This window comes from Lethenteron reissneri, chromosome 28 (genome assembly GCF_015708825.2).
Source record: "Lethenteron reissneri isolate LAM-NWPU_2019-01 chromosome 28, ASM1570882v1, whole genome shotgun sequence".
Taxonomy (NCBI): domain Eukaryota; kingdom Metazoa; phylum Chordata; class Hyperoartia; order Petromyzontiformes; family Petromyzontidae; genus Lethenteron; species Lethenteron reissneri.
Window position 1 is genome coordinate 4,964,502 of NC_083806.1, and position 144,179 is coordinate 5,108,680.

The window sequence follows — 144,179 nt, forward strand, 5'->3', positions numbered from 1 at the left end:
TGGTGATGTTTGCGTGGGAAGTTCCATTCAGCAGTTGTAGACCACAGCTCGTGATGACGGTGGTGGTGCTGGTGGTGATGTTTGCGTGGGGAGAGTTCCATTCAGCAGTTGATAGAGCACGGCTCGTGATGACGATGGTGGTGCTGGTGGTGATGTTTGCGTGGAGAGAGTTTCATCCAGCAGTTGATAGACCACGACTCGTGATGACGATGGTGCTGGTGGTGATGTTTGCGTGGGGATAGTTCCATCCAGCAGTTGAAAGACCACGGCGAGTGATGATCATGGTGGTGCTGGTGGTGATGTTGGCGTGGGGAGAGTTTCATTCAGCAGTTGAAAGACCACGGCTCGTGATGACGGTGGTGGTGCTGGTGGTGATGTTTGCGTGGGGAGAGTTCCATCCAGCAGTTGATAGAACACGGCTCGTGATGACGATGGTGGTGCTGGTGGTGATGTTTGCGTGGGGAGTTCCATTCAGCAGTTGATAGACCACGGCGTGATGACGATGGTGCTGGTGGTGATGTTTGCGTGGGGAGAGTTCGATCCAGCAGTTGAAGACCACGGCGAGTGATGACGGGTGCTGGTGGTGATGTTTGCGTGGGGAGTTCCATCAGCAGTTGATAGAGCACGGCTCGTGATGACGATGGTGGTGCTGGTGGTGATGTTTGCGTGGGGAGAGTTCCATTCAGCAGTTGATAGAGCACGGCTCGTGATGACGATGGTGGTGCTGGTGGTGATGTTTGCGTGGGAGAGTTCATTCAGCAGTTGATAGACCACGGCGAGTGATGACGATGGTGCTGGTGGTGATGTTTGCGTGGGGAGAGTTCGATCCAGTTGAAAGACCACGGCGAGTGATGACGTGGTGCTGGTGGTGATGTTTGCGTGGGAGAGTTCCATCCAGCAGTTGATAGACACGGCGATGATGACGATGGTGGTGCTGGTGGTGATGTTTGCGTGGGGAGAGTTCCATCCAGCAGTTGATAGAACACGGCGAGTGATGACGATGGTGGTGCTGGTGGTGATGTTTGCGTGGGAAGTTCCATTCAGCAGTTGATAGACCACAGCTCGTGATGACGGTGGTGGTGCTGGTGGTGATGTTTTGCGTGGGGAGAGTTCCATTCAGCAGTTGATAGAGCACGGCTCGTGATGACGATGGTGGTGCTGGTGGTGATGTTTGCGTGGGGATAGTTCCATCCAGCAGTTGATAGACACGGCTCGTGATGACGATGGTGGTGCTGGTGGTGATGTTTACGTGGGGAGAGTTCCATCCAGCAGTTGATAGACCACGGCGAGTGATGACGATGGTGCTGGTGGTGATGTTTGCGTGGGGAAGTTTCATTCAGCAGTTGATAGAGCACGGCTCGTGATGACGATGGTGGTGCTGGTGGTGATGTTTGCGTGGGGAAAGTTCCATTCAGCAGTTGATAGACCACAGCTCGTGATGACGGTGGTGGTGCTGGTGGTGATGTTTGCGTGGGGAGAGTTCCATTCAGCAGTTGATAGAGCACGGCTCGTGATGACGATGGTGACGCTGGTGGTGATGTTTGCGTGGGGAGAGTTCCATCCAGCAGTTGATAGAGCACGGCTCGCGATGACGATGGTGATACTGGTGGTGATGTTTGCGTGGGGAGAGTTCCATCCAGCAGTTGATAGACCACGGCTCGTGATGACGATGGTGGTGCTGGTGATGTTTGCGTGGGGAGAGTTCCATCCAGCAGTTGAAAGACCACGGCTCGTGATGATCATGGTGGTGATGTTGGCATGGGGAGGTCTTCACCGCCTCAATGCGAAGGGAAGAAGCCACGCACATCCCCCCCCCCCCGCGCAGCCCCCCCCCAAACTCACCCCCCCCCAAACTCACCCCCCCCTCACCTCCCCCACCTCACCCCCCCCTCCCAAGCTCACCGATCGGCGCAGTTGTCATGACATCGGAAGAGGGTCATCTTCCGGTAGTCGTAGAGCACGAGTCCTTGCAGAGTCCTCTGCTTGGGATCATCAGCGAAGCAGCCCACGTAACGAGCTGGGGGCGGGGGGGACAGGGGGGGGGGGACAGGAGGGGGGGGGGCAGCTGTGAAAAGAGCTTCATAGCTCATCGGATTCCTCCAGTGTCCATAATTATTCTCATTCTGGACGAGATGAGACGGAATGCGAGGATAGGAGGAGAATTAGAGAATATGAATTAAATCTGTGGTCCGAGTAAATAAATCCCTCCCTTCCATCTTTTTCTCCACGTGAGAAATCGTCATTAAAGCCATTAAAGCATATATTTTCTAACTGTTAATAACATTTTTATTTTTATTTGACCAGGTAAGGCCCACTGACTTATGTAGCTTTTTGTCAGAAGGACACGGGCTGCCACAAATGACAGCTCAACGAAGCGGGCTCATCATCACGTGGAGAATTATAGCAGCAGCAGAAATACTCTAAACGCGCGTCCATATAAACCGTCAGGGACCCGGAGAAAATCCACCCGCGACCACGGGGAGAGAGACACACAACTCCAAACACATTCCTGCGGAGGCAGCTGTAGAACGTCGGGTTGCTCGGTCAATGGCCAGGGTCAACGGCGGCGTGGTGTATTCCGCAAAATATGCCCGACTGTGAGGGCGGGCACAAGCCGGCGTGAGTAGGTGAACGTTGAGTTTTATAGGCACCACGGGGTGACCAGCCCCTTCCCATACCAGCCCCACCAATCCAAATTGCAACCGTTTGTAACTTTGCGTGTGATGTAGCATGTTGCCATCCTTAAATATACTGCTTTGAAATTGTGCCCATAGTTTTAAAACAACCGTAGTTTGTTGTGATGACTTTTGTTGTCGTTCGCGTCTTTACGTTTTGTTTTGCGCAGCGCGCTAACCACTGCTCCCACACCCTTAATTCGATGCAGGCCCTTAACTAAATGTGTCGAGAACGCAACTACGGTATATGTATTAGCCGCCTCTGTAATTGGAGGTGTTTTTTTCTCCCTCTTTCGACCCTAATAGTGGTCATTGGCCGGCAAGGTTGTTTACACGAGGTGAGAAAAAATCATTAAAGGATCGATTACAACCTCGCAGCTTAATGTTGCTATACAACGGCAAGCGCGTGTGTTTTGGGTGTCTATGTATAACGTGTCTGTGTGTGTGTCTGTGTGCCTGTGTGTGTGTCTGTGTGTGGGGAGCGGTAGTGTAGCGGTTAGCGCGCTGCGCTATGAACCTGGCGACCTGGGTTTGATTCCCGCTCACGGCCAACACCAGTGACGATTATTTGAACCGGTCCTGGGCCTCTCTTAGGTCGACTCAGCCTCAAATGAGTACCATGGTGTCGTGTGTTAAACATTGCCACTGGGGAGAGAAGGGCGGGCGGTCGGGCGTGGTGCTGGCCACCCATCCTCTCGTGTACCGTTTCTGGCCTTCATAGGTGCTCGCTAATAGCACTTGCCCCTACAGTTTGTGAAGGCTATACGGGGTTCTTTGTCCTTTTTTGTCTGTTTGGATGTGGGGAGCGGGTAGTGTCACGGTTAGCGATACGACTGCGCTTACAAAGCCGGCAACCCGGGTTTCGATTCCCGCTCACGGCCACACCGGTGACTATTATCTGAACCGGTCCCTTGTGGCTCCTCTCGTCGACTCAGCCTCAAATGAGTACCTGGCCGCGGTATGTAAACATCGCCACTGGGGAGACAAAGGCGGTCGATATAACACTTCAACATTTCAAGGGGCGCATTGCGCTGTGGTGGTGACTACGAAACGTGGCGCTGCCGTTACATTGGCGCTCACGAAGCGCGGTCCTTGATGACCTGCAGGTTGCCGAGTCCTGAACACAGTAAACTGGACTGCCAATGGTCCCATGGTGAACTGTCTGTGTGTGTGTCTGTCTGTCTGTCTCTGTCTGTCTGTGTCTCTGTGTATGTGTGTCTGTCTGTTTCTGTGTGTCTGTCTGTTTCGGTGTGTCTCTGTGTATGTGTGTCTCTGTGTATGTGTGTGTCTGTTTCTGTGTGTCAGTCTGTCTCTGTGTGTCCTCTGTCTCTGTGTCTGTCTATGTGTGTGTCTGTCTCTGTGTGTGTCTGTCTTTGTGTGTCTCTGTCTCTGTGTCTCTGTGTATGTGTGTGTCTGTGTATGTGTGTGTCTGTCTCTGTGTGTCTCTGTGTATGTGTGTCTCTGTGTATGTGTGTGTCTGTCTCTGTGGTGTCTCTGTGTATGTGTGTCTCTGTGTATGTGTTGTCTCTGTGTATGTGTGTCTCTGTGTGTGTATCTGTGTATGTGTGTGTCTGTTTCTGTGTGTCTGTCTGTCTCTGTCTCTGTGTGTGTGTGTCTGGCTCTGTGTGTGTGTCGGTCTCTGTGTGTCTCTGTGTATGTGTGTCTCTCTGCGTGTGTGTGTGTCTCCCGCGTGCCCGTGTCTCTCTGCGTGTCCGTGTTCAATGTTCGCGTCTCCGCGCGCAGTAAGTCCACGGCCCGCACTCACCACCGTTGAGCCCCCCCCCCCCCCCCGGTATGCAAGAAGAAGAACCCTCGATGTTCGCGCATCAGCGCCCTTGAAGCTAAATCATTTAGACTCCGCAGTGGCAAACATCCCCAGAGGGAGGTGAGGCAGGGGCGGCGGCGGGGTTGGTAGTGAGTGCCGTGTGACTTCAGATAAATAAACAGAAAGAAAGAGGGATAAAAACGTGCTGACGAGACACCGGACGCCGAGTGGCGTAAGTAGGTGAGTGAGTGGGTGGGTGAGTGAGTGGGTGAGTGAGGTGGGAGGGTGATGGGTGAGTAGGTGAGTGAGTGGGTGAGTGAGGTGGGAGGTGGGTGAGTGGGTGAGTGAGTGGTGGTGGGTGGTGAGTGAGTGAGTGAGTGGGTGAGTGAGTCGGTGTGAGTGAGGGGGTGAATGAGTGGGTGAGTGAGTGGGTGGTGAGGTTGAAGTGTGGTGAGTGAATAGGGTGGGTGAGTGAGTAGGTGAGTGTGAGTGAGTGTGGTGAGTAGGTGGTGAGTGGAAATTGGGTGGGATGATGAGTAGTGACGGGGTTGGAGTGGGTGAATGGTGGGTGAGTGGAGTGAGTGAGTGGGTGAGTGAGTGGTGTGGATGATGGGTGGGTGGGCTGAGTGAAGGCATGGGTGAGTGAATGGGTGGGTGAGTGAGTAGGTGAGATGAGTGGGGTGGGTGAGCTGAATGGGTGGGGGAGTGAGTAATGATGAGTGGTAAGTCAGGGTGGGGTGAGTTAAGTGGAGTGGGTGGTTGAGTGCGGTGGGTGGGGTGAGTGCGTGGGTGAGCGAGTAAATGGGTGAGTGGTGAGGTAAGTGAGTGGGTGAATGTGAGCGTGTGGGTGAGTCCACCGTATGATCCGACTACCCGACGCACCGAGCCCATAACAGACGCGACCAGGCCGCAGGACCGACACGGCGCGTGTCCCCGCGGCCACTAATCCCTTTGTAATTAGCGCCCGGCGCTGCGAGCCTTGATGATTGACACGAGGACACATGCAGGGCGAATTTACAGGGCCGGAGGGGAGGGGGTGCTGGAGGGGAGTGTGTGGAGGGGTAGGGGAGACGGAGGATGGGGGTGGGAGGGAATGGGGAGTAGGAGAGAGAAGGGGGAGGGTGACCAGCCCAGTCCTTCGTTTGACATTTGAATTGTATCTCCATCTGTCACTCGAGCGGCCCTACGATGCTGTTGATAATCGCCGCCGTTCCTTCCTCGGCATCCCCAGGGTGCAGCGGCGGAGAGAGACTGACCCGCCTGACATTGCGAGCTACAAGAGACTGTCATGTAGAGATCCGACCTCTCCCCCTACACCCCCCCCCCCCCCAGTGCCCACACACAAACAATAACAATCACAGCAACAACAAACAGTCTGATGATGGACTGAGTGGGGTCGTGTTTGTTGCTGTTCATATTTTAATCGCGCAGAACCAACTGAGTCATTTTACATACAGTATATTTTCGGTGTTATATCTATATACTGTATATGCCTTTAATTAAATCAAGGAGATGGAACCATCCAATCCAAATTCCCCCAGGATAAAAAAATAGATATTCTGATTCTGGATTGTTAAGCCGCTGGCTCGCAGGGAGGGCCCTTGAGAAAGAGAGGCCTTCATCCAGCAGTGGAGAAACCGTGACTGCTGCTGCTGATGATGATGATTGCTGATGACGACGGTGGTGACAGACGATGAATTAACGGAACGAGGAGGAGGAGGAGAATGATTCTTCTTCCGAGGAGTCGTTCCTTCACCGGTGGGACTGCCCCCCCCCACCCCCCGTCTCAACCACGTGCGCATTTAATCATCTGCCGCCATTCTTCTTTGACGCGAGTTCTACCTTGGTGCTCGCCCGATTAGACTCGAGGTTTGGGAATGACGTAGTCGTATATGCAAGCCCCTCCCCTCCACCCCTCCCCTCCATCACCCCTCCCCTCCAACTCCTCCACCACCCCGCCTCTACCACCCCTCCCCTCCACCCCCTCCCCTCCAACCCCTCCCCTCCAACCCCTCCCCTCCACCCCCTCCCCTCCAACCCCTCCCCTCCACCCCCTCCCCTCCACACCCCCCCTCCACCACCCCTCCCCTCTACCCACTCTTCTCCTCACCCCTCCATTCCCTCTACCCCTCCCTCCAACCCCTCCCTCCACCCCCCCTCCACCCCTCCCCTCCACCCCTCCCCCCCCCCCCCTCCAGCCCTCCCTCCACCCCCTCCCTCCACCCCCCCCTCCACCCCCCCCTTCCACCTCTCCCCTCCACCCCCCCCTCCACCACCCCTCCCCTCCACCCCCTCCCCTCCAGCCCCTCCCTTCCACCCCCTCCTCTCCACCACTGCTCTCCTCCACCCCCTCCACCACCCCGCCCTTCCACCCCCTCCACCCTTCCCCTCCACCCCTTCCCCTCCACCCTCTCCCCTCCACCCCCTTGTCCTCCACCCTCTCCCCTCCACCCCTCCCCTCCACCCCTCCACACCCTCCTCTCCAGCCCCTCCCCTCCACCCCCACCACCCCTCCCCCCGGTCAGGCTGTGAGGATGGTTGCCACCTGCTCCGGGTTTTCCCAGGATCGTCTTCTCTCTCTCGATGTGTGTCCCGCATGATGTGTCCACGTCGCTTTTGTTTTTGGAACCTCAGAAGGTGGCAGCCGTGTGGGATGGCACACGTTTGACGATACTTTATCATCATCATCAACAGCATCATCATCATCAGCAGCAGCATCGGAGAGTAGTGTTCGATTCACTGCTGGATGAACGTGGTTCTGAAACGGGATTATTTTTACACTTCAACGGGCATTATTTTAACGCTCTGGCTAAATTCGTGTCGTCGATAGCCTCCGCCACCCGACGAGGCGGTTAACGATGAGCCAGTTTGTTTGGTTTGTCATCAATATTGTCCTTCAACAATCAACAATTTGAAGATAACATTTCTCAACAAACCCAGATGCATCGATTAGATTCACTAAAAAAAAATACATCAACGTTTCAGGCTCTAAATGGTGTAAAGTAAAAAGGTTGTGCCGCTACCACGTGTTGATTGGTTTCCAGGGCAACATCGACTGTGTCCGGTCCGCGAGGACTGACGTGGACCACCACCGAACAGCTGACATTTATATAAAGGATTAGTAACCATGGTAACCGCTTATAATATTGAGCTAAGGCTCTGTGACCCCGCCCCCCCCCAACCCCGTTTCCCCCCACCACTACCTCGCCCCTCCGTCCCCCACTTCGCCCCCTTGCCCCCCCTTTCCATGCCTCTCCAACCCACCTCCCTGGCCCTCCAACACCCCCACTACCCCGCCCCTCCACCCCCTACCCCACCCCGCCCCCCCCCTTCCCCGCCCCTCAACCCCCCCCACTACCCCGCCCCCCCACCCCCAGCCCCCCAATATTCTCCACCCCCCCCCAATACAATGTTTATGTGTCCAGATAAGCCCTGCACGGTATCCATGACCAATACCACGGTTGTTCAACCGTTGGCGCGTGAGTGGAAGAGTAGGCCAAGTATACCGTCCACTACATGGGGGCCGGGGGGAGGGGGAGTTGGAGGGGGGGCGTCTAGAGCCCCCTGCAGGGGAAGCCTCTTCCGCCAGCGGAGGCGTGAGCGAGCCATTGCAGGGGCTGCGCTTTTACCTTTAATGGAACATCAATTCGATTCGAATGATATGAGACAAATTATAATAATCGTTTGTTTTTGAGTCCTATGCCCATCCTGATGACGGAGACTTGTGTTGCCTCCGAAACGTCGTGATTTTTATTGTTTTATTTTTATTAATTTTATTTTCATTTTTTACCTACATGGTGACTTTACCGAAAGAACTAAGAGTATGAATCCTTGCAGTCACGAAAGCTTCAAATCTAGAATAAATACATGGCGATGTTATTTTAGATGCACCAGCAGCGAAAGCGTCAAAATCCACAACACATCGGTAAGCAGCAACACTGGGGCGTGACTTTAAAAAACGATCAAGAAATACATCAGAGGGAGACGTTTCGGGCAATGACCCTTCTGCTACAGCAGAATGCCAGCCGCACCCCCTCGTGTGCCGTCCCGGCCTTCACAGGTGCTCGCCAACAGCACTTGCCCCAACAGCCGGTTGAGGCTAGCCGGAGGAGCTTTGGCTATGCAAGGCTGTGAGTAATGCTGTGTGTGTGTGTGTAGCTGTTAGCAACGCTGTGTGTGTGTGTGAGGCTGTTAGCAAGGCTGTGTGTGTGTGTAGCTGTTAGCAACGCTGTGTGTGTGTGTCTGAGGCTGTTAGCAAGGCTGTGTGTGTGTGTGTGTAGCTGTTAGCAACGCTGTGTGTGTGTGTGAGGCTGTTAGCAAGGCTGTGTGTGTGTGTGTGTAGCTATTAGCAACGCTGTTTGTGTAGCTGTGTGTGTGTGAGGCTGTTAGCAACGCTGTGTGTGTAGCTGTTAGCAACGCTGTTTGTGTGTGTCTGAGGCTGTTAGCAACGCTGTGTGTGTGTAGCTGTTAGCAACGCTGTTGGTGTAGCTGTGTGTGTGAGGCTGTGTGTGTAGCTGTGTGTGAGGCTGTGTCTGTAGCTGTGTGTGAGGCTGTTAGCAGTACTGTGTGTGTAGATGTGTGTTTTAGGCTGTTACCAGTGCTGTGTGTAGCTGTGTGTGTAGCTGTGTGTGTAGCTGTGTGTGTGGCTGTGTGTGAGGCTGTTAGCAATGCTCTGTGTAGCTGTGTGTGTGTGTAGCTGTGTGTTTTAGGCTGTTAGCAGTGCTGTGTTTAGCTGTGTGTGTAGCTATGTGTAGCTGTGTGTGTAGCAGTGCTGTGTGTAGCTGTGTGTGTGGCTGTGTGTGTGGCTGTGTGTGTAGCTGTGTGTGTAGCTGTGTTTGTGTAGCTGTGTCTGTAGCTGTGTGTGTAGCTGTGTGTAGCTGTCTGTAGCTGTGTGTGAGGCTGTTAGCAATGCTCTGTGTGTAGCTGTGTGTGTGTAGCTGTGTGTTTTAGGCTGTTAGCAGTGCTGTGTGTAGCTGTGTGCGAGGCTGTTAGCGGTGCTGTGTATGGGCGGCCAGTGGCAGCTGGTCGCCTATCTTCGTACCGAGATAATTATAAACAAATTCTACCGTAAAACCCTCGCGTAGTACTTATCCCAGTCGTGTGTGGTGTGTGTGTCGTGAATTTAAATGCCCCGTGTAATTGACAGATTCTAAATTGGAGGTTGGGTAGTTGGGGGTGGAGGGGCGGGGTGCAGGAGGGGGGAGAGGGATGAGTGTTGAGCGTGGCTATCCGTATGCGGAGCGGTGGTGCAGCGGTTAGCGCTCCGCTGCGGTGACGATTATATGAACCGGTCCTGAGCCTCCCCTAGGTCGACTCAGCCTCAAATGAGTACCTGGTGTGGTGTGTGAGCATCGTCACTTGGGAGGCAAAGGCGGCCGGGCGTGGTGCTGGCCACCCAACCCCCTCGTGTGCCGTGCCGGCCTTCATAGGCGCCACTCGCTAACAGCACTTGCCCTAACCGTCTGTTCCGGCTATACGGGGGATCTGTATCTTTGTATGTATGCAAACATATCCTTAATCCACCTTGGGCCTTGACACCTTTACTCGCCGCCTCCTCCACCCATCGCCCCCCCCCCTTTCCCCCGCCTCCCCCCCCATCGCCCCCCCCTTTCCCCCGCCTCCCCCCACTCCCCCCCCCACCCCCTCTCCAATCAGAGATAACCGAGCACGTGTCACTAATTGCTGACGCACGCCAATCACATCACTGTCAATCACATCCCTGTGAATCACATCCCTGTCAATCACATCCCTGTCAATCACATCCCTGCCAATCACATCCCTGTCAATCACATCCCTGTCAATCACATCCCCGTCAATCACATCCCCGTCAATCACATCCCTGTCAATCACATCCCTGTCAATAACATCCATGTCAATCACACCCCTGGTGTTAGATGCAGTGCTGGGGATCAGCGGGGTGTACGCACTCTCCAATCCCGATGATGACGATGATGAGTGGAAATAACTGGCGCACTTTTTCGATTTAAAGCGTTCGTGACTGCAGGGATTCATCTTCTTGGTTCTTTCGGTACAGTCACGTAGAAGGGAAGTAATACAATAATAAAAATTAACCATGATAAAATAACTCGCGCACTCACAGCAAGATGCCCCGAGGTTCGATTCCCGACTCGTGCGTTCTGCCGAGTGTGAGTGAGGGTGTGAGTGAGTGTGAGTGGAGTTTGTATTAATGATGATAGTGGTGGTGATGATGGTAATGCTGGTGATGATGGTGGTGATGGTGATTATGATTGTGGTGAAAATGATGGTGGTGATGATGATGATGGTGAAGGTGACGGTGAAGATGATGGTGGTGGTGATGATGATGATTGTGGTGAAATTGATGATGATGGTGGTGATAGTGATGGTTATTGTGATGAAAATTATGATGATGATGGTGGTGATGAAGATGGTGAAGATGATGATGGTGAAAATGATGATGATGATGATTGTGATGAAAATGGTGATGGTGGTGATGGTAATGAAGGTGAAGATGATAGTGGTGAAGATGATGATGGTGGTGATGGTGATGATGATGGTGATAGTGCTGATGATGATGATGGTGATGATGGTGATGATGGTGGTGATGAGAAGGTGATGATGGTGATGATGGTGATGATGATGATGGTGATGAAGATGATGATGGTGATGATGATGGTGAACTCGTCTTCACCTTTCCCGGACTCGTCCTGCTCGCTTGCAGCTCTCGCACCGCCACCGCCACCGCTGCCCCCCATGACTCCGGGCAGGGGGGGCTGCACTGCCCCCCCGTATCCTCCCTGAGGACGCTCGCTGCCCTCGGCTCGCTGACGCATCCAGGGGGGCCGGTACTTGATGATGCGAGCCCCCCCAGAGAAGGGTTCGTCCGGACCAACTCCACCACCACCACCACCTCCACCACCAACACCTCCACCACCTCCACCACCGCGGGGTAGCCCTGGAAAGGCGGCGGGGGGCGAAGCTGCGGGTGGAGGGGGGAGTGCGGTTAAGAGGGGAAGGGGGGAGTTGACGGATGGAGATTCAGGGAGATGCGGCCGTAGTGATGGTGGTGGTGATTCTGGTAATTGTGGTCGTGATTGAGGTGGTGGTGATTGGCGTGGTGGTGATGGTGGTAATTGTGGTGGTAATTGCAGTGGTGGTGGTAATTGTGGTGGTGATTGTGTTGATGGTGGTGATGATGGCAATTGTGGTGGTGATAGTGGTGATTGTGGTGGTGGTGATTGGCGTGGTGGTGATGATGGTAATTGTGGTGGTGATTGTGTTGGTGGTGGTGGTGATGGACGTGGTGGTGATTATGGTAATTGTGGTAGTGATTGTGGTGGTGGTGATTAGCGTGGTGGTGATGATGGCAATTGTGGTGGTGATTGTGGTGGTGGTGATGATGACGGTAATTGTGGTGGTGATATTGATGGTGATGGTCTTCGTGGTTGTGGTGATGACAGTAGTTGTGGTGGTGGTGGTGATAGTGGTGGCGGTAACTGTGGTGGTGATGATGGTCCTGGTGATAGTGGTGGTGGTGGTGGCGGTAGCTGTGGTAGTGGTGGTGATGGTTGTGGTGCTGGTTATGACGGTAATTGTGGTGGTGATGGTCGTGGTGGTGATAACGGTGGTTGTGGTGGTATTACTGTTGTGGTTGGACGTCCTGAATGATTATTGTGACAATTAACTTCACTTGTCTCATAATTATCAATATTATCGTCAGCAGCATCGAGTTAAAAATTGTAAATCAAAGGTAATCATCATCAAATTTAACATATCGTAAACATCATCATCATTGTTATCATCATCTTAATCTTAAATAACAAACATCATCATCATCAACCTCACCAACTCTACACGCCATTGCTACCAGACTCACCAAAGACAAAGATCCCCCGTGTAGTCTTACCAGACTTTTGGGGCAAGTGCTGTTAGCGAGCAGCTATGAAGGCCGGCACGGCACATGAGGGGGGTGGGTGGCCAGCACCGCGCCCGGCCGCCTTTATCTCCCCATCGACGATATTTACACACCGCACCCGTAACCCATTTACGGCCGAGTCGATCTAGGGGGAGGCCCAGGAGCGGTTCAGATAATCGTCACCGGTGTTGGTCGTTATACGACCGCACAATTACCCACAACACCACCACCACCACACAACCACCCACAACACCACCTCCGCACAATCACCCACACCACCACCACCTTACAATCACCCACAACACCACCACCACCTTACAATCACCCACAACACCACTACCTTACAATCACCCACAACACCACCACCACCTTACAATCAACCACAACACCACTACCACACAATCACCCACAACACCACCACCACCTTACAATCAACCACAACACCACTACCACACAATCACCCACAACACCACCACTACCACACAATCACCCACAACACCACCACCACCTTACAATCACCCACAACACCACCACGACCACCACCACCTTACAATCACCCACAACACCACCAGCACCTCACCATCTCTGTGAGTCCCTTCCGACACGGACCCCCTTGAGGTCCACATGCCGACGCCCAACGCAGCCCCCTGCTGCTGCTGCAGCTGCTTCTGCTGCTGCAGCAGGGTCCCCTCCAAGGGAGCTCCTGAAGGCTCCTCCAAGACGGCTGTCGAGACCACCACGTGACCCCCACCACCACCAACACCACCAACACCACCACCACCAACACCACCACCACCACCACCACTCCCGGCAGCGACCCCAGCCCTGGCGGCGAGACGGGCGACGAGGGGTGCCGAGTGGGAGAGCAGAAGACTCCCGACGGACAGGTAGAGAGCCAAGAGGGCCAGGAATCTGAGAGGCCGGACGGGGCGAGGCCTCAGCAAGAGGAGGCATCGCCTCTGCGCGGCCGCGGTGGCGTGCATGGACCAGGGCGCCGAGGGGGCCGGCATCGCGCGCGAGTTGGAGTCAGTTCGCCGGCTCTTGGTGGGGCTGGCTAGCCGCCAGATTCGTTTGAATCCGCGCCGCGGCCGCAGTGGGCAGCGTACGTGCGGTTCATCCGAGCGCTGATGACTTGGAAGTGATTTTTTTGGGGGGGGGGATTGTTTGTGCGGTGGGTGGTGGCGGTGGTGGTGGTGGTGGTGTTGGAAGAGTTTGAGTCTTCACGGCAAAATATTGAAAAAATAGGTTTTCAACTCGGGTCCGATAATGAACACTTTCAGAGTTAAATTTCGATTTGAAGCTTCCCGACAGCCCTGTTCTTCACCTGAGGACGGCTGCTTGCGTTGTGGCCGAAACGTCGTGAGAATTGTATTTGATTATGTTTTATTATTATTATTTTATTAATTCCCTTCTACGTGACTTTACCGAAAGAACCAAGAATACTTTCAGAGTTGTTGATATTGTGTTGTTTGTTGCTGTTGTTGTTGAGTTGTTGTTCAGGTCACGGTTTTGATTAGAGCAGATGCCAACGGCGAAGTTGGTTTGCAAATATATCTCAATTCATAATCAGCACAAGCTTAACGAGGTCCATGCAATCAATCGTAATTGTTACCGTCGTTTATTTGATATTGTTTGTCGCTACTGTTGCCGTTCTTGTTGATGTGTGTCAGCACGCGGTTTGTTTTAATTAATCTCGGTGTTTCTTTCATTTGCAAAAACTTTGACAGAAATTCACGCGCTCGATCAAAACGAACGTTCTTAATCCTCTCTTTATCTTGTTACTATTGCTGCTGTTGTTGATATGGTTGTTGATGTTGTTGTTGATATTGTTGTTGATGTTGTTGTTGATATTGTTGTTGATCTGGTTGTTGATATTGTTGTTGATATAGTGGACGATGCTTATCTTGCTAAATCACCGCACGTAATCTTCTCGGCATCGCAATCAAAACAAAGAAACAAAATAATCCCACCACCGTCCTCATTAACACGGCCTTCGTAAAACAACAGCCGCTCCAAATGTCAATGAGGGCGACGTTTCGGGCTACGACCCTTTGTCTTCATGCAGCCCAATGGGGGGGGGGGGGTGGGGGAAAGACGTTTGATACACACTTAGTCGGTAAAGTCAGAGAGTCTCACGCAACTGTTTTTTTTCCAAAATTAACACAACGGGAGAAATTCGAACTAAATTTCGATTTAAAGCTTTCGTGACTGCAGGGATTCATCTTCTTGGTTCTTTCGGTAAAGTCACGTAGAAGGGAAGTAATAAAATAATAAAAATAAAACATGATAAAATAATTCTCACGACGTTTCGGCCACAACGCAAGCAGCCGTCCTCAGGTGAAGACCAGGTCTGTCGAGTAGACTCTGTCTGAGGACGGCTGCTTGCGTTGTGACCGAAACGTCGTGAGAATTATTTAATTATGTTTTATTTTTATTATTTTATTATTTCCATTCTACGTGACTTTACCGTAAGAACCAAGAAGAAAAATGCGAACTGTTCATCGAACAAACGAACATTTAGATTCGCTGTTGTTGTTGTTGTTTTAACGAAGCGGTACGTGTACACATGGCAATCCTCTATAAGCGCGCAGAGTAGGAAAATAATAAACATGATACGTTTATTTAAAGTAAATAAACCTTAACAAAGATAAACCTTCCCTTAGTTTATATTCCAGCCGCAACGCCAGTGATTGACAACGCACACACACACACATATAAGCAAACACTAACAATTCATCAAAATAAGTTGCGATTCAATTAACTTTAACCGCGTTATTCTATTATTATGTTTTACTACTACTACTACCGTTATCATCAAAATTAATATTTATATTCCGCTGGATATTCCACCCCAGCGAGGGATAATTCAAAGCCAGGCAAACCGTGTCACGGCCGGAGTGACTCACCGATGAATTGCCACCGTGGAATGTTCGAGGAGGTTCGTTCGCCAGCGCGAGCCGCGTGATCCCTCACTTTAGTCCCGAACAACTGGAACAAACAAACGAAAAAAAGCACAAAAAAGTGATTTTGAACAAGTCAAGATATGTTGTCATCCATCCACCCAACCACGCACCCACCCAACCAACCACCCAACCACCCACCCACCCACCCAACCACCCAACCACCCACCCACCCAACCACCCACCCAACCACCCAACCAACCAACCACCCACCCAACCACCCACCCACCCAACCACCCACCCAACCACCCAACCACCCAACCACCCACCCACCCAACCACCCAACCACCCACCCAACCACCCAACCAACCAACCACCCACCCACCCACCCAACCACCCAACCACCCGCCCACCCAACCACGCGCCCACCCAACCACCCAACCACCCACCCACCCAACCAACCACCCACCCACCCACCCAACCAACCACCCAACCAACCAACCAACCACCCACCCAACCACGCACCCACCCACCCCTACACAGAGCTAAGTATTTATCTATTCACTTAAGACATATACGTATTACATGTCGGATGTGCTCGGCCCCCGGCATGAGAACGAGCGTGTACACAAACCGACAAAGATCCCGCGTATAGCCTGAACAGACTGTTGGGGCAAGTGCTGTTTGCGAGCACCTATGAAGGCCGGCACGGCACACGAGGTGGTTGGTGGCCAACACCACGCCCGGCCGCTTTTGTCTCTCCAGTAGCGATGTTTACACACCGACTACCGCGTGTACACACAGACACACAGACACACACACAGACACACACACAGACACACACACAGACACACACACACTCACGCGCGCGTGCCAACCAGCCTCAGCGTGGAGGCTACGATGCAGGAAGTGAGATTTTCTTTTTTTTTAAGAAAGCAACATTTTGCATGTTAAGCAACGGGCAATTAACTGTCAGTTTAGGTAGTTAATTTTAATTTGCGTGGTAACTCGTAAGAGGAGGGGGATATATTTTCGTCGTCTCTCAAGCAAAAAAAAGTGCGTTTGCTAATTCTGCGATGAACCGTGGATCTTTTAAACTGTTTCCGAACGGAATCTCTCACAATTATCTCACCCATCAGCGATGTCTTTTGATCCAAATCCAGGATCCCAGATGGCACAGTGTGTCCATTAAATTATTAATAAGTATAATTATTATTCAATGTTATTTTTTTTTTTTACTTATATATGAGATCTCTAACATTGTAGGGAGGGCAGAATCACGGACTTCAACGCATTCGCATCTAACGGCCGTAACTAATGCGTAGCATTTGTAACATAGCACTAATTTAAAATGTTCTTAATCTCCTAAATTCACGTGGCGTTCAATTATACACAGACCCGTTCGGTTATTATGACTTTTATAATTACGTCTGTACGTGTGTGTGTATATATATATAAATGTGTGTGTGTGTGTGCTCTCGAATAGCACTTGTCCCAAAAGTATCTAATGCTATACGTGGGATCTTTGTCTCTGTTGTATCTCTGTGTGTGTGTGCGTATATGTTATAGGGTAGGGAGCGGTGGTGCAGTGGTTAGCGCGCTGCACTACGAACCTGGCGACCCGGGTTCGATTCTCGCTCACGGCAAACACTGCTAGTGACGATTATCTGAATCGGTCCTGGGCCTCCCCTAGGTCGACTCAGCGTCAAATGAGTACCTGGTGCGTGTGTAAACATCGCCGCTGGGGAGACAAAGGCGGCCGGGAGGGGTGTTGGCCACCCACCCCCTAGAGACGCAGTGACGTCATCATCAGTGACAGTCACGCAGTGATATCCGAAATGGTTTATCTACATAATGGGACCTCCTTTTGCCGGTACCAAAATATGATAATAGGTTTTCCCCTTTTTTTGGCAACAAAACAGGTGTTAAGATGTTAAAACACCTAACTGAAACCTTTTTACGAGGAATCGTGTCTGCATTAACCACAATACTTGTTGTCAGAATGCAAACAAGAAAAAAACGTACTCCGATAATCTACGCATTGCCTTTGAAACTGATTGGTCCGCACCAGAGACAGCTTTCTTTTGAGCCTCGTCTCAAAACGGCGCCACGCTCGCACAACATCGAGACGAGCCCCGTTGCGGCTAAAGCAGAGCGGTCTGGCACAGTGGTGGTGATGGTGGTGATGGTGGTGATGGTGGTGGTGGTGATGGTGATGATGGTGGTGGTGGTGATGGTGGTGGTGATGATGGTGATGGTGGTGATGGTGGTGATGGTGGTGGTGGTGATGGTGATGATGGTCGTGGTGGTGATGGTGGTGGTGATGGTGGTGATGGTGGTGGTGGTGGTGATGGTGGTGATGGTGATGGTGGTGATGGTGGTGATGGTGGTGGTGGTGATGATGGTGGTGGTGATGGTGGTGGTGGTGATGATGGTGGTGGTGATGGTGGTGGTGGTGATGGTGGTGATGGTGGTGGTGGTGATGGTGGTGGTGATAGTGGTGGTGGTGATGGTGGTGATGGTGATGATGGTGGTGGTGGTGATGGTGGTGGTGATGGTGGTGGTGGTGATGGTGGTGGTGATGATGGTGGTGATGGTGGTGGTGATGGTGGTGGAGGGGTGGATCGGAGCACACGAGGGTTGGCTGCATCTGCCGGTCATCTCAGTCAGGTCTCCACGTGCTCCTAGCCGTGGTACTTGAGGCGCTGCCTGCGGTGACTTCACCCTCACTGAGTGACGGTTGTTGTTGTTGCTGTTTTGTTGTTGCAAGTCATCTGTCGATCGACCTTCGAGGCGGGGGGAGGGGGGATGGGGGGGGGTTATGCGGGTGTCTGGGGCCCCCACGACCCACTCAGAGGGTGCTTCTAGCGAGTGGCTCCTCAATTAAGGAGCCCCGTCAATCAATCAGCAAGCTCCTTGAAGGCATCTCCAGCTCCTCCTTCTCCTACCCTCTCATCTCTCTCTCTCTCTGCGCCACAGCGCGTGGATTCAGAGCGAGTATTCGTTTGCTGGTGACTGTATTTCATGTTGAAATCGCCTCCAGTGCATTTGCTGCTGGCGGCAATAAAAGCTGTTTAAAAGTCAAAAGTCTCTTTATCATCTCTCTCGCTTTTTCTCTCCACGGACCTCTCCATCTTGTCTCTCTTCCACCAGCTCTGTCTCCTTTTCCACTGTCTCTCTCGCCGTCTCTCGCTCACGTCTCTCTGCCCACTGACCTCTCAATGTATCCCTCTATGCTACCCTCTCTCTCTGTCCTCTCACTCAACCGATCTATCAATATCTCTCACGTCCACTTACTCTCTCCCCACTCTCTCTCTCTCTCACGTCGCTCTTTCTTTCCACGGACATGTCGATATCTCGACTCTTAGCAGCGAGGATTAAACATCTGCCTCTTGAACCGCGTGCGTCTATCCGGCCCTGTCACCCGACCACCACCCACACATCTCACCACTCGCCCTCCCGCGCCTCCAAAAATATCTCAAATCAAATGATCTCTCTCTGTCTCTGTGTCTCTCTCTGTCTTTGCCTCGTGTCTCTGCGTCTCTGTCTGGGCTCCCGATGTGCGCGAGGAATGAGCGAGTGGGTGGGGGTGGACTCACTAAATCGCTCGCTCCTCTGCTCGATCCGTCAAGAGATGCGCTCTCGCCTGAGCGTCGCAATTCTCCCCTTACTCACCCCCCCTCAGCCCCCCCGAGCTCCTCCTCGCACCACCCCCACTACTGCACCCCCCCCCCAATAAAAAAAAAACAAAATAAATTCCTCCTCCCCCCTCGCTCCCCAAACTCCGCCACCGAGGTCACCGCGTTAGCCGTGAAACGGTTATGGAGCAATCGTTCACTCGTGATGTTGATGTCCTCTCTTCTCACTCCTCCTCCTCCTCCTCGCCCCCCCCTCTCGCCGGATGACCTCTCGCAAGGTTGTGGCAGGGAATGGGGGGGGGTAGAGGTTGTAGCGCGGGTCCGGGTGGAGAGGCGAGGCTGTTGGTGGGAGACGATCGTCACAACCTCGTCTCTCCCTCCTCCTCCTCCCTCAGTCCTCCACCGCTCGCCGTGTCCCCACCCTGAACCCCCCCCTCTCACTCCACCCCCTCACCGCCACTTCAGATGGACTCTTCCAATTCGCCCTAAGTGCCCCCTAAGCGCACGTACGCACGCACGCGGGCGGGCGGGCGGGCGAACACAAACCAACGTGATACTCCGTTAATTGAGATGTTGGGTGTCGCTCCGCGAGGTGAATTCAGAACGCGGCTCTCGCCGTCTGCATCCCGCTATTTCGTTACTGACAACAGAAATCTTCTTGGTTCTTTCGGTAAAGTCACGTAGAAGGGAAATAATAAAATAATAAAAATTAAACATAATAAAATAATTCTCACGACGTTTCGGCCACAACGCAAGCAGCCGTCCTCAGGTGAGACCTGTTCTTCACGTCACGCGATTTTGGACGATTTTTGACCCCCCCCCCCCCTCGTCACACGGCGTCACAAAAAGTCAGACCCCCCCCCCCCTCAAATATGATGTCACAAAGCTCTGCCCCCCTCCCAAAAAAAAAATATTTCCATTTTTAAAATATAACATGTTTGAAATCGCTTTAAACTATTGTCATTGTAGTGCGTATTTAATGTGGTGCTGCACTCTGATGTTGTAGGAGTGTTGTTATAACAATTAGTGTTGTTATAACAATTCTATATTTATTTAAAGTTGCGCATTTTTACGTGACGTCACATTTCTCAACCCCCCCCCCCTCGTCACACATCAAGGTGCGTGACGTCATTTATGGACGGGCCCCTAATATGTAATTATACACACAAACACGGAATGTAATTACGTATTTTAGAACAATTAGCACGTCTGCCAAGGAGAGCCGTGCGTGCTTGGGTCGCAGCTTGGTTCATCGTACGGCGCGATCGTGGAAGAGGTGGCCACGGGCCTTCGGGGAGGTCATTCATCCAGCAGTGGACCATAGCAAGATAACGATGTTGATGATGATCATGTTGTTTTTTTCTTCTTGGTTCTTTCGGTAAAGTCACGTAGAAGGGAAATAATAAAATAATAAAAATAAAACACAATAAAATAATTCTCACGACGTTTCGGCCACAACGCAAGCAGCCGTCTTCAGGTGAAGAACAGGTCTGTCAAGGTGACAGAGTCTGAATGGAACGCCCCAGGCTTGGAGCGACTTTTTATGTTGGGATGGAGGGGCGAAGAGCGTCTTGACAAAAAGATCATCTTGTTGTTGACGGTGCCGATGTCCTTCATTCATAGCAAGGCACGAGCCCGGTGGGGATCCCTAGTCCCTGGTGCTAAATGGGACCCGGGTTCGTCCCGCTGAGACGTGTGGACAGAGGTCATTAACTCGTTACGCCCAAAGTGCTCGCCGCAAATCAACCGCGACACCTTTCGCCGGTCTCGCCAAGGAGCACGAAGCGTCGTGACGCCAACTCCGCTCGTCATCCTCGCAGCAGCAGTAGCAGCAGCGGCAGCAGCGGCAGCGGCGGCAGCGGCAGCAGCGGCAGTAGCAGCAGTAGCAGTAGCGGCAGCGGCGGCAGCGGCAGCAGCAGCAGCAGTAGCAGCAGCAGCAGTGGCAGCAGCAGCGGCGGCAGCGGCGGCGGCGGCGGCAGCGGCAGCGGCAGTAGCAGCGGCAGTGGCAGCAGCGGCGGCAGTAGCAGCAGCAGCAGCGGCGGCAGTAGCAGCAGCAGCAGCGGCGGCAGTAGCAGCAGCAGCAGCGGCAGTAGCGGCAGCGGCGGCGGCGGCGGCGGCGGCGGCGGCGGCGGCGGCGGCGGCGGCGGCGGCGGCGGCGGCGGCGGCGGCGGCGGCGGCGGCGGCGGCGGCGGCGGCGGCGGCGGCGGCGGCGGCGGCGGCGGCGGCGGCGGCGGCGGCGGCGGCGGCGGCGGCGGCGGCGGCGGCGGCGGCGGCGGCGGCGGCGGCGGCGGCGGCGGCGGCGGCGGCGGCGGCGGCGGCGGCGGCAGTAGCAGCAGCAGTAGCGGCAGCGGCAGCAGCAGCAGCGGCAGCGGCAGTAGTAGCAGCAGCGGCAGTAGTAGCAGCAGCAGCAGCAGCAGCAGCGGCAGTAGCAGCAGCAGCAGTAGCAGCAGCAGCAGCGGCAGTAGCAGCAGCAGCAGCGGCAGTAGCAGCAGCAGCAGCAGCAGCGGCAGTAGTAGCAGCAGTGGCAGTAGCAGCAGTAGCAGCAGCGGCAGTAGCAGCAGCAGCAGCGGCAGTAGCAGCAGCAGCAGCAGCGGCGGTGGCTTTTGGCTGCTCGCCATCGGACAAAGGCCGCATCGGGCGCGTTCAGGTGCAGGGCCGTCTGGAACGCTCTTCCTCCCGACATTAAGGAGCTATGCACTTTTACATCATCCAGATTCAAGACGATTGTTTTAGAATTGCTTTTTGTGTTCAGTTGATTGTCCTTTCAACCCCCGCTCCCCCCCGGCACCTCCGATAAGCATGGTTGGCTACGTACGGTGCGAAATAAGTTCTACGCACGAACATACATACAACGAATTCCCCAAATAGATCCCCCACGATCGTGCAAGGAGGATCGGCTGGTTGAGAGAGAGAGAGAAAGGCTCGTAAGCTGAAGGAGTGCGAGTTCGACTCCTGGTCCGGCTGGCGGGACTGGGGGTTTGGGGGGCGAGGGGTTGACTCAGCATCATCTCTTCGGGGTGGGGTCTATAAAATAAGTATCACTTAGTGGTTTAAAGCTTTCGTGACTGCAGGGATTCATCTTGTTGGTTATTTCGGTAAAGTCACGTAGAATGGAAATAATAAAGTAATAAAAATAAATAATTTTATTATATTATATTAATTTATTATGTTTTATGTTTATTACTTTATTATTTCCATTCTACGTGACTTTACCGAAAGAACCAAGAATTCATCACTTAGTGGTACAGTTTACGGTGGTTGCGCTATGAATAGATTAGCCCCTCTCGACACAGCCCCGCCAAAGGAATGTGGAATGTCCACCACTGGCTCTGCAGGGCTGCACACAGGAGACGGTCACCTAACGCCTCGTGAAAGTGAATCGAAGGCTCGTTGATATTTGTCCTTGTCGCACAAAGACAAAGATCCCCGTATAGCCTCTAACAGACTGTTGGGGCAAAGACAATAGCCATCGCTTGTGCCAGGCTAGGTGCGCCGTGGCAGTGAGATGGTAACCACCTCGCATTGGTCTACAGGAGGTCGTGGTTTCGATCGCGAGCTTTTTTTAAAATCCTTTATATTAAGTTCGCTTGCTTGCGTGCTTGCGTGCTTGCTTGCTTGGTTACGACCGTGCAAACCTCTCGGTCGTTTTTTAACCCACTTCCCGTGATCCAATCGAGCTAACATTTGGCACACAGACTCGTTGTGCGAGACACTGTTTAGGGAAAACAAATTAAATATTTAATTACCAATTGTTTAATACTGCGGACAATCATCTGACCCATAGGTGGCAGCCATCTCAAGCCAGAGAACGAGAGGACTCTAGCCGCCACGCATATTAAGGATTTAGAGTGAAAAACTTTGTTTTTACGGGTTATACTTATTTCTCCTGGTCCTCCGGTTTTTCCCTGCACGTTTAAAATTGTGAACGACAGGCGCTTGAGAGTATTTGGATGCTGTTATCAAATGTCCACGTGACTATCCTCTTCGTTGAGCTATCTGAAAAAGAGCAATATAGCCCAGTAGGCCTTACCTGGTTAAATAAAAAAACAAGTTTAGTTTTTAGTTAGGTTCACCTTGAGGCTACGTGAAAGTGAATCAAAGGCTCGTTGATATTTGTCTTTGTCGCACAAAGACAAAGATCCCCGTATAGCCTTTAATAGACTGTTGGGGCAAGTGCCGTTTGCTAGCACGGCAGACGTGGGGGTTGTGTGGCCAGTAGCACCCCCAGCCGCCTAATTTAAGGCTGAGTCGACCTAGGGAAAGGCCCAGGACCGGTAACGGTTATTAGTCGCTGATATTGGGCTGTGAGCCGCAGGGAGTCACTTTGACTCTGTTGGCTAGAGATGCTCACCTACTGCAGATCACACCGATTCACACCACTTCATTGTGCGTCTTGCACTGTATATATATCTAAAACACGTGTAGCCTTAATGCAATGTATAATAAGCGACGTTTCGGGGAATGACCCTTCTTCACAGTACACAGAGAGGCCAGAGAGATAGAAAGCCACACGCACCATCTCGATATGTTCTACGAAGAAGGCCCAGTGCCCGAAACGTTACCGATTGAACTTTAGCAATCGAGGAACCGGGGAACAAATGATCGATTTGACAATCGATTTCAAATTGGGAATCGCGGAGCGAGCGAGTCGCGATGTTGATTCATCGCGCGCATCCGCGTGGCAACCCGGCCGGGCCCTGGGCGGCCCACGTGACACGAGGGGAGGGGAGGAGGGAGGGAGGGGTAGGAGCAGGGGGAGGGGTGGAGAGGAGAAGGAGGGAGGGGTGGAGGGAGGGTGGGTGAGAGAGGGAGGGGTAAAGGAGGGGGAGGGGTGGGGAGAAGGAGGGGTGGGGGGGAGAAGGAGGGAGGGGTGGAGGGAGGGTGGGTGAGAGAGGGAGGGGTAAAGGAGGGGGAGGGGTGGGGAGAAGGAGGGGTGGGGGGGAGAAGGAGGGAGGGGTGGAGGGAGGGTGGGTGAGAGAGGGAGGGGTAAAGGAGGGGGAGGGGTGGGGAGAAGGAGGGGGTGGGTGGAGGAGGGAGGGTGGAGGAGGAAGGGGGGGGGGAGAGGGATACGCAGAGAGGGTTGGAGGGAAGGTGGGAGCAAGTGGAGGCAGCAGGGAGAGATGCAGGAGGGAAAGACGAGGACGAGGAGGAGGAGGAGCAGGGAGGAGAGAGAGGAGAATATCCGTGGAGGGGGGTTCGGGGTGGTGGACTGTGGGGGCTCAGGACCTCTGCCAGGAGTCAAACTCTAACGTCTGACACTGCGGGGCCCAGACAGACCGGGAGGATGCGGAACACGGAACCATGTCATGTCTGGATTCTCCCGCGAGACTTTCCTTCCCCTTGTGGAGGTAACCACGAGGGTGTTGGGGGGGGGTGGTGGTTGTGTGTTCCTGCAACAAGAACTCCTGCGGTCCCAATGTCTCGACCTCATTCACACTGTGTTCAATCACCACACTCATCGACACATTCACCTACTAACCCACTCACTCACTCACCCACTCACCCACTCACCTCGGCATTCACCTACTAACCCACCCACTCACCTCGGCATTCACCTACTAACACACCCACTCACTCACCCACTCACCTCGGCATTCACCTACTAACTCACCCACTCACCTAGGCATTCACTTACTAACACACCCACTCACTCACCCACTCACCTCGGCATTCACCTACTAACCCACCCGCTCACTCACCCATTCACCTAGGCGTTCACCTACGAACACACCCACTCACCCACTCACCTTGGCATTCACCTACAAACCCACCCACCCACTCACTCACCCACTCAATTAGGTATTCACCTACTAACCCACTCACCCACTCACCTAGGCATTCACCTACTAACTCACTCACTTACCCACCCACCTCGGCATTCACCTACTAACCCACCCACTCACTCACCCACTCACCTCGGCATTCACCTACTAACCCACCCGCTCACTCGCCCATTCACCTAGGCATTCACCTACTAACACACCCACTCACCCACTCACCTTGGCATTCACCTACAAACCCACCAACCCACTCACTCACCCACTCAACTAGGTATTCACCTACTAACCCACTCACCCACTCACCTAGGCATTCACCTACTAACCCACTCACTTACCCACCCACCTCGGCATTCACCTACTAACCCACCCACTCACTCACCCACTCACCTAGGCATTCACCTACTAACACACCCACTCACTCACTCACTCGCCTAGGCATTCATCTACTAACCCACTCACTCACCCACCCACCCACCTCGGCATTCACCTACTAACCCACCCACTCACTCACCCACTCACCTAGGCATTCACCTACTAACCCACTCACTCACCCACTTACCTAGGCATTCACCTACTAACCCACTCACTCACCCACTCACCTAGGCATTCACTTACTAACCCACCCACTCACTCACCCACTCACCTAGGCATTCACCTACTAAACCACTCACTCACTCACCCACTCAACTAGGTATTCACCTACTAACCCACTCACTCACCCACTCACCTAGGCATTCACCTACTAACCCACCCACTCACTCACCCACTCACCTAGGCATTCACCTACTAACTCACCCACTCACTCAGCCACTCACCTCGGCATTCACCTACTAACCCACCCACTCACTCACCCACTCACCTAGGCATTCACCTACTAACCCACCCACTCACTCACCCACCCACCTCGGCATTCACCTACTAACCCACTCACTCACCCACTCACCTCGGCATTCACCCATTAACTCACCCACCCATTCAATAGTTTACACTGTTCAGCCATCACACTGCAGGTCACAACAGTGTTTGTGCGACAATGAGTGGGTGAGTGCGTGGGCGAGTTGGCGAGTGTTGGCGTAGCGGTTTGCGCGCTGCTCAGGGCCAACACCAGTGACGAATATCTGAACCGATCCTGGGCCTTCCCTAGGTAGACTTAGCCTCAAATTAGTACCTGGTGCGGTGTGCAAACATCGCCACTGACTGCGGCGACAAAGGCGGCCGGGCGTGGTGCTGGCCACCCACCTCATCGTGTGCCGTGCCGGCCTTCATAGGTGCTCGCTAACAGCCCTTGTCAAAACAAGGGCTGTTAGTGGCTATAGCGGATATCTGTGTCTTCGTGAATGCCGGGTTGTGCAAGGTGTGTTTGTGTTTGAGATTGTCAATGTAATCTTGTGTTTTCGTGTGTGTTTAGTCGGGAGCGGTGGTGCAGTGGTTAGCGCCCTGCGCTACGAACCATCCGCCAACCCGAGTTCGATTCGCGCTCACAGCCCAATATCAGCGACTAATAACCGTTACCGTTCATAATTTTAAATGTGGAGGGAAAAACCGGAGGACCCGGAGAAAAAGGCTCGCGATCGAACCCACGACCTCCTGTATACTAAGGCGAGGTGGTTAACATCTCACCACCACGGCGCACCTAGCCTGGCACAAGCGCTGTGGTGACATCACGGCCACGCAGCGAGGATTGGCTAGTGTCTTTTGCCGCGTGTTAGTGTGTGTGTGTGTGATTTGATCATTGGCTTGTCCCTTACGCTGTGCATTATGTAATTACAAAACGTCCATCTCTCACGTCCGATCTGGGAAGCGAAGCAGATTTTTTTACGTGCCTGGCTTGCCTCGCGAGATGTACGCGGGGAATCACTGCAGCGATGCAAACGCCAAATTTCGCGACCGTTGTGGGAGAATCCAATTAACTTGGACGAAAAAAAAAACGTCGCCATTCGCTTTCCACTACAACCGAGAGCAGCCGTTCGTGTGTGTAGGTTATGCGGATGAAATATCGGCAATGAGAAAATTTAAAAACGTCAAATTAAAAAAGAACGAAGGCTCAGCCCCACTGATTTCCTGCCCGAGCCGCCTGCTAGCAGAAGGAAGTTTCCTGTACTTCTCTAGAGGTTTTTGTAAAATATCTTTTTGAGAATCAGAAAATGTATTTTTAGTGGAGGAATCTGATGAGCTCTGAAGTTAGGAGGCGGCTGTAGACGGGAGTGGTGCAGCATTTAAGAAAAGTGCCCATGGGTGCAGCTGCCGCGCCAGGAGATCGAGTTGCAACCGAAGGGAACGGGGGGTGGTGAGAGGGTGGTGCTGGTGGTGGTGGTGAGTATATCAGGAACTTGCCCAATGTTTAAAAACAGAAATGGCAGGAAATATGTAAACCACACGGGGAGACGGATGCATACTGTTTAGGAACGAAACACGTACACAGATCGCCCGTACAGTCTTCAACAGATTGCTGGGGGAAGCCGCTGTTAGCGAGCGCCTATTAAGACCGGCGCGACGCACTCGTGATTAGTGTCGTTAGCACCAAGCGCGACCACCTTTGTCTCCCTAATGCACCAGGTGCTCATTTAAAATTCAACACATATACGTGTATATATTTTTATTTTTAACTCCACATTTGTCATTGCCCATATCAGGCACCGGAATGAAACCCCACTCGGACACACTTTGACCTGCCACTCAGCACCCCACGGATGACCTTTGACCTCCAACCAAATGAATTTATCCAGAGACGCCGCGGTAGCGAGATGTTATCTCTCTCGCCTGGCATTGCAGGAGCACGTGGGTTGGATTCCGACCCTGATGTCTGTTGTGTATATGGTCTCTCCCCTTGCCGTGGTCGCGTGGATTTTTCTCCAGGTCCTCTGATGTTTTCCCTCCACATTCAGAATCAACAAAACGCGTTCATAGTATGTGGCTGCTGGGAACATTTGCATATTTGTCAAACGTAGACTCGAGCCCGCGGTTCATGACGCAATTTCTCAGCTGGTGTCAAAACAAAAAAAAACGTCTACTTTTATTTTTATGATCATGACTTTCGTTTACCCAACAAAGACTTCTGTGCGTCTCAAGACTCTTTTCCAGGAGGGTCGAGATGTTATACTCCCTTGCCCGGTACGCAGGAGGTCGTGGCTTTCGACCCTGACACCTGCTGTACATTTGGAGTTTGCGTCTCTCTCTCTCTCTCACTCTCCCCGTAGTCACGTGGACTTTTCTCCGGCTTCTCCGGGTTTTCCCTCCACAATTATAATTAACATCACGCGTTTAGAGGATTTCGCTGCTGTTGCTGTATATTTACACACGATGATAAGCCACTTTGTTGAGCTGTCATTTGTGGGCAGGTCGCTTCTGAAATAAGAGCTCTGTAGCTAAGCGGTGCCTTACCTGCTTAAAATAAAAATTGTTTATTTTAGTTCAGTTTCAAATGTGACCATTGTGGTGGTTCAGCCGTGAAAATGGCCTGCGTCACAGTAAAAGTTTGACGATGTCATTCAAAGAGCCGTTTGCTCAACGGATTTACAGATTTTTTTTTGTTTAAACTTGTTGTTAATACAATAAAATAACAGTCAATGTGAACGGGACTTAGAGGTTGTGTAAACTCATAAATAAAATATTAAACTTTGGCGTCGTTTGCCATTGTGATGAGCCCGTGACCTCGGGTCACGGGGTGATCAAACGAGTATTGATTTCAATGAAAGGTGTTTGCCGCTGAAGGTTATACCTCCAAATATAAAACGAGCACAGGGGATTATAAATAATCTGAATAAAATATATAATCATACGTGGAGTGTGTGACAGTAAGTAAAACACAATATTTATACTTTCTAAACACTGTGTGTTGTGTGCGCATAGTCTTTAAAGTAAAAATAAGCTATACAATAGAAGACTTTCCAGGCAATAACCCTTTTTCATAACACGGTGTTATTGACGAAAGTGTTTTATCTGTAATCATTATCAAACTAGATTTAGATTTTATGGAAACATATTTGCCGTCTTATGTTTCTATATATGTATGTGTACGTCGCAACATCCAAGAAGCCAAAGCGACGTGTTAGTAACTGTCTAAACAAACAGAAAGTAAAATAATAATAAAGCGGATTGTTCTTTATTCATATTTATTTATATTGTTATTAGGCTTAGAGACGGACAGAGGTCTCGAATCGAGCCAGGTTATTTATAGAAAGATCTTGTGGGTGTAGGAAAAAAGACACCCGAGACTATGGGGGAGGAGGGATGGATGGAGGGAGGGGAGGGATGGAAGAGAGAGGTCGGGAGGGAGGGGAGGGATGAGATGGATGGAGGGAGTAGAGGGACGGAAGGGAGGGGAGGAATGGATGGAGGGAAGGGATGGGAGGGAATGGAGGGATGAGATGGATGGAGGGAGTGGAGGGAGGGAGGGAGCGGAGAGAGAACGCACGGCTCCTCCGCCACGTAGCCTCGCGATCTCATTTGGGAGGTCTCCTGGTAAAATAGAAAATAGAATGTAGAGTCGTCTACTCTCCCCTAACCCTGACCACTCAACAACAAACAAACACATTGTGACTTTCTCTGCCGATCTTCCCGTGCGAGCTTAGAGCGCGTGGTCCGGAGGGCCCAGGGGGTAGGGGATAGGCGGGCGAGCGGGCGGGGGGGGAGGTGGTGAACACGTGGAGTCGCGTCCCCTTGGCGCGACCCCAATCTGCCTCCCCAAATCGTTCATTTCGCCTCTCGCGGCGGGCGGCCGAACCCCTCGGTCGCGTTTCTCGTTCTTCGGAGACCGCCGCTTCCCTGCGTTGCGTGGCCGAGTGGCTCTCCTCCGTCGCCTCCTCCCATAGCCCGCAGAGTCAACGGGGGAGGAAGGCGCGAGGGGTTGGGGGGGGGGGTGCTACATGAGTGGGTGAGTGAGTGAGCGGGTGATGGGATTGAGCGTGTATGAGGCCTGGAGGTGCACATAGCCTGGCACAGGCGCCGTGGTGACTTCACCGACACTTAGTGTGCGAATGGCGGTTGTTGTTTTGTATGTGGGCGAAATGGTCCCGGGCGTCCCCTAGGTCGACTCAGCCTCAAATGAGTACCTGGTGTGGTGTAGTAACGTCACCATTGGGAAGACAAAGGGGGCCGCGCGTGGTGTTGACCACCCACCTCCTCGTCGCCTTCATAGGTGCTCGCTAACAGCACTTGCCCAAACACTCTATTCAGACTATACGGGAGATCTTTGTATTTGTCTTCGTGTATGCGAGCGAATGGGTAGCTAAATGAGTGGTTGACTGTGTGAGTGGGTGAGTGAGTGTGCTGTTGTGATGACCTGCAGTGCGCTGCTAGTTGACCACAGTGTGGATGAGTGGGTGTTTGGGTGGGTGAGTGAGTGGGTCACTTGGGTGAGTGAGCAGGGAAAGTGGGCGAATGAGCGACTAAGTAAATGAGTGGGCGAGCGAGTCAGGTGAGCGAGCGATCGAGTTCGCAGTGAGTGTCGCTATGAGCTGCAGTGCGGTGATTGGAGCACAGTGTGCGGATGAGTGGGTGGGGTGAGCGAGTGGGTGAGTGATGGACCCAGGTGAGTGAGCGAGTGATTGGACTCAGTGAGTGGGTGAGTAGGTGAGCGACTCGCCACTCGCTCACCACAACCATCCCTCTCCTCCCTAGAACCCTGGACCCGAGCATCGGCCACTCGAGTTCACAGCCCAGACTCCCCTCCCCTCCCCCCGCCCTGGCCTCTTTACGCTCGCTCTCGGTGTTGACGGCACCTCGACTCGGAGAGCGATTGTCACCCTAGGTGGCAAATTGGACGGGCCCTGCAGGAGGGAGGCAAGGTTGGGGGGTGGCGTTGGTGGTGGGGGGGTCGATTGTGGGAGGGGGGGTACGAGGGTAGGGGCGGGGGGGGCAGGGAGGGGGTGCGTGGGGAGACCCCCGTGTTGGTGGTTGGGGCGGTGGAGAATGAGAGAGATTCTGCGCTCAAAGCGATCGTTCAAAATAACAGGGAGAAGAGTTAAAGGCGCAGCCCTGCAAGGGATAGGTCCCGCCACTGCTGGCGAAAGGGGGACTCAACGAGAGGAAGCAGAGAGCTGTCTAGAGAGAGAGAGATGATTCCTCTGGATGAGGGCTGTTTTGGGCCTACTCTTCCAAGCTTTTCGCAGGACTTGTGTTGATGCACCCACATTTTACCCCACCGACACGCCACGCCAGCTGCCGATCAAATACAACAATGATAATGTTGTTTTGATTATTTATTTACCCGGTAAAGGATTTCTGAGAACTCGAGACTGTGTGCCAGGCGGGTCCCGCTACATTGGGGGAGCCTGGACAATTGTTTTGTAAGGAGGCTGCGCAAAGGAACTCGATACAATTGAAGGAACTCTAATGTCCAATTTGCCTAACGATTGATTTTTTTTTACCACTTAGAGGTTCTCTTACACTGCCACGCATCGTGGGCAGATGTGTGATACACGTGTCTGTGTGTGTGTGTCTGGGGAGCGGTGGCGTAGCGGTTACCTGCGCTGCGAACCCAGCCACCCGAGTTCGATTCCCGCTCACGGCCAACACCAGTGACGATTATTTGAACCGGTCCTGGGTCTCCCCTAGGTCGACTCGGCCTCAAATGAGCATACCTGTCAACCCCTTATCAGTGCCTACCTTATTACAGGCCAATTCAGACCTTATTGGTCACCCCCGTGCCCTAATACATCTGAACGTTCATTCTATGAAGTCACATCACAAGGGAGAATCACAAACAAATAGACGATTTTATTTTTGCCCGTATTGAAACGCCTGTACGTACGCCTTGTGGACCTGAAAACTCAATTTCCTTGTACAAGAATATGGGTAAACCCTATGGGTTGACAGGTATGAATGAGTGCCCGGTGCTGTGTGTAAACATCGCCACGAGGGAGACAAAGGCGGCCGGGCGTGGTGCTGGTCACTCACCCCCTCGTGCACCGTGCTGGCCTTCATAGGTGCTTGCTAACAGCACTTGCCCCAACAGTCTGTTACAAGGCTATACGGGGGATCTTTGTCCTTGTGTATGTACGCGTGGCCTCGCCTAGGTCGACTCAGCCTCAAATGAGCACCTAGTGCGGTGTGCAAACATCGTCACTCGGAAGACAAAGGCGGTCGGGCGTGATGCTGGCCACCCACTCCCTCGTTCGCAGCGCCGGCCTTCATAGGTGCTCCCTAGCAGCACTTGCCCCGACAGTCTGTTCAGGCTACACGGGGTCTTTGTCTTTGTGCATGTTTGTGGTCAAGGGGAGCGGTAGTGCAGCGGTGAGTGCGCTTCGCTCCGGACTCGGAGACCTGAGTTCGATTCCCGCTCACGACCAACAGCGGTGGCGAATATTTGAACCGGTCCTGAACCTCCGCGCGGTATACTCTAGCTCGAATAAGTCCCGGGTGCGATGTTTAAATATCACCACGAGGGAGACAAAGGCGGCCGGGCGTGGGGCTGGCCACCACCCACCTCCACGTGTGCCGTACCGGCCTTCATTAGTGCTGCTCGCGAACATCACTTGCCCCTTACGTGTCTGTTGTTTATGTTTGTGTGGTCAAGGCCTATGATACCATCAATAGGCCAGGGCTCTTGGTTATACTTTTTTTTCCTTTCGGGGTCTCTGACCCTCTGTTCACGATCATTACAGACCTTCATGACGCAGGGCAAGCCACGTGGAAAGGTGCATGGCCGGGAGTCAGAGCCATTTCCTGTTAACCTTGAGGTGCGACGGGGATGTCCTCTGGCCCCGACGCTATTTAACAGTTTCTTTGACATCGCAGTACGAGACGCTCTTCTGCGACTGACTGCACTGGAGCAATTTCCATCTGGCGCGGGTACAATGAGAGGCTGATCGGCGCGGTCAGTGGATGGCCCCCCATTGGTCGATCTGGTCATCGTTGCTCGCTCTGAGAAGGAGTTTGAGACTCTGCTGCTGAACCTGGAGCGAGCCACTAAGGGGCCGTCCATAAATGACGTCACGCGATTTTGTACGATTTTTGACCCCCCCCATCCCCTCGTCACACGGCGTCACAAAAAGTCAGAACCCCCCTCAAATATGACGTCACAAAGCTCTGCCCCCCCCCCCCAAAAAAAAATAAAACATGCTTAAAATCGTTTTAAACTATTGTCATTGTAGTGCGTATTTATGTGGCGTTGCACTCTGATGTTGTAGGAGAAAACATTTATTAAACGTCTATTTAATTAAGTAGAACGTGTTGTCTATATTTATTTAAAGTTGCGCATTTTGATGTGACCTCACATTTCTCAAACCCCCCCCCCGCTCGTCACACATCGTCACAAATGTCTGACTCCCCCCCCCCCCCACTAGGTGCGTGACGTCATTTATGGACGGCCCCTAAGAGGCGCTTGCCTTCCCATCAGCCCCAGTATTTAACGTCATTAAATACTCCACCTCCTCTAACTTGCCACGAGTGATTGGGGGGGGGGGGGGTGGAGAGGGAGGAAGACGTTTCTGCACATGGGCAGTGCCCTTTTGACCAGCTCCGGTTTGGCAACGGAGGTCTGACTCTGAATCAGTGTCAAGTGCGCGGTGCTACACACCCCGGCAACCAGCGTTCCATTCCCGCTCACGGCCAACATCAGTGACGATGATCTGAACCGGTCGTGGGGCTTCTCTCATGTCGACTCAGCATCAAATGAGTTCCTGGTGCGGTGTGTGAATATCGCCACTGGGGAGACAAAGGCGGTCGGGCGTGGTTGCCGGTCACCCACCCCCTCGTGTACCGCACTGGCCTTCATAGGCGCTCGCTACCAGCTCTTGCCCCAACAGTCTGTTACAGGCTATACGGGGGATCTTTGTCTTTGAGTGTGTGTATGTGTGCTCTCTATCGACCCGGGCGGCGAGTGGTTCACAATAAATGGCTTTTAAAAGTCGTTTTGATGTCCCAGCCAAGGAGAGAGAGACGAAGAGACGTGCAGAGTGGTTTGTGCCGTGAGGAGTGTTGTACGACTGCTGCTGCTGCTGCTCTAGACGGCAAATGGCTGCATCGACGATGAGTAGGCAGCTCGTGCGGAGACACTGACACGGAGTGACAGACTCACTCACAGACAGACAGACGCACGCTACAGACGACAAACACACCGCTCCTGCAGTGAGTGCCAATAATTTGACATTTAACGATGTGTTAGTGTTAGGGGTGTGGTGCTAGTGGCTGGTTGGTGAGTGGGTTAGTGTTGGGGGTATGGCTAGTAGATGGTTGGTGAGTGGGATAGTGTTGGGGGTATGGGTAGAAGCTGGTTGGTGAGTGGGTTAGTGTTGGGGGTATGAGTAGTATCTGGTTTGGTGAGTGGGTTAGTGTTGGGGGTATGAGTAGTATCTGGTTGGTGAGTGGGTTAGTGTTGGGGGTATGAGTAGTATCTGGTTGGTGAGTGGGTTAGTGTTGGGGGTATGAGTAGTAGCTGGTTGGTGAGTGGGTTAGTGTTGGGGGTATGAGTAGTATCTGGTTGGTGAGTGGGTTAGTGTTGGGGGTATGAGTAGTAGCTGGTTGGTGAGTGGGTTAGTGTTGGGGGTATGAGTAGTATCTGGTTGGTGAGTGGGTTAGTGTTGGGGGTATGAGTAGTATCTGGTTGGTGAGTGGGTTAGTGTTGGGGGTATGAGTAGTAGCTGGTTGGTGAGTGGGTTAGTGTTGGGGGTATGAGTAGTATCTGGTTGGTGAGTGGGTTAGTGTTGGGGGTATGAGTAGTAGCTGGTTGGTGAGTGGGTTAGTGTTGGGGGTATGAGTAGTATCTGGTTGGTGAGTGGGTTAGTGTTGGGGGTATGAGTAGTATCTGGTTGGTGAGTGGGTTAGTGTTGGGGGTATGTGTAGTATCTGGTTGGTGAGTGGGTTAGTGTTGGGGGTATGTGCAGTATCTGGTTGGTGAGTGGGTTAGTGTTGGGGGTATGTGTAGTATCTGGTTGGTGAGTGGGTTAGTGTTGGGGGTATGCGCAGTATCTGGTTGGTGAGTGGGTTAGTGTTGGGGGTATGAGTAGTATCTGGTTGGTGAGTGGGTTAGTGTTAGGGGTATGGGTAGTGTCTGGTTGGTGCTCGTGGCTGTTTTAAATCGGCGAGGCTTTCCTACGGAACGGCGTAAGACATCGCTCCCACCACGACCCACCAACCCCGCCGCTACGAGCCTGCTCGCTGACGTACGGCCCCCGTCATCCAGCAGTGGAGTGGGCAATACGAGGCCGCCAAAGAGACGTTTCGTTTGTTCGTGTGTCTGTCTTTGTTGCCCACTTATCGGCGGTGCAGCGGTGAGCACGTGTCGCTACGAACCGCGGTGACCCGAGTTCGATTCCCGCTCACGAACCAACACCTGTGACGGTTAAATCTGAACCTGTCTTGAGCCTCCTCTGGGGGGGGGGGAGGGAGGGGGGGGAGGGGGGGGGAGGGGGGGGGGCGTCCATAAATTACGTCACGCGATTTTTGACGATTTTTTACCCCCCCCCCCTCGTCACACGGTGTCACAAAAAGTCAGATCCCCCCTAAAATATGACGTCACAAAGCTCTGCCCCCCCCCCCAAAAAAAAAACATATTTCCATTTTGAAAATAAAACATGCTTAACATCGCTTTAAACTATTGTCAGTGTAGTGCGTATTTAATGTGGGGCTGCGCTCTGATGTTGTAGGAGAAAACATTTATTAAAAATGATATTTAATTAAGTAGAACGTGCTGTCTATATTTATTTAAAGTTGCGCATTTGATGTGATTTCACATTTCTCAACCCCCCTCCCCCTCGTCACACATCGTCACAGATATCTGACCGCCCCCCCCCCCCCCAGGTGCGTGAAGTCATTTATGGACGGCCTCTAGGTCGACTCAGCCTCAAATGGACACCTGATGGGACGTGCAGCAAACATCGCCACGAGGGAGACAAAGGCGGCCGGGCGTGGTGCTGGCCACCCACCCCCTCGTGTGCCACAGCGCGGGCCTTTCATAGGTGCTACTCGCCAACAGCCCTTGCCCCAACAGTCTGTTGAAGCTACACGGGAGGGGTCGGGGGTCTTTATCTTTGTTTTCCCCGGCGCTTGAAGCGGAGCAGAGGTTCTGGCGAGGAGAGGAGGGAGCGAGAGGGAGAGAAATTGGCGAGATTTTTTTTCGTCGCAGCGAGAGCGATGTTGCTCTCGCATCCACGACCTCTAACAGCGCGCAGGAGGGAGGGGGGGGGGGCCCAGGGGAGGGTGAGAGGGGAGGGGCCCTGGGAGGAGGGGGAGGGGAGGGGCGCTGGGAGGAGGCGGTGGAGGAAGAGGAGAGAGGAGGATGGGAGAGCAGAGCAAGTGAATGGCGAGTGCTGTGGGAGAGACAGATGGGAAGGGAGGAGAGGATGGAGGAATAGATGGATACGGGGGAAGGGGAGAGGGTGGGAGAGACGAAGGGGGAGACGAGAAAGGATAGAGGAGGTGGTGACGGCGGCGATGGTGACAGCAGTGGAGGTGATGGGACTGCAGGGGAGGAGGGAAGGAGGTGAGAGTGGATGCAGGTTGGACGAGGTGTGGAGGAGGAGTATTTGTGGCGAGAGAAGAGGGTGGAGGGGTGGGTGAGATGAGGGGCGGGGTTGCGGGGGGGGGGTGATTGCGGGGGTGGGGGAAGGTGTAGAGTGGAGCAGTCGTGGTGAGAGTAGAGGAGGAGAGGGTGGGGGGTGAGTGAGTTGGTGGGAAGGTGGGGGGGCAAACCCAATCGTAAATGGGTCTTTGTACAGATTGGGGGGGGGGGGGGGTGAGAGGGGAATTCCAAACAGAAACAAAGAGAGACTCGGTGAGAGAGACACGGAGACACACAGAGACACGAAGACACGCATAGAGACACTGAGGCACACACAGAGACACACATAGACACAGATACACGCATAGAGACACTGAGACACACACACAGACGCGGAAACATACACATAGACACGCACAGAGACACGGAGACACACACATAGACACGGAGACACACACAGAGACAGAGACGCGAAGACACACAGAGAGACACACAGAGAGACACAGATACACACAGAGACACGGAGACACAGACAGAGATACGGAGACACACAGAAACACACAAGACACGGAGACACAAAGACACGGAGACGCACAGAGACACGGAGACACACACAGAGACACGGGGACACACAAATACACGGAGACACAGATTCGCGAAGACACACAGAGAGACACAGATACACGCAGAGACACGGAGGGACACAGAGACACACGGAGACACAACGAGACCGAGCTACAGAGAGAGACACACACACACACAGACAGAGCTACACAGAGAGACAAACACAAAGACGGACTACGCGCCGAGTTCAAGGGTAAGGAAGAGAGACTCTGTGTGTGAGCGGGCGACAATTGACAGAAGACGTGGTTAGAGAGGCAGAGAAAGGAACCACGGGGGAGGAGTGGGGGGCGGGGGTGTTCAGGAGGGTGCAGGGGTGGTTGTGGGGGGGAGGGGTCCAGGGGGGGTGGGGGGCAGGGGTGGTGGTGGGGGGGAGGGTTTCAGGGGGGGGGGTGCAAGTTGGCACGCAACTGGCAGTCAGCGGGAGACTTACAATTGTGACTTTTTGTCGTTTCGCTTAAGAAGCTCTTCTTGGCTTTCCCCTACGGCGCATTGACGAGCATGGTGAAGTATGGTCGAATGATCCAGCGGTGGATTGCCAGTGGGGAGAGGAGGAGGAGGAGGGGGGGGGGAGCTGTCACGTGTCGGGGCTCACGGCTGTCGTTCCACCTCGCTAAGGAGCGTCCGAGACAAAGACACCGCGCGAGGGACAAACTGGACCATCGATCTTGCATTTGTTTGTGCGTGTGTTTTTTAACACATCCCATCAGCCGCACAGTCAGGCTGGTCCTGCTAGCCTTGCGATGGATGTCTCGGATTCAATTACATTAGAGAGAGCGAGAGAGAGAGAGGAGGGGGGGAGGAGGAGTAGGGAGAGTTCATCTTGAGCGTGGGAGAAAAATCTCAGCACGCTGTATACAAGGGGCGGGGTGGGGGGGTGGAGATTACGTACGAGCCCCGTACTGATGGATGCAATCATCCATTGCCGTGTCGCCATCTCCTCCCTGAAATCACCCACGTCTGCCCGACGCAGTCTGCCATCTAAGTACTGACCAGGCTCAAACCTGCTGAGCTTCGGGGGATCTCGGGCTCGTCCAGCATGAGTTGGACTTAAGCTCCAGCAAGCAAGGGGCGTGATCAGAGATACACACTGCCAAAGGCAAATGTCACCCGTATAGGCTTCAACAGAAATTGTGGGGCAAGTGCTGTTAGCGAGCACCTATGAAAAGGCTGGGTGGCCAGCACCACGCCCGGCCGCCTTTGTCTCCCCAACGCTCATGCGTACGCACCGCGCACACCAGGTAATCGTTTTGAAGGCTGAGTCGACTTAGGGGAGGCCCAGGACCGGCTTTCAGCATCCGTCACCTTTGTCGGTCGTGAGTGGGAATGAATCGAACTCGCGTAGCCGGGGGGGGGGCTTGGCGCGACTGCGCTAACCACAGCGCCACCGCTCCCCCACGCTGCGCGTACTCGCCCGCCTGCATCGAGAACTCTACGCCTGTTGGGGGGGTGGGGGGGGGGTGACCAAGATAACAGGAAGAGCAAATTTTGTGGTTTGTTCGAATTTTGTTGGTAAGTAAGTATAAATATATTTTAAAAAACCCTCAATATAAATCTTGAATTAAAGCTTTCGCGACTGCAGGAATTCATTTAATTGGGTCTTTCGGGAAGTCACGGAGAGAGCTTCAAATGAATCAAAATAAAATGAACAAAAAACGACGACGTTTCGATCACAACACGGGCTATCGTCATCAAGAGAATGACATCAGGAGGATGACATCAGGAGGATGACGATCGCTTGTGATCGAAACGTCGTCGTTTTTTGTTGATTTTATTTGTATTAATTAGAAGTTCTCTCCGTGACTGAACCCTCAATATGTCAAGAGTCACGTGGTGATTCGCGTGGCTGGCGACCCCCCCCCTTTCCCCCCCCTTCCCCCCCCCCCCCCCTTCACCAATACCCTTCACCCCCTTCACCCCCTTCACCCCGCCCTTCACCCCCCTCCTTCACCCCCCCTTCACTCCCCCCCCTTCACCCCCCCTTCACCCCCCCCCTTCACCACCCCCCTTCACTCCCCCCCCTTCACCCCCCCCCCCCTTCACCACCCCCCCCCGTCTGCTCTCCCCCTCCCCCGTTCTTCTCCCAGGCACCTAACCCAGGGGGCGAGGTTTGAATACCACAGATAACGAATGTACCTGTCAAGACGGCTTGCACGCGCGCGTGTGTGTGTGTGTGTGCGTGTTTGTGTGTTTGTGTGTGCGTCTGTGTGTGTGCGTGTTTGTGTGTTTGTGTGTGCGTGTTTGTGTGTGCGTGTGTGTGTGTTTGTGTGTGTGTGTTTGTGTGTGTGCGTGTTTGTGTGTGTGTGCGTGTTTGTGTGTGTGTGTGTTTGTGTGTGTGCGTGTTTGTGTGTGTGCGTGTTTGTGTGTGTTTATGTGTGTGCGTGTTTGTGTGTTTGTGTGTGTGTGTTTGTGTGCGTGTTTGTGTGTGCGTGTGTGTGCGTGTTTGTGTGTGTGCGTGTTTGTGTGTGTGTGTGTGTGTTTGTGTGTGTGTCCGTGTTTGTGTGTGTGTGCGTGTTTGTGTCTGTTTATGTGTGTGCGTGTTTGTGTGTTTGTGTGTGTGTGTTTGTGTGCGTGTTTGTGTGTGCGTGTGTGTGCGTGTTTGTGTGTGTGCGTGTTTGTGTGTGTGTGTGTGTTTGTGTGTGTGTCCGTGTTTGTGTGTGTGTGCGTGTTTGTGTGTGTGTGCGTGTTTGTGTGTGTGCGTGTTTGTGTGTGTGTGTGCGTGTTTGTGTGTGTGCGTGCGTGTGTGTGTTTGTGCGTGTGTGTGTGCGTGTGTGTGCGTGTTTGTGTGTGTGCGTGTTTGTGTGTGTGCGTGTTTGTGTGTGTGCGTGTTTGTGTGTGTGCGTGTTTGTGTGTGTGTGTGTGCGTGTGCGTGTTTGCGTGTGTGCGTGTTTGTGTGTGTGTGTGCGTGTTTGTGTGTGGGGAGCGGTGGTGCAGCGGTTAGCGTTACGCTGCGCTACGGAACCCGGCGACCCGAGGTCGATTCCCGCTCACGGCCAACACCGATGACGATTATCTGAACCGGTCCTGGGCTTCCCCTAGGTTGACTCAGCCTCAAATGAGTACCTGGTGTTGTGTGTAGTAAACATCGCCACCAGGGAGACAAAGACGTCCGGGCGTGGTGCTGGCCACCCACCCCTCGTGTGCATTGCCGGCCTTCATAGATGCTCGCTAATAGCACTTGCCCCAACAGCCTGTTTAGGCTATACGGGAGGGAGGGATCTTTGTATTTGGATGCAGTGTTTAATTTGAACCCTACCACAGAGACACATCCATCTTGTCCTATGTTATCCTCAGAGGATTGTAGAGAGTAATGACTCGTACGACAATATGGGAGTATTATTTACAAGGAGTACCCGTGTAGTCTAGTGGTAGTGCCTTACGCCAAAGGTTGAGAACAAACAAAACCGACCATCGAAATTCATATTTGCCAAACAATCCCACTGCTGAAGAAAAATCATCACCTGCAAAATTACTCATTTGGTATCACACACGAACTAACTCGCCAACTATTACCAACTATATTTTGATTTAAAGCTTTCGTGACTGCAGGGAATCATATTATTGGTTCTTTCGGTAAAGTCATGTAGAAGGGAAATGATAAAATAATAAAAATTAAACAATACAATTCTCACGACGTTTCGATTGCAACACAAGCAATCATCATCAGGTGTGGTTTTCACACCTGATGATGAGAATTTTATTATGTTTTATTTTTATGATTTTATTATTTCTCTTCTACGTGACTTTACAGAAAGAACCAGGAATATTAACAACTATATTTATTTTTTACCAAGTAACGTCCACTGAGCTATCTAACTCGTTTTCAGAAGCGACCTGGCCACAAATGGTCCCTCAACAAAGTGGCTTATCATTTATAGCCACCAAAATACTCTAAGCGGGTGATGTTGATTCTAAATGTGGAGGGTAAAAACCGGAGAAAAATCCACGAGATCACGGGGACACAAATATTTATGGCTTCACACAACGTGTGAGTCACGTTCACATTGAATATAATTTCATTGTATTTGTATTGTATTAACGGGAAATAAATCTGCAGATCCGTTCAGCAAACGGCTCCTTGAATGACATCGTCAAACTTTGACGCGGGCCATTTTCACGGCTGGAGCATCATCAAAGGGTTCACATTCCCAACTAAACTATTAAATAAATACAAATAATTACCGGGCAAGAAGGGACTCGGCCACAGAGTGGGCTTATCGTAGTCGTGTGGAGATGTACAGCAGCAGCCGAATACTCGAAACGCGCGATCTTGATTCTAAACTTGGAGACGAGAAAAAAATCCCGTGTGGCTCGTGGCCAAGACTAAAGACGGAGCGGCAGACCAAGGAGTGAAGGAGAGATGGACACAGCTGCCGTGCGCATGAGCCATGCCTCGGATACGCTTTCTATTTAACACTATTTAAACTATAAACTGTTTTTAATTTTACCAGGTAAGGCCTACTGAGCTATAGAGCTCGTCGTTTTTTTAAAGCCACGTGACCATACATGATCGCCCAACGAAGTGAATTTTTCTATCAGCAAAATCATCTAAACGCGTGCTTCTAAACGCGAAGGAGAAACACCGGAGGACCCGGATTAAAATCCACGAGACCACGGGGAGAGAGAGAGAGAACGTACATAACAGTCGTCAGGATCGGGATCGAACCCACGACCTCCTGTACACCAGGCGAGGTAGTGAACGTCTCGCCACCGCGTCGCCTTAAGGCCCGAGTCCACGCGTTGTTATAAGAACACCACTCGCCCTCGCTCATACGCCGAGGCTACAGAAGGTATCCATGGAGCAGTGGTTCAGTCGTGAGCGCACCGCGCTGTGGCTCGCATCGATTGAAATTGCTGCCTGCGGGTTGTGCCGGGCCCGCGCGCTAGGTCGACTCAGCCTTGAACGAGACCCTAACCCGACCGCCTTGTTCTCCCCGGTTCTGACTGAGTGAACGTGGCACAGGAGTAACGGCGCTCGTTTCAAGCTGAGTACGACCGAGGCGATGATCTTCGGTGATTTTTGTTTAGATTAAGTGACCACTAATTGTTAGCCATGGACAGCAAGCGAACATCTCACGGTTGCGGGGTCCGTAACGCAGCGCGATCACCAAATACAAAGATCCCCCGTATAGCTCGTCAACAGACTGTTGGAGCAAGTGCCGTTTGCGAGCACCGACTAAGGCACACGAGGGGGTGGGGTGGCCAACACCACGCCCAACCGCCTTTGTCTCCCGAGCGGCGATGTTTACGCTCCTGCACGAGGTAGTCATTTTTAGGCTGAGTCGACCTAGGGGAGGCACAGGACCGGTTCATATAATCATCACTGGTGTTGGCCGTGGGCTGGAATCGAACTTGGCTCGCCGGGTTCGTAGCACAACGCGCGAACCGCTGCATCACTTGCTGACCATACATACAGACAAAGACAAAGATCCCCCGTATAGCCCTAACAAACTTTTGAGGACAGTGCTGTTAGCGAGCACCTGTGAAGGCCGGTACGGCACACGAGGGGGTGGGTGACTAACACCACGCCCGGCCGCCTTCGTCTCCCCAGTGACAATGTTTACACATCGCACCAGGTACTCAATTGAGGCTGAGTCGACCTAGGGGAGGCCCAGAACCGGTTAAAATAATCGTCACTGATGTTGGCCGTGACACACACACACAGACACACACGGACTCACACACAGCCACACACACAGACACACACACAGCCACACACACGGACTCACACACAGACACACACACGGACTCACACACAGCACACACACACGGAGACACACACAGACACACACACGGACTCACACACAGACACACACACGGACTCACACACAGCCACACACACGGACTCACACACAGACACACACACGGACTCACACACAGACACACACACGGACTCTCACACAGCCACACACACGGACTCACACACAGCCACACACACGGACTCACACACAGACACACACACGGACTCACACACAGACACACACACGGACCCACACGGATCGACCCGTGTTGCGTGGCGTGTGATGTGTTCCCCTGTGACGGATAAAAGCGAGGGCTGAGAGTGAGGGGTGGTGAGCTGGATGAGAAACGGGTGAGGAGGGGAGGTGTGGGGGATAATGGGGGGAGTGAGGGGGGTGCAAGGGGGAGGGGGAACATCCCCCCAACACCCACTAGCACCCTCTACCGAAACGTCGAGAAGGGGTTGAACATTTCACCACCGACGATTCGATTACACTGGTCAAAAAAACCCCATTTTTTCCTGGCCTGGACTTTTGCAGCTGTTTTAGACTAATTTCAGGGTGCTGATTCCAAATGTGATCTCAGATTTGCTCTATCACATCTCATTTTTATACCCCATTTTCATTGATTTTACCAGAAATTAACTCCGTCACTTATGATTGCAAATTGTTGCGAGTCAGTGACTGCTTTAGTGTTAAAATATGGTGCTGTATTTTAAGGATAGTGTGTTTATAATATAATTGTATGTAGATATCCACATTTATTTAATATTTTTCTTCTGCAGTTTTTATTGAAAATGCAATATTTGATATCTCAAAAACCTGCAGCCGTTGGAATACCTTATGCCAGAAAAAGTGTGTTGACCAGTGTTATTTATCGCGATAGATGGCGACAATTAGGGGAAACAACAGTTTCGTTCTTGTTGTAGTCTCGTTTTTCCACCCCTTGTTCGTTTAAAAAAACTAACCAGCTAAGCAGTCACTTCGCCTAACACGAACCACACTTGCGAACCCAGACACTAACCCCGGATCTGTAACGTGCCACTTTGCCTTCAACTCACCCCGCGGCGATTAACCGGGGCGGCCACTGGGGACCCGAACCGCGAACCTTTTTGAGTGGTGGCAGCATTTGTTTTGCTCGGACGCACGGCGATGCCCGGCGCGAGCTCAGCCGTCAAAATAAATCTCCAGCCAACGATCATCGACGATCAATGAGCGATCGATTCCACCACAAACCCCTCTCCCCCCCCCACCCCCTGTCAGGGCATCAATGCCGCGAGGAGTTTGGGGGTTTCGGGTCATTGGCTCCGGGGTTCAAATTCCGAAATGCACGCGACACAGAATCCCAATACTCACCCCACCTCCCACGCACTCTCACTTCCCGATAGCAACGCCGTATCTCACGTGGCGACGTTAGAACGCTTCAAATCAAATCCGAGATGACCCGTCTAATGACCGTTCCTCGTCATACATCTGCTCCCACCCGAGTTCTCCATTCGTGCGTAATTGCGACGCAGAGTTAAACGGCTTCGAGACAATCCTTGCTGGCGTTTTGCCACCCTCCCAGGTACTGTTGAGGACCTACTTGGGCCAATCACTGAAGGAGTACTCAACTAACCTCCGTCCATGCTGCCACCCTCGGTGTGCTGAGTGATGCTCTCGCAGGAACCGCTTTAATCTGCTCGGCTTTCCGGCTGATTTGTGAACAGCATAGCTCTTAAGAATGTATCCCTATCGGCATACTTAATATATATTTTCATTTAATTTCATCTCAACGCTTGCTTGGTGTGTGTGAGTCGATACACTCACGCGAGTGGGGTGTGCTCGCGCGCGCTCCGTTTGGGAAGCGAAATTCTGAGATCGCCGCTTCGGGTCGATCGCCGGGGTCGAGGCAAGTTTGCTGGAACGTCGGAAATATTTTCGAGTTGAACCGCGGCACCCAATCCCCCCCCCACCCCCCATTTCGTCCGGGGAGGGTTTTGGGCTTCCCCCTTGCCGTGACATCGCGCGGCTCGGCCGGCATCGCTGCCTGCAAGGGCGAGTCCGACTCGGCTGCCAGGCGAGACGCCGCGCGTCGAAAACGGCCCAGAGGGTTGCCTGTGGTTGCGTGTGCGCGCGTGGTTTTTAGTCGTTGGTGCTTGCGCGCGCTGAATCAATGCTGCTGAAAGTGGGCGCTCACGGAAGGTCAATGCCCGGTGTCTGATGGGATGTGTCAAAAAAACAACAACTTACTGATGGAGAGTGACGCACGTGTGTGAAGACGGGGATTGTGTCTGATCGTTAGTTGTCTCGTCTAAATCATCGGCACACGACGCGACTGATTATTTTGAGTTGAATCATTTGGGGGGTGGAGGGGGCAACTTTCTTAAATAATTCCACGTCCAGCCCCACGACTCCCCCCACGACTCCCCCCACGACCGCCCCCACCCCACCCACGACTCCCTCGCCTCTCACAACCCACCGCCTGTCGATCCGCAGACGGTTCGATTCGATTACCCGGCGCGGCAGTCGAATCAACTGGAGGCAACTTTTATGAAACAACCCTCACACTCGCCCGACGCCTCTGCCCAGCCACGCAGCAACAACACGGGGTGGGGGGGGGGGCTCACGGGGGAACTTCGACCAGCAGGCCACGTGGAGTGGTGGGGTAAAGTGTGGGCACTCTCACTTCGATACACCACGACGCCTGGCACAGCGCGGAAGCGTAGACCAAGTACCCATTGAGAGAGTTTCACTCTCTCCCCCCCCCCCCTACTCTCCACTTGGATCTCTGGAGTTGCCTCGAGCGGAGGCCGCTTCTGACGGCAGCGGAGAAAACGAGAGAAGTTGCAGGGCTTGCGCCTTTACCCCCCCCCCCTCCCGCCGCCGCGCTATCTCGAGGGGGCTGCACACGCGAATGGCGGTCGTAATTGTGAGGCTACGATTGCTCGGATATTGAATATCGGGGAGAGAAATCAGTGTGGTGGGGAGGGGGGGGGGTGATGGGCGAGCGAGGGAGGGGGGGCTGGTGATGAGTTATTTTTTTCAAAAACGGAATTGATTATTTTCTTAATTGTTTTGTTCTCCCCCCCCCTTCCCCCCACCCCTTCCAATGCAGAATGTATCCATGTGTGCAAGATGAGGAATCCATTCTGGGTCTCTCTGCGAGTCTGTGGGTCTCTATGTGAGTGTCTGGGCTTCTCTCTGAGTATTTGTGTCTCTACGTGAATCAATGGGTCTCTGTGAGTCCATGGGTCCCTGTGAGTCTATGGGTCTCTGCGAGTCTAGGGGTCTCTCTGTGAGTCTTTGGGTGTCTCTGTTAGTCTCTGGGTCTCTCTGTGAGTCTCTGGGTCTAGATGCGAGTGTCTGGGTTTCTCTGTGAGTATTTGTGTCTCTACGTGAATCAATGGGTCTCTGTGAGTCCATGGGTATCTGTGAGTCTATGGGTCTCTGCGAGTCTATGGGTCTCTCTGTGAGTCTCTGGGTGTCTCTGTTAGTCTCTGGGTCTCTCTGTGAGTCTCTGGGTCTAGATGCGAGTGTCTGGGTTTCTCTGTGAGTATTTGTGTCTCTACGCGAATCAATAGGTCTCTGTGAGTCCATGGGTATCTGTGAGTCTATGGGTTCTCACTGCACTTGAGAACCTGGTTCAATCACGGGACCGGCTCAGCAACGCTTTGACCTCCGATCCACGCGACCGCTTCTTCGAGGTTCTGAGTGAAGGTTTCTTTTCTCAGATCGCACTGCGAGGGAGTCACGCCTCCAATGACAATCGCCTTTCAACCAACACCTCCCTCGTCTCGTCCTCTCACATGAACACCCCCACACAGACTCATCCGACAAATACAAATGTCACACCGTATAGCCTTAACAGGCAGCTGGGGCAAGTGCTGTTAGCGAGCACTTTTCAAGGCCGGTGAGGCGCACGAGGGGGTGGGTGGCCAGCATCTCGTCCGGCCGCCTTTGTCTCCCCAGTGGCGATGTTTACACACTGCACCAGGTGCTCATTTGAAGCTGAGTCGACCTAGGGGAGGCCCAGAACTGGTTCAGATAATCGTCACCGGTGTTGGTGGCCGTGAGCGGGAATGGAACTCGGGTTGGCCGGGTTCATAGCAGAGCGCGTTAACTGCTGCACCACCGCTCCCCCCCCCCACACACACGTGCACGCACGTGCACACATAAAGACAAAGATCCCCTCCGCATAGCCCTAACAGACTGTCGGGGCAAGTGCTGTCAGCGAGCAGCACCTATGAAGGCCGACACGGCACACGAGGTGGCCAGCGAACACGCCCGGCCGCCTTTGTCTCCCCCGTGACACACGTACACACACGCACACTACACACACTACACACACACTGCACACACACACACTGCACACACTACACACACTACACACACACACTACACACACACACTGCACACACACTACACACACTACACACACTGCACACACACACTACACACACACTACACACACTACACACACTACACACACACACTACACACACACACTACACAGACACACTACACACACACCCGTCGTCTCGCGATGGAGAAGAGGACGAGAAGGAAGAGAAGGATCTAGTGGACGGCTTCGGCCCAAAGGAGAGAATCCTAAATCTTCCGCGGACTAATTCCCGCTCGGGATGAGAATGGGCGCAGTGAATTGCCAATCAATAACCACAATGCATCGCGCTGCGCTTAACGGATGCGCTGACTTCCAATAGCGCTTCCAATAATTACAACAACAACAACACAACAACAACAACAACAACAACCCCGAGTGGGTGGGTAGGTGGGGTGGGTGGTCAGATATCATCCAACTTGATATATGTAGAGATGGGGTCCGGTGGTTCGGTGCAGTGAGACACCATCATCATCATCGTCGTCGTCGTCATCGTCGTTGTCGTCGTAGTCATCAACTGAACTTTCGCTTGATCTCGGGAGCGTCGTTAGCCCAACTTGGGTCGTGCCGTGTCCGTGTCGCGTCCCCTGTGGTGTTCTCTCGTCTCTCTGCGGCGTCGTCGCCTCGAATGGGTACCCGGTGCGGGTGTGGATACGTCGCTACTGGGAAAGACAAAGGCGGCCGGGCGGGCGTGGTGCCGGCCAACCCATGCCCTCGCTAACAGCACTTGCCCCAACAGTCTGTTAAGGCTATAGGGGCATCTTTGTCTTTGTGCGTTGCGTTAGGAACCCGGCGACCCGAGTTCGATACCCGCTCGCGACGGCCAACCCTGGGCCTCCCCTAGGTTGACTCGGCATCAAATGCGTACCTGCTGAGATGTGTAAACATAGCCACTTAGGGAGACAAAGGCGGCCGGGTGTGGTGCTGGCCACCACCCCCCCTCCCCCCTCGTGTGGTGTGCCGGCCGTCGTAGGTGCGACTCGCTGACAGCACTTGACCCCCAACAGTCTAAGGCTACACGGGGTATCTTTGTCTTTGTGTGTGACAGCGGATTTGTAAAATTTTATTTAAAAAATTTATTTTACAAATGGGGGGAGGGCGGCGGTGGGGGGTGGCGGAGGTGCGTCTTACTTTCCGGAACATCTCCCTGTCATGTAACCCGGAGGATATACGAACACACACGGCAGCCGACTGCTGCTACAGCTGGTGCGAGTGGTGAGAGCGTGAATCGGTGACGACGACGACGACGAACGAACGGTGGCGGTGGTGGCGATTGATGATGATCATTTTATTCAGCGAGTTGTTATGATGCCGATAATGACGGTGCCTCGTGATTCCGTGGGTTCTCCGACTCGTCGTGTGTGCTGCACCCCCACCCCACCACCCCACCCCCCGTTACCCCCACCGACCTACCCACGCCGAATGAAATAAATCGGCAGAGGCGATCGACAGCCATTCATCAGCACGAGTCGACTCGCTCCGTGAGTAACGCCGCGCCGCATGGCGACCTATCGAAGCCGCGTTACTCACGCGCCGGGCGAGCGGGGGGGGCATCAATCTCCCCCCTCCCTCCCTCTTCTCCCTCCCTCCCTCCCTCTCCTCCCTCCCTCCCTCCCTCTCCTCCCCCTCCCTCCCTCTCCTCCCCCTCCCTCCCTCTCCCTCCCCTCCCTCCCTCCTCTCCCTCCCCTTCCCCTCCCTCCCCTGCATCTCCACCCTCCGAATCTCTCGACCGCCATGCGCACGTGTGTGTGTGTGTGTCTGTTTGGTCTGTGTGTGTGTGTACGTGTGGGGGAGCGGTGGTGTAGCGGTTGGCGCGCTTCTCTCAGACGATTTATCTGAACCGGTCCTGGGCCTCCTCTAGGTGGACTCAGCCTCAAATGAGTACCTGGTGCGGTGTGCAAACATCGCCACTGGGGAGACAAAGGCGGTCGAGCGTGGTGCTGACTACCCACCCCCTCGTGTGCCGTGCCGGCCTTCATAGGTGCTCGCTAACAGCACTTGCCCCGGCAGTCTGTTGAAGGCCATACGAGGAGATCGTTGTCTTTGTGCGACAAAGGCAAATACCACGTGACCTCAAGATGCACCTAGCCTGGCACATCGCTTCGGTGTTTGTATGTGTGTAGAAGTATGTGGGGAGCGGGCTGCGCTGCATAATCCATCGATCCGAGTTCGATTCCCGCTCATGGCCACCAACATCGGGGACGAATATCGGGAACCGGTTCTGGGCCTCCCGTAGGTCGGCTCAGCCTTTAATGAGTGCTCGGTGCGGTGTGTCAACATCGCCACTAGGGAGACAAAGGCGGCTGGGCATGGCGTTGGCCATCATCACGCTCTGTTTGCTGTTAGATGAGTACCTCCGAATGCCACAACCATCGCCACAATTTAACCATCATCACCATAATTTTTAGCCGGGTCTAGCAACTGGTAGACGGAAGCTTCCGCGACACCAAAGACAAAGATCCCCCGTATAGCCTTCACAGACGGGTGTGGCAAGTGCTGTTAGCGAGCACCTACAAAGGCTTGACTCAATGTATCACTCGGCTTTAAGATTTGCATTGAACTGCTCACATAGGACTCACCACTGTGATCTCTACATTGGGTCAAACTTAACATCTCTGAATGTTCGACGGCTTGTGCACCAGATTTTATTTATTCATGATGTACTTACAAAAAAATCCGCAGATTACCTGCTGGATCTCCTCTCTGTTTCAAAGAACAAATTTGACCTAAGGTCTACACTCATTTACCAGCTTCATATTCCCTATCGCCGTACAAATACTGGAAGAAGGGCCTTTGCTATTGATGCCCCCAGGGTCTGGAATGCTGTTGCCAATAAATTGCAGCTTGAGTCACTACCTATGAGATCTTCACTCAAAACTGCTCTAGAGGAGTTGTACACCCCTAGCTGCCAGTGCTATTCAGTGGCCTAAAATAAAATGTTTCGCTCCGAAAGATCGCTGCAAAGTATGACCTGTGTTTTGATTCAGTGTGCTGATCTTAAAGGTGCATTGAAAAATTATAATACTCCGATTGATGCTCCGGCTGTTGTGGAGTGACTCATGCAGCCAGCTCGGGCTGCAGGGTTTTGGTAATACATGTTGTTTATGTCATTTATTGTGAAAATTCCGTAACAGTTCCTATGATCACTGTTTCATTGCTTTCATGGCTTTATTTTGGTGATTTAGAAAAGTTTACTCATTTGGCCATGTGTGTTTGTTGTAGTACGGAGTAAGACTGATGGCCTTAATCTAAGTTGTCCTGTGGTTGTTGTTGTTGTTTGACTTGCATCCCACTGGGATTTTTGCACACAGTGTTGGTGTACGGTGTTTTTTTCTGCAATATTTAGCTGTCTCTTCTTGGATTTTCTGTTTGCACTCAGTCACATATTCACTTTTAAGATGTTTTCTTGTTCATGTTTTTGTTTTTTTGTTGCGGTTGCACCCGATTGAAGAGCCGAATGGCTCACAGGGCTACACCTAATACATGAACTTGAACTTTAAGGCCAGCACGGCACGCGAGGGGGTGGGTGGCCAGCACAACGCCCGGTCGCCTTTGTCTCCCCACCACCGAAACCATCGTCGTAATTTTAAGAGCTATGAGCTATACACTGCTGGATTAAAGCCTCCCCTTAGAACACAGCCATTCTTGACTTTCCCCACAAAGTGGTACCAATTTGATCGACCCCGGACGTGAGAGCGGGATGATGGGCTGAGTCAACTCCCCGTCATCCCCTCGCCACCCCCCCCCCCCCAACGGGGAATCGAACTCGCGACCTTCATTCCGATCCCTGCGAGAGGCTCGCTTTCTCCCGCCGAGTCTAAACACTCGGGCGCGTCACCCCCCCACCCTGACCTAACGAGAGATAAAGGCGCAGCCTTGCAATGGCCTACTCACGCCACTGCCCTGGGAAGTGACCTCCACTCGAGGCAAGCTCTAAGCAGAGCCCCCTCCATGAAGGGGTACTTGGTCTGTCCTTCCACGTTCTGTCAAGAGAGGTGGCTGTACCCACATTTTGTTTTAGCCCACGACGCCGTGGGGTTAAAGGTGGGGCGATTAGGGGAAGGACTTTAGGATAAAAATAATAATAAATAAATAAATAAATCTCATTGTTTCGACAACAGCTTTCAGAACCCCCAAACTTGCCACCACGCACACGGATAGTATCGACTCCACGCCGGGCATAAAATATTTTTTTTAAAACCTGGGTGGATAAAAAAAAATAACTAAAACAAAATAAGAGCGGAGACGGAGGGAGGGGTAGCGGTGGAGGGTGGGGTGGGATGTGGAGGGGTGGGGGGGCTGGGTTGAGATCCAACACTTCAAATTAAGAGCGCTGATATTCGCAAATCATCCGGAAAGCTGAGCAGATAGAACGGTCCCAGCGAGAGCATCGCTCAGCAGCGTAATGCGCGACGGGCCCCGCCTCTCGCCCGCCACCCCTCCCCCCGTCCCCTACTCGGGGTGAGTGCGATGCCGGATTAAGCTTCGTGCGTGTGTTATAAAGGGGCCCTAAGGGGCCGTTCATAAATGACGTTACGCACCTATTGGTGGGGGGGGGGGGGGGTCAGACATTTGTGACGATGTGTGACGAGGGGGGGGTTGAGAAATGTGACGTCACATCAAAATGCGCAACTTTAAATCAATATAGACAACACGTTCTACTTAATTAAATATACTTTTGAATGAATGTTTTCTCCTACAACATCAGAGTGGGGGGTGGACACACACACGCACAAGTCACGTGGCTTACGGGAGGCTTGAGCTAGTTTAGAGAGAGATGTAAGGGGCCGTCCATAAATGACGTCACGCGATTTTGGACGATTTTTGACCCCCCCCCTTCGTCACACGAGGTCACAAAAAGTCAGACCCCCCCTCAAATATAACGTCACAAAGCTCTGCCCCCCCCAAATAAAACATGCTTCAAATCGCTTTAAACTATTGTCATTGTAGTGCGTATTTAATGTGGCGCAGCACTCTGATGTTGTAGGAAAAAACATTTATACTGGTAGGAACCCACTGGTTCCACCAGCCCAAAGGGGATTATTGTGTCCGTCCGTCGTGCATCCAAAAATGGGAGGGGTGGGGCTGGGTGGAGAGGGGAGAGTGGGGATGGGCTGGGTGGGGAGGGTGGGGCGTGGGTGGGGGGTGGGAGGGGTGGGGCTGGGTGGGGAGGGGCTGGTCACCCCGTGGTGCCCTTATAAAACTCAACGTTTAACCTACTCACGCCGGCTTGTGCCAGCCCTCACAGTCGGGCATATTTGCGGAATACACCACGCCGCCGTTGACCATGGCCATTGACCGAGCAACCCAACGTTTCTACCAGCTCCCTCCGCAAGAATGTGTTTAAAAAGTATATTTAATTAAGTAGAACGTGTTGTCTATATTTATTTAAAGTCGCGCATTTTGATGTGACGTCACATTTCTCAAACACCCCCCTCCCCTCGTCACACATCGTCACAAATGTCTGACCCCCCCCCCCCCCCAGGTGCGTGACTTCATATATGGACGGCCCCTTAGGAAGGGGGGGGGGGTGATAGGGGGGGGATGGAGGGGGGGGATGAATTGACCGTGTCGCTTCAGTAATGAGCGAAACGCGCGGACGTTGATGATGGAGGAGGAGTAGGAGGAGGAGCAGGGGAGGAGGAAGCGACTGGCGCTCATGAAGCTTCGAGGCCGTGAAACGCCGTCAGGTTACAGGCCCCCCGCGTGCTCAAGTGTATGCGCAGCGTGTGCAGGTGTAGGGGTGTCAGGGGAAGGATTCCCACCGATAGGAGGGTTAGTGGGTTAGTGGGAGGGGTGATCGAGGGGATACAAGGGGAGAATGGGCGGCAAAGAAGGGGCCTTTGGCGGTAACGAGATTGGGACGGCTGGGGACAGGTGTGGATGGGAGGAAAGGATTAAAAGACGAAACCCCTGCAACCTTGTGTCGGCTCTCCTTTACACGGGGTGTTGGTAGTACATGTTGTTTGTCGTTAATTGTGAACATTCCGTCACAGTTCCTATGATCATTGTGTCATTGCTTTCATGGCTTTATTTTGGTGATTTCGAAAAGTTTACTGGTTTGGCCACGTTTGTTTGTTGTAGTACGGAGTAAGACTGATGGCCTTAATTTAAGTTGTCTTGTGGTTGTTGTTGTTGTTTGACTTGCATCCCACTGGGATTTTTGCACACAGCGTTGGTGCACGGTGATTTTTCTGCAATATTTAGCTCTCTTTTCTGTTTGCACTTAGTCACATAGTCACTTTAAGATGTTTTCTTGTTCATGTTTTTATTTGTTTGTTTGTTGCGGTTGCGCTCGATTCAAGAGCCGAATGGCTCACATGGCTATACCTAATACATGAACTTGAACTTGACCAACGGCACGAACGCGTGGCATCACAGTTAGACGCGACGCAGTCGTCGGCGGAGTGCGAGGGGAGAGGAAACTGTTGAGTTGCGACCACGTGCTCCCCTCCCACCCTCCCCTCCACGTACACACACAAAAGACAAAGATCCGCCCCCCCCCCGTATAGCCTGTGGCAGACTGTTGGGGCAAGTGCTGCTCGCGAGTTTGCACACCTCCGAAAGGTCGGAACGGTGCACACGGAGGCGGCGTGGGTTGGCCAGCGCCACGCCCGGCCGCCTTTGTCTCCCCAGTGGCTAAGTGTAACACACCGCAGCAGGTACTCATTCTAGGCTGAGTTGACCTAGGGGAGGGCCTAGACCGGTTAAGATAATGGTCACTGGTGTTGGCCGTTAGCGGGAATCGAACTCTGGCCACCGGGTTCTTAGCGCAGCGCTAACCGCTGCCCCACCGCTCCTCACACCAACGTGTGTTGAACTTTTTTCGCACGGTACGCAAGCCAACAAACAACACACGCACGGAGCAGAGGTCGCAAACGGGTTTTGATTCCTTACCCGTACCCGTACCCGGCCGCACCAGGGTCGCAATCGGGTACCCGTACCCGGCCAGGTACGGGTACCCATTCCCTACCCGTACCCTACCCGAATTGAGTGACAAACGGTGACTCACCAGTGACTCACGGCCTACCCGTACCCGTACCCGGCCGCACCAGCGTCGCAAACGGGTACCCATACCTGTACCTTGCCGGGTACAGGTAGCCGGGTATCGGGTAGGGTACGGGTATCGGGTAACCAGTTGCGACCTCTGGCACTGAGGTGCGCTCACGCAACAGCGCTCACGCCCTCGCCAGCAACAAAAAATTTAATAACGACGTCAACATAAACAACACCACGTGACGTAAACATAAACAACACCACGTGACGCGAGCATAAACAACACCACGTGACGTCGCTGACGACTCAACGGCGAGCCGACTTCCCAGTGAACGAGAGAGATCGCGGCCTTCAGCAACGCCACCGATAATTGTCATCGTTATCCCGAGTAATATTATCGCTGTGGTTGTCACTTCTGCCAACAAACAACAACAAAACAACAGCTTCTCACGAGTTTTTAGCAGCGTCCCTGCGACGTTGCAGCAACAGCAGCAAACGGTCAAGAGGTGGAAGTCGTTCCGTTCGATTTGGAATTTGGGAGTAATTCACAGCGCGATTTTGTTAACGATCGCGATGTGTGGCCACCAACATCATTTACATTGAGCGGCTAATACGTACGTCAATCCCCCACCCCCACACCCCACCACCACGCCTCCGTAGCAGCTTGATTCAAGCGTCGCGTTAACTGCTATCGAGACGTTAAGGACCTCGTCTGGTATGAAGGATGCTGTGGTTTAACACGTGAGCTTTCGCGACCGATATCATGCATAATAGAGGGGGTTTTTTTTCGGGTTAGATTGTGTAAATCTATAAATGTGTCGTTAACGTAAATCTATACATGTGTCGTTAACGACATTTATAGATTTACGCGATCTAACCCCCCCCCAAAATAACATTTTTAAGGATACTGTGGGTTCGATCCCGACCTTAACGCCGGTTGCATATTTGCAAATTTTGCGCGTCCCTCTCTCTCCTCGTGGTCGCGTAGATTAATTTTTTTTACGTCCGCGCCCCTCCGGGTGTGTCATTTTCCTCCTCCGCCACATTTAGAATCAACCATTGCGCGCGCTTAAGAGTATTTCTGTCTGCCGCTCTACGTTTCCACGCGATGACCATCTGCTTGGTCGAGCCACCATGGGCTATGACCAGGTGGTTTCTGAAATAAAGAGGCACCAATAGCTGAGTGGGGCCCTTCACCTGATAAATGAAGATGGAAGTTAATAGTTTCCTCTTCTTGGTTCTTTCGGTAAAGTCACGTAGAAGGGAAATAATAAAATAATAAAAATAAAACATAATAAAATAATTCTCACGACGTTTCGGCCACAACGCAAGCAGCCGTCCTCAGGTGAAGACGGCTGCTTGCGTTGTGGCCGAAACGTCGTGAGAATTATTTTATTATGTTTTATTTTATTATTATTTTATTATTTCCCTTCTACGTGACTTTACCGAAAGAACCAAGAAGATGAATCCCTGCAGTTACGAAAGCTTTAAATCGAAAGTTAATAGTTTCCGTTACGAGTCCCGTTTGTTGCGGGCCGCTCGGCGTTTTGTGGGCCAGGGTGATTTAAAAATTCAAGGCCCCATCAGGACTCCCCCTCTCCACCACCACCACCACCACCACCCCCAACCCCCTTTATTCGCCCTCCGCTCAATGGCGGAGCCAGGATTTTCAGGTAGAGGGGCAATCCCTTGAGCAATGAAAAATGATAGAGGAGTTGTTAGTAGGTGAGGACTTGTCCCTTGCTTTTTATTAGACGCGTGGGCGGCGATGGCGCAGCCATCGATCGAGGGGTTGAATTCGAACCGCGTTGTGTGATCGGCATCGCGCTCGTTGAAGATAAATGCCTTCAGGGAAGTCGTGTGCTGTATACGCAACTGCACACAATTCTGAGTCACTTATAATTGCTTTGCCGTTACTTATTGCCAATTATGGACTGAGACTATTGTCCTATCATCTCATAGAGTCCCTGGCACGTAACAATATGCTACACAGTGGCAGTGGGGGTCGCAAAATGCCGATTTATTACAAATAAACCCCAATGATCCGATATAAATTATGGATTTAGATTGGATCAATGGGGGGCACGTGCCACCCACCCCCCACTGGCTCCGCCAGTGCCTCCGCTCACCCCCTCATTCACCCCCAAACCTATCCCCCTCCTTCGCCCCCCCCCCCAAGGATCCCCTAGCCCCTCCCCCCACCCCCATGCTAAACAGAAGCCGGGGGGCAATTACGCAAATTGTTGGTCTCAAATGAGTCAATAGCCGCGAGCATTTGATTCTTATTCTTATTTTCTTCTTCAAATGTGACCAACTTGGAGCGTGACTGAATCTTTAACGTCAACTGTGGATATGGCGGCGGGCGTGGCACCGAAGGGATGGGAGTGGGGAGGGCATTGGGGAGAGGGGAAGGGAGTGGAGAAATGAACGTGAGCTATTAAAAACAAATTTACGCGGTGGAATTGTTTTTTTCTTCCATTTGACACGAAAGATTCGTGGGGAGGGCCTGGGGCTGGTGGGGCACGTGGGCAGCCTCGTGCGCGGGGTCACGACCCGCGGGGTCACTGGCGATCCCTGGTGGCTTTAAGCGCGACACCCCTGACAAGACACAACATGTTAACCCTCCCACCCCCACGCCCACACACGCCGCCAATCATCGTGCTGCTGTCAAACCCCAATTGTTTCAAGTGCGTGACGGGCCTCGCACTGATGAAGACAACAATACCGACTGCATGTGTATCGTTTTTGTTGGGCTCAAAGTGACCCCCCCCTCCTCCTATCCCACATTGCCCCTACCCCCCACCAGCCCCTACCCCCCACCACCCCCTCTCCCAAAACTCCCCCACCTTACAGCACGTCTCCCTCCATCCTTCTGTGATTCCTTCCAAACGCACCCATCCCCTCCTTTTATTCATTCATTCCCACGGCCCTCCTTTCCCTCTCTTTTTTTTACGATCAGTGGAAACAAGAAGATGTTCGGTGTAGTCGGCACTTTGCTTCGTTCATCATTTCGTAATTTTTTTTTATAACTTTGCTTTATGTAAACCCCCCACCTCTCTCGCTCACTCTCTCGGCCACTCTCTCGCTCACTCTCTCGGCCACTCTCTCGCTCACTCTCTCGGTCACTCTCTCTCGCTCACTCTCTCGGTCACTCTCTCTCGTTCACTCTCTCGGTCACTCTCTCTCGCTCACTCTCTCGGTCACTCTCTCTCGCTCACTCTCTCGGTCACTCTCTCGGTCACTCTCCTCGCTCACTCTCTCGGTCACTCTCTCGGTCACTCTCTCTCGCTCACTCTCTCGGTCACTCTCTCGGTCACTCTCTCGGTCACTCTCTCGCTCACTCTCGCGGTCACTCTCTCGCTCACTCTCACTCTCTTCCCTCCCCTCTCCATCCACCCCACCCCCACACCCCCCCCTACCCTCACAAACCTCCATTCAATTCCCCAAGCCCTGGGCCTCCCCCCCCCACCCACTTCTTATCTGCCAAAGCGAAAGTGGCCCTCCCTCCCTCCCTCCTGTGAAGATGAGTGAAGAACAAACCCTGCCCGACGATCTGCGACAAACGCGGGCGACTGTCGCGGCCTCACCAAGATGTTCCGTCGAGTCGTGGACAGAGAGTGAGAGAGTGAGAGCTCGCTCGCTCGCGCGTCGTGAAATAATGGAACGAAGCGAGAGGCGGAGAGTGGGGGGCAGAGGGGCTTCCTCGAGACGCAGAAGGGTTGGAGGAGAGAGCTCGGCGGGGAGAGATAAGGCGAGGGAGAGAGACAGAAAGAGAGATGGATGCGCGCCTCTCCTCTGCTCTCCCGGGCGATTAGAGCGCTCTTTGGGCTCGCCACGCGCTCCGCGTCTCCCCCCCCCCCCCCACGTGTCCCCACCCCTCGTCTCCCGCCCCCCCCCTCGTCTCCCGCCCCCCCCTCGTCTCCCCCTCCCCCACGTCTCCCCCTCCCCCACGTCTCCCCCCCCACGTCTCCCGCCACCCCCCCCTCGTCTCCCGCTCCCCCCCTCGTCTCCCCCTCTCCCACGTCTCCCCGCCCCCCCCCTCGTCTCCCCCCCCCACGTCTCCCCCCCCACGTCTCCCCTCCCCCACGTCTCCCGCCCCCCCCCCTCGTCTCCCGCCCCCCCCCCTCGTCTCCCGCCCCCACGTCTCCCCCCTCCCCCTCGTCTCCCGCCCCCCCCCTCGTCTCCAGGCCCCCCCCTTCGTCTCCCCCCCCCCACGTCTCCCGGCCCCCCCCCTCGTCTCCCGCCCTCCTATCGTCCTCCACCGCGATCTATCGCTTTGACGAGTCATCGGCTCGAGCGACTGCCCCCCCCCCCCCCCCCCCATTCACGCGACCATCATCAGAGCTGCCGCTGCCGCCTTTCGCTTTCACCTTGACTGGGACAAGCATCACGTTCATCTCTTCACTGTCGTCATCGTCGTGATTGTAATCATCATCATCATGACGGGCATCGTGATCATCATCATCATCATTATAATCATCGTAATGATGAGAATTTGATCTACGTCATTATCATGATCATCACCATCACTACAATGATCATCATCATTGTCGCGCATGGCGTGAGAGTCGAGGTCGTTTTCGTCTGTCCGTGAAATTCTGTGCTCATTACAAATTGCTAAATGATCATTATCGTCATCATCATCATCTTCATCACTAACACCATCACCATCATCCCACGCCGCGCTACAATCCATCGCCCGTTCTTGTCGCTCCGCACATCAAAGTCAACTTGCTCGCCCTCTCATCGCTCCTCTCTTCGCGTTGGCTCTCTCAACTCCTCTCCTCCCCCTCCCTCCTCCCCCTCTCTCTCTCGCATCATCTCTCTCCTCTCCCGTTCCTTCCACCCTCTCTCTCTTTTTTTTACGATCAGTGGAAACAAGAAGATGCTCGGTGTATTCGGCACTTTGTTTCGTTCATCATTTCGTAATTTTTTTTTTTAAACGGGGCTTTATGTCTCAGCCTCTTCCCTCCCTCTCTCGCACACTGTCCCCCCATCCTCCCTCCCATCACACTTTCTCTCTTTTCTCTCTCCTCCCTCTCTCGAACTCTCTTTCCTCTCCCCTTACTCCCACCCTCTCACCCTCCTCCCTCCCTCTCTCTCACACTCTCTCTCCCCTCTCCCCCTCCTCCCTCTCTCACACTCTCCCCTCTCCCCCTCCTCCCTCTCTCACACTCTCTCCTCTCCCCCTCCTCCCTCTCTCGCACTCTCTCTCATCTCCCCCTCCTCCCTCTCTCGCACTCTCTCCCCTCTCCCCCTCCTCCCTCCCTCTCTCTCACACTCTCTCATCTCTCTTTTTTTTACGATCAGTGGAAACAAGAAGATGCTCGGTGTATTCGGCACTTTGTTTCGTTCATCATTTCGTAATTTTTTTTTATTAAACGGGGCTTTATGTAGCCCTCGCTCGCTCTCTCGCTCACTCTCTCGCTCTCTCTTTCACTCGCTCTCTCGCTCTCTCGCTCGTTCTGTCGCTCATTCTCTCGCTCACTCTCTCGCTCTCTCTTTCACTCGCTCTCTCGCTTCCTCGCTCGTTCTGTCGCTCATTCTCTCGCTCACTCTCTCGTTATGTACGCCGCCCCCCTCGCAGTCCGACGGCCTCCGACGGGTAGCTCATAACAGCATGCAGAGCTCCCCGTCATCTGCCATCTCTCCCCCTCCTCCCTCTCTCACACTCTCTCTCCCCTCTCCCCCTCCTCCCTCTCTCACACTCTCTCTCCCCTCTCCCCCTCCTCCCTCTCTCACACTCTCCCCCCCTCCCTCTCTCTCGCACTCTCTCCCCTCTCCCCCTCCTCCCTCCCTCTCTCTCGCACCATCTCTCTCACCCTCTCCCCCTCCCCTCTCTCCCGCACACGCTTATCGGAGCAAATAAAGAATTCATTAAATAATCAACGCGCAAGGGGCGAAGCCGCTTTTTTGTATAAATAAAACATTTACAGGGGCGCCCAGGGCCTGGGGAATTGAATGGACGATTGTGGGGGGGGGGGGGGGGGGTCGTGGTGGGGGGGGGGGGGGACGATGGAGAGGGGAGGGAGAGAGAGGGAAAGAAGGGGGCGTGGGAATGAATGAATAAGAGGAGGGGATGGGGGAGGGGTGCGTTTGGAAGGAATCACGGAGGGATGGAGGGACATGCTGTAAAGTGGGGGAGTTATGGGGGAGTGGGTGGTGGGGGGTAGGGGGAGGAGCTGGTGGGGGGTAGGGGGGATGTGGGGTCGGAGGGGGGGGGCTGACTTTGAGCCCAACTTAAACGATAAACTTGCACTCTGTAGTGTTTGTCATTGTATAATGTAGGGAAACATTCAAACAATGGGCACATAATGTCAATTGTAATTAAGACAAAGCCACGGGTATGTTTTGTAAAATTACGTGTTTTTATAAAAATAATATTATCGCGAAAATACCAATGCCCATTTTATTTTACCAGATAAGGCCCACTGACCAATGTACGCTCATTTATCAGAAACGAAATGGCCACAAACGAAATCTCAACGAAGTGGCCTCTCATCACGTGGAGATGTGACAGCAGCCACATACTGCGAAGTCGATTCAGTTTCAGTTTCCATTATTTGGAATAGCCCTGTGAGCCATTCGGCTCTTGAATCGGGGGCAACCGCAACAAACAAAAACATGAACAAGAACACATCTTAAAGTGACTATGCGCAAACAGAAAAATCCAGGAAAAAACTGCAAAGTCTTCCAGAAAAAAAGCACCGTACACCAACGCTGTGCAAAAATTCCAGTGGGATGCGAGTCAAACAACACCAAGAACAACAACCACAAGACAACTTAGATGAAAGCCATCATTCTAACTCCGTACTACAACAAAGAAACATGGCCAAACCATTCGAAAGGTGGTGGGCAAACCCGTAGGACCCGGAGAAAATTTCACGCGACCACTGGGAAAGAGAGAGAGGCACGCAAACTCCAAACATACAGCACCCCGAGCATTCAATACTCTCATAGTGCGTTGTTTTTGAGTTGTACGCCTTTTGGCGTCATCTGGTCCAACACCAATGGAGACTAGGCTCTAAGAAAAGTTGTCTCGGGTGTGGATCAATCAACTTCAAGGACAGTGCATATCATTATCATCATCAAAGTTGTTTCTTTGTGTTTGCATTTTTACTGCTTGTGTTGTGGTTATTGCAAACATGATGCCTTGTATAAAGGTGTCAGTTTTTGTACCAGTTGAAAGGGTAAAAACCTATTACTATATTTTGCCACTGGTAAAGGAGGTCTCATAGTGTAAATGCTTACCCCGAGCTCTCAATACTCTGATAGTGCGCTGTTTTTGAGTTGTACGCCTTTTGGCGTCATCTGGTCCAACACCAATGGAGACTAGGCTCTAAGAAAAGCTGTCTCGGGTGTGGACCGATCAACTTCAAGGGCAGTGCATATCATTATCATCATCAGAGTTGTTTCTCTTTGTTTGCATTTTGACTGCACTCTGTTGTGGTTATTGCAAACATGATGCCTTGTATAAAGGTGTCAGTTTTTGTACCAGTTGAAAGGGTAAAGACCTACTACTATACAGCAGGCGTCAGGGGTCGGGATCGAACCCTCCTGCATACAAGGCGAGGGAGTTAACATCTCCGTCACCCAGGAAAAATAACCTCACGTTTGAGCCTCGTGACTTCCTCTTCAGGAGGGGTGCTGCGATATTGCGAATGTTCGCCTCCGTGTCGGAGGCAACCGGAGTTCTCGGAGAAAACTCAGGCACGGGATGCATACGAGGGGGGGGGGGGGGTTGTCAGGCAAAACTCCGCACAGATGGATTTAAGAGTTGTTGTACTGGCCATCTTCGGGTCACCTCGCAGCCCTGTAGGAGTCTTTAACGTACCAAAATATATCTCTTACGTGGTGCAGCAAACCCTTACCGCTAAAGTGCTGGTTTCATAGACGTATCCCATGATGCTCGGCTCACATCAGCGGCGAATTGATATCTGAACAGGTCGTGTGATTCCCACAGGTCGACTGGGCCTTCAGTGATTACCTGGTGCTCTGTGTACACATCTCGACTCTCCTTCACACACTCTCCTGCCTCTCCTCTCTCATCTCACTCTACTCCCCTCCACGCACTCTCCTACCTCCCCCCTCTCATCTCACTCCACTCCCCTCCACGCACTCTCCTGCCTCTCCCCTCTCATCTCACTCTACTCCCCTCACGCACTCTCCTACCTCCCCCCTCTCATCTCACTCCACTCCCCTCCAGGCACTCTCCTACCTCTCCCCACTCATCTCACTCCAATCCCCCTCCACGCACTCTCCTACCTCCCCCCTCTCATCTCACTCTACTCCCCTCCACGCACTCTCCTACCTCTCCCTTCTCATCTTACTCCAATCCCCCTCCACGCACTCTCCTACCTCTCCCCACTCATCTCACTCCAATCCCCCTCCACGCACTCTCCTGCCTCTCCCCTCTCATCTCGATCTATTCCCCTCCACGCACTCTCCTACCTCTCCCTTCTCATCTTACTCCAATCCCCCTCCACGCACTCTCCTACCTCTCCCCACTCATCTCACTCCAATCCCCCTCCACGCACTCTCCTGCCTCTCCCCTCTCATCTCACTTTACTCCCCTCCACGCACTCTCCTGCCTCTCCCCTCTCATCTCGATCTACTCCCCTCCACGCATTCTCCTACCTCTCCCCTCTCATCTCACTCTACCCCCCTCCACGCACTCTCCTACCTCTCCCCTCTGATCTCACTCTACTCGCCTCCACGCACTCTCCTGCCTCTCCCCTCTCATCTCACTCTACTCGCCTCCACGCACTCTCCTGCCTCTCCCCTCTCATCTCACTCTACTCGCCTCCACGCACTCTCCTGCCTCTCCACTCTCATCTCAATCTCCTCCCCCCCCTCATCTGACAACCTTCACTGAGTGTGAGGTCGCTCATTCTCCTTTGCTGCCCCCCGCGGTCGACAGCTCCCTTCTCCCTGCAATCCGTGCTGTCGACTCCATTCCCATGTTCCAGTCCAGACCTTCCTCTCACCCCCTCCTGCCTCTCGCTCTATAAAATAAACGTGCCCAGCGTTTCTGTGCAGCATTTTGAGTCGTGGTCTCGTGTACACGATGCATACATTCACATTGTATTGTACAGACTCGCGCAAAAAAATCACATAGTAACTTAGAGATCCATAGCCTCAGACAGACCCATAGCCTCACACAGAGACCCATAGCCTCACACAGAGACCCAAAGCCTCACACAGAGAGACCCATAGACTCACACAGAGAGCCATAGCCTCACACAGAGATATCCAGTTTCACACAGAGACCCATAGCCTCACACAGAGACCCATAGACTCACACAGAGACCCATAAACTCACACAGAGACCCATAGACTCACACAGAGACCCATAGACTCACACAGAGAGCCATAGCCTCACACAGAGATATCCAGTTTCACACAGAGACCCATAGCCTCACACAGAGACCCATAGACTCACACAGAGACCCATAAACTCACACAGAGACCCATAGACTCACACAGAGACCCATAGACTCACACAGAGAGCCATAGCCTCACACAGAGATATCCAGTTTCACACAGAGACCCATAGCCTCACACAGAGACCCATAGACTCACACAGAGACCCATAAACTCACACAGAGACCCATAGACTCACACAGAGACCCATAGACTCACACAGAGAGCCATAGCCTCACACAGAGATATCCAGTTTCACACAGAGACCCATAGCCTCACACAGAGACCCATAAACTCACACAGAGACCCATAGACTCACACAGAGACCCTTAGCCTCACACAGAGAGACCCATAGCCTCACACAGAGACCCATAGCCTCACACAGAGACCCATAGCCTCACACAGAGACCCATAGCCTCACACAGAGACCCATAGCCTCACACAGAGACCCATAGCCTCACACAGAGACCCATAGACTCACACAGAGAGACCCATAGCCTCACACGCAGACCCATAGCCTCACACCGACAAACTCATAGCATCTAACACGTAGAACTATAACTGCCCTCCTCAATCATAATAAATGACAACGACAAAAGTTTTGCTGGCTTGCTGGCTGGAGGGAGGGGGCCCGTTGTGCGGACAGGCCCTTGAGATGCGGTCACACTCAGAGCGGGCTCCGTGGAGCCGCGTTGTACATCACTCTGCACCGCAGTGTTGTCACAGCGCGACGCGTGCGTTATGTAAGCAACTGGGAAGGTTGCTTTGTGGGCTACGTGGAGCGTACAGGGTCCGTCGGTCCAGATGTCCTGTGGCCCCGACAATTAATTTACCCCTACAATTAATTGGCCCCGAACATGGTTTTCTTTTTGGTCCATTTGCATATTCATTTATGTTTTCAAGAGACGTCATACAAAAATGAAACGATTAAGTTTAACTAAATTCAAGGAGGGTCAAAAGACATCTGGATATCTGTTAAAATATAATGAGCTTCATAGCTCATCGGATTCCTCCTGTCTGAATAAATATTCCGATATCGGATCTGGGCCACCCTCGGAGGGTACCTGTCTATCTGGTACCGATTTAAGCGGCGAGTGCTGCTTGAAATGTTCAACCTTAATTTGTCTTAATAAAGACACCATAAAAGTAGAATGATTCATATAGAATGATTCATGTCGTCGTGGTCGTTCGTGCAAACTGCACAATCTCACAATCGCCGAGGAGGAGCGACAGACGAAGCGGGAGGCGATGAGAGACGGCGCTACCCAACAGGCGCTCTGCGGTTCTCTACATGTGGAGATGCTTTCTGCCAACTCATGACTCCTTCAGTGTGGGGCACACGCGTTGCGAGGGAGACGGCGCTCTACCCCATGCAACAATGGGCAGACCATATCAGCCCCCGCTATGTTTATATTCTTAGGTTTTATCGGTAAAGTCACGTAGGTAAAAAATTAAAATTAATAAAAGTAAAATAAAATAAAAATCACGACGTTTTATTTTACTTTTATTAATTTGAATTTTTTTACCTACGTGACTTTACCGAAAAAACCTAAGAATATGAATCATTGCAGTCACGAAAGCTTCAAATCTAGAATCCCCGCTATGTTTGTTTAAGGGTGGTGGTCCAGATGTCTTGTGCCCTCCAATAAAATAAAATAAAACAATTTATATATTTTTTATTTTATTCGGTAAGGCTCACTGAGCTACGTAGCATTTTTTTTAATTGACCGCTAACATTTGTTTCCGTTGCTTTATTAATGCATGTTTGAAGTGAACCTTACTTAAACACGCATCAAGTTTGAGAAAATTAAATGGTTTGGGCACGAGACACCCACTGGACATCTGTAAAAACTACTGGACATGTGTGAAAAAAATGAGCTTCATAGCTCATCGGATTTCACCAGTGAAAAAAATAGATTATGATTCTGATCTGCACCACCCTGTACTGCATTCTGCTAACGAGCCAGGGGTAAGGCAACTCCCCCCCCCCTCCCACAACGCGAAGGGGAGTCTTGCAACATGTTGCCTCCACAGGGCATCTCTTTTTCAGCTCTCTCGTGTCACCACACCGCATTCTCCTGAGCGCAGCTGTGCGATGAAGAAGGGGTGTGTTGCCCGAAACGTCGCCTGCTATGAATACGTATTCACTGTGGTGTAGCCACCACAGAGGTCGCCGGGTTCGATGCCGATCTCCGGGCGTGGCAGTTGAAATGAGATGTGGGGGGGGGGGGGTGTCTGTACACGGTGACTCCACTGCAGGTAATGGATCGACTGACTCCCTGTTGTATATTTCCAATGTGCGTGTCTCTCTCTCTCTCTCTCTGCGTGGTCGCGTGGATTTTTTTTTCTCAGAGTCCTCTAGTTTTCCCCCTCCACATGTAGAATCAACGTCGCGGCGTTGAGAGTTTCAGTTTCATGTATTAGGTGTAGCCCTGTGAGCCATTCGGCTCTTGAATCGGGCGCAACCGCAACAAACAAAAACATGAACAAGAAAACATCTTAAAGTGACTACGCGCAAACAGAAAAATCCAGGAAAAAAACACAACAAAGTCTTCCAGAAAAAAAGTTAACCGTGTATAAATGAGAGTATTTTGATACCGCGATGAATTGCCACGTGGTGATGATAATTCATCCACTTCGTTCAGCGATCATTTGTGATCGCCAGTTCGCTCCTGCGAAAGAGCTACTATATAGTTCAGTGGGCCTTACCTGGTTAAAATAAAAACAATTAAATTTCGATTAAAAGCTTTCGTGACTGCAGGGATTCATCTTCTTGGTTCTTTCGGTAAAGTAACGCAGAGTGGAAATAATACAATAATAAAAATAAAACATAATAAAATAATTATCACGACGTTTCGGCCACAACGCAAGCAGCCGTCCTCAGGTGGAGAACAGGTCTGTCGAGAAGACAGACTCTGTCTTCTCGACAGACGTCATGCGACAGAGTCTGTCTCCCCGACAGACCTGTTCTCCACCTGAGGACGGCTGCTTGCGTTGTGGCCGAAACGTCGTGATAATTATTTTATTATGTTTTATTTTTATTATTGTATTATTTCCACTCTGCGTTACTTTACCGAAAGAACCAAACAGATAAAAACAATTGTTTAGCTTGAGTTGCTTTGGGATCTGGCTGATTGTGTGGTGGGTTAAAGAGGTGTCTGGTAACCCCCACCTCGTTTTTCTAAGACGTCTGTCCGACCAGCGTGAAAGAGGAGGGCAAATGACCCGATGGACGAGATGGGCTCTCCGCCAGAGTTACCACCTGTCCTGGTTTCCCCCGGGATCGTCGTCTTATTGAGAATGCGTCGCTGGCTTCTGAGACATTTGAATCCTTCCAGGACATTAAATTACCCGGAGGGCGGGGGGGGGAGGTGGGGGGCGGGGGGGAGGGGGAGGGGCGAGGTGGGGGGCGGGGGGAGACTGTGGGGGGGGGGGAACGGGGAAGAGGGGAGGGGGATAGATATCCCGAAATGTCAAGCTTTTTTAAAATAGGGCACCTACATTCACAAAAACACAATTACATTAAAATTCTCTGTTAAATATCTGATGAGAAATATTCTAATTTTCTGCGTTCCAAGACGGGAGGGGGAAAGACATCGCCCCCCCTCCAACTATTCCCCCCCTCTGCCCCCCCCCCCCCTGCCCCTACCCCTTTGCGCCTCCCCCTCTGCGCCCCCCCCCCCTCTGCCCCCCTCTGCCCCCCTCTGCCCCCCTCTGCCCCCCCCCTCTGCCCCTACCCCTTTGCGCCTCCCCCTCTGCGCCCCCCCCCCCTCTGCCCCCCTCTGCCCCCCTCTGCCCCCCCCCTCTGCCCCCCCCCTCTGCCCCCCCCTCTGCCCCCCCCCTCTGCCCCCCCCCTCTGCCCCCCCCCTCTGCCCCCCCCCTCTGCCCCCCCCCTCTGCCCCCCCCCTCTGCCCCCCCCCTCTGCCCCCCCCCTCTGCCCCCCCCCTCTGCCCCCCCCCTCTGCCCCCCCCCTCTGCCCCCCCCCTCTGCCCCCCCCCTCTGCCCCCCCCCTCTGCCCCCCCCCCTCTGCCCCCCCCCTCTGCCCCCCCCTCTGCCTCCCCCTCTGCCTCCCCCTCTCTGCCTCCCCCTCTCTGCCCCCCTCTGCCCCCCTCTGCCCCCCTCTGCCCCTCCCCCTCTGCCCCCCCCCCTCGCTTGTCCAATCCAGGTGTGTAGCAACTCCTCCCTGGGATTTGTTAATTGCAGGTCACGTGAGCAGGTGATTAATCAATTAGAGAACAATGGGGGAAGCCGAGGCGAGGTTTTAATCAGTCAGTGGGAGATGATGATGATGCTGCTGCTGTTGCTGCTGCTGGGCTGAGTCCAGACGCAAGCACCTGGAGTGATTTCACAGAATTGATGGATTGGAGCCGCGGCGCGCCTCTGATGAGCCAGACTCAACACTTGAAATAAGTAAATACGTATTCATAGCAGGCGACGTTTCGGGCAACAGACCCCCTTCTTCATCGCACAGCTGCGCTCAGGAGGCAAGAGATCGCGATGTGGTGACACGAGAGAGCTGAATACGAGATGCATTTATCGACAGAGTCAGACGATTTATACTGGTAGGAACCACCTGGTTCCACCAGCCCACAGGCGATTATTGTGTCCGTCCGTCCGTCGTGAATTCAAAAATGGGAGGGGTGGGGCTGGGTGGAGAGGGGAGGGTGGGGAGGGGCTGGGTGGGGAGGGTGGGGCTGGGTGGGGTGGGGAGGGTGGGGCTGGGTGGGGAGGGGAGGGTGGGGAGGGGTTGGGTGGGGAGGGTGGGGCTGGGTGGGGAGGGGAGGGTGGGGAAGGCTGGGCGGGGATTGTGGGGCTGGGTGGGGATGGTGGGTAGGGGCTGGGTGGCGAGGGAGGGGAGGGGCTGGGTGGGGAGGGTGGGGAGGGGCTGGGTGGGGAGGGTGGAGCTGGGTGGGGGGTGGGAGGGGCTGGGTGGGGAGGGTGGGGCTGGGTGGGAGGTGGGAGGGGTGGGGCTGGGTGGAGAGGGGCTGGTCACCCCGTGGTGCCCTTATTTTACTCAACGTTCAACCTACTCACGCCGGCTTGTGCCCCGCCCTCACAGTCGGGCATTTTTGCGGAATACACCACGCCACCGTTGACCCTGGCCATTGACCGAGCAACCCAACGTTCCTATCAGCCCCCTCCGCAGGAATGTGTTTCATACTCGAGGAATTCCATGAGCCGCAAAGCTATTTTTAAATCCTTTATATTAAGTTCACTTGCTTGCGCGCTTACGACCGTGCAAATCTTTCGGTCGTGTTTTAACCCACTTCCCGTGATCCAATCGAGCTGACATTTTGCACACAGACTCGTTGTGCGTAACAATTTATTTTCGTGAATTTTTTTTCCCATAACTTTACACTTTTTAGGAATTTTTTTTATTATATTTAATTACCAATTACTTAATGGTGGCAGGCAATCATCTGACCCAGAGGTGGCAGCCATCTCAAGCCAGAGGACGAGAGGACTCTAGCCGCCACGCATATAAAGGATTTATAGTGAAAAACTTTGTTTTTACGGGTTAATTTTTTCACAGATGATGTCCAGCCGTTTTCACAGATGTCCCGAGACGGAGACGTCGTGGGATGAGAGCGACGCCGCCAACAGACGCGGAGATGCGAGAGAGATGAATTGGCTTTGTTCACGTTAGTTTGACGTTCAAATAATTACATGAATTTATATCAGAGCCGGTTTTGTGAATGGCCATTTTTTTTTTGCTTTATTAAGGAATCAAGAATCCCCGTTGAGCTATTTGGGCGGCTAAGCGTTTGCTTGCTTTGCTCATGGTCAGGGGTTTTCCCACACTCCAGTCCACGATTTACGAATTCAGTCCGCGATCAAGTAGACATTTTTAACTCGCCCCACGATGCACACGCCCCGATTATTGTTACGAACTTCCCACGTGACGCGCTAAGAAATTCAACGCTGTCTTCGTGCACGGGGAACTCGTGTGTACACACGTGCGGACAGACGTGGACAGACGTGTACACACGGACATGCGTGTACACAAGGACACGTAGCACGTGTACACAGGGACACGTAGCACGTGTTTACACGTGTACACACGTACACGTGTACACACACACACCACTAACGTCTCAACGTTAATCTGAATCTCAGCTCTATTAACTCAAACGGCGTAGATTGCTGAGCGCGTCACGCAGGACGTGTTTAACAATCATCGGGCGCACGCAGCAGCGTGGAACGAGTTAATAATTTGTATTGCAATGGGGGGGGAGGTGAAGAGTAAATTGGTGAACGCGGAAAGACGGAGCGTGGTTGGTGGTGGTGGTGAGCGGTGGCACAGCGGTTAGCGCGCTGCGCTACGAACCCGGCCACCCGAGTTCGATTCCCGCTCACGGCCAACAGTGTTGACGATCACCGACTCGGACTCAAATGAGTCGCTGGTGCGGTGTGCAAACGTCGCCACCGGGGAGACAAAGGCGGCCGCGTGTGGTGTTGGCCAGTGCCGGCCCTCATAGGCGCTACTCGCTAACAGCACTTGCCCCAGCAGTCTGTGCGGGCTATACGGGGGATCTTTGTCTTTTGTGTGGGTCGGCGAGGAGTGGGATGCGAGAAGAACTCTCGCCCTGAGGCGCGATCATTGCCTCCCACATCACAGGGGTGAGAATTCAGTTCTTGGAGTCGGAGGGGTTTCACGGGGTGGGGGTGGGTGGGTGGGTGGGGGGGTGGTGGGGGTGGGTGGATGGGTGGGTGGGGTGGGGGTAGATTGGGGGGGGTGGGTTGTGGGGGGTGGGGGGGTGGGTTGTGGGGGGTGGGGGGGTGGGTTGTGGGGGGTGGGGGGGGGTGGGTTGTGGGGGGTGGGGGGGTAGGGTTGGGGGGGGTGGGGGGGTAGGGTTGGGGGGGGTGGGGGGGTGGGTTGGGGTGGGGGTGGGGGGGGTTGGGGTGGGGGTGGGGGGGGTTGGGGTGGGGGTGGGGGGGGTTGGGGTGGGGGTGGGGGGGTTGGGGTGGGGGTGGGGGGGTTGGGGTGGGGGGGGTGACTCGACTCTGCGTGTGCAGTGAACGCGAATCGTCGTTTCACGGGATACGTGGCGTTGACGCTAACGACAACACGGAACGGAAGAAATTATATAAATAACTATGTATTACGAGCATAAATAGATAAATAATCATTGTTATTATTATTAATTGCACGTGAGATTTAAACTCGTTCGAATCCAGCGGCCGCCCTGGCTAACACCGAGCACTACGTGACGTCTGCTGGACGTTCACGAGTAGGCCATCGCGTGCCGTTGTTCAAATGCGTAAGGTATAAAACAGAGAAATACACCGCAAATTATAAAAATAAATATTGTTGAACTTCTTTTATGAATTTTTCGATTTAAAGCTTTCGTGACTGCAGGGATTCATATTATTGGTTCTTTCTGTAAAGTCACGTAGAAGGGAAATAATAAAATAATACAAATAAAACATCCTAAAATTCTCACGACGTTTCGGCCACAACGCAAACAGCCGTCTTCAGGTGAAGAACCGAGCTGTCGGAAAGACGGCGTCCTAATGGACACTGCTAAGCTTGGCAGCGTATTTTAAGCTGGGTGGGAGGAGGAGAGCGCCTTGACAAAATGAGTTTACATATATTACTCTTTGGTTCTTTCGGTAAAGTCACGTAGTTATAAAAATAGTGAAATAAAATAAATCAAAAAATCATATATCATAGACGTTTCGATCGCAACACAAGCGGTCATCCTCGGGCGGAAAAAAATTATCATCCAGCAGTGGAACGGCAAGCTGGCTGGTGGTTGGGTAACTGGCTGCACGGTATTTTCCGTGTAGCGAATACACAATTGAGTTGAGTTGAAACGGCGGAAGAGTAAGTTCAAAATACATTTAATAATTATTATAATATTAATCATAATAAATTATTATAGTATAATAAAACTCGATGGAGATGCTAAAAAGATGGGAGCAGCGAGTACAGAAGATTGACCACGGCTCATTTAAAATTGCTCCAGATTTTCAATTTGTGCGCTGCTTTCAAACCAATTCTTTCGGCAGAACATCCTTTAAATCGTACATCATCATATATAATACAGAATATATGCATATAAAAAAAAGCTCGCAAAACATTATTAGCTTTGCTCTTTGTTATTTCATAGAAGAGCTAATTACTTTTTGTGCTTCGAGTACAGGAGGATCGTGAGAACGGGAAACATAATTTGACATCTGTCTCTTATTTTCCACCGCAGAGTTCTCAACTCGTTAAAATAATAATTATTAATAATAGTATAACGACAAAGATCCTCCGTATAGCCTTAACAGACTGTTGGGGAAAGTGCTGTTAGCGAGCACCTATGAAGGCCGGCACGGCACACGAGGGGGTGGGTGACCAACACCACGCCGCCTTTGTCTCCCTAGTGCCGATGCTCACACATCACACCAGGTACTAATTTGAGGCTGAGTCGACCTAGGGGAGGCCCAGGACCTCGTTCAGATAATCATCACTGCAGGAAGACGAGGAGGAGGAAGCGGAGGACTTGGTAAAATGCTGGGCCCCAGGGGAAAATCCTAAATATTCCGCGGACGCAATGACCCGTGATCAGGCAATCGAACTCGGGTATCACGGGTTCGTAGCGCAGCGTGCTAACCACTCCACCATCGCCGAGAAGACACTATCAGCGTGTGAGGGCCGCCACGCATTTCAAACTATTGGGGGTTTGGCAGCGGCAGCACGATGATGATGGTGCGGTGGCGTTGTGCATTGTCGGGACCAATCTAAAGGCCACCTTGGGTCGCCAGTAGCCCAGGGGTCTTGCAATGAATGACACAGAACTTGCACGATCGCTCCTCCGCCCACCCCATATAAACACACACACAGACAAAGACCCCCCGTATAGCCTTAACGGACTGTAGGGGCAAGTGCTGTTAGCGAGCACCTATGAAGGCCGGAACGGTACACGAGGGGGTGGGTGGCCAGTACCACGCCCGACCGCCTTTGTCTCCCTAGCGGCGATGTTTACACACCGCACCAGGTACTCATTTGAGGCTGAGTCGACCTAGGGGATGCCCAGGACCGGTTCAGATAATCGTCACTGGTGTTTTGCCGTGAGCGGGAATCGAACCCGGGTCGCCAGGTTCGTAGTGCAGCGCGCTAACCACTACACTACCGCTCCCCTACCGCTCCCCACACACAGACACACACACACACAACAACAACAACCGCCGTTCGTCACTAAGTGGCGGTGACGTCACCACGACGCTTGTGCCAGGCCAAGTGCACCTTGAGGCCACATGAAGTGTCGAACGCACGCTGGCAGGAGGTCACGAGGCAAACCCAGCAGACACACACACAGACACACACACACAGACACACCCACAGACACACACACAAACACACACACAGACAGACACACACACAGACACACACACACACAGACACACACACACAGACACACCCACAGACACACACACAAACACACACACACACAGACACACACACAGACACACACACACAGACACACACACATAGACACACACACACACAGACACACACACACAGACACACACACACAGACACACCCACAGACACACACACACAGACACACACACAGACACACACACAGACACACACACAGACACACACAAACACACACACAGACACACACAGACACACACACAGACACACACACAGACACACACACACAGACACACACTTGTACCGCTCCCGCGACCACCCAACAGCTGGTGTGCTCGCGGGTTATCGCTGGAAACATCTCTCTCAGAGACGGATTAATCCACGGACTAAATGGGCACGAGTGTAGAGGGCATACATGGGTACAAGGAGGTAGGGGGTTAGGGTCAAAGTCACAGCACCCACCCACCTCACCCCCTCTCCCAATTGCTTTCCAACCCCTTCTGAACTCCTCCAGCTGGACAAAGGAAAAACAAAAATGCCCCTAGGACAAAATCGAATCACAGCCAAGTCGGAGGCGAATTTGCAGACAAAATTTGCAGACAAAATCGTCGGCTCGCGATCGATGGATGAGTTTTTTTGCGACGGGCAGGCTCGGTGGGAGGTCGACTCAGCCAATCATCCCCTCTGGGGTCGTCAAAATTGGTACCGCTTCGTCCTAGTGGATGTGGACGATGGCAGTGGTGGTGGTGCTGTGAGCGTGATCGTCTCGCACAGACGGTGGAACCACAGCCAGCGCGCTACAGCGTCTACAGTGGGGTCTCTGTGTGAGTCCATGGGTCTCTGTGTGAGTCTATGGGTCTCTGTGTAAGTCTATGGGTCTCTGTGTGAGTCTATGGGTCTCTGTGTGAGGCTATGGGTCTCTGTGTGAGTCTATGGGTCTCTGTGTGAGTCTATGGGTATCTTTGTGAGTCTATGGGTCTCTGTGTGAGTTGATGGGTGTCTGTGTGAGTCTATGGGTCTCTTTGTGAGGCTATGGGTCTCTATGTTTGACTATGGATCTCTGTGTGAGTCTATGGGTCTCTGTGTGAGTATATGGGTCTCTGTTTGAGTCTATGGGTCTCTGTGTGAGTCTATGGATCTCCATCTGAGGCTATGGGTCTCTATGTTTGTCTATGGATCTCTGTGTGAGTATATGGGTCTCTGTATGAGACTATGGGTCTCTGTGTGAGTCTATGGGTCTCTGTGTGAGTCTATGGATCTCCGTGTGAGTCTCTGGGTCTCTGCGCGAGTCTGTACAACACAATGCGAATGTATATATCGAGTGTGGTGAACGAGAGCGCAGCTCAAGGCGTCGACAGCACGGATGTCTACAGGACAACGAGCTCCCAGATATTGGGAGTCAGCGGTTTCACCCACCGCGCCGCGTACTCATTTAAGGCTGAGTCGATCCAGAAGAGGCCCAAGGCCGATTGAGATGTCCGCTGGCACCGTTATCGAGTCTGAGCGGGAATCTGACACGGGTCGCCGCAGTGCGCGCTAACCGCTGCGCCACCGCTCCCCCACGAACACACGCCACTCGCAGGTTGAGTGCGCATTGCGAACGTACAAAAGCATCTCTCAGCTTTGTCCAGACCACCACCTCCACAGGCTGCGAGAGCCGCTGCGTGTGCGCGTGAGATGCCCGCGTTGTTAATATCGGGTCCGTGATCATGGCGTGTTCTTCGTCAATGAGAGACGCGAACCCACGTGGAATCTGTAACAAGTGGCATCACGCGCCGCGGGCTACGTGAGTGTTACACGGGAGGAGCGGTGGCGCAGTGGTTAGCGTTGCACGGCGCGAGAGAAAACCCGTCTGTCTTCGTTCGATTCCCGGCCTACGGCGAAAACTGCCATCGGTGGCGAGTGATTATTGGCTTCGGTCTTGGGGATTCTCTCCCCCGTTGGGTAGACTCGGGCTTAAATAAATTATGAAACAACGCTGGGGGAGACAAAGGCGGCCGGCCGGCCGGGCGTGGTGCTTGCACAAACAATCTGTACAGGTCACACGGAGGGAGGGGGGGGGGGGCTCTTCATGATTATCTTTGGCACAAGTGCAGAGTCGCGGCGGGCGCTTGACTCAGCCCATCATCCCTCGGCGTCGATGCCACGGGGAGCAGAGGGCAGCAGCAGCAGCAGCGGTCGATGAGAGTCGCCCTCGCCGCAGGAATGTGGAATTGGCACCACTGGCTTCATCGCTCTTTTGAGCGGGAAATCATCACCTTGACGTTGCCTAACGTTGGTGCGACGTCAACCAACGTCGGCGCTACGTTGGTCCAACACCGACCAACGTTAGCCTCCAACGTTCGTCCAATGTCAACCAACGTTGGTTCAACTGGGTATGTATGCCAGGCACTAGCATTTGAGGGTGAAGACGTGAGCGTGTGAGTTAGCGCCCGGAATGTAAATTGTTTCTATCCCACGTACAGAGGTTTATCACCATCATCAGCCGCGCTCCCATCATCATCATCAGCAGCAGCAGTATCAGTCCTCATTGGTTAAATGTAGAGAATTGAAAACGACTGAGAATCATCATCATCATCATCATCGAAACTCATCAGCAAGACTCTCGTCATGATAATAACAACCATCATCATCAGCAGCAGCAGGACTTCCGTAATAAAAACAACCACCATCATCAGTGGCACGTTCAACATCATCAGCATCGACATCAATATCACCATCAATTACGATACGAAATAATCTTAATCATCATGAACATGAATTGGCCATTATGATCCCTCGATATGAAGGCGCCGCGCTCGTGGCTGGCTCTGTGTGAGCGCGCTCTCTCTCTCTTCTGTAACACTCTCCAATTAACACTCTCCAAATGAACACTCTCCAATGAACACTCTCCAATGAACACTCTCCCCGAGTGACGTACTCCGCCGCTCTCCCTACCCCTCACACTCTCCCATAATAATCTCCGATTAACACGCTCTCTCTCTCCCTCTCTCTCTCCTCTTGTCTCTACCTGCACTCTCTCCCCTCACTCTCCCATCACTCTCTCCCCTCACTCCCTCTCCACACTCTCCCCTCACTCTCCCCCAGTCACGTCCTCCCCTCACTCTCTCTGCACACTCTCCCCTCACTCTCTCTCCACTCTCTCCCCTCACTCTCTCCCCTCACTCTCTCTCCACACTATCGCCTCACTCTCCCCCAGTCACACTCTCCCCCTCACTCTCTCTCCACACTCTCCCCTCACTCTCTCCCCTCACTCTCTCTCCACACTATCGCCTCACTCTCCCCCAGTCACACTCTCCCCCAGTCACGTACCCCCCTCACACTCTCCCCCCACTCTCCCCCAGTCACTCTCTCCCCTCACTCTCTCTCCACACTCTCCCCTCACTCTCTCTCCACACTCTCCCGCAGTCACTCTCTCCCAGTCACACTCTCCCCCACTCACTCGGGGGGGGGGGGGGTCGCGCTGCTCATCAGCAGCAGCATCATCATCAGCAGCAACAGCAGCAGCATCATCATCAGCATCAGCAGCAACATCATCAGCAGCATCAGCAATAGCAGCGTTGGCGCAATGACAGAGTATCTCGAGCAAACAGCATCATCAGCATCATCATCAGCAGCAGAATCATCAGCAGCAACAGCATCAGCAGCATCATCATCAGCATCAGCAGCAGCATCATCAGCAGCATCAGCAATAGCAGCGTTGGCGCAATGACAGAGTATCTCGAGCAAACAGCATCATCAGCAGCAGCATCATCAGCATCATCATCAGCAGCAGCAGCATCATCATCAACAGCAGCCTCATCAGCAGCATCAGCAATAGCAGCGTTGGCACAATGACAGAGTATCTCGAGCAAACAGCATCATCAGCAGCAGCATCAGCAGCATCAGCAGCAGCATCATCAGCAGCAGCACCAGCATCATCATCAGCAGCATCAGCAATAGCGGCATTGGCGCAATGACAGAGTATCTCAAACAAACAGCAGCAGAAGCAGCCAGCCTTTCTCCCTCATACCTCTGTGCCGTTCACTCGACCACTCACCCACACTCATCCACACTCACCCGCTCGCTCACCCCTTCCGTCTTCCCGCGAACTCGCTGGGTCGCCCACCCACTCATTGACTCTCCCGCTCACTCACTCGCTCACTCACTCTGCCGCTTGATTGCCCGCGAACTCACTCACCTCCTCATTCGCTCACCTACTCGCTCACCGTCTCGACAGTACAGACGGTCAGCCGCTCACCCGCCCACTCAATCGCTCACCATCTCGCACACTCACTCACTTACTCGCACACTCACTCACTCACTCACCCACTCCCTCCATCCATACCTCACCCACTCACTCACTAACCCACTCACTCTATCCATTCCTCACCCACTCACTCACTCACCCACTCACTCACTCACTCACCCACATACTCACTCCATCCCTCACCCACTCACTCACTCACTCACCCACTCCCTCTATCCATTCCTCACCCACTCACTCACTCACCCACACACTCACTCCATCCCTCACCCACTCACTCACTCACTCACCCATTCCCTCTATCCATTCCTCACTCACTCACTCACCCACACACTCACTCCATCCCTCACCCACTCACTCACCTACTCACTCACCCACTTACTTACTCACCCACTCACTCATCCACTCACTTACTCGCCCACTTACTCACTTACTCACCCACCCAACTACCTACCGTCTCATTCATCCTCTCGTTGTCGCTCACCAGCTCGCCCCGTTCACTCACCTGTCTGCCCGTTCGCTCACCAGCTCACCCACCCACTCACTCACCTACTCACCAATTCTCACACTCACCGCTCACTCACCCTCTTACTTAACTCACTCTCTCGCAAGCTATGCGGTCTCCTGCTCACTCACTCCCTCAGTCTACTCACTCACCAACTCATCCGTTTACTCACTCATCCACTCCTTCCCCCTTTCCCTCACGCACCTGCTCAACCACATACTCACCCCCCCCCCCCACCTCCCGCCCACCTATCCACTCCCTCGTCTAATCCTCCACCCACACGTTGACTCACCTACTCACCCACCATGTCTTCCACCTCCCTCACCCACCAGCTCACCCTCTCCCTCACTCCCTTACTCATTTTACTCACTCCACACCTACCCACTCCCCCCTCCATCCCTCACCCACTCACTCACTCACTCACCCACTCACGCACTCACTCACCCACTAACTCACTGACTCACCCACCCACTCCCTCCCTCCATCCATCCCTCACCCACTCACTCACCCGCCCACTCACTCGCCCGCTCACTCACCTCGCACGCCGCCGAGTCTCCGCTCCACTCAGCGCATTGCGAGCGCGGAGACGGCGGTCAAGGAACAGTCGCCGAGCGAGGCAGTTGAAGGATTCGAGCCGAGCCTTGGACGCTGAGGGATGCTCTCTCCTCACTCTCTCCTCTCTCTCTCCTCACTCTCTCCTCTCTCTCCGTACGCCTCCTCGAGAGCGAGCGAGCGAGCGAGAGAGCCCGGCTCCGAATATTCCCGGGGATGAAGGCGGCTAGGTCAGAGCCGCCGTACAGACGAACAGATTCGAGGCGGCAAGCGCTTCCTCGCGTGCGCGTGTGTCTGCGCGTGCCGTCTGTGTGTGTGTGTCGTCTGCGTGTGTGTCTGCGTGTGCGTTCGTGACCTACGTGCGCGTGTGGCTTACGAGCGCGCGCGCGCACGTGTGTGTGTGCGCGCGCGTGGTCCGACGCAGAAGCAGACGGTCAGACGAGAGCGACAGCGCGGACGGACGCACACGCTCGCTCGGACGAATAAATAAAAAAAAGACACAGAGGGGAGGGGGGCGAGTTGCGAGATGATGAGGCGAGAGGGAATGAAAATCGTTGGAAAGAAGCGAGAGAGAATAAATTAAAAAATATATAACACACCTCCCTCCCTCTCTCTGTCAGCCGTCGTAGAGAGCTGAGATGATGGCGATGTTGAGGAGGAGGACGACGACGACGATGATGATGTAGGTGATGGCGCTGATAATGATGTGAGTGAGCGCGCTCGTGTGTGATGTTGCCAGAGGATGGTGCGCCGATGAATTCGCGGCGCCGTTGAACGCTCACGCTCTCTGTGTGTGTGTGTGCAGCCGGGAGAGAGAGAGAGGGAGAGAGAGACACACACGAGAGAGAGAGACTGAAAGAAAGAAGGAGGGAGGGGGTGTCTGGGAGTGGGGGGTGTGGATAGCGAGGGGGATGAAAGAGAGAGGGAGGGGGAGCGAAGGAGCAAGAATGGGATAGGAGAGAGAGCGAGAGAGAGCGAGAGCGAGCGAGGGAGAGATGCTAAGGGAGTGATGGAGATGGCGGAGTGAGAGCGCGCGCCAGAACGGAGATGTAGGTGCGAGATTCGGCGTGATAAGAGAGGCATGCGCTGCTTCGCGCGAGCGCCGATTAAGGTCAGCGCGGACTTCATCAGGGGGTGCAGCAGGGAGAACCGCTCAGCGCCAGGTACTCATTGAAGGCTGAGTCGACCTGGGGAAAAGCCAAGGGACCGCTCTTGAATATTTGTAACACAGTGCGCTAACCACTGCGCCACCGCTCCACACACACACACGTTGATACAGATACAGCACAACCATTAACAGACTGCTGGGGAAAGTGCTGTTAGCTAGGAGCACCGATGAAAGGCCGGCACGGCACACGAGGGGGTGGGTGGCCAGCATCACGTCCGGCCGCCTTTGTCTCCCCAGTGGCGATATTTTCACGCACCGCACCAGGTCTTCATTTGAGGCTGAGTCGACCTAGGGGAGGGCTCAGGAACGGCTCAGATAATTGTCACCGGTGTTGGTGGCCGTGAGCGGGAATCGATGTCGCATCGCTTGGTTCGTAACGCAGCGCGCTAACCCCTACACTACCGCTCCCCACACATAAACACACGCACATGCAGAGACAAAGATTCCCGTATAGCCTTCACAGACTCTTGGGGAAAGTGCTATTAGCGAGTAGCACCTATGCAGGTTGGAACGGTACACCAGGGGGTGGGGTGGCCAACACTACATCCGACCGCCTTTGTCTCCCCACTGGCGATGTTTACACACCACACCAGGTACTCATTTGAGGCTGAGTCTACCTAGCACCGGTTCAAATAATCGTCACCGAGGGAATCGAACTCGGGCCACTGGGTTCGTAGCGCAGCGCGCTAACCGCTACACTACCGCTCACCCAACACACACAGACACACGCATACATACACACAGACACACACGTACATATACACACATATATACACAAACACAAAGATCTCCCGTATAGACTTAACAGACTGTAGGGGCAAGTGCTATTAGCGAGCACCTATGAAGGCCGGAACGGTACACGAGGGGGTGGGTGGCCAGCACCACGCCCGACCGCCTTTGTCTCCCTAGCGGCGATGTTTACACACCGCACCAGGTACTCATTTGAGGCTGAGTCGACCTAGGGGAGGCCCAGGACCGGTTCAAATAATCGTCACTGGTGTTTGCCGTGAGCGGGAATTGAACCCGGGTCGCCAGGTTCATAGTGCAGCGCGCTAACCACTACACTACCGCTCCCCACCAATATACACAGACACACACACACAGACACACACATACACACACAGACACACACGTACATACACACACATACACACAAATACATACACACAGACACACAAATACATACACACACAAACACACACACACACAGACACACACATATATACACAAACACACACACACATACATAGACACACACACACAGACACACACATACACACACAGACACACACGTACATACACACACATACACACAAATACATACACACACACATACACACACAGACACACACGTACATACACACACATACATACACACAGACACACACGTACATACACAAAATTACATACACGCACACAGACACACAAATACATACACACAGACACACACATACATACACACAGACACACACGTACATACACACACGCAAATGCAGCCACACTCACGTGAGCGCATTGACTGCAACTTACACTTGGCCGGCAGAGGGCGGAAGTCTACAGCGCATGCGTAATAGAGGGTTTGCAAGTGGGGTGGGTCACCCCTAGGTCGACTCAGCCTTCAATAAGGTACCTGGTGCGATGTTGTGTAGTTAACATCGCCACGAGAGAGACAAACGCGGCCGGGCGTGGTGCTGGCCGTTACGGCTTCCATGGGTGCTACTCGCTTACAGCACTTGCCCCAAAAGTCTGTTAAGGCTACACGGGTGTTTTGTTGTTGTGTTTGCGGTGTTGGTGGTGGGATATTTAATAAAAGGAGCCCAACAACAATTCAAACGAGACGGATGAGACAAAAAAAACATCGATACGCGTACGCAAAAAAAGAATAATCGAATTTTAATCGATTCGCCTGCCCAGAATAATCACAATTCAAGTTATAGAGTTATATAAGTCTGTATAAATGCACGGTCAGCATGGGTCTCTCTGCATGCTGTTGGCGTCGTTGTGGACAATATTCCATGTTCTATATATATTTAATTATATCGAGAGACATATCAGAATGTAGCCGAATCGATTTTGTACAATAGTTGTATATAAATCCGCGGGGATGGAAAGCGCTTCAACCTTTTTTGTAGATCAAACCCGGACATGCATACCCAGTTCACATGCCAACGCTGGAATGCGGTTGTTCCCAATGTTGGCCCAACGTTGCCTAACGTTGCCTAACGTTACCACAACGTTGGCCCAGCATTTCACGTGGGCACCGCGGTGGCGAGATGGTTTAACCATATTTGTTTGTTGTAGAACAGAGTTAGACTGATGGCCTTAATCTAGGTTGTCTTGTGGTTGTTGTTGGTTGGTTGACTTGCATCCCACTGGGATTTTTGCACACAGCGTTGGTGTACGGTGATTTTTTTCTGCAATATTTTGCTGTCTTTTCTTGGATTTTCTGTTTGCACTTAGTCACATATTCACTTTAAGATGTTTTTTGTTCATGTTTTTGTTTTTTGTTTGTTGCGGTTGCACCCGATTCAAGAGCCGAATGGCTCACAGGGCTATACCTAATAAATGAACTTGAACTTGAACCTCACCTGGTTTGGAGGAGGATGTGGGTCCGATCCCGACCCAGACGCCGGCTGTATATTTTGGAGTTTGCATGTTCTCCCCGTGGTCGCGTGGATTTTCCGGGTCTTCTGGGTTTTCCCCCTCCACATTTAGAATCAACAACACAGCGTTTAAAAAACTTTCCTGCGGAGGGAGCTGGTAGGAACGTTGTTGGGTTGCTCGGTCAATTTCCAGGGTCAACGGCGGCGTGGTGTATTCCGAAAATATGCCCGACTGTGAGGGCGGGCACAAGCCGGCGTGAGTAGGTTAAACGTTGAGTTTCATAAGGGCACCACGGGGTGACCAGCCCCTCCCCACCCAGCCCCACCAATCCCACCCCCACCCTCCCCACTCAGCCCCTCCCCACCCTCCCCACCCAGCCCCTCCCCACCTTCCCCACTCCACCCTCCCCACCCAGCCCCACCCTCCCCACCCAGCCCCTCCCCATCCTCCCCTCCCCACCCAGCCCCTCCCTTCACGACGGACGGACAGACACAATAATCCCCTGTGTGCTGGTGGAACCAGTGGGTTCCTACCAGTAATAATTCGTTGCCATCAAGTTCCACGCGTTGAGCCATCATTTGTGGCCAAATCGCTTCTGAAAAAGCGATATATAGTTCAGTGGTCCTTAACTGGTAAAATAACAAAAAAAATATTCACAGTTTTTTCTGGGTATCACTCGGTCAGCACTACGAGAACGGTGCAGTGCGCTTCTAAAACGAAGCTCAACGCAACGCCACGGACACGATCACGGACACAACATCAACGCTTGCCACCCGAGCACAGAATCCGCGAACGGGGATGTCAAACCCGGACGCTTATGCAACCCCGAGCTCTGTGGCTCAGTAGGTCTGCGAGTCTCTGCTGACCAAAGTATTCGGCGATGCCCGCTGCTGCTGCTGCTGTTGCCGCTGCTGCTGTTGCTGCTGCTGCTGTTGCTGCTGCTGCTGCCGCTGCTGCTGTTGCTGCTGCTGTTGCTGCTGCTGCTGCTGTTGCTGCTGTTGCTGCTGCTGCTGTTGCTGCTGCTGTTGCTGCTGCTGCTGTTGCTGCTGTTGCTGCTGCCGCTGCTGCTGCTGCTGTTGCTGCTGCTGTTGCTGCTGCTGCTGCTGCTGCTGCATTAATAACAACGACGACGACGACGAACAACCCAATGCATTTGTCAATTGATTAGATTTTATGCAGATTGTGACATATTTTGAACCACTTCTTTTTCCTTATTGTCGTGGCTTCCCAGGGTCCCACCGATAATGCTCCTCGCTGTAGTTTTGGTTTTATTGCTATTCTGATGGGGGTTTTATTTTTGAACTGGTTGTTGTCATCGTTACATTTCATTTGGTTGTTTCTTTTGTAAGCCTGCGATGTACAGCCCTTTGAGATTAATAATTTGAAAGCCGCTAAATGCATCGTGGGTAATTATCAATGTTATCTTCAAAATGAAAAACAAAACGTCGAATTCGCAATGTTTCGGAGTAATAGCCTCCGTTTGTGTGCTACGAAGAAGGTCCATTGTCCGAAACGTCGCCTAGCATACATTTGTTCTAATTTGAAGGCCACACTTTTATTGACGAAAGCGTTGCGTTGTTTACGAGGATGCGTATAGGTTTCTGAGTCTCTGTGGAAATGTACGGCGTCTACATTGATAGCTCTTGTGTTTGTCAATCCACTGCTGGATGATGAAGGCATCCTCCCCAGCCGTCCCGCCCATGCATGGAGTGGGTTGTGGGGGGGTGGGGGGTGTTTGACCATACTTCCCCACTCTGGTCAGTGAGGGTCCTTAAAGGCGGTGCAACAGGACCTATTGATTCGCACGCACGCACGTACACATCCATGCAGTATGTCAACCCGCGTACTGATGTTATCCGTGGCCTGGACGTGAACCTAGGTATCCAGGTCTGTGTATTGCACTGCGCAAAACCGCCCTCGTCACTGCTCCCCACAGGCCCCTTAACAGAGCGGTCACCGCACACACACACGCACACGGTGCTTCACAAATCACTCCGTGAAATCGTGCAGCTAAGGGGACCCAAGGGGACTTGTGACCCCATACAAAAGCCCCCTCCCCCTTCTCTAGGCCAGCCCCACAAAGCCCCCCACCACCACCACCCTTTGCGCCCCCGGCTATCAGAACCCTTCTCGATTTAAAAGGCCCCGGACGAATTTCTCGTCTCCTCTGCCAACCGTTGCCTTCCCCCCACCCCCCTCCGGCTCCTGTTCTTTCCTCTCCCCCACCCCCGCCGCTCCCCATCTCATCTTCCATCTTCTGTCATCTCCTCTCTTCTCCTCGCTCTCAGGTCTTCTTTCCTCTCTCCACGTCTCCACTGTTTTCGCCTCCGACACCACGTCTCCATTCTCACCCTACCCCCCCACCACCCACCCCGCATCTCCTCCAGTTACATCTCCATGCCCGCCTCCTTCGCCTTCAATTGTTGGTGCTCTCTCTCTCTCTCCACCTCTCTCTCTCTCATCTCTCCACGTCGTCGCACACTATCCACCATCCCCTCCCTACCTCCGTGCAAGTCCAAGTCATTCTCACCCCCTCCCATCTACCACCTCCCTCTCCCCGCCTCCCCCCAAAGTTACCCCCTCCCCTCACCGCTCCATCTTCCCCGTGGTTCTACCTGATGGAAATCTATAAACAGCAATGCCAACCACACGCTTTCCTTCCACCATCCCTGCTCAGACCTCTCTCCATCTCCCTCCCTCCCCTCCCTATCTCCCTCCTTTTTTTACGATCAGTGGAAACAAGAAGATGCTCGGTGTAGTCGGCACTTTGCTTCGTTCATCATTTCGTATTTTTTTTAAAATAATTTTGCTTTATGTAAACCCCACCTCTCGCTCACTCTCTCGCTCACTCTCTCGCTCACTCTCTCGCTCACTCTCTCGCTCACTCCTCATGCAGCTCCGATAAGCACGGTTGGCGACGTACGGTGCGAAAGAAGTTCAACAGACATACGTAACGCACTGTGCTAACCACTACAACACCACTGCCCATTGTAAATAAACACACACACACGCATGCACCACATGTAATATTAATGCGAAATATGCTCGAATCCCATTAGGAATATCTTCCAGCTGATGAAAATCTGAAACAGCCAACCATCCTTAAATCTAGAACAGTCGTGACGTCTCTCCCCATCCGTCTTCCACCCTTGTCATCCTCTCATCACACTTTTATTTTTTTTACCAAGTAAGACCCCACTGAACCGTGTAGCTCTTTTTTAGAAGCGACCTGGCCACAAATGATAGGTCGACGAAGTGGGCTTATCACGTGGACATTTATTTCAGCCAAATACTCTGAACGCGTGATGTTGATTTTAAATGTGGAGGGGAAAAACCGAAGTCCACAGCAGGCGTCAGGGGTCGGGCTCGAACTCACGACCTCCTGCATGCCAGGCGAGGTAGTTAACATCTCCTAGCCACCGTAATGACGATGAGAGAGAGACACCCAACCTCCAAATATACAGCAGGCGTCAATGGTCGGGATCGAACCACGACCTCCCGCATTCCAGGCGAGGTAGTTAACATTTCCTCACCGTGGCGCCCGGCCCCAATCTTCCTCTCCCCCCTTGCCCCTCCCCCTACAGACCCCGTCCTCCCTCTCCCCCCTCTTTTTTACGATCAGAGGAAACATGAAGATGCTCGGTGTAGTCTGAACTTTGCTTCGTTGATCATTTCGGTTTTTTTTTCATTGCTTTGCTTTATGTGCCCCCCCCCCCCCGTTTTTAAATGAAAGATTTAACAAAATATTTCACGCTGTGCTCTCCTCCTTCTTACCCCTTCCCCTCTCTCTCTACCCCCTCTCTCTACCCCCCCCCCCTCTCTCCCTACCCCATCTCTATGTCCCCCCTGTTTTCTATATAATATTTGTAATTTTTGTTTTTTACGACGACAAGTGCTGCATCTGCACCCAGCCCATCTCGCAGTCCTACGGCCTCCGACGGGCAGCTCATATCTGCATGCAAAGCTCCCCGTCTCCCCCCCCGCCGCCACCGTGATGGGGATCTATGGGCTATAGGCCGTGGTCACGAAGCGTGAGAAGGGCTCGGCTATTTGGAGAAGGCGACGCCATCGAACGCGACGATTCACGCGGCGGCGGAGCGCGTGAATCGTGGGGCCCGGGGAGAGAGAGCGAGGGGAGAGGGCGAGAGGAAGGGGAGGGAGGGGGTGAGAGAGCGAGAGAGTGAGCGAGAGAATGAGCGAGAGAGTGAGCGAGAGAGTGATTGAGTGAGTGAGCGAGAGAGTGACCGAGAGAGTGAGCGAGAGAGTGAGCGAGAGAGTGATTGAGTGAGTGAGCGAGAGAGTGACCGAGAGAGTGAGCGAGAGAGTGAGCGAGAGGTGAGCGAGAAAGTGAGCGAGAGAGTGAGCGAGAGAGTGGGCGAGAGAGTGAGCGAGAGAGTGAGCGAGAGAGTGGGCGAGAGAGTGAGCGAGAGAGTGAGCGAGAGAGTGACCGAGAGAGTGACCGAGAGAGTGACCGAGAGAGTGGGCGAGAGAGTGAGCGAGAGAGTGAGCGAGAAAGTGAGCGAGAGAGTGACCGAGAGTGGGCGAGAGAGTGAGCGAGAGAGTGAGCGAGAAAGTGAGCGAGAGAGTGAGCGAGAGAGTGACCGAGAGAGTGAGCGAGAGAGTGAGCGAGAGAGTGACCGAGAGAGTGGGCGAGAGAGTGAGCGAGAGAGTGAGCGAGAGAGTGAGCGAGAGAGTGAGCGAGAGAGTGAGCGAGAGAGTGACCGAGAGAGTGAGCGAGAGAGTGAGCGAGAGAGTGAGCGAGAGAGTGAGCGAGAGTGAGCGAGAGAGTGACCGAGAGAGTGGGCGAGAGAGTGAGCGAAAGAGTGAGCGAGAGAGTGAGCGAGAGAGTGAGCGAGAGAGTGAGCGAGAGAGTGAGCGAGAGAGTGAGCGAGAGAGTGAGCGAGAGAGTGACCGAGAGAGTGACCGAGAGAGTGGGCGAGAGAGTGAGCGAGAAAGTGAGCGAGAGAGTGACCGAGAGTGGGCGAGAGAGTGACCGAGAGAGTGGGCGAGAGAGTGAGCGAGAGAGTGACCGAGAGAGTGGGCGAGAGAGGGAGCGAAAGAGTGAGCGAGAGAGTGAGCGAGAGAGTGAGCGAGAGAGTGAGCGAGAGAGTGAGCGAGAGAGTGACCGAGAGAGTGACCGAGAGAGTGGGCGAGAGAGTGAGCGAGAAAGTGACCGAGAGAGTGACCGAGAGTGGGCGAGAGAGTGACCGAGAGAGTGGGCGAGAGAGTGAGCGAGAGAGTGACCGAGAGAGTAGTGACCGAGAGAGTGGCGAGAGAGTGAGCGAGAAAGTGACCGAGAGAGTGGCCGAGAGTGGGCGAGAAAGTGACCGAGAGTGGGCGAGAAAGTGACCGAGAGAGTGACCGAGAGAGTGGGCGAGAGAGTGAGCGAGAAAGTGACCGAGAGAGTGACCGAGAGTGGGCGAGAGAGTGACCGAGAGAGTGGGCGAGAGAGGGAGCGAAAGAGTGAGCGAGAGAGTGACCGAGAGAGTGGGCGAGAGAGTGAGCGAGAGAGTGAGCGAGAGAGTGAGCGAGAGAGTGAGCGAGAGAGTGAGCGAGAGAGTGGGCGAGAAAGAGAGCGAGAGAGTGAGCGAGATGTGGGGGTTTACATAAAGCTAAGTTTAAAAATAAAAAAAATACGAAATGATGAACGAAGCAAAGCGCCGACTACACCGAGCATCTTCTTGTTTCCACTGATCGTAAAAAAAAAAGAGAGGGCGAGAGGGAGGGGAGGAAAGGGAGGGGAGCGGGTGAGAGAGAGAGAGAGGGAGCAAGGGGAGGGAGTGAGGGGGCGAGAGAAGCAGGGTGCGAGAGCGCCTCTGCCACTCTCGCGCTCCAGCGCCTTCACTTCTCTGGGTCTGAATGTTCACTTCTTGCGCGCGAGTCTGTGCGTCTGTGCGTCTGTCTAAGTGTGGATATTGTCCGCCTGTCCGCCTATCTGCGCCGTGTTTGTTCGTCGGACCGTCCGTTTTGTATGTCCGTCTGTCCGGCTCGTCCGACTGTTTGTGCGTCCGGTCGTGTGTGTGTGTGTCCACTTGTCTCTGTGTCCGTGCCTTGAGATCTCTCGGTCCTGTCGGGGAAAAAACTCGCTGTGACCGAGGAACGGGACTGCTACTCGCGTAGCGCCTACCGATAAATCGCTTGACGCTCGGAACCGATTTTTTTTCTGAATTAATTTGCTATAGGAATCGATGATCTGAGCGAATTGATCTGGCTCATGCTGCATTCAGGCACGGTGCGAAAGAAGTTCAACATACACACATCAACATAGAGACGTGACGTCGCAGACGACGAACATTACACACAGTCGACACGGAGACAGCGACACAGACAATAGCGAGCAGGAAGGCAAATACAAACGAGACGGACTTTGGGGGCGAGTGCTGTTAGCGAGGAGCAACTAATGAAGGCCGACACGGCACACGAGGGGGTGGGTGTCCAGCAACCACGCCCGGCCGTCTTTGTCTCCCCAGTGGCGATGTTTGCTACACACCGCCAGATTTGACTCGACAAATGCATACAACGACGAAGATCCCCCGGATAGCCTTAAGCGACTGTAGGGGCAAGTGCTGTTAGCGGGCACCTATGAAAGCCGGCACGGCACGAGAGGTTGGTGGCCAGCACGACGTCCGGCCGCCTTTGTCTCTCCAGTCAAAATGTTTACACACCGCACCAGGTACTCATTTGAGGCGGAGTCGACCTAGGGGAGGCCCGGGACCGGTTCAGATAATAATCGTCACCGGTGTTGGCCTTGATCGGGAATCGAACCCGGATGGCCGGGTTCGTAGCGCAGCGCGCTAACCGGCACACTACCGCACCCCCAACATTTGCACACACGCGCGCACTGAGAGAGAACCCTAATAAAAGAAACAAAAAATTAACCCGTAAAAACTAAGTTTTTCACTATAAATCCTTTATATGCGTGTCATCGGTTTTATTTTATTATTCATTTCTGTTTTTCTTGAGTAAGAGTTTCATTTTTATCACATTGGTATTTTAAATTAAATATGAAAAAAAAATTCCTAAAAAGTGGAAAATTTTGGAAAAAAATTTTCACGAAAATAAATTGTCACGCACAACGAGTCTGTGTGCAAAATGTCAGCTCGATTGGATCACGGGAAGTGGGTTAAAAAACGACCGAAAGATTTGCACGGTCGTAAGCAAGCAAGCAAGCGAACTTAATATAAAGGATTTAAAAACGACCCCATCCACTGCAACAGCCCTCCCTGCAATAACACAACAACACTCTCTGCTCTCGTACCAACTCCCTCCCCCCTTCCCAAAGCCGCCCCCACCCCCTCATCCTTCCCTCCGCCCGCCCCCCGTGGTGAGGCTTCTATACCCCTGGAATCCCAATGAGTGAATCGAGAGTAGCGTGGATTTCCTTGCACCATTGTGATTTACGCAAACTGGCCACCTGGCGTGCGCGTGTGACTGGGCGCCGATTGCGTGTGTTTGTGTGTACACGTGCTGGGGGTGCGTGGGTGGAGGAGTTGGGGGGTGGGGGTTAGCGCGCTCTGCTACGAACCCGGCACATTCAGGGTCGATTTCGGGCTCGCGGCCACCAACCAACGCCAGTGACGAGTATTTGACTCGGTCCTGAGCCTCCCCTAGGGCGACTCAGCCTCAAATTAGTGCAGCGTGTTAAGGGGTCGTCCATAAATGACGTCTCGGCACCTAGGGGGGGAGGGGGGGATTTGTGACGATGTGTGACGAAGGAGGGGGGTTTGAGAAATGTGACGTCACATCAAAATGCGCAACTTTAAATAAATGTAGAATTGTTATAACAACACTAATTGTTATAGCAACACTCCTACAACATCAGAGTGCAGCGCCACATTAAATACGCACTACAATGACAATAGTTTAAAGCGATTTGAAGCATGTTTTATTATTTTAAGAAAATATGGTTTGGGGGGGGGGGGCAGAGCTTTGTGACGTCATATTCGAGGGGGGGGGGTCTGACTTTTTGTGACGCCGTGTGACGAGGGGGGGGGGGTCTAACATCGTCCAAAATCGCGTGACGTCATTTATGGACGGCCCCTAAGGCTTCACGGGGGAACTTTATCTTTGTCTTGTGTCGGGGTCGGGGGAGGGGGGCGGTAGCCGGCTAGGGTAGTGGTTAGCGCCCTGCCGCTACGAACTCGGCGCACCTGGGTTCGATTCTGCGCTCACGGCCACAGACACTGCCACAGACACGGCCACAGACACGGCCACAGACACGGCCACTGACACGGCCACAGACACGGCCACAGACACGGCCACCGACACGGTCACCGACACGGCCACAGACACGGCCACCGACACGGCCACAGACACGGCCACAGACACTGCCACAGACACGGCCACAGACACTGCCACAGACACGGCCACAGACACGGCCACAGACACGGCCACAGACACGGCCACCGACACGGTCACCGACACGGCCACAGACACGGTCACCGACACTGCCACAGACACGGCCACAGACACGGCCACAGACACGGCCACCGACACGGCCACAGACACGGCCACAGACACGGCCACAGACACTGCCACAGACACGGCCACAGACACTGCCACCGACACGGCCACAGACACGGCCACATACACTGCCACAGACACTGCCACAGACACGGCCACAGACACTGCCACCGACACGGCCACAGACACGGCCACAGACACGGCCACCGACACGGCCACAGACACGGCCACAGACACTGCCACAGACACGGCCACAGACACTGCCACAGACACGGCCACAGACATTGCCACAGACACGGCCACAGACACGGCCACAGACACGGCCACAGATACGGCCACCGCCCTTGAACGATGTGTTTGGCCGCATAAATGGGGCTAAACGGGTGCAGTACGTGCTCGAGAAGAGATGCGCTGATGTGGTACAGAAGGGTTTCGAGCTCAGTGGACCGATAGCAGAGCGGTGTCAAAATCCCCCTCTGTGGAGGAGGCTCGTGAAGGACGTTCCTGGGCAGTTGTGGAGGCAGTCGCCCTTTGGCAGCGCTCACAACATCGAGCGGAGCGCCGGGGCGGATAAAACGCAGCGAGTTGGCACAGTTCGGGGCGGGGGGGCACAGGTGGTACATCTGCCGCTCATCTCAGTCGGTCAACCCACGGCAGCTGACGGCTTTCAGAACCAACATCATGCAGCAGCATAAGCAGCAGCAGCATCATCATCATCAGCAGCAGCAGCCTATGGTTGTGCATGGTGGTCGTCCAACCTCCCCCCCCCAAACCCCGCCCCCCAAACCCCCCCCCCCCCCACCAAGCTCCCGACTACCCCCCCTTCCCCCACCTCGTGTTTCGCGTAAATATTTGATGCGAGCGCACAGAGTGACACGGGGAATGCTTAAAGACACACAGCAAGCGTCGGTGTCGCCTCTCGCGTCTCTGGCTCGCTCGTAAATCTCCGCCGTCGTGTAAACTCACAGAGAGAGAGAGAGAACGCTGCGGATACACGCGAGGTTGATCACGGTACACGCGTGGTAGCGATCATGATAATGATACTTCTTGTTGATATACTTACAAGGAGACTTTCACAGGCATGGCCAAACCCTCATTGCTCACCGAATATAAACATGTGTGTATCCCGCCCCCCTCCTCGCCCCCCCCTCCCCACTGCCACGCCGAGAGGTATACTGGATGCGGTGGGCCGGGTGGGGAGCGATGTCTCCAAGTCGCAAGGTGTCTGCGCGTGCAGAGGGGACGCGTGGCGTGCAGGGTGCGTGAAGTGTCATGCTTCTTTGTGTGTTTTGTCAGTGCGGTCTATGAGCAGCGTATGGCTACGCGGGAGGGGGGGGGCGGAGACGCGGGGGAGGAGACACACGGGGCAGTGAGACGCGGCGAAGAGACAAGGCGAGGGAGAGGTGAGAAAAACGGAGACGAATCACGGGGCAGGAGACGCGGGGGAGGAGATACGGGGAAGGAGACACGGGGAGGGAGACGCTGGGAGGGACACACGGGGGGGGGAGGGACACACGGGGGGGAGGGGTGGAGACACGGCGTTGAGATACGGGGAGGGAAACACAAGGAGGAGACACGGGGAGGAAGAGGCGGGTAGGAGACACGGGGAGGGAGACGCAGGGAGGGAGACACTGAGGAGGGAGACACGGGGGAGGGAGACACGGGGGAGGGAGACACGGGGGTGGGAGAGGCTGGTAGGATACCTGGGTAGGGAGACGCAGGGAGGGAAACACGGGGGAGAGAGTCACGGGGAAGGAGAGGCGGGTAGGAGACACGGGGAGGGAGACGCAGGGAGGGAGACACTGAGGAGGGAGACACGGGGGAGGGAGACGCAGGGAGGGAGACACTGAGGAGGGAGACACGGGGGAGGGAGACGCAGGGAGGGAGACACTGAGGAGGGAGACACGGGGGAGGGAGACGCAGGGAGGGAGACACTGAGGAGGGAGACACGGGGGAGGGAGACGCAGGGAGGGAGACACTGAGGAGGGAGACACGGGGGAGGGAGACGCAGGGAGGGAGACACTGAGGAGGGAGACACGGGGGAGGGAGACGCAGGGAGGGAGACACTGAGGAGGGAGACACAGGGAGGGAGACACTGAGGAGGGAGACACGGGGGAGGGAGACGCAGGGAGGGAGACACTGAGGAGGGAGACACAGGGAGGGAGACACGGGGGAGGGAGTCACGGGGAGGGAGACAGTCACGGGGAAGAAGAGGCGGGTAGGAGACACGGGAGGAGACACCGCGGGGAGACGAGGCTGGAGATTTCGGGACGCCGTGTATCCCCCCCAGCATCATCCACCCGCTCATCGCGAGCCGCACGGCCGAGTCGCCCCCTCGTCCTCGCTGTCGCTCCATTTCTCTCTCTCGCTTTCTGTGATCCCCTCCGTCTCCCCCTCTCCCCCACTCTCTCTCTCTGCGTGCGTGTCTCTCGCTCTCTTTTGTCTGTTTCCACATTAGTACAATGGTCACGCGACTTTCTGCTGAACGTTTCTGTAACTTACAGTTTGTAATAGTGCGGTCCTCGGTCTAAAAATAATATGCCGCGACTTTGTAACGTGTCTGTGTGTTCGTGTCGTATTTTCGATTTCTCATGTTGCTGTGACCCAGCAGTTGTTTTGTGTTGTTGCCTCCGATTCTATTCGCTTCATTGACGCTGCACTTTATTGTATTTTGTATTATGTTGTTGCAATTGAGACTCTATCTTGGTCTCTAGAGTTATCGGCACGGTCAATGAAATCAACTTGACACTCAAAACTCACGCACTCACCCACTCACTGACTCACCCACTCACTCACCCGTTCACTCACCCATTCAGTCATTTACTCACCCACTCACTCACTCATTGACTCATCCGCTGACTCATAGACTCACCCACCCACTTACTCATTCACTCACCTGCTCAATAATTTAATCACCCACTCACTCATTGACTCACCTACTCACTGACTAACCCACTCACTCACTGATTCACTCACCCATTCAGTCATTTACTCACCCACTCATTGACTCATCCGCTGACTCATAGACTCACCCACCTACTTACTCATTCACTCACCCGCTCAATAATTTAATCACCCACTCACTCATTGACTCACCCACTCACTGACTTACCCACTCACTCATTCACTCATCCATTCAGTCATTTACTCACCCACTCCCTCACTCATTGACTCATCCGCTGACTCATAAACTCACCCACCTACTTACTCATTCACTCACCCGCTCAATAATTTAATCACCCACTCACTCATTGACTCACCCATTTACCCACCCACCCATGCGCTCATTCATTCACCCACCCACTCACGTATTTACTCACCAACTCACTCACTCACTCATGGACTCACGCGCTCACTCACCCACCCATCTACTCATTCACTCACCCACTCACTCCTCCGTCTCACCCCTCCTCCATCTCCACCTGTCTCCACCGTCTCTCTCTCCTGTGATGCACATTTTTCGTTTCGGAGTTTTGCCTCGAAACCCGATCGACAGCGCACGACCCACATCAGTGGCATAGCAGTGCGGTTGGGCAGCGTGGTTGGCATGGCTCCTGCTGCAAGGAATGCCCCCCCGCCGCCTCCCCCAACTCACCCCCCCCATACCCCCCCCCCAACTCTCCCAGCATCCAAGGTCACCTCCGCCTCTTTGTAGCCTGGCACCCGAGCCCCTACGGCCTGTGCCCCCCCCCCCGTCACCCTCATCCCCCTCATCCCCCCAACCCCGCCCGTTGTGGATCCCCGTGGGTGCAGTTGCACCCTCGATAGCTACGCAACTCCACGGATCTGTGCAAACGCTATGAACCCCTGTGAGTGTATGCCTCTGTGTGAGGCTATGGGTCTCTGTGTCAGTCTTCGGATGTCTGTGTCAGTCTATGGGTCTCTGTGCCAGTCTACTCATCTCTGTGTCAGTCTATGGGTTTCTGTGGGAGGCTGTGGGTCTGTGTCAGTCCATGAGTATCTGTGTTTGTCTATGGGTCTCTGTATCAGTCTGTGGATCTATTGTGTCAGTGCACGGGTCTCTTTGTTTCTCTCTCGAGCTCTGTACCAGTCTATGGGTCTGTGTGATTGTCTGTGCTACTTTGCGTGCGTCCGTGGGTCTCCGTGATGCAAGCGAGTGGCTCCAAATATTTGGCAAGGTTCCCTGGTGTCATTAATTTAAACGGGTGCAGTCCCCTGTCCAATCCACTCCCCCCCACCCCACCCCCTCTTTGTAGCATGGCGCTCGTGGGCCGCGTGCATTTTCACAGCCTCGACACTTGCGGTGTTCGCCTCCCTCTCTTCCCTCCCCTCTCTCTCTCTGCAGAGAGAGCCACGCGTTCCAATTCCACTCGCGCGCGAGAGAGAAGGTGAATGACACTCGGTGTGCGAGGCGCTTCCGATTTTGTGTTTGCGTTTCATCTCATTCCCACGTATACACGCGCACGCGCATATATATAGTACGTAAAGATAAAGACAAAGATCCCCCGTATAGTATTTACAGACTGTAGGGGCAAGCGCTGTTAGCGAGCACCTATGAAGGCCGGCACGGCACACGGTGGGGTGGGTGGCCCAGCACCACGCACACATATACATACACAAAGATACAGACCGTTCAGCGTAAGTGCTGCTCGCAAGCACATATGAAGGCCGACACGGCACACGGTGGGGTGGGTGGCCAGCATCGCACACACACACGCATCCACACACACACACGCTCACACACGCTCAGACACACGCACAGATACACGCGCACTCACACACTCGCACAGACACGCACACACACACGCACACACACACGCACACACACTCACACACAAACACGCTCACACACACACACGCACAGACACACGCGCACTCATACACAAGCGTAGACACACACGCACGCGCAGACACACACGCTCACACACGCTCACACACACAAGCGCAGACACACACGCACGCGCAGACACACACGCTCACACACACACGCTCACACACACACACGCTCACACTCACACACACAAGCGCAGACACACACGTACGCGCAGACACACACGCTCACACACACGCTCACACACACACGCTCACACTCACTCACACACGCACACACACACACGCGCACCCACGCACACACACACACACTCACCCACACACACACGCACCCACGCACCCACGCACATCCTTACACTATCCCCGACCGTAGAATCGTAGCCCGTTTCCCAGGAAACGTTCAATTAGCGGAGACGGCGTACGCGCGCGTTGTGAGTGTCAGAGCGATCGCGCGCGCGTGTGTGTGTGCAACATTACGTGTGCGTGCGAGACTGCGCACACACGCACAGGCGCGCACGCACAGACACAGACTCGCACGCACAGACACAGACTCGCACGCTCAGACACAGACTCGCACGCACAGACACAGACTCGCACGCACAGACACAGACTCGCACGCACAGACACAGACTCGCACGCACAGACACAGACTCGCACGCACAGACACAGACTCGCACGCACAGACACAGACTCGCACGCACAGACACAGACTCGCACGCACAGACACAGACTCGCACGCACAGACACAGACTCGCACGCACAGACACAGACTCGCACGCTCAGACACAGACTCGCACGCACAGACACAGACTCGCACGCACACGTGGTCGAAGTGAGTGCGGCATCCCTTGTGTGGGGGAGCAGTTTATCGCTACGCTGCGCTACGGACCCGGCGACCCGAGTTCGATTCCTGCTCACCGGCAACCAACACCGGTTCCGGGCCTCCCCTAGGTCGGCTCAGACTAAAATCAGTATTTGGTGCGGTGTGTTAACGTAACACGAGGAAGACAAAGGCTGCCGGGAGTCGCGCTGGCCACCCACCCACCCCCTCGTGGTCGAGATAGGCGGCAGCTGCTTGTGAAGGCCTTCATCCAGCAGTTGATTGGCTGATGATGGTGTGACTGTGTTTGTTGTTTCAAGTTATTGATGCATGGATGTTGACGATATATAAACGAAACATCGTTTAATTGATTAACGTCGATTTGACCGTGCAACAAATTGATACAATCATTCGATTTACATGTAAATTATACGCGGACTTGGGCAGGAGTCAACATGATGGCCGATTACGATGATGATGACGATGATGACGACAAAGACGACGATGACGACGATGACGACGATGAAGACACATAATATGATGACAATGATGAAGTTGCTGGCGATGATGACGTTGATAGCGACGATGCAGTTGATAGCGACGATGACGATGATGACGACGACGACGACGATCTCTGCTGTGACGTCACCGCCCTCGTCACACCCACGTGCGTGCGTGAGACCGAATCGTGCGTAAACTGATTTGCAGTTTTTTTTTTTAGAAACTTCCTCTCGGCTTGTCGCTCAGAGCTTCCAACGCGCGCGACTCAATAGCCCGTAATGAATTTGATTTGCAACGACGTTACAACTACGCGCTGTGTCGCGAGCATTGATCCCTCCCGGGAGATAGCGAGACGTGGTGGACATTGGCGTTTGGCTTTCTGGCACCAAGAACTGACCGCCCCCCAACAGACACACACACACAGACACACTATCCTCCACACACCCCACCCCCACCCTCCTCCGCTTCTCTCCTAACGCTCCTCAACTTACTGATATTCAGCGGAGGGAAATTGACATCGCATGGCGTTTTTATTCAGTCGTTACGATGAACGTAGGGCCCCGGTTTTTAAAATATTAAAAAAAGAAATTACATTCTTGGACTGGCCACGTCGCCCATTTGCCTCTCCCTCCCACCGCTGCTGCCCCCCCCACACACCCTGGGAAGTTTCGAGATCCACCTCTGCCCCCCCCCTTTCTGCTCAATAATTTAATGGGGGGCGAGGGGGGCTTGTGGGAGTCGTGATGCCAAAAAGTGGCTTTGAATGGAGGCAGTCTCGGTGAATGGGGGGGAGGGGGGCGGGGGTGATTGATGATTGTATACAGACGTCGGGACTGCAACAATGTGTGTGTGTATGTGTGTATGTATGTGTGTGGGGAGCGGTGGTGTAGCGGTTAGCGCGCTGTGCTACCAACCGGCGACCCGGGTTCGATTCCCGCTCCCGGCCAACACCAGTGACGATTATTTAAACCGGTCCTGGGCCTCCCCTATGTCGACTCAGCCTCAAATGACTACCTGGTGCGGTTTGTAAACATCGCCACTAGGCAGACAAAGGCGGCCGGTTGTTGTGTTGGCCACCCAAGCCCCTCGTGTGCTCGCTAACAGCACTTGCCCAAAAAAGTGTGTTGGGGCTATACGGGGGATACATTTTCTTTGGTGGCAGGAGTGGTGGCGCATTGGTGAACGCACTGCCGTTCTGTATGTGTGTGTATGTGTGTAACTGTGTGTGAGTGTGTGAGTGTGTGGAAGAGGTCACCCCCTGTGAGTGGCTGGCTGAGGTTCCAGCTGTTGAGGAAGTACTGAGGGCGATCCGGAGTCTGAGACCAGGGAAGGCACCGGGCAGAGATGATCTCCCAAGCGAAATGCTGAGGGAGGGTGGCGTTTGTGCACAGACTGCCCTATATGACATCATAACAACAGTCTGGACCACTGGACGGGTTCCGCAGGACTGGAAGGATGCCCTGGTGGTCCCCCTCTTTAAGAAGGGGGACCGCACAGACTGTAACAACTACAGGGGCATCTCACTCCTCAGTGTGCCGGGTAAGGTCCTGGCAAGGATTATTCAACATCGCCTTGCTAGGCACGCTGAGGAGGGGCTTGCGGAGCCCCAATGCGGTTTCAGGAAAGGGCGGTCCTGCACAGATGCCATATTTTCTGTCCGTCTGCTACAGCAGAGGTGTAGGGAATTCCAAAAAGACCTACATCTCTGCTTTATTGACCTGGTCAAGGCCTATGATACCATCAGTAGGACTGGACTCTGGGTTGTTCTTCGTGCTTTCGGAGTCCCTGACCCTCTGCTCACGATCATTAAGGACCTTCATGATGGTGAGCGGGCCCGGGTAAAACTACGTGGCCGGGAGTCGGAGCCTTTCCCTGTACACCTTGGGGTGCGACAGGGATGTCCTCTGGCTCCCACATTATTTAACATCTATTTTGACCGCGTAGTTCGTGAAGCCTTCAATAGCTGTACCGGGGGAATTTCCGTTTGGTACAGATATAATGGGAGGCTGATCGACGCCCGGGTGCGATCAAGGGATGGCTCCCTATTGGTCAACCACGTTATGTATGCCGATGATTTGGTAATAGCTGCTCATTCAGAAGAGGAGTTGGAGGCGCTGCTGCTGAGACTGGAGCGTGCCACTAAGAGGAGGGGCCTTACCATCAGCCCCACCAAAACCAAGCACCTGCCTGGGTATTTTGTACCATCGGACACTCCACCCCCACAACTCCCAATTGGTGATGGGGCAGTTGTGGAGAGAGTGGAGAGTTTCCCATACCTGGGCAGTGTGCTTATGACCGGCTCCAGTCTATCAGCAGAGGTCTCACTCCGAATCATTCGAGCGGCAATATCTTTTCATCGGTTGCGTAACGCTGTGTGGAAGCTACCTGGTCTGTCGCTCCGCACGAAGCTTCAGGTCTTCTCGGCCACGGTCATTCCCTCCCTTCTCTACGCTTGCGAGACGTGGACCCCCCTGGTGGAGCATCTTCGCCGGTTGGAAACATTTAGGCTGGCCTGCCTACGATCCATCCTGGGTTTAACCAGGCTGGATTGTGTGAGGAGCTCACAAATCCTTGAAAGATCTGGGCAAAGTCCCATCAGTGAGCTCCTCCGGCAGGCAAGGCTGCGTTGGCTGGGTCATGTAGCCCGCATGCCCAGCCACCGCATGCCTAAACAGCTTCTGTTCGGCCGGATCGAGGGGGCTAGACGGGCGCGGCACGGGCTGGAGAAGAGATGGAGTGATGTGGTACAGGAGGACGTGGAGCTGAGTGGACTTGCCGATGACTGGTACCAGCGGTGTCAAGATCGGCCTCAGTGGAGGAGGCTCGTGAAGGACGCTACTGGGCAGTTGGAGGCAGTCGCCCTCCAACAACAACGGAGGGCGGAGGAGCGACGCTCACAACAACGAGCGGAGCGCCGGGTGGCTAAAGCACAGCAAGTTGGCACAGTAGGGGGCACAGTTGGTGCATCAGCCAGTCATCTCGGTCATCTCGGTCAGTCGACCCGTGGCACCTGGGTCTGCCCCGTGACCTCCTGCCAGCGGGCTTTCGACACTTCACGTGGCCTCAAGGTGCACTTGGCCTGGCACAAGCATCGTGGTGACGTCACCGCCACTTAGTGGCGAATGGCGGTTGTTGTTGTGTGTGAGTGTGTGTGTGTATGTGTGTAACTGTGTGTGTATGTGTGTAACTGTGTGTGTATGTGTGTAACTGTGTGTGAGTGTGTGTGTATGTATGTGTGTGTGTATGTGTGTGTATGTGTGTGTATGTGTGCAACTGTGTGTGAGTGTGTGTAAGTGTGTGAGTGTGGTGTTGGCCACCCACCCCCTCGTGCATCCGTGCCGTTCTTCTCGCTAACAGCACTTGCTCAAAACAGTCTGACAAGGCTATACGGGGGATCTTTGTCTGTGTGTGTCGCTCACAGTCAACCTTTGCTTTCGGCCTGAAAAGGCTGTCAAGGAATGCTTTGTATTTATGTCTGTGTGTGCGTGTGTGAGTGCGTGTGTATGCGTGTGACGGTGTGCGTGCGTGTGTGTGTGTCGACACAATGCGGGGTATGTAAACATCGGCATTGAGAGACAAAGACGGCTCCGTGTCTGGTCACACAAAGTACTCCCCCCCCCACCCCTCGCACTTGCCCCCGTAGTTTTGTTCGGCTAAACAGGGGATCTTTGTCTTTGTGTTCACGTCGCTCTGTGCAGGGTGTTTGGTGGGGGCGACCCGGGTTCACGGCCAACACCACGCTGACGATTATCTGAACCGGTCCTCCCCTAGATCGACTCAGCCTCAAACGAGTACCTGGTTCGGTGTGTAAACATCGCCACTGGGGAGACAAAGGCGGCCGGGCGTGGTGTTGGCCACCCACCTCCTCGTGTGCCGTGCCGGTGCTCACTAACAGCACTTGCCCCTACAGTCTGTTAAGGCTACACGGGGGATCTTTGTCTTTGTAAGTGAGAGTTATTGCATAACGGCCGACAAGGAACACGCACCAATTCAAAACTCCCCCATGTAGCCTCAACAGACTGTTGGGGACAAGTGCTGTTAGCGAGGAGCACCTATGAAAGGGCGGCCCGGCACGGCACGCGAATAGGTGAGTGGCCACCACCACGCCCGGCCGCCTTTGTCTCCCCAGTGGCTATGTTTACACACCGCTCTATGAACTAATTTGAGGCTGAGTCGACCTAAGGTAGGCCCAGGACCGGTTCAAATAATCGTTACTGGCGTTGGCCGGGAGCGGGAATTGAACCGCTACACTACCTCTCCCCACACACACACGCTCACACACGCTCAGACACACGCACAGATACACGCGCACTCACACACTCGCACAGACACGCACACACACACGCACACACACACGCACACACACTCACACACAAACACGCTCACACACACACACGCACAGACACACGCGCACTCATACACAAGCGTAGACACACACGCACGCGCAGACACACACGCTCACACACGCTCACACACACAAGCGCAGACACACACGCACGCGCAGACACACACGCTCACACACACACGCTCACACACACACACGCTCACACTCACACACACAAGCGCAGACACACACGTACGCGCAGACACACACGCTCACACACACGCTCACACACACACGCTCACACTCACTCACACACGCACAGACACACACGCACACACACACGCTCACACACACACACGCACAGACACACGCGCACTCACACACAAGCACAGACACACACACTCACTTATACACAAGCATAGACACACACACATAGACACACACGCGCACACACACGCACAGACACATGCACAGACACACACACGCACAGACACACACACACGCACTCACACACAAGCACAGACACACACACGCTCACACATTTTCACAGCATAAAGCAGAGCACCCATTCAATCGCAATCCCAGGAGGTTCCCGTTCTCGCGTCATCCCGTGTGTGCCGAGATGAGGGATGAGGTCATAGCGAGGGCTGTGTTTTTATTCGAAATAGAATAACTCATATAGGGGATGGGGGGTCAGGTCAACAGATCAAACATGACAACCAATGAAAGAAATGTTGAACGGAATCAACTAAACTAAAATAACTTTTTTATTTTACCAGGCAAGGGACCGGTGTGCTATACAGCTCTGATTTTTTATTACACGCTTTCATTTAACTCACTCTGTCTGTCGTTGTTGTTGTTGTCGTATCCTCAAATCTTGTTACTCGATTTTAACCCACTTCCCAATGTGGTATCGACTGCAAACTTGGTATACTTATGTCATACTGATGACAATACTATTTTCTATCATAAAAAAAAAAATATTAAAATTTTTTTTTTTATATGTTATGTTTCGGCTTGGGTCTAATTGTCCACGATCAACTGACGTTGGCTGTAATTGGCCACGGTCCCCTTACGTTATGGCAAGCTTCGGGGCCACTTCCTCGTGGAGTTATTCCATTACTAGTGCATTTCATAAAAGCGTGTTTAAAAAAAAGTTTTTTTAAATATTACTTATTTTCGTAGAAGAGATCAGGCGCTCACAAGCGACAGCTCAGCGAAGTTGCGCATGATCACGTGCTGTTCAATCTAAACACGGAGGGGAAAAATCCGGAGGACCCGGAGAAAAATCCACGTGAGCACGGGGGGGGGGGGGGGGGTGATGTGAGAACATGCCAACTCAAAAGATACACACACACGCCCCAGGGTCGCCAATCGCATCCGTGACCTCCCGCATACCAGGCGAGGTCGTTAACAACTGAAGACGATTGACAATGGAAGTCAACACAAGGTGGGGGTGGGGTGGGACATTTTATAGAAGGTAGAATGGGCGGCGAAAGGAACGAGGAGCGAGGATTGATGAGGGTGGAGTGGAGTCGGAGAGAGGCAGAAAGAGGGTGGCGGACGGTGAGAGAGAGAGAGAGAATTCAGGAGGACGGAGACAATGTGAGCCAAAGGACACGTGACCCGCCACACAGTGGACTTCGACGCCGGGGGGTCAGAGTCAAGGTTACGGGCGGAAGAGACTGGGGATTTTGTCCGCTTGCTGTACCGCCTTCGGCACGGCTCCTCGACGCCGCCACAGGGAAGGAGGGAGTTTCGCAACATCTCTCTGTGCGTGATCCACCAACCCTGGCTGTTGCCTCCGCGGTAGGCCTCGGCAAGGTAAGGTAAATTAACCTTTTTACCGGGTAAAAGGGTTAAGGTGTCGACATGCCAAGGGGTAAGGTAAAGGGTAGGGTAAAGGTAGCGCGAAGAATTACCCGGTAAATACGGTACCTTGTTTACCGCTAGAAGCTCCGTGGAGCAGTCCGTGGCCTCCATTTATTAAGTAATATTTTTAAAAACTTTTAAAAAAACACGCTTTTATTAAATGTACTAATAATGGCAGAACTCCACGACTCCAGGAAGTGGCCCCGAAGCTTGCCACAACGTAAGGGACAGTGGTGATTTACAGCCAACGTGAGTTGAGCGTGGACAATTAGACCCAAGCCGGAACATAACGTATACAAAAGATCGTTTAAAAATATGTATTTTTTTAGTGATATAATATAGTATTGTCACCATTATGACATACGTGTACCAAGTTTGCAGTCGATACCACATTAGAAAGTGGGTTAAAATTGAGTTACAAGATTTGAGGATACGACAGCAACGACGACAACAACAACGACAACAACGACAATAACGACAACAACAGACAGAGTGAGTTCAAAGAAAGCGTGTAAAATTGGAATCATTGAGAGTATTCTATATGAATAAAGCGCTCTACCTATCTTTTACCGTTATAAAACTTTTTCATGTCGTAGTACCCCAGTAATTACCCTGTAATCGGGTAATTTGAATGGGGTAAGGGTAAAAGGTAGGGTAAAAGGTAGGCTCGTTGTTTTTACCTTTTAACTTTTACCTCACCTTGCCGAGGCCTACTCCGCAGTGCTGGGTTACGGGCAGTCACGTGCAGCAGCAGCAGCAACGTGGCCGCCACCACCACCACCGCTCGGCTAATGTAAACGAACTAAACGGTAGATTTCGATTTACCGCTTTCGTGACTGCAGGGATTCATCTTCTTGGTTCTTTCGGTAAAGTCACGTAGAAGGGAAATAATAAAATAATAAAAATAAAACATAATAAAATAATTCTCACGACGTTTTGGCCACAACGCTTGGCAGCCAATGAACACCATCAGGCTTGGCAGCCAAGCTTGGTGGTGTTCATTCAGGCGCTGTCTTTCCGACAGACCTGTTCTTCACCTGAGGACGGCTGCTTGCGTTGTGGCCGAAACGTCGTGAGAATTATTTGATTATGTTTTATTTTTATTATTGTATTATTTCCCTTCTACGTGACTTTACCGAAAGAACCAAGAAGATGAACTAAACGTTGTTTGATTTTTTTTACATCAGGTAAGGCTCACTGAGCGAAACAGTTCTTTTTCAAAAACGACCAAATTAAAGCTCATCGAAGTGGCTTATCACGTGGACATTGATAGCAGCCAAATACTGTGCAGACGGAACAGATGGAACGTGCTGCTGCTGATGATGATGGAAATGCAAACAATACGGTGCCAAAATAATAATCGACGATTGAGTCGAATGGCCGCGATCAATCGGGACTATTAATCGAATCACACAGGGAGGGGGTGGGCTGGGGTAAATCCTCACCGAGCCTGGCACAAGCAGCAGCAATGAACGAGCACAAGACACAGAAGCCCCTCTGAACATTCGCCAATTACAACACTGTGGGCTTAAGAGGAATCAAATATAATAGGCGACGTTTCGGGCAACGGGCCCTGCACCACAGCTCCCTCTTTCCCTTGACGTCGCCCTCCACCACCCCTGCCCCTCCTCCCATCCCTCCCCTCTACCCCCCCCCCCCCAGTGCCGCCCAATGTGAGAATACAAATACCAAGTCAGCACTGAATAAAAAGATCGAGCGGGAGGAGCTGTAGTGAAGGCCGTGGGGAGGGAGAAGGAGGGAGGGGGAGCAAGGGGGGGGGGGCGGTGGAAAGGTCACTACTACGATGGGAGTCGAGGTCGACACACAGGGGAGACGTGGGTGAGTGGCGAGTGGGCGAGTGGGTTAGTGGGTGAGTGGGTGAGTGGACGAGTGGGTGAGGGGACGAGTGAGTGGGTGAGTGGATGAGTGGACGAGTGAGTGGGTGAGTAGGCGAGTGGGTGAGTGGGCGGGTGGGCGAGTGGGTGAGTGAGTGAGTGGACGAGTGGGTGAGTGGACGATTGAGTGAGTGGGGTGAGTGGGCGAGTGGGCGAGTGGGTTAGTTTACGAGTGAGTTGGTGCGTGCATTGATAAGTGAGTGGGAGTGGAGGAATACGTTGCGTGGGTGGAAAGAGGGATGGGTGGGAGTAGGGTGGGTGGGTGGGCGAGTAGATGAGATAGTGGGTGGCTGTTGGGCAGAGGTGTGGACTCGAGTCATGTGACTTGGACTCGAGTCAGACTCGAGTCATGAATTTGATGACTTCAGACTCGACTTGGACTTGCATAACAATGACTTTGTCCCACCTCTGCTGTTGGGTGAGTGAGTTGGTAGGAGTGGGATGAGTCGAAGCGTGTGGATGGAAGCAGAGGGATGGTTGGGTGAGGCAGAGGAGTCAACGGTTGAGTGTGGGAGCGGATTGGGTTTAAGGACGGGTGAGTTGGTGGGTGAGTGGAGGAATGAGCGGGTGAGTGGTTGGGTGAGTGTATGGGTTGTTGGTAGTTGGTAGGTGGGTGGTTGTGTGGGTGGGCGTCGGAGCGAGAGGGGTGGTTGGGTGAGCGGTCGGTTGGGTGAGCGGTCGGTTGGGTGAGCGGTCGGTTGGGTGAGCGGTCGGTTGGGTGAGCGGTCGGTTGGGTGAGCGGTCGGTTGGGTGAGCGGTCGGTTGGGTGAGCGGTCGGTTGGGTGAGCGGTCGGTTGGTGTGAGCGGTCGGTTGGGTGAGCGGTCGGTTGGGTGAGCGGTTGGTTGGGTGAGCGGTCGGTTGGGTGAGCGGTCGGTTGGGTGAGCGGTCGGTTGGGTGAGCGGTTGGATGGGTGAGCGGTCGGTTGGGTGAGCGGTCGGTTTGGGTGAGCGGTCGGTTGGGTGAGCAGTCGGTTGGGTGAGCGGTTGGTTGGGTGAGCGGTTGGTTGGGTGAGCGGTTGGATGGGTGAGCGGTCGGTTGGGTGAGCGGTCGGTTGGGTGAGCGGTTGGTTGGGTGAGCGGTTGGATGGGTGAGCGGTCGGTTGGGTGAGCGGTCGGTTGGGTGAGCGGTCGGTTGGGTGAGCGGTCGGTTGGGTGAGCGGTCGGTCGGTTGGGTGAGCGGTTGGTTGGGTGAGCGGTTGGTTGGGTGAACGGTTGGTTGGGTGAGCGGTTGGTTTGGTGAGCGGTTGGTTGGGTGAGCGGTCGGTTGGGTGAGCGGTCGGTTGGGTGAGCGGTCGGTTGGGTGAGCGGTCGGTTGGGTGAGCGGTCGGTTGGGTGAGCGGTTGGTTGGGTGAGCGGTTGGTTGGGTGAGCGGTTGGTTGGGTGAACGGTTGGTTGGGTGAGCGGTTGGTTGGGTGAGCGGTTGGTTGGGTGAGCGGTTGGTTGGGTGAGCGGTTGGTTGGGTGAGCGGTCGGTTGGGTGAGCGGTTGGTTTGGTGAGCGGTCGGTTGGGTGAGCGGTTGGTTTGGTGAGCAGTTGGTTGGGTGAGCGGTTGGTTGGGTGAGCGGTTGGTTGGGTGAGCGGTTGGTTGGGTGAGCGGTCGGTTGGGTGAGCAGTTGGTTGGGTGAGCGGTCGGTTGGGTGAGCGATCGGTTGGGTGAGCGGTCGGTTGGGTGAGCGGTTGGTTGGGTGAGCGGTCGGTTGGGTGAGCGGTTGGTTGGGTGAGCGGTTGGTTGGGTGATCGGTTGGGTGAGCGGTTGGATGTAGACGCGAGTGGGTGGGTCGAGGAATGGGGGTGGTCGAGGAGTGAGAGGCCGCGCCGCTGGGAGCCGTGCGAGAGAGGTGCGGTGTGACAGGAGGAGCTGACACGCGACCTGCATGCTGATGAGAACTGCGCGGTTTAATGAGACTCTCCTTATCGGAAGCACCCCCTCATCCTCTCCCCCTCCCTCACCCCCCTCACCCCTTCACCTACACCACCCCTCCCTTCGCCCCCCCCGACCACCATTAGCAACGCCCACTCCGTCCAAATCCCAAATCCTCTTCCTCCTCCAACCATGACCCCGCCCTCTCTCTCTCTCTCTGCGTCACCCTCCCCCCCGCTGTCTCCCCCCTTCATCATTTAATGATGTTTGAACTTTGAAGAGCCAGAGGGATGTGTTTTATGTACAGGATTACATATTGCAGGTTGATAAAAATTAAATGCTGTGCATGGCCATTGGATGATGTGTGTGTGAGTGGGCGAGTGTGTGCAGCTGCAGCTACGTGTGTGTGTGTGTCGCCTCTGCCTTATACGAGTACCTGGTGTGAAATATAAATATGGACACCGGGGAGACAAAGGCGGCCGGGCGTGGTGGTGGCCACTCTCACCTATTCGCGTGCCGTGCCGTCCCCGGCCTTCATAGGTGCTCGCTAACAGCACTTGCCCCAACAGTCTCTTCAAGGCTACACGGGTGATCTTTGTCTTGTGTGTGTCAAATTGGTGGCGAGCGGTGGCGCAGCGGTTAGCGCAGCGCTGCGAACCCGGCGACGCGAGATTCGATTCCCGCTCACGCCCACCAACACCAGTGACGATTATTTGAATCGGTCCTGGGCCTCTCCTAGGTCGGCTCAACCTCATATCAGTAAGTGGTGCGATATATGTAAACATCGCTGGCCACCACCCACCCTCTCGTGTGCCGTGGAGGCCTTCATAGTTGCTCGCTAGAAGCACTTGTCACAACGGTGTGCTGAGGCTATACGGGGGACCTTTGTCTGTGTAACTATTATTGGTTTCGAGAGTGGTGCTCGCCACGCCGCCGCTTCGCTAGCACATCACTCGCCCGGCAGCCCGTGGAAGGCTATAGGGGTGATCTTTCTAATTTTGTAGCATTTTAAAATCCAAGCTAAATTCTTTATCCTCGTTTTAAAACTCGCCGATAAAATAGTGGCAATTAACAAGACAATAGTAGCCAGGGGTATTAAAAAAAATATAATAATTTCTGTGTTCTGTAAAAGAAAAAGATTACTCTGTTCTGCATTAAATAGCTCTGATTCATCTCGGACTGCACGACTTGCCATAGATAATGATTCAAACATAAAAAAGACATTTATTCTTCACACAAAAATGGCACACACACATGAAACAACTTAAAAGATAAAACAAAGCAATATCTCGAAATACATGACTTAATTTTGCCCTGTCGCTGATGGGATGTGTTAAAAAAATAGATATTTTGTTTGTACGTGGAGAGATAAATACGCAAAAATAGGCGAACGGTCTGCCTTTTTATTTTGCCAAAGATTAACGAATTGTTTATATATCCACACAAAGACAAAGACACGGGCATAGACTTCACAGATAGTTGGGGCAAGTGCTGTTAGCGAGCACCTATTAAGGCCGGCACGGTACACAAGGGGGTGGCCAGTACCACGCCCGGCCGCCTTTGTCTCCCCAGTGGCGATGTTTACACACCGCACCAGGTATTTTCATTTGAAGCTGAGTCGATCTAGGGGAGGCCCATGACCGCTTCAGATAGTCGCCACTGTACCTGGCGCAGCGCGCTTACCGCTGCACGACCGGTACCCGTCTTGGGGAGGCGAACAGACAAAGACAAATATCCCCCAGGTAATCCACACAGACTGTTGGGGCAAGTGCTGTTAGCGAGCAGCGCCTATGAAGGCCGGAACTGCACACGAGGGGGTGGGTTTGCCGGGCACCACGTCCGGCCGTCTTTGTCTTTCTAGTGGTTACGTTTACACACCACACCGGGAACTCATTTGAGGCTGAGTCGATCTAGGGGAGGCCCGTAAGCGGTTCAGATAGTCGTCACTGGTCTTGACCGTGAGCGGGAATCGAACTCCGGTCACCTTGGAATCGTAGCGCAGTGCGCAAACCTCTACACTACTGCACAATAAAATAAAGACAAAGATCCCCCGTATAGCCTTAACCGACTGCAGGGGCAAGTGCTGTTAGCATGCCGCTATGAAGGTCGACACGGTACACGAAGGGGTGGGGTGGCCAACACCCCGCCGCGGCCGCCTTTGTCTCCCGAGTGGCGTTGTATACACACCGCACCAGGTACTCGTTCGAGGCTGAGTTGACCTAGGGGAGGACCGGTTCAGATAATCGTCACCGTCGTGTTGGCCGTGAACGGGAATCGAACCCGGGTCGCCAGGTTCGTAGCGCAGTGCGCTAACCGCTACACTACCGCACAAAAACACACACACACACTCACACACACCAACACACACACCAACATACACCAACACACGTACTCACACGCACGCACGCGCGCGCGCATTTAATTCCGAGCAGCAATGAGAGCGACGACTAAGAGCCGGGGGATGAAGAGAAGGGTTCGTGTGCGCCGTCACCCCCGCGTGCTTACACGACCTAGGGCGGACCTCACTTTAGCCGACATCGATTACGCCTGCGATGTACAGAGCACACACGAGCACACGAGCACACGAGCACACGCACACCAATCCTCCTCCTCCTAACGGCGCGTGTGTCTGCGGGCTTAGCGCGCCGCGCTGCGACAGCCGGTTGAGCCGAGTTCGATTTGCCGCGATCGTACACCGATTATCCGAACTCGTTCCTGGGCCTCCCCTAGGTCGACTCAGTCTAAAAAAATTAATTTGCGCGGTGTCTAAACGTCAGCATTTGGAGAGAGACAAAAGCAACCGGGCGTCGTGCCGGCCAACCACCACACACACACCCGCCCGGTCTCGTGCCCGTGCGTGCCTTCAACGATGCTCGCGAACAGCAACTTGGCCCAACAGTTGTTAAAGGCTACACGGGGGAGCTCTGTCTTTGTGGCGAGGAGGAGGAGGTGCCCGTCTCCCTTGGCTCCTGTTCCAGCTAAAGCCCAGCTGATCCATCACGTCGCGGTTTTATTGTCTTCGATATTTCCCTGGCGCGCCGGGCAGAGATAATTACGTTCTCTGCGACCAACCCACCACCACCACCACCACCTCCTCCTCCTCTTCTTCCTCCTCCTCCGCCTCCGCGGCATCGCCATCCCGGAGGCTTCCCTCCCCGGCGTCTCTCATCCTCGGTGCGCCTCTCCCCCCCCTCCTCCTCCTCCTCCTCCACCCCACCCAAAAGAAGAAGAAGACACAAATTGGCACCCTAATTCAAACGGAGCGAGCAGGAATACAAGAATAAATAACACGAAGCTTAATTGGGGTGGCAGTGCCCGCGGGACGCGGTGAATCAGATTTCATTTTCCGCCTCCTACAACATCAACCCCACCACCAACAACAACAACAAAAGTGTTTAGTTGGCTTAAAAAAATTCCTTCTAAGCAAAATACGCAACAACAACAACAAAAAAAAGCGCTGCGTGAGCTTCTCGTTTCATCTCTCTATTCATATTCTCTATTGATATTCTCTATTCCTCGCGAAGCGTTCTCCGGCCGATGGTGGTAAGAGATCGCGCGTTCTAGCTCCCGTCTGTCCGTCCGTCTATAACGCGGGTCGCTGGTGCGTGGGGAGAGATAGAGAGAGAGCACAACATCTTATATCTTAGAGAGATTTATATTATTATTATCACTTATTGCGCCGTATTCCAAGACGCTTTATTGCATCGACGATACGATCGTACACGGCATGATAGTGGTGGGGATGATGGCGAGTAGTTGTTTGTTGTGGTTAATGCTGTTGTTGTTGTTGTTAATAGTGGTGGTGTAGTTGCGGGGATAATTCGGAGAGCAGGTGGGAGACGTGAAAGAGGAGTTGGGGGTAGGGAAAGTGATCGACATTGAAAACTCATTTATTTAGAACTGCTGTTCGTGTCTTGTTTGTTGTGATCGGGGTTGGGGTAGTGACGGGGATTGGAATAGTGATAGGGGTTGGGGTAGAGAGTAGCAGCAGTAGGTACACTCACTCACACTGACACACTCACTCAAAAAAAAGACAAAGATCCCCCGTATAGCATTAACAGGCTATTAGGGCAAGTGCTGTTAGCAAGCACCTATGAAGGCCGGCACGGCACACATCTCTGCCCGGTACCTTTCCTGGTCTCAGGCTCTGGATCGCCTTCAGTGCCACCTCAGCCAGCCACTCACAGGGGGTGACTTCTTCTTCCAATATTTGAGGCACCGCAGCCTCAGCAGGGTCATCCCCACTTTGTCCCACGATGTTTTCCAGGCTGAGGGATTTCCCCTCTCCCAGGACCTCACGGAAATGCTCGTAAAATCTGCAAAGCTGTTCCTGGGGGTCGGAGATTGGATCACCGTTCTTTCCCCTAATGATGGTAATAGGTGTGGAGCTGTAGGGTCCTTTTTTGATGGAAATAAACAGCGATTTGTGATTGCGGGCCATTGAGGAAGACTCCATCTCCTCAGCAACCCGCGACCACCAACCACCCTTGCAGCGCCTCCCGGCTCTCCGAACCTCCGAGCGAAGGCTGCGGTAAGCCTCCTCATTCTCTGACGTGGAATGCTGTAGACGATGAGAGTGGGCCTGTCGCTTTTTCTCAGCCAGCCTGAACACCTCTGTCAGCCAGGGTCTCTAGGGAGGTCTAGACCGTATACCGAAAGCAGCCATTGCAGCTGCATGAGCCACAGTCCTAAACCTCGCTCCTTGACATCCGGGTGAGTGCGGGACGATGCCAACCCCAGCCGCAAGCGATGAAGAAATTCTCGTTTGCAACTTTCATCGGCTAGCTGAGACCATGCCAGTATGGGTTTTAATGGGGTCTTGGGTGGCATGTGCATCTTAGAAATGACAAGTTGGTGGTCAGTGGGCAGATCAGCTCCACAGTAGGTCCTGGTGTCAAGGACATGGGCCCGCTTCTGCTGTTCTGTCTATGTAGTCCAGCAGATGTTCTTGCTTGGATCCGTCATGCATCCATGATGTTGTGTGGATGCGCCCATGTCGGAACAGCCCATGCACTGCACAAAAATCTAGCAGCCTTTTATGGTTGTTATTGAGCTGATCTGGCCCATGTCTTTCAATCACTCCAGATGAGATGCTAGCATCATGACCAACTCGAGCATTAAAGTCATCCAACAAAATTACTCTATCCCGAGGGGCCACTTTAGTCAGCACTTGTGACAGGAGGTCATAGAAGGCATCTGACTCATCGGCCTTGCCTGCATCCCTCCACGGATGTTCGTCTTCGGTGGGGGCGTAAGTAACCACGACCACCACTCCTCGCCTCTGGTTGATGGGAAGGCGAGCCCAAAGTAGCCTGGGGCTTACAGCTTCCCACACCTCACCGCCACGATCCCACACTCCCTTCATTCTTTTGTTCAGAAGACGAGCCACTCCCTGTTGTTTGGCAGTCTCCTGCCCTGAGTAGAGGACTGTCCACCCCTCATGGTGACCGGAGCCAAAGCCGGTCCACCGAACCTCCTGAATACCACAGAGATCCAGGCGGTACCAGTCCAGCTCCCGACAGAGGAGTGGCAGCCTCTCCTCCGCAGTGAGCGTTCGAACATTCCACGTGGCCATCCGAAGTGGCTTTTTGTTGTTTCTGGAGGATCCCCGAGGGTGAAGATTCAGTCTCCTGGCTCCGCCAAATGGGGTTTGGCCAGGAGACGTCATAGACACCTGTCCTCCCGGGGCTTCCGGCACAAGCTTATTACATTTTAACTCGTAGTTTAGTGGTAGTTCATTGAAGGTGGAGGGGTTACCAGCCCCTCGCACCCGTCCAGAGCCCCCATTTGGCCGCTATGGTGGCTACAAACGCCATGAAGGGAAAGGCCAATCTAAATTGGCCCTCCCCCCATGGCACTGCCCAACACAGCATTTCCGTCCGGCACCACACACACTCACACACCCTTACACACACCCACACACACTCACACACACACCACACCCTCACACATACACTCACACACATGCACACACTCACACATACACTCACACACTCTCACACACACACCCACACACACTCACACACCCTCACATACACGCATACACGCATACCCGCACCCACACACTCACACACTCTCACACACACCCACACACTCACACACCCTTACACACACCCACACACTAACACATACACCTACACACCCTTATACACATCCACACACTCACACACCCTTACACACACCCACACACTCACACACCCTTACACACACCCACACACCCTTACACACACCCACACACTCACACACCGTCACACACACTCACACACCCTTACACAAACCCATACACTCACACACCCTCACACAGATCCACATACTCACACATACACTCACACACCCTCACACACACACCCACATACACTCACACACTCTCACATACACGCATACCCACACCCACACACTCACACCCCCTTACACATAAAGGCACACCCACAAACTCTCACACACACCCACCCACACATTCACACACACCCACACACACTCACAAACCCTTACACACTCACACCCACCCACACACTCACACACACCCACACTCACACACAGTCACACATCCTCACACACACACACACTCGCACACCCACACATCCTCACACACACCCACACACTCGCACACTCGCACACCCACACACTCGCACACTCGCACACACACCCACACACTCACACACACACACAAACCCACACCCACAAACTCGCACACTCTCACACATACCCACACACTCACACACGCACACATCCTCACACACACCCACACACTCACACACGCCCACACACACTCACAAACCCTCACACACTCACACACACCCACACACTCGCACACCCACACACTCGCACACACACACTCGCACACACTCGCATGCTCTCACACACACTCGCACACACTCGCATGCTCTCACACACACCCACACACTCGCACACTCACACACACTCACACACCCTCACACACTCACACACACCCACACTCACACACAGTCACACATCCTCACACACACACACACTCGCACACCCACACATCCTCACACACACCCACACACTCGCACACTCGCACACCCACACACTCGCACACTCGCACACACACCCACACACTCACACACACACACAAACCCACACCCACAAACTCGCACACTCTCACACATACCCACACACTCACACACGCACACATCCTCACACACACCCACACACTCACACACGCCCACACACACTCACAAACCCTCACACACTCACACACACCCACACACTCGCACACCCACACACTCGCACACACACACTCGCACACACTCGCATGCTCTCACACACACTCGCACACACTCGCATGCTCTCACACACACCCACACACTCGCACACTCACACACACTCACACACAGCCACACACTCGCACGCTCTCACACACACCCACACACCCACACACGCGCGCCTCAATGAGTGACAGATGCTCTTGGCTCCTAATGCGTACCTCGGGACGCGCATTCTCAACGATTTCATCCGCGGACCGCTCGCGTGTGAACACACACACACACACCGTTATTTATTTATTCATTTACCAAAATAAATAAAGCCTCCTTCCCTCATTTGTTTCTGCGCGTGGGCAAACTAAAGGTGTTGTTGCTGAAAGAGACACGCGAAACAAAGCGATAGAGAGAGAGAGAGCAAGGGAGGGAGAGGGACACGTAAGATAGTGGGACAGAGAGACTCGGAGAGAAACGACGACACGGAGGAGATACGAGAAGACAGCGACATTGCGAGCCAGATACACGGATTGAGGTGTAAGAGACGCGTGGAGAGAGACGCCGATGGAGAGAAACGGAGGAATACGGCGGAATTTCGTGTTGTTGTCGTTACGAAACCCATCGGCTGCACGGTCCTTCTGGATGTTGCGGCTTCTCATCAACACGATTGGTTCAATACAAATGAATGCTGGTGAACTGCCAAATGTTGATGGACAGGGCACCCGCTGTTGTGGGATAATGAACACTTCCAATTCACACAACAACAACAACAACCGCCATTCGCCAACTAAGTGGCGGTGACGTCACCACGACGCTTGTGCCAGGCCATGTGCACCTTGAGGCCACGTGAAGTGTCGAACGCCCGCTGGCAGGAGGTCACGGGGCAGACCCAGTTGCCACGGGTCGACTGACCGAGATGACCGAGATGACTGGCTGATGCACCACCTGTGCCCCCTACTGTACCAACTTGCTGTGCTTTAGCCACCCGGCGCTCCGCTCGTTGTTGTGAGCGTCGCTCCTCCGCCCTCCGTTGTTGTTGGAGGGCGACTGCCTCCAACTGCCCAGTAGCGTCCTTCACGAGCCTCCTCCACAGAGGCCGATCTTGACACCGCTGGTACCAGTCATCGGCAAGTCCACTCAGAGATGATTCACACAGACACACACACACCGCGCGCTTGGCTACAGGGTATAACGGGCGATGCGCTGGACCTGCCATTCAAAATGCCGTCGGTTCAAGGCCATCTCTCGGCGCTGTAGTTTAAAACGTGTGTGTGTAGGCTTGAACTTCTTTCGCACCGTGCGTAGCCAACCGCGCTAAACGGAATTGCGCGGGAAGGACAACACAATAAACACGAAAAGCAGCTCTGAACGAATACGTTTTTCCATCTCGGTTGAAATCCACACCCCCCCCCCCCCCACCACCATCACTCCGACCCACACGTCTCAGGCCTCTGGTCACCGGGGAGACTAAATGGTTAAGTCACGGCTGCTGGTCGATCATCAGGCCGCGTGTGGTGGGGTAAAGCGTGGGTAGTCCTCCCACCTATCCACTCATCCCCGTCGTCTGATCAACGTGGAGTAGAAATCAGCGGCGTCGTGAGCAAGCAAACGCAGTGCTGCACTTCCACCTCATCTCATGGCCATGATCCCTTCGGGGTCGCGTAAACTAAGTTGCACTTTGCGGACAAATCAGCGGTGGTTGTTCCGTGGTTGTTCGGTGGGTCCAGTACTCGGACCCCCGCCATAGGAATGTGGAATTTCCACCACCGGCTCAGGGCTGTAAAGAGGAGGTGAGCACAAATGCATCCATGCTCATTTGAACAGCAGTGAATGACGTTTATTAAAAAAAAGTGGATGTACTTTGACCTTTACCCTACAAAATAAGCAAACACCAAGACGGTGCTGTGGAGAGAGAGATAACAGCATCAGCAGCATCAGCAGCAGCAGAGGAAGTAGGAAATCACACCCCGGTACGGTGAGCTCCAAGGCCTTGGCCGTTATCGGGAATTCACCAAGGAGGGCCCTAATCCCGACTTATCTAGGGGATTAAATGAACCCCGGCGAGAGGGGGGCCCGGGGTGTTGACTCCGGAGGGAGCGGAACGATGAGAGGCAATGAAGAGGGACAGGAGAGGGAGGGGGTCGTCTCGGAAACAACGGCCATGGTGGCCGCTATGTTCAGGAATTATGCACGCTAAGTTTAGACATTTTGGCCGATAAGTTCAAGAATTTTGGCCGCTAAATTCAGGAATTTTGGCCAGTAAGTTCTGGAATGTCGGCCAATTAGTTCGAAAATTTTGGCTACCGAGTTCAGGAAATTTGGCAGCTAAGTTAATTAATTTTGGCCCAAAGTTCAGGAATTTTGGCCGCTAAAATAATTAATTTTGGCCGCTAATTTCAGGAATTTTGGTCGATCACTTCTGGAATTTTGGCCAATAAGCTCAGGAATCTTGTCCGCTAAGTGCAGGAGTTTTGGCCGATAAGTTCCGGAATTTTGGAGGTTAAATTTAGAACATTTGGCCGCTAAGTTCAATACGTTTATGCAAAGTCAGGAGCACATGGATGCGTCCAAAAAACAAACCGTGTAGAATTCTGATCGAGGGGTTTGAGGGGCTGAGTTGCGGGAGGCTGTGTGGGTGATCTGCTGTGGGGTGAGTGGTAGAGGTAGGGGGAAAAGGGGTGGGGTCGTAATAGGCTCCAAAAGAGAGAGAGAGACAGGGAGAGTACGATCAGAGCGAGAGATGGGGAGGGACACAGAGAGCAAGAAAGATAACGAGAAGACACGGTTTGAAATGTAAAGGGATGGGGAAACAGAACATGGGACAGAGACAGAGACAAACAGAGACATGGATAGATGCTCGGAGATGAACATATCGAGAAACAGAGAGCGATACGGAGAGATATACGGAGAGAGAAACATTTTTCGATCAAAAAAGTAACCACTGCGGTATGTAGGGAGAGATACGACGTGAGAGACACAAATAAAGAGAGAGATACACGGATGGAGAGAGAAACTGAAGAGAGGGGGGGGGGGCACATAGACACAGGGAGCCACGGGGAGAGACAGAGACGCAAACATAGACTTGAAGAAAGAAAACAGAGACGGACTATGTTTATACTTTTAGTTCTTTCGGTAAAGTCACGTAGGTAAGAAATTTAATAAAAAATAATAAAAATAAAATATTTTAATTAAATTTTTATTATTTTTATTAATTTGAAATGAAATTAAAAATAATCAAAATAAAATATTTTATTTTTATTATTTTTAAAAGAAATTAAAATTATTAAAAAGAAAATATTTTACTTGATTTTTTATTATTTTTTATTAATTTAAATTTAATTTTTTACCTACGTGACTTTACCGAAAGAACTAAGAGTATGAATCCTTGCAGTCACGAAAGCTTCACATCTAGAATTAAGGACTATGTTTAATTCTACTGAGCAATATCACTATTTTTCAGGAGCGACTTGGCAATCACAAATGACAGCTCAACAAAGTGTCTCATCACGTGGAAATGTACAGCAGCCAAATATTCGAAACGAACATTGATTCTAAACGTGGAGGAAAAAAACCAGAGGACCCGGAGAAAATCCAAGCGACCAAGTGGAGAGAGAGAGACAGAGAGAGACACGCAAACTTCAAATATACAGCAGGCGTCAGGGTCGGGATCGAACTCATGTCCTCCTGCATACCAGGCGAGTTAGTTGACATCTCACGCTGCTGCATAGAGAGACGCAAATGCAGGCGGAGGGATATCTGGTCTTGCCGACCTCTCGACCCGAATATTGTCCTGCATAGACGATTGGCGATCACAAATCATGGTGTTAAATCTTACATCGGAGAGCCAATCTTAAAGGTTAATCGGGAGCAGATGGATTGATTGATGTACGATCCGAGTGCGGAATGAATTTAAACCGGACAGGTGGCTCAGGGAGAGGGAGGGGGAGGGGGCTGGGGGCACTTGAGGGGCGGGGGGGGGAGGGAATGGTTGACTCAGCCCATCATACCTCCGAGGTCGACAAATGATTACCACTTTGTCGGAATGCCAACATGTATTTGTCCTATGGATAACCTCGCCCCCCGTCAGAGGGATGTGGTTTGTCTACCGCGAGCTCGACAAGGCTCTAGTGAGGAAAAGTTCCCGTGGTCAAAGACGAAGATCGCCCCCCCCCCACCCCGTATAGCCTGAACAGACTGTTGGGGCAAGTGCTGTTCGCGAGCACCTATGAAGACCGGCACGGTACACAAGGGGGTAGGTGGCCAGTACCACGCCCGACCGCCTTTGTCTCCCCAGTGGCGACATTTTTACACACCGCATCAGGTATTCATTTGAGGCTGAGTCGACCTAGGGGAGGCCCACGACTGGTTCAGATAATCGCCACTGGTGTTGGCTGTGAGCGGGAATCGAATTCGGGTCACCACGACCATCACCACCACTATCACCACCACCACCAGCGTCACCACCAAAGACAAAGAGAAAGGTCCCCCGTATAGCCTTAACAGACTCGTGGGGCAAGTGCAGTTAGCGAGCACCACCACCACCCCCCCACCACCATCCCCCCCCCCCCCTTTTATCAACCCCGCCTCCTCCTCCGTTGCCCGCGCCGGACCCGGAGAGATTTACGCCACTAACTAGCGGCCGTACGCCGCGAGGCCGCTCTGCATTTAGCAATGAAAATGACGAATGCCCCGGGGCAAATCGAGAATGAATCACGGAAAATAAAAACGCCGCCGATCGCCGGAGGCGTCGGAAGGCGGCGAACGCGGCCCCGAGTCCACGCGATGGAGCGCAGTAGCGTGGCGGAGAGGCGAGACGCAGGGTGACGGCAGGTGACAGGTGACGACAGGTGACAGGTGACGACACGTGATCACAGGTGACGACACGTGACATGTGACGACACGTGACAGGTGACGACACGTGATCACTGGTGACAAACACGTGACAGGTGACGACACGTGATCACTGGTGACAAACACGTGACAGGTGACGACACGTGATCACAGGTGACGACACGTGACAGGTGACGACACGTGATCACAGGTGACGACACGTGACAGGTGACGACACGTGATCACTGCTGACGACACGTGACAGGTGACGACACGTGACAGGTGACGACACGTGACAGGTGACGACACGTGATTACAGGTGACGACACGTGACAGGTGACGCCACGTGATCACTGGTGACAAACACGTGACAGGTGACGACACGTGATCACAGGTGACGACACGTGACAGGTGACGCCACGTGACGGCGGGCATGATGTACGGAGTCACAAAGTCACGACTCCCTTGACCTCGAGACACGAAAGCGAAGAGGTCGAGCCGGTCCCCCGTCCCCACAGACGTCACGCGACCTGTGATGGCGACGTTCACCTGCATTCTGCTGCCTCACTCCGCACCGGTCCATCAGCCACGTGTCTTGCATCGTCGTTATCGCCGCGGTTGTCATGCACGTCACGTTTATCCAGGAGAGAAAACAAAAAAAACTCACCAAGCCTCAACACTCTTGAGTTTATTTCTTTGTTGTTGTTGTTGTTGTTTGTTTGTTTGTCCTTGTCAGGGCTGGAAATGGGAAGAAATTACTAGGTATGGATTCATAAAAGATCCCCCCCACCACTAGATCTGGACCGTACACTAGATCTGAGGATTAGGAGCTTCGCTCTTTGCGTGTCTGTGGGTCTCTATGAGTGTCTGTTGATCTCTGTGTGTCTATGGGTCTCTATGAGTGTATGTGGGTCTATGTGCGTGTCTGTGTGTCTCTATGCGTGTCTGTGGGTCTATGTGTGTCTCTGTGCGTGTCTGTGGGTCTCTGTGTGTGTCTGTGGGTCTCTGTGTGTCTGTGGGTCTATGTGCGTGTCTGTGGATCTCTGTGTGTGTCTGTGGGTCTCTATGAGTGTCTGTGGATCTCTGTGTGTGTCTGTGGGTCTCTATGAGTGTCTGTGGGTCTCTATGAGTGTCTGTGAGTCTCTGTGTGTGTCTGTGGGTCTCTGTGTGTGTCTGTGGGTCTCTGTGCGTGTCTGTGGGTCTCTGTGTGTGTCTGTGGGTCTCTATGAGTGTATGTGGGTCTCTCTGTGTGTCTGTGGGTCTCTGTGTGTGTCTGTGGGTCTCTCTGTGTGTCTGTGGGTCTCTGTGTGTGTATGTGGGTCTCTGTGCGTGTCTGTGGGTCTCTGTGTGTGTCTGTGGTTCTCTATGAGTGTCTGTGGGTCTCTCTGTGTCGGTGGGTCTCTGTGTGTGTCTGTGGGTCTCTCTGTGTGTCTGTGGGTCTCTGTGTGTGTCTGTGGGTCTCTCTGTGTGTCTGTGGGTCTCTGTGCATGTATGTGGGTCTCTGTGCGTGTCTGTGGGTCTCTGTGTGTCTGTGGGTCTCTGTGTGTGTCTGTGTGTCTCTGTGCGTGTCTCTGGGTCTCTATGCGTGTCTGTGGGTCTCTGTGTGTCTGTGGATCTCTATGCGTGTCTGTGGGTCTCTCTGTTAGTCTCGGAGGTCTATCTGTGAGTCCAATTAAAAAAGAAAAGATGAATTCTTCGGGAATGCAATGGCAGTGTTCATAGTTTCATTCCCACCACGACGTCCATCAACTACTGGAACGTCTTCTATGTTGTTGTTATTTGTTATTGTTGTTGTTGTCGTCGCTATGGGACATGTTACCGCTCACACAATCTGGCAGCACAATCTCTAACCCTATAGCCGCCTATATATATATGCGCATAAATAAATATATATTTATCTCCCAGTCTCCTGGCCAACTTCTCACGCGAGACTTAGGCTCCTTTGACCGGCAAAAAAGTTTTTGGTTGGCGAAATGAAATTGATGTGCGGAGCGAAGCTCTCGACAGAGCCACTCGAACTATAAACGGCCTGATCCAAGGTTTAATGGTCTCTCTTGCTTCTCCGGCGAGCATGTTTATATATTTTTTCTTTGTATACATGTTCATATCAAGAGAGGAGGGAATATGGTGCGGGCAATTTGTCGCTGCTGTTTAAAAACACTTGGGCACGTCAGCTGATGTGGCCTTTAATGTATCTATTTATCTCTCTCGTCCTCTCTCTCTCTCTCGTGTTGTCTATCTTTCTCTATCTTCCTCCTCTTCTGCACTCGGGTGTAGAAGAAGCATTACGACTCCGCGATTTCAATCTCAATCTTTGCCCGATCCTCAACCCAAAATCGGCCGATGTGCGTGACGGTGTGTTTACTTGCACACAAGCAAAAAAAACAACAACAACATCGCCATGTAAGGTTGTTGTTGATGATGACGATTTGGTCAGTAAGTCCTGGATGAGTTGGAGGATACCCACACTTTACGCTACCACGCGCGACCAGCCGATAATGCAGCTGCTGCTGGTTCGGGACGGACAGCAGGCGGACATTGCAAAACACGTTCCTTCGGAGTGGGCAGGTAGGAACTTGGTTGGACAGCGCATTCGTGCACGTCAGACAGACAAATAATCCCTGGTGGGCAGTGTGGAACCTGTTGTTCATCCTACCTGTGTACAAGATCACGTGACTTGAGGTAGCCAGGCAGACAGCCCCCTTAACTATCGGCCCCTCCCCCTTGCTTAGGCACCTCCCCTTACCCCCCCTCCCTTAGGCCCCTCCCCCCTTAGGCCCCTCCCCTGACCACCCCCCCCCCCCCATATCCTCAGGCCCCTCCCCTGACCCCCCCCATATCCTTAGGCCCCTCCCCTGATCCCCCACCCCCTCAGGCTCCTCTCATGACTCCCCCCTTCCTTAGGCCCCTCCCCTGTCCCTCCTCCCTTAGGCACCTCCCCTCTCCGTACCCGGCAGTAGGTCTCCACCAATCAAAGAGCTGTGTGTATTATATATTTATTTATACACGACAGCCAGTCAGACAGACAGACAATAAATCCCTGGTGGGCAGTGTGGAACATTGTTCCTTCCTGTATAAACTTTCCCCATTCTCTCGACTAACTGCCCCTCGGGGAGATGGAATCAAACAAATGGCCAACTCCATATTACCCAGTTTAACACGTGGCAGGCTTCCGAGATCAATATAATCCATAATAGAGGGGTTTTTTTTGGGGGGGGGGGGGGTTAGATCGCGTAAATATGTAAATGTGTCGTTAAAACCCCGACACCACCCGACACAGCCAACTGGTATGGGTTGTCACGTAAACGGAACGTGGCCAATTCGTCACTAGAACGGCACATCGGTGTGTTGGAGAGCCAAGCCACAACAATAACAATTGACATTTTACAATCCGTATTCCCCTCCCCCCCAAAAAAAAATAACAATCCCTAAACAAACTCAACACATTCGTAAAAAAACCACCGTGGTCCGAATAGGAGAAACATAACATTTTCTTGGTTCTTTCGGTAAAGTCACGTAGAAGGGAAATAATAAAAATAGAACATAATGAAACATAAAATAATTATATTATATAATATTATTTTATTGTATTTTATTTTTATTATTTTATTACTTCCCTTCTACGTGACTTTACCGAAAGAACCAAGAAGATGAATCCCTGCAGTCACGAAAGCTTTCAATCGAAACATAACATTGATGACGTTTCGGGCCATAGCCCTTCTTCCTTAGCCGAGGATTGCAAGCTGCCTGTTGCAAACCAACCTTAGTGGACATCCGTGCAAAAAATACCTTCGTAGCTTCATCGGATTCCTCCAAGTACGAGTACACATTCTAATTATTCAAATGACACCGCCGCTACGTTTCCAAGCGTACAAGTTTAGCAACAGCAGCAACAGTAGCGGCGGCGGGAGTGGTAGCAGTGGCAGTGTATCCGTGTGGTCTTTGTAAACCAAACCATCCAGTCTCCCCCCCCCCCATCGCTCCCGCCCTCTTCTTCGCAATAACTTGCGGCTGACGCACTGCCTCCGCCGACGATTTAGCGACGTGACCTGTAACGTTGGACGATCATTTATTTGTCGGGGCGCTAATCGGTAAATGAAGCGAGAACTCTCCTCCCACACCTCCCGAAGCATCCTTGTCGACCCGGCGGGCAGTCAACGGGCGTTATCGTGATATTTTACGGGGTATGGGACTGTTGGGGCGGGGGGAGGGAGGGAGGGTTGCCAGCCTTCATCGATTCGCTTCCGAATAAATAATCAAGCGCACGCCGTCGCCGTTCGTCTCTCGGCAGGGAGATGTACAACTTTGTTTATTTTATATTTATTAAAAAAAACTATTAAAGGCGCTATCAGCCCAATGTATGGGCCCCCCCCCCCCACACACACCCCTCTCCCCCTCCCATGTTTCATTCATTCGTAAGTTTACAGTGAAATAAAACCGCGCAAATTGCATTAAGGAAGAGGGGAAAAAAGAGCGAAATCAGCTCGTGCAGCAGCATATGTTCTTTTGCAGATGTTCTTCTCCGCACCTCTGATAAGCGCGTACATTGTGCGTACGTTGTGCGTACAATTGGCGGTCCACATGCACATTTGGCAAGTGAACTCAGTTGGGATTTCTCGCGGTAGCGGCGACACCGGCAACCCCCCCCCCTCCTCGCCACTCTCCTCCTCAAAACGAGTCTTGAGACTCAGGAGTGAGGCTTTCCTGGGCAAACAAGCGTCCATAAATGACGTCACGCACCTAGGGGGGGGTCAGACATTTGTGACGATGTGTGACGAAGGGGGGGGGGGGGTGGGGGCTTTGAGAAAAGTGACGTCACATCAAAATGCGCAACTTTAAATAGATATAGACAACACGTTCTCCTTAATTTAATATACATTTTAATAAATGTTTTCTCCTACAACATCAGAGTGCAGCGCCACATTAAATACGCACTACAATGACAATAGTTTAAAGCGACTAGAAGCATGTTTTATATTTTTTTGCGGGGGGGCAGAGCTTTTTGTGACGCCGTGTGACGAGGAGGCGGCGGGAGGGGAGGGGGTGGTCAAAAATTCGTCCAAAATCGCGTGACGTAATTTATGGACGGCCACCTTAATAATAGTAATAATCGCAACGATAATAAGATCGTAAACAACATCTCGTGCGCAAGCCTCGAGCTGTCAGGATCTCCGAGGAGGGTTCCGACATGCCGTCATTACCCACGACTGCCCGTCTCGCTAATTGACGTCGGCAGCGAGCGATAATAAAGTATCCGCGTGTCATCATCATCATCATGCCCGTGCATAGAGGAGTATATATATACAAATAATAAAGCATGCACACACTGAGACAAAGACAAAGATGCCCCGTGTAGCCTTAGCAGACTGTTTGGGGCAAGTGCCTTTAGCGCGCGGCACTGATGAAGGCCGGCACGGCACACGAGGGGGGTGGGTGGCCAACACCACGCCCGGCCGCCTTTGTATCCCCAGTGGTGATGTTTTTTTTACACACCGCACCAGGTACTCGTTTGAGGCTGAGTCGACCTAGGGGAGGCCCAGGACCGATTCAGGAAATCGTCACTGGCGTTGGTCGTGAGCGAGAATCTAACCCGGGTCGCCAGGTTCGTAGAGCAGCGCGCTAACCACTACGCTACCGGTCCCCAATACACGAACACACACACAGACACATACAGACACACACACACAGACACATACAGACACACATACACACAGACACACAGACACATACAGACACACACAGACAAATACAGGCACACACACAGACAAACACAGGCACACACACACACAGACACACACAGACACACACACAGACACATACAGACACACATACACAGACAAACACAGGCACACACACAGACACACACATACACATACAGACACACACAGACAAATACAGGCACACACACAGACAAACACAAGCACACACACAGACACATACAGACATGAAGACACAAACAGACACATACAGACACACATACAGACATAAAGACACACACACACATACAGACACACACACAAACAAACAAATACAGACACACACACAGACACATACAGACACACACACACAAACAAACACAGGCACACACACAGACACGCACAGACATAAAGACACACATACATACAGACACACGCACAGACACACACACACAGAGACACACACAGACACACACACACACAGACACACACACACAGAGACACACACAGACACACAGACACACACAGACACACACACAGACACACACACACACAGACACACACAGACACACACACAGAGACTCATCACGCCGCGTGCTGACAGCACGTGGCCGCTCTTAACCGCGGTGATGAATGCGCCGGCTCCACGATCCGTTCGATTTCTCAGTAAAATTGGACCACAAGGGTTAAAGCGACACTCAGATGTTACTTTCCTTCTACATACATATATATGTACACTCACACGCTTTCTAATATAAGCAGATTCATTGTGGATGCTGTTTGTGCCTGTGTGGATGTGGGGAGCGGTGGAATAGTGGTTAGCGTGCTCCGCTCCGAGCGGCCAACACCAGTGGTGATTTTCTGAACCGGTCCCGGGCATCCCCTAGGTGGACTCGGCCTCAAATGAGTACTTGGTGCGGTGTGTAAACATCGCAATTGGGGAGGCAAAGGTGGTCGGTCGGGCGTGCAAACCCATCCCTTCGTGTCCCGTGCCGGCCTTCATAGGTGCTCGCTAACAGCACTTGCCCCTACAGTCTGTTCAGGCTATACACGGGGGAATCTTTATCTTTGTGTGGTTTCAAAAGACCAAAAAAAAAACAAAAGCAAAATACACAAAAATATAATTAGTCGACGTTTCGAGCAACGACCCGAAATAATACGTTTCAAGCGGTTGTTGCCACGGAATTCATCCACCATATTATTGGCCAAGCAAATAATTCCATCGACATGCTGCCACTCACAGGCGCAAAGGGGGCGAGTGAGATTTCGGCTTTGGGCCCCCGCCCACCCCCAGCCCGCCCACCCCCCCCACCCCCCCCTCGCCCTTCCCCAGTGCATCCCCGAGATACTTTCCGCAAATCCAGACAGGGTAGCCCAATCTCTCCCCCGCTCTCTCGCTCTCTCTCTGTGTGTGGCGGCTTATCAAGGGAAAACAAAACGCGGCGAACGACGTCGAAAAAAAGCCACGCGGCTCCCTCGCTCGACACGGCCGGGATTGACGGGGGTTTATCCACCTTTGTATCTCCACGCCGGATGAAATTGCCTTAGAGCGCCTGGCAGCAAGGGTTCCCAATGGGGAGGAGGGGGGGGAGAGGGGGGGGGGCGGAGGGCGGCATGGGACCACGAGCCTCTGGCAAGGAAAGGTTTTTTTGGGGATCTTGGGAATCAACCTGGAAGTCGATGTATTTTTACGTTTCCGCTTTTTTTATTTTAAAGGGACATTCACGCATTTGCGTTTTTTTTCTCCCGCTCCCCTCTCCTTCCACTGCAGACATCCGTCGAAGTTTCGACGATTTTTTTTATCGCGGTGACCTTTCCCGTTTGCAGCGCTTCACGGTTCGAAGTCAGCGTCCGCGCCTGGATAATCCCTCCGCGGGCGCACGCACCGTGCCCATGACACTGGCTGGGTCACACGTGGTTCATCTGCAAGTCAACCCGTGGCACCGCCTGGGTCTGTCTCGTGACCTCCTGTCAGCGAGGCCTTAGACACTTCACGTGGCCTCGAAGTGGACCTAGCCTGGCACAGGCGCCGTGGTGACGTCACTACCACTTAGTGGTGAATGGCGGGTGTTGTTGTTGCTGTAGTATGTTGGTAGTGGAGTGATTAACGCGCTGCGCTTCGAACCCGACGGATATCCGAGCTCGCGGCCACCACCATCACCATCGCCACCAAGACACCAGTGACAAATATCTGAACCGGTATCTGGGCCTCCCCTAGGTCGACTCAGCCTCGTGGCGAATGGACAAACGATGCACGAGCGCGAATCGGTTGTAAACAAAACAAAAAAGAAGCAAAGCCGCGCGCTTCGCCCCCGCTCCTCTGCTCCGACGCCGATGGACGTGCTCCGACGCGTCGCGCGTGTAAATGCTAACGAGGCAGTTAATTAATTGGCGCTTTAATTGGCTTGGCCGCCGTTTGTTTATTTGTCTTCATGGCTGGGCTGGGCTGGGCCGTCTCGCTTCTGGTGGCCTCGAGCTTGGCCGATCAGTTGAGACCCGGCGCCCCATGGACGCCAGTCGATTACGCGCGTGGTGATGAAACGAACAGCATCGATTGTCGCGCTGATGATCGCACGCAGCGGTTTTGCCAGCAGCCGAACTCCTTAACCCATCCTCCGCTCCGCCACATTCACACGTCCGCTCACCAATCGCCGGGTGACTGAACACTCACCCAATAAATGATCCGCTCACCCACTCACCCACCCGCGCGCTCACACAACCACGCGCCTAACCACCCACTCACGCACCCACCCACCCACCCACGCACTCACCCACCCACCCACACACTCACACAACCACGCGCCTAACCACCCACCAACGCACCCACCCACCCACGCATTCACACACCCACCCACCCACCCACGCACTCACACACCCACCCACGCACTCACACACCCACCCACGCACTCACCCACCCACTCACACATCCACCCACGCACTCACACAACCACGCGCCTAACCACCCAACAACGGACCCACCCACCCACGCACTCACACACCCACCCACGCACTCACTCACCCACCCACGCACTCACACAACCACGCGCCTAACCACTCACCAACGTACCCACCCACCCACGCACTCACCCACCCACGCACTCACACACCCACCCACGCACTCACACAACCACGCGCCTAACCACCCACCCACCCACTCATCCACCGAATAACCCACCAACGGAACGACTCAGCCAGTTAACACCGCACTCACCCATCCACACCCCGAACACGCAACCGTTCACCCACGCGCTCCCTCAATCGCTCAATCAACCAGCTACCCGCTCACTTACCAACCGCTCACTTACCCACCCACTCATCAACCCGACCACTTTACCCACCCATCAACGCAAACCAAACACCCGCCCGCCCACTCTCACGCGCCAATTGATGCACTCGCCCAACCGACCAACCACGCGGCCAACCCACTGACCCACTCACCCACCCACTCAACCACTTAGCCACCAAACCAACCACCCACTTACCCAACCACTCACGCACCCAGTCACCCACACAACAATCCACGCTACGCAAATAACTCACTCACTCACTCAGCCACCCGTCCACCAGCCGTCAATTCCCCGAGAACCATTAGGCCGGTGATGGCCACTCTGTCCGGGTGATGGCGGTGGAGGGAGGGGGTTGGAGGGAGGGAGTTGGAGGGAGGGGGGTGGAGGGAGGGGGGTGGAGGGAGGGGGGTGGAGGGAGGGGGTTGGAGGGAGGGGGTTGGAGGGAGGGGGTTGGAGGGAGAGGGGTGGAGGGAGGGGGGTGGAGGGAGGGGGTTGGAGGGAGGGGGTTGGAGGGAGGGGGTTGGAGGGAGGGGGTTGGAGGGAGGGGGTGGAGGGAGGGGGTTGGAGGGAGGGGGTTGGAGGGAGGGGGGGCCGAGCTCCTCGCCCAGTAATGCTCGCCCAACTCATCGAAAGCAACCACTTTACTCACCTAACCAGCCACTCACCTACCCAGCCACTCACCTACCCAGTCACTCACCTACCCAGTCACTCACCTCACCAACCACTCACCTACCCAGCCACTCACCTACCCAGCCACTCACCTACCCAGCCACTCACCTACCCAGCCACTCATCTCACCAATCACTCACCTAACCAACAACTCACCTCCCCAGCCACTCACCTAACCAATCACTCACCTAACCAACAACTCACCTACCCAGCCACTCACCTACCCAGCCACTCACCTACCCAGTCACTCACCTACCCAGCCACTCACCTAACCAATCACTCACCTAACCAACAACTCACCTACCCAGCCACTCACCTAACCACAAACTCACTTACCCAGCCACTCACCTACCCAGACACTCACCTACCCAGACACTCACCTACCCAGACACTCACCTACCCAGCCACTCACCTACACAGCCACTCACTTAACCAGCCACTCACCTACCCAGTCACTCACCTAACCAATCACTCACCTAACCACAAACTCACCCCACCACCAACTCACCGACCCACGTACTCACACTCGCACCCACTCACCCGCTCACTGACGCAACCCACCAACCACTCACTTACCCGTCCACTCTCCTACCCACCAGCCACTCATCCAAGTCCCCACTCAGCCTCCAAATCACCAAGGCATTCACTAAGCCATGCAATCAACCAAGCAATCACACACCCACTCATTTCACCCCACCCGTGCACCCCCCCCCCCAACCCACTCACCCGCCAAAACACCCACACATGCATTCACCCAACTAAGCACCCACGCATCTAAAAAAACACTCACCCACATCACTCACTCACCCACATCACTCACCCACATCACTCACCCACATCACTCAGCCACATCACTCAGCCACATCACTCAGCCACATCACTCAGCCACATCACTCAGCCACATCACTCAGCCACATCACTCAGCCACATCACTCAGCCACATCACTCAGCCACATCACTCAGCCACATCACTCAGCCACATCACTCAGCCACATCACTCAGCCACATCACTCAGCCACATCACTCAGCCACATCACTCAGCCACATCACTCAGCCACATCACTCAGCCACATCACTCAGCCACATCACTCAGCCACATCACTCAGCCACATCACTCAGCCACATCACTCAGCCACATCACTCAAACAAAAACCACAACACCCACCCAGCCACTCAACCACTCACCGTCAATTCCTACAGGGCCATTAATGCCGCTGCTGCTGCCGCTGCTGCTGGTGGTGGTGGTGGCCAAACCACCCTGGGGGTAGGAGCAGGATGGTTGGCGGGCGTGGGGGGTAGTGGATTAGTGAGGAGGGTTAGGAGGGGGAGGAGGGGGGGGGAGGGCAGGTACACCCCCCCACAACCCCCTCCCCCGGCGGAGCCGCACACAACCTAACGACGCCCGCCTATCCGCGTCAATTCAGCGCGATAAGCAATTAATTCGCGGCGCGCTGGTCCTAAACCTCGCCATCCGTCTTAGTCAGGGCCCATTGTCTCAGAAATAGCTCAAGTGTCAGCGCCTTAATGGGCGCGGCGCGTGGAGCTGCCGAGTTGCGCGTCCGCGCATACAGAGCGACCACAGGCAGGCGCTCTCCCTCGAGAGGAGCCCCCTATGGGGGGCACCCCCCTCGCCAAACCCCCCCCCCCACCCCCCCTCTCCGTGGGGGGCTTGACTGCTTGTTGCTGGCCGCTTGGGCGTTAACAGTCCGTAGCCTCGGCAGAGAAGGTGATCGGGAGTAAGGTGTAGGAGGAATGTGAGATGCAAAAAAATAGCGTTGCGTTGTGCGCGCTGTGCGTTGTGTGTTGTGTTGTTGTGTTACGTTGTTGTGTTGTGTTGTTGTGTTACGTTGTCGTGTTATGTTGTTGTGTTATGTTGTCGTGTTATGTTGTCGTGTTATGTTGTTGTGTTACGTTGTTGTGTTATGTTGTTGTGGTATGTTGTTGTGTTACGTTGTTGTGTTATGTTGTTGTGTTATGTTGTTGTGTTATGTTGCTGTGTTATGTTGTCGTGTTATGTTGTCGTGTTATGTTTTTGTGTTACGTTGTTGTGTTACGTTGTTATGTTATGTTGTTGTGTTATGTTGTTGTGTTATGCTGTCGTGTTATGCTGTCGTGTTATGTTGTCGTGTTATGTCGTTGTGTTACGTTGTTGTGTTATGTTGTTCTGTTACGTTGTTGTGGTGTGTTGTTATGTTACGTTGTCGTGTTACGTTGTTGTGTTACGTTGTTGTGTTGTTGTGTTACGTTGCTGTGTTACGTTGTTGTGTTATGTTGTTCTGTTACGTTGATGTGTTGTGTTGTTGTTACGTTGTTGTGTTATGTTTGCGTGCGTTGCGTCGGGTGCGTGTTGTGTGCGCAGCTTCTGTTTGGCCGGATAGGGGTGGGAGGGGGTCTAAACGGGCACCATCAGGGGCTCGAAGGCAGATGGAGCTGATGCGGCACCGGAGGATGTGGAGCTGAGTGGTCTTGCCGATGAACCGGTACCAGCAGCGGTGGCCAGATTGGCCTCTGTGAAGAACGCTCGTTCATGACGCTACTGGCCAGTTGGAGGCAGTGGCCCACCAACAGCAGCGGAGGGCAGAGGAGCGACGCTCACAACAACGAGCGGAGCGCCGGGCGGTATAAAATACATCAAGTTGGCACAGAATGGGGCACAGGTGGTTCATCTGCCAGTCAACCCGTGGCACCACCTGGGTCTGTCTCGTGACTTCCTGCCATCGAGCCTTCGACACTTCACGTGGCCTCAAAGTGGACCTAGCCTGGCACAGGCGCCGTGGTAACGTCACTGCCACTTAGTGGTGAATGGCGGGTGTTGTTGTTGTAGTATGTGGTAGTGGAATGATTAATGCGCTGCGCTCCGAACCCGACGGATATCCAAGCTCGCGGCCACCACCACCATCACCATCGCCACCAAGACACCAGTGACAAACATCTGAACCGGTACCTGGGCCTCCCCTAGGTCGACTCAGCCTCAAATGATTACCTGGTGTGGTGTGTAAAACATCAGCACTGCGGGAGACAAAGGCGGCCGGGCGTGAATGCTCGCTGCCACCCCCATTCCACCCCTTCGTGTGTGACCGTGGCTGCTGTCGGAGATGTGAAACTCGCTAACGACACTTTTACCCCAAACAATCTACTACCCCCCCCCACTTCCTCCACCACTCCACAAGAGAAAAACTAAATCACTGACGCGCACAGTCGTCGCCTGCGGCTGTTTAAAGCGCACAACCTAAAGGGCTCAGCCTCAAATAAATACCTGGTGCCAGCGTGTATCAGAAAGCAATGAATAATGGGGAAACAAAGGTGGCCGGGCGTGGTGTCGGCCTGCCTTCACCAAGACAAAGACGCCCCCCCCTCCCCCCCATGGCCTGAATTGACTTTTAGGGATTATTGGCGTTCGAGAACATCTGCGAAGCCCGGCACGGCACGCGAACGAGTTGGTTGGCCGGCACTAACCCCCCCCCCCCAGCCGTCTTTGTCTCTCCCCGCGGCGATGTTGTGTAGGCTGCCTTCATTCGGTCGCTGCTGCTGCTCGCTAAAGCCACTTGCACCCCCCCACACCCCCCACATTCAACGTCATCCTCCCCACACCGCCGCCACCACTCCAGGTGAGAGTAGAAACACTAAAATCCACGCCGGCACACAATTGCGCGTGCGGATGTTTACGCGCTGAACTCGAAGGGAGGCTTTTTCGTTGTTGTGTGTTTGTTTGTTGTTGTTGTTACGGTGACAGGACTATTTAGCGGCGCTATTTGTCGCGAGGGCTGGAATGAGTTCAGTGGTTGTTTTTCTTCTCGGGCCTCGGCTACGTATTGCAAAATCAATGGGCACGGCGTGGTGACATTTGGAGTGTAAAAGCCGAGGCGCTTGGTCCGACGCTTTCGCACGGGGCTGTGACATCTGTCAGAAAAACCCACCAGAGTGGGGGGTCGTGGGGGGGGGTGATTTACGATGTGTGCGTGTGTTTGTTGTCGATGTGTGTGTGGTGAGCGGGAGTGCAACGGTGGGCGCGCTCTGTGTGAGACGTTAGCTACCTCGCGTGGTGCGCAGGAGGTACGTGGGTTCGATCCCGACCCTGACGATGCCTGCTGTAATATTTGGAGTTTGCGGCGGAATCTCTCTCTCTCTCCACGTGGTCGCGTGGATTTTTTTCCGGGTCTGCCGGGTTTTCCCTCCACATTTAGAATCAATATGCATTTAGAATATTTGGCTACTAAACATTTCCACGTGATAAGCCACTTCGTTGAGCTGTCATTTGTGGTCCGGTCGCTTGTTAAAAAAGAGTTATAGAGATCAATGGGGGCTTTACCTGGGAAATAAAAATAGCTCTGGTCAACAACAAAAAAAATTCTGGCCTGGACTTTTGCAGCTGTTTTAGACTAATTTCAGGGCGCTGATTCCAAATCTGATCTCAGATTTTGCTCTATCACATCAAATGTTTATGCTATCGGCATACCCCATTTTCATTAATTTTACCCGAAATTAACTCTGTCACTTATGATTGCAAGTTGTTGCGAGTCAGTGACTGCTTTAGTGTTAAAATATGGTGCTGTATTTTTAGGATAGTGTGTTTATAATATAATTTTAAGTAGATATCCACATTTACTTAATATTTTTCTTCTGCAATTTTGATTGAAAATTCAATATTTTATATCTCAAAAACCTGATGTGATAGACAAAAACTGATGCCAGATTTAGAATCGGCACCCCAAAATTACCCTAAAACTGTTGGAATACCTTATTCCAGAAAAAGTGTGTTAACCAGTGTATAGTTTATGTATGCATGTTGAACTTCTTTCGTACCCTACGTAACCAAACGTGCGAATCGGAGGTGCGGGGAAAGACAACAAAACGAAGCACAGCCAGGCGACCCGAGTTCGATTCCCACTCACTGCCACTCCCAGGTCGGCTCAGCCTCAAATGAGCACCTGGTGCGATATGCAGTAAACATCGCCCCCCCCTCGTCTGCCGTGCTGGCCTTCGTGGATGCTGCTCGTCAACAGCATTTGCCCCAAAAGCCTGTAAAGGCGATACGGGATGGTCTTTTATTTTAATGTTTTATGCGTGTATGATGGAATTAATGTGACGACACACACACACAACTCTCTCGCACACAACAGACGCAAACTTTTTTCTCTCTCTCTCTGAGAGACGCACTTGCCTCTCACACAATCTAACTCTTTCTCTCTCTCTCAAACATTCACATCCAGTAGAGGCCCTGTACGTTTTTCCAGGACGTGTCAATCGTTCGAGTTTTGAGTTCGCTTTTTTTTCTTCTTTCTGCATTCAATTCCCGACCGAGGTTTATTATTAGACACGGGCGAAAAAGTTTCTGCCAAAAAAAACAACTTCACTGTCTGCTCGTGCGATGGTGCAGTGACCCACCCATCATCTCCTCCCTCCTCTCCCCACCGATTTCTAAAATAACTTACACTGGTCAACACACTTTTTCTGGCATAAGGTATTCCAACGGGTTTAATAGAATTTTGGGGTGCTGATTCCAAATCTGGCATCAGTTTTCGTCTATCACATAAGGTTTTTGAGATATCAAATATTGCATTTTCAAAAAAAACTGCAGAAAAAAATATTAAATAAATGTGGATATCTACATTAAATTATATTATAAACACACTATCCTAAAAATACACCACCATATTTTAACACTAAAGCAGTCACTGAGTCGCAACAACTTGCAATCACAAGTGACGGAGTTAATTTCGGGTAAAATCAATGAAAATTGGGTATGCCGATAGCATAAAACGAGATGTGATAGAGCAAATCTGAGATCAGATTTGGAATCGGCACCCTGAAATTAGTCTAAAACAGCTGCAAAAGTCCAGGCCATAAATTTTTTTTTTTTTGTTGACCAGTGTTATTGAACTACCAGGCAAGGCCCCACAAAAGCAATGCAGCTCTCTTTTCAGAAGCGACATGGCCACAAATGATAGCTCAACGAAGGGGCTTGTCGTCACGTGGGACTTTATGGCAGGAGGCAAATCCTCTAACCGCGTGTTGTTGATTCTAAATGTGGAGGGGAAAAAAACCGAGACCGCAGAGAGAGAGGGAGAGAGACATACACACTCCAAATATACAGCAGGCGTCAGGTTGGGATCGAACCCACGACCTCCTGTAGACCAGGCGAGGTAGTTAACATCTCATAGCCACCGTGGCATTCCACATCAACCCACATCTACTCTGCCCCCCCCCTCATTCCCACTCGAGGGGGGGGGGGCAGAACCGTTTCAGATTATCACCACTGATGATAGCCGTGACCAGGAATCGAACTTCAAACTCGAGTGGAGGCCGGGCACGTTTCGTACCTCCGATTATCACGGTTGGCTACGTACGGCGCGAAAGAAGTTCAACATACATGAATATTTAACACGCTGTGCTAACCGCTACACCACTGCTCCTTATATATAAACACACACACATGCACCACATGTAATATTAATGCGAAATCTGCTCTAATTCCATTAGGAATATCTTCCTGACCGCTCTTCCACCCCCCACACCCTCTCGTTTTCATGTATGTTTTCACATTTAATTGGCAGGCGTTTTTTTAATATGTAAAATTATTTTCACGTAACCATCTTGTTAAGAACACAAGCATAAAAAATAGATCTCGCGTCTAAATCCCTCTCTCGCCCCTGCCCCTCCCTACCCCCCCTCCCCTCGTCCCCCAGCCACCCCCCACCCCGTTCCCCTATAAAGTGCCACTGACGGCCACCACTTAACACCCCTCCCCCTACTCCCCCACCCCACCCCCCCCATTATATTCCTCTCCTGCTATTGACAAAGAAAGACGGGAATCATCGTTGATGGTGGACGCCTTCAATGAAGCGTTCGGCTCAGTGATGGCGAATGCAGAGTTCACCTTTGACAAAGAGCCACACGTGCACCGCGTGCATACTCACGCGTATGCGCGCGTGCACACGCGTGAATATGCGCACGTGCATACGCCCCCCCCCTCCCCCCTAGGTATAGCCTTAAAATACCGTCGTGGCAAATGCTTTGAGCGAGTAGCACCGATGAAAGCCAGCACGGCACATTCGGGAGTGGGTGGGTGGCCATCAGCTCACGCCCGGCCGCCTTTGTCTCTTCCAGCGCCGATGTTTTACGCACCGCACCAGGAACACACGCACAAAGACAAAGATCCCCCCCCCCCCGTAAAGCCTTCAACAGACTGCTGGGGTAAGGTCGGCCGGACGCCTTTGTCTCCCGAGAGGCGATGTTTGAGGCTGAGTCGACCTAGGGGAGGCCCAGCACCGGTTCAGATGACCGTCACTGATGTTGGCCGTGAGCGGTAATCGAACCCGGGTCGTCAGGTTTATAGCGCAGCGAGCTAACTGCTACACTATCGCTCACCACGTACACAACACACAGACAGACGCACGCACATACACAGGTACGCACGCACATACACAGGCGCACATACACAGGCACACATTCACACGTGCAACAAATATCCCTCACGCAGCCTATGCATCCATTCGCTCAGGGCGGCAACAGTCGTGTTAGCGAGCACCTCCTGCGACACATGGCCACCGCCGACGAGACGCGGTGTGCTGCCTTCCTCCTCCCGCCCCCTCGTCCTCCTCCCGGTCACCTCTACAGCCCATGCCTGCCGCGGTCTATCTCCAACCTCCAAGTTGTTTACCCTCTGCTCCTCAATTCCTTACAGGTGTCCCACCCATCAACCCCACTAACACCCCCCCGCCCACCGCCACCACCACCCCCGCTACGCCTTCTACCCGCTGCCCATCTCAACCACCCTCCGCTTATACTCTTAGGTTTTTTCCGGTAAAGTCACGTAGGTAAAAAATAAATTTTTAAATTACTAAAAGTAATAATATAAATAAAATAAAATAATAAATCACGACGTTTCGGAGGCAACACAAGTCTCCGTCATCAGGTGGGACCGTCACCGCTAGATTAGCTGTATCAAGTGAGGCACAGATTCCAAGATACAAGTTCTTAAATACAAGTTAAGGGGGGAGGAGGGAGGGAGGGGCTTATCTGAATGTGGTAGCCAATGAATGGAACGTATTAGGAGGTGGGGAGCGGGGCTAAAAGAGAGTGCATGTGGAACTGTTGGTGCACCTGTTGGTGCACATGCTAGAAGAGAACGAAAATGCCCATGTTGTTTTACCCAGTGTTGGTTGGCAATCAAATACAAAAAGGAGAGTACTGTTAAACGCTGGGGATGTTAACACTCCCTCCGCTTCCTCCACTTCTTGCCCTATCCCTCCCTCCCTCCTTCAGACTCGATCGCATTATCTGTTTGGCGTTCCTCCAAGCGCGGAAGAGGAGGCATCAATTGTCGCTCTAGAAGGGGCGCCTTCCTGAGATGCCCTCTCGTGCAGATTGCAGGTTTCAGAATCTTTGTCCATGCAAGGAGGAATCCGATGAGCGACTAAGTTCTTCTGCTCACACATGTCCGGCGGGGCAGGTCAGAACGTCACAACAGCAACACATCATTAAAAAAAACCACACAAATAAAACGAAGACAAGTTTTTGTATCTTACCAGGTAAAGCCCACTGAGCTATTCGCTTCTTTTTCAGAAGCGACCTGACTATCACAAATGACCGCATCTCAACGCAGTGGCGTGAGCTGGCAATTGCAGGGCTGCGCCTCTATCCGTTCGCCGGTGTTACCGCCGCGGCGTGGTGCCTGCAAGTGAGAGGCCCATCGCAATCTTCTTTTTCTTCTTTTTGGGGATTGCAACAGATCACACATTGATGTCGAGACGTGATATCCCACTCGCCTGGTTCAGGAGTGGCCGAGTGGATTTGGTTCAGATTGCCGCTGAGCGATCCAATCGGGGGCAGTCCGTTCACGAGATGTCGAAGATGCGTCACGTGGTCTGAGATGTGTCACGTGGTCTGAGTTGTGTCACGTGGTCAGAGATGTGTCACGTGGTCTGAGATGCGTCACGTGGTCTGAGTTGTGTCACGTGGTCTGAGATGCGTCACGTGATCTGAGTTTCGACACGTGGTCTGAGATGCGTCACGTGGTCTGAGATGCGTCACGTGGTCTGAGATGCGTCACGTGGTCTGAGATGCGTCACGTGGTCTGAGATGCGTCACGTGGTCTGAGATGCGTCACGTGGTCTGAGTTGTGTCACGTGGTCTGAGTTGTGTCACGTGGTCTGAGTTGTGTCATGTGGTCTGAGATGCGTCACGTGGTCTGAGTTGTGTCACGTGGTCTGAGTTGTGTCACGTGGTCTGAGTTGTGTCATGTGGTCTGAGATGCGTCACGTGGTCTGAGATGCGTCACGTGGTCTGAGATGTGTCACGTGGTCTGAGATGCGTCACGTGGTCTGAGATGCGTCACGTGGTCTGAGTTGTGTCACGTGGTCTGAGTTGTGTCACGTGGTCTGAGTTGTGTCATGTGGTCTGAGATGCGTCACGTGGTCTGAGTTGTGGCACGTGGTCTGAGATGTGTCACGTGGTCTGAGTTGTGTCACGTGGTCTGAGATGCGTCACGTGGTCTGAGATGTGTCACGTGGTCTGAGTTGTGTCACGTGGTCTGAGTTGTGTCACGTGGTCTGAGATGCGGCACGTGGTCTGGGATGTGGCACGTGGTCAGAGATGTGTCACGTGGTCTGAGTTGTGACACGTGATCTGAGATGTGGCACGTGGTCTGAGATGCGTCACGTGGTCTGAGATGCGTCACGTGGTCTGAGATGTGACAACCACCCACGGTCACAATCTGGACTCTCGTTTAATGTCCCCATCGATGGAGAAAGTTGTCCCCGCGTCTTCCGTGGAGTGTGATCCGATTCCAGGAGGACGCCGGGATCTTCCTCGCGAGGTCAGATCCGGGTTGGAGGGCGGTGGGGGTCGCGGACGATGGATGTCTGCAGCGAGTTGGTGTTTTTCCCCCAGAGCTTCCCTCCAATTGTGCCTCGCCACCGCGACTAAAGCGGCATTAACCAACGTTGGTTGAAGTGTGCCATATGAGGCCAAGACGCGCTTTGTTTTCCCTTTTTGGTTTTGCCAGTCGCCATGGTAACGCCGATGCAGTATCGATCTCTCTCCCCGCAGCGCATTCATTCCGCGTTGTGCCGAGGGCCACACGACGCGGTTGGTCGGAGGAGGATCGGGGAGTGGTGGCGCAGTGGTTAGGGCGCTGCGATGCTGCCAACCCGTCAACATCGCCCGAGTTCGATTTCCAGTCACGGCTCACCAGTCGAAAAAACTCCTCCAGAGGAAGATTGCTCTTTGTTTTGCGTTGAACCCAAAAAATATATATATATTTTTAATGTAGAATGACGAAAGTCGATATTTTGCTCATGAGCGGGAATAGTATATGAGCGGTGGCGCAGTGATTAGCACACCGCGCTACGAATGTGAGCGAGCGAGCGGTATCAGAACCGGTCCTGGACATCCCTTAGTTCGACTCGGCCTAAAATAGAGCACCTCGTGTGCTGTGTCAACATCGGCACCGGGGAGACAAAGACGGCCGGGGCGTGGTGCTAACCATAGCACCCCCTCGTGTGCACTGCCGACCTCAATAGGTGCTCGCTAAGCAAGCAGCCGTCCTCAGGTGAAGACCAGGTCTGTCGGGGAGACAGCGTCTGACAGACCTGGTTTTCACCTGAGGACGGCTGCTTGCATTGTGGCCGAAACGTCGTGAGAATTATTTTATTATGTTTTATTTTTATTATTTTATTATTTCCCTTCTACGTGACTTTACCGAAAGAACCAAGAAGATGAATCCCTGCAGTCACGAAAGCTTTAAATCGAGTACTTGCACCCCTACAGTATACTATATACTCACACGACAATAAGAAAAAATGCTCTTCGAGAAACACGTTTCAAATGTAATTCTCACCAGGCACCCACAGGGCGAACAAGTCCTGGCATCTCTGTTGATGTGCTATGAAGAAGGGCCTTTGCCCGAAACGTCATCTACGGGCACAGTGTTATTAACGGACTTAATTCTACATTTGAAGCTTTCGTGACTGCAAGGATTCATACTCTTAGGTTTTTTTCGGTAAAGTCACGTAGGTAAAAAATAAAATTACTGAAAGTAATAATAGAAATAAAGTAAAATAATAAATCACGACGTTTCGTAGGCAACACAAGTCTCCGTCATCAGGTGGGACCGTCATTCACTTGATGCAGTAATTTTAGCTGTGACGGTCCCACCTGATGACGGAGACTTGTGTTGCCTACGAAACGTCGTGATTTATTATTTTATTTTATTTCTATTATCACTTTTAGTAATTCTATTTTTTACCTACGTGACTTTACCGAAAAAAACCTAGGAGTATGAATCCTTGCAGTCACGAAAGCTTCAAATCTAGAATTAAGTCCGTTAATAACACTGTGCCCGTAGATGACATTTCGGGCAACGGCCCTTCTTCATAGCACACCAACAGAGATGCTTGTTCGCCCCGTGGGGCCTGGTGAGAATCACATTTGAAACCTTAGAGTGTTAACGGACTTGTTGAGTAAATGTTGCGTGTTGTTGTTGTCGTTTGTGCTCGTGTTGTTGTTTGTTGTTCTTTGGGCTTGCGTATCGCTGCAAACGCGGCAGCGGCAAGCAGCAAGCAATTCGTTATACGGGCACACCTCGACGGACGCGGGGGGGAGGGGGGGTTACGTTCCTGGAAAATTGCCGTGTTAGACAAAACCGCGGTCGACAAAATAATTATAAACCTCATGGTAAAACTAGGATTGCGTTGCTGTGTTCCCAAATGATCGCTCCCTCCCACCGTCGCTTAACTAACACCCAAAGATTCCCGACCTTGACAATGTACATCAGTAATTGTGTTTATTGCTGTGGTTGTCCCACCTGATGACGGAAGCTTGTGTTGCTTCCGAAACGTCGTGATTTAATTGAGTTATTTCTATTTTTTATTTTTTTACCCACAGTGAGGGAAAAAAGGATTTGATCCCCTGCTGATTCTGTACGTTTGCCCACTGACAAAGAAATTATCAGTCTATAATTTTAATGGTCGGTTTATTTGAACAGTGAGAGACAGAAACCTTAATGACTTTGAGAAGATCTGCAAAGAGGAGTGGGACAAAATCCCTCCTGAGATGTGTGCAAACCTGGTGGCCAACTACAAGAAACGTCTGACGTCTGTGATTGCCAACAATGGTTTTGCCATCAAGTACTAAGTCATGTCTTGCAGAGGGGGTGAAATACGTATTTCCCTCATTAAAATGCAAATCAATTTATAACATTTTTGACATGCGTTTTTCTGGATGTTGTTGTTGTTATTCTGTCTCTCACTGCTCAAATAAACCTACCATTAAAATGATAGACTGATCATTTCTTTGTCAGTGGGCAAACGTACAAAATAAGCAGGGGATCAAATACTTTTTTTCCCTCACTGTACGTGACTTTACCGAAAGAACCAAAGACAATGTACGAAAGGATCCCTAGTCGCTCTTCATTCCCTGCGTGTGTGTACACTCTTCATTTTACACCTCAACACAGTACCCCCCCCCCCCCCCATCACTCTTCCTTACGTAAAACCGCGTAGAGCCGAAACACGCGTTCGATAAGGCCGCGTTGACCAAAGGGTTTCTCGTCATTGCTCGTTGTCCGAACAGCGTGAATTCGGGGTGGTGGTGGTGGTGGGAGGTGGTGATTCAGCCTTTGTCGATTGTCTTTATTTAAAATGTAAAATTCCGTCACAGTTCCTATGATCACTGTTAACATTGGTTTCATGGCTTTATTTTTGTTATTTCTAAAAGTGTATTGGTTTAGCCATGTTTGTTTGTTGTAGTACAGAGTTAGACTGATGGCCTTAATCTAAGTTGTCTTGTGGTTGTTGTTGGTTGTTTGACTTGCAACCCACTGGGATTTTTGCACACAGTGTTGGTGTACGGTGTTTTTTTCTGCAATATTTTGCTGTCTTTTCTTGGATTTTCTGTTTGCACTCAGTCACATGTTCACTTTAAGATGTTTTTTGTTCACGTTTTTTGTTTGTTGCGGTTGCACCCGATTCAAGAGCCGAATGGCTCATAGGGCTCTACCTAATACACGAACTTGAACTATCTCTCTTGTTCGTCCATCAAAGTTGATGATGACCATGGCACTTTTGTCATTTTGTTGGGTTTTGATGAGTGAGCAGATGGCTGAAGAGGCCAATCCGAGCCCGGAGTTTTCCGTGGCACACTGGACACGTCAGGGAGGATGTAGAGCTCTGAGGTGCAGCCACACGTCCTTCCTTGGTAGATTTGCGCTGCTGCCTCTTCAAGATAGCACAGGAGCGTCTCCTACTCTCACAGAGGACTGCACCGTCCTGTACTTTTCTTCTCCAGACAGGTCGGTCCTGTGCTAGGGATTCCCAGCTTTTAAGGTCAAATCCAAAGCTAATACACGAACTTGAACTAGAAACGCACGTTGGGAGGAGTTGGCCGCTAAACAAATTGTCCACGTGACGATAGGCCCACCTCGTCGAGTTATCAGCGTAGTGGGTCGTTTCTTAACAAAACAAGGAGGAGAATTCTAGATTTGAAGCTTTCGTGACTGCAAGGATTCATATTCTTAGGTTTTTTCGGTAAAGTCACGTAGGTAAAACATCAAAATTAATAAAAATAAATAAAATAAAACAAAAATCACGACGTTTCGGAGGCAACACAAGTCTCCGTCATCAGGTGGGACCGTCACAGCCGGATTAGCTGCATCAAGTGAGGCAATGATTCAAGATGTAATCCCTTAAAAAGCAAGTTGAGGGGGAGGAGAGGGGGGGGGGGGAGCTAATCAGAATGTGGTAGCCAATGAATGGAACGTATCGGGAGGGAGGGGGGGCGGGGCTTTATTTATTTTTTATTAGTTTTGATGTTTTACCTACGTGACTTTACCGAAAAAACCTAAGAATAACAAGGAGGAGAAGCCTTCCAGCTCGGCGGAGCCTTACCGGGTGAAATAATGAATTTAAAAAAATGTTACATCTGCGTCCCACCAGCCTCAGTGACGGATTCGAGAAACTTCCTAAGGGGCCATCCATAAATGACGTCACGCGATTTTGGACGATTTTTGAACCCCCCCCCCCTCGTCACACGGCGTCACAAAAAATCAGACCCCCCCTCACAAAGCTCTGCCCCCCCACCATATTTCCATTTTGAAAATAAAAATGCTTCAAATCGCTTTAAACTATTGTCATTGTAGTGCGTATTTGTTTAATGTGTCGCTGCACTCTGATGTTGTAGGAGAAAACATTTATTAAAAAGTATATTTAATTGAGTAGAACGTGTTGTCTATATTTATTTAAAGTTGCGTATTTGATGTGACGTCACATTTCTCACCCCCCCCCCTCTCGTCACACATCGTCACAAATGTCTGACCCCCCCCCCCCCCAGGTGCGTGACGTCATTTATAGACGGCTCCCAAGGGGCTGAAGAGGTTGGTGGGTGAGGTGGGGGAGGGGGCGGGTCGGGGGGTGATGCCCCCCCCCCTCGCTCCCTCCCCCCCTCTCCAGTGCCCACCCACCCACGTGTCTCACCCCATGCGTTCCCAGGTGGCTCAGCTGCCGATGTGTGCGCGAATGAATTCCTCATCCATCAGAATCGCTCTCAATTCCAGACGTACACAGTTTTTTTGTTGGTTTTTTTTCTCTCCCTCTCCTCTCTCTCCTCTCTCCTCTCCTTTTAAAAGGCAGTCTATATATCCCCCCGCGATTGCCTCGTTCAATATCTCCACCGGTGGACGGACGGATGGATGGATAGCTGCGTGGATGAATAGATGACGCGTACTCTATTTATCAGCAGCCTGCGCTGTGCACATTAAATCTCGACAAAACACCCCCCCCCCCCCCCGCATTTCTTGAGAATTGCTGTTTTTGTTGTTAAGTTTGTTGTCCTTCAATCCGCACCGCCGATTAGCCACGTACGGTGCAAAGAAGTTCAACACACGTATCGATATCAGCTAAATATATGTTGTGAGTGGTAGCGAAGTGGTTAGCGCTACGAACCCGGCGACCCGAGTTCAAATCCCGCTCATGGCCAACGCCATTGGCGGTTTTTTTAACCGGTCCTGGGCCTCCCCTAGGTCGACTCAGCCTCAATGAGTACCTTGTGCGGTGTGTAAACAGCGCCACTGGGGTGACAAAGGTGGGCGGGCGTGGTGCTGGCCACCCCTTTGTGTACCTTTCTGGCCTCAATAGGTGCTCGCTAACAGCACTTGCCCCAACAGTCTGCTCAGGCTATACGGGGGGTCTTTGTCTTTGTTTGTATGTATGTATGGGGAGAATATCACTCACGAAGACGTGGAGCAGAGTAGACTTTCGGATTGACTGATGCCAACGGTGTCAAGGTCGGCCTCAGTGGAGGAGGAGGAGGTTCGTGAAGGACGCTTCTGGGCGGTCAGAGGCAGTCGCCCTCCAGCAACAATGGAGGGTAGAGGAGCGACGCTCACAACAACGAGCGGAGCGCCGGGCGGATAAAATGCAGGCAGGTTGGTACAGTGGAGGAGCACAGGTGGTGCGTCGGCCAGTCATCTGAGTCAGTCAACCCATGGCACCTGGGTCTGTCCCATGACCTCCTGCCAGCAGCGAGCCTTCGACGCTTCACGTGGCCTCAAGGTGCACCTAGTCTGGTATGAGCGCCGTGGTGGCGTCACCGCGTTTGTTGCTGCTGCTGCTGTTGTTGTTGTCGGCGAACTCCGCTAACGAACCACTCATCTCACGGATGTTCGATTACCGGTTGCGGTTAACATGAGTAACGAGTATCCTGGAGAGACAAAGACGGCCGGGCTTAATGGCAAGCCCACCCCGCCTTTCGTATGCGTCATAGGTGCTCGCTCACAGCACTTGCCCCAACGGTTCACGAGAGGCTATATGGGGGATCTCTGTCTTTCTTTTTTTACGAACTCGCATTCGCCTCTGCGCTAGTGGGTGGTGAGTGAGGGGCTGGAGGGAGGGGACTTGCCAACATACACGTGTGCTGCAAAGATAAAGCTCCCCCGTGTCACCTACAAAGGCTGTTTGGGCAAGTGCAGTTAGCGAGCAGCACCATCTGAAGACCTAGACGGCACCTCAAGGTGGGTGGGTGGCCAGCACCACGCCCGGCCGCCTTTGTCTCCCTAGCGGCGATGTTCGCACATCGCACCAGGGTACTTATTTGAGGCTGAGTCAACCTAAGTGAGGCCCAGGACCGCTTCAGATAATCATTGCAGGTGTTGGTGGCCGTGAGCGGAAATCGACCGCGGGTTACATGGGCGGATTCGCGGCGCAGCGCGCTGACCGCTGCACCACCGCTCCCCACATAGACCACTACACTCCGGCTCCAC

At 52.9% G+C, this 144,179-nt stretch overlaps 2 protein-coding genes across 2 annotated transcripts; both read right to left on the reverse strand.

Annotated features, from left to right (window-relative positions):
- Nucleotides 1-1,898: 1,898 nt before the first annotated feature.
- Nucleotides 1,899-78,763, reverse strand: LOC133348720 (uncharacterized). Its single transcript, XM_061561657.1, has 5 exons — nt 77,909-78,763; nt 15,241-15,322; nt 12,915-14,389; nt 11,111-11,398; nt 1,899-2,017 (listed from the first exon to the last, which is right to left on the reverse strand). The coding sequence occupies exons 3-5, from the start codon at nt 13,342-13,344 to the stop codon at nt 1,899-1,901; spliced, it is 837 nt and encodes a 278-aa protein (XP_061417641.1). The 5' UTR covers nt 13,345-14,389; nt 15,241-15,322; nt 77,909-78,763.
- LOC133348721 (antifreeze protein Maxi-like) lies at nt 20,486-82,751 on the reverse strand (the record flags this gene model as incomplete). The annotated part of the gene is made up of 3 exons (XM_061561658.1): nt 20,486-20,527; nt 20,826-21,452; nt 82,707-82,751. Coding segments are annotated over 3 exons (714 nt in total), but the record flags the coding sequence as incomplete, so codon positions are not given.
- Between the last annotated feature and the right edge of the window lie 61,428 nt (nt 82,752-144,179).

Bases quoted from the DNA above. Each gene is read 5' to 3' on its own strand.
- LOC133348720 (XM_061561657.1), bottom strand. From the start codon at position 13,344: ATGCCGGCCCCCTCGGCGCCCTGGTCCATGCACGCCACCGCGGCCGCG. The intron at 11,399-12,914 runs GTGAGGTGCTGG...CTCCACCCGCAG, and splicing joins GGAAGGGACTCACAGAGATG to CTTCGCCCCCCGCCGCCTTT. The intron at 2,018-11,110 runs GTGAAGACGAGT...CCCCGCCCCCAG, and splicing joins GCAGGACGAGTCCGGGAAAG to CTCGTTACGTGGGCTGCTTC.